We start from the raw sequence: 138,458 nt of genomic DNA, 5'->3' as shown, positions 1-138,458 counted from the left end.
TCGTTAACCCCGGATATCGTGTATGTTATGATTGGACATACCTCGCATCTGGCCAGCTGCGATACGCTCCATTGCGTAGTACCGGACTATTTTTCGTTTCTGTTCTCATTCATTTGCTTAGCACCGCAATTGCGGGGTTAGCAGGAGTTAGCACCACAATTGCGGAGTTAGTCCTGCTATTTTGCAGGGTTAGTTAACCCCGTACTATAGGTGGGGTTAGCCAACTTTAGCCCACTTTGGTAAAAACCAGTCTGAACAAAAAATGGAATAGGCTTAACCCCGTAGGTTAAGGAAAATATTGCCAGTGTGAAAAGCATATAAGATAGACAAGAATTTCAAAGTTCTAATACGGTGGAGAAAAATGAAGATTTATGCAACGTTTATCAATATTCTGTGTCAGACATGTTTACATCGAAATATTCTTACTTTCATTTTCATTTTCATTTTCATCATCATAATCATCATCGCTGACATGTAACTTGATTTGTATGTTGCAAAAAAAAAAATTCAATGTAATTAAATATCCCATGGTATATCTGGGAAGGAGTGCGTGGAGAATCATAAAAACAAGTATAGTTTCAAGGCTTATTTTTGCTGCTGATCTTCACATGTCTTTTGAGCGTCACGACGTTTTGTTAAATATGATGACAACTTGAACTAATGAATGCATTCGTTGAGTTTTAATGTAAAATGCAAGTTTGTAGTTCCTGTACAAAAAAACATGGTACAAAGAAAAACAGAACAATTTTGTAAAGCGCTAGAAAGACTGATGGAAATTGTGATGAGAGAAAGAGCTAGAGAGAGAGAGAGAGAGAGAAGAGAGAGGGAGAGAGAGAGAGAGGGGGGGGGGGGGGAGAGGGAGAGATATAAGGAAGAGAGAGAGAGGGGGAGAGAGAAAAATGCGGTCCAGGATGTCTCTGTGTCTCCGTGAAATCGAAGGAAGTCTGCATCATTCTTTGTTCAGTCGGCTGGATAATGCATTGAACAAATATGTTTTACGTTGTGACTGTCATTTGCAATTTCATTGTATTATGTTGACTACTTGAACCAATTAGTATATTTTGTCGAGTGTCAAGTTGTCAACATTAAACACTCTTTTCGTACCGTACCCTGCACGGTTTCCGCTCGATAGGCACTTTTTCTTAGATTACTTCTCTGAAAATGACTTATACAAGCGCTGATGTATATCGATTAGTAGCGATAATTTCAATCATGCTATTTTTTACGCCTCAAATCGAACGCGATCGTCCGTAGTACGCAGGCTGCGTGAGGCATTTGCCTTGCTTATTTCCGCTATCACCCGTCCTAATTCCGCTCGCGCGCAGTTATCACAAAAATAGACCTTCAAAGCCAGCGCTCGCAACTCAAGACAGATCTTTATCGACTTCCGCCATGCTAAAACTTCACTTTCTGATCTGGGAAAACCGTTCTGTTACTGCCTTTGGAATATCCTGCAACTTTTCTTTTAATGTTTTGATTTAGGTAATCAGTCAAAACTGAGTGTTCTATCGCTAATCGGGAGATGGAAAGAAAATCAAAATAACAACATTTCTAAATTAACCACTATTAGGCATCTGGGTGAAAAAATCCGAAAAACACCAAAGGCTTACAGCAACTAAGTGAACACTTTGGAAAAGAAAGTAATGGCACTTCATTTTTGTTTCTTCATTTTTTTAAATTGCAAACTGTTCTCGACATCTCTCAAATTTTGATAAAAAATATATCAGCCTAGGCCTAATAGTTTGATTGGTGAAGCATCTAGCATTATCGACATTATATCATCATCGCCGACACCGTCTTAATCATCATCATTACAATTTTTAGTGTAGGCCTACATGAGATGCAAATGTGGTTTCCTGTTTGATTATTTGTTTAAGTTGTTGTGTTTTTTTTGTATTCTATATAGTTTTTTAAATTATGCAGTATTTGATAATACATGCATTAATATAGTCCAACTTGAAAGACAAAACTTTCCGAAATGATCTTAAAAACGAAGTCGTCGATTTACTTCCCATAGCAAGTCAATTTTTGCAAAAGAATGTAGTAATTATGCAAAAGCGGGATGGTGGGGGGGGGGGGGGGGTGTCGCCTTCATGTTTATGCCAGTGCACCTTAACAACAAAAGAGGGTTGAAAGCTAGTCTCTAATTATTTTGTTGACATTACAGAGAACAACTATAAATTCCGGCAATTTCTGCATCTTAGTGGCATGTAAAGGAGACCTTTAAAAAAAGTTTTCTGGTTGTGTATTGAAAGCAAAAATAGCCTTCGAAAATGTTCCTTCTCCAAATTTGGCACCCTTATACCCCCCCCCCCCCACATCTTCTATATAATGCTACATGTTACATTCATCCATTCATCTATTTATTTATTAATTCTACATTCATTCATGCATTCATTCATTTTATTGCCGAGAGAGATTAATGGTAGGGATAGAGATGAAAATGTTCACCTTTTATTCGCCTTAACTTAAAAAGCAAAACTCACAACGTATACAGAAATCACCCTAGCAATTTCAAAGGCCTGACAGGTGTATAGGCCAGGCCCTTGTGAAATGTAATATTCATACTACTCTTTCGATAGCCATTCATATAATTTCACATAAAACAACAGGCTGGGATTTTAGTTTATATCCTTATATTTATATTATTCACAGACAACTGAGGGCAATTTATGGCAGCTAAAATGACATGGTTCAAGTTTATAATTAACATGACATTGATATTTGACAGATTGCTCATTGAAAAGTGAAATGAGATAATGTGACCTATAGTTTTGAAGTTAATTCGCCCGGCAGATTTTGACAACCGCATTTCTGTAATGCCAGTAAAGAATTTTATGCCTGGTGACCATGTTATCTCATTTATGATCTTCTTTTTATCTGCAAAATGTAGCATATTGCTCCGATTGTCTCATTTTCGCTCGCTTGATCACTGCAGCACAAACAAAGCTCGTTCAACGTCACTACCAAACTAGCCAATCAGCTGTCAATGACGTCATATTGAATGCGGCGGCAAATATATTTTGTGAAATTATCGAGAAATGGACTATTTCTAACTGCAAACTAGTTTTATTTTTGGATGGAAATGCAGCCAATGTTATCTTGAAATTCATTGAAGTCATCAGAATAGGGTAAGTTACGTCTCAGATGATTCAAGAGGTCTATTTTGTAGATAAATTTTCAATTTCTTAGAATGTTCCACTGTGTTGCAGGCATAGCTAAGTATAATCCCTATGGTTGCAGGGTACCGGGTGTATGCCATTGGGTGTGATGTGTTCGCGCGCAATGGCGCGAATTATACATTCTTCTTCTTCTTCGCTATAAGTACAGGCCAAAGCGCCGTCGGGTGTGAACATTCCTTTCCTTCTCAATACAATAACTTTCACCTGCCTAAGTTATTCAAACCATACGGAATCGTGGCGTCTTGCCACTTCCATTACGTAATCATTAAAAGAATCCGCATATACAACATTTTCCTGCTATACGTTGTACCGCAGGAAAATACAAATCTCCCTCGTATACCTTACAGTCCAAACGATATAGTGATAATTGTGATAATTGATAATTCATGCTTCTTATCCTTCGTGTGCTTGACCAATAATCTTACAATCGCTAGGCAGACGGAGTCTAAAGTTCGACTTGTTTCACATGTGTATTATAGGCAATGGCGAGCTTGCAACCTATTTTGAAAAATTACGGTGGGTGAAGTCAATGAGACATGAGGGTTCCAATGATAGAGCTAGTGACAGGCGCGGATCCAGGATTTTCCAATAGGGGGGGGGGGGGGGGGGGGCGGAAATTTGAAAATTGCGCAGACCGTTTTTTCAACTCAACATACCAATACTGACAAGGTCATATTAGAAGCACCATACCAGTACAATTTTTGACATTTTCATGGGGGGGGGGGGGGGGGGCTATAATTTTCTGGTTTCGCAATTCGGCTAGTGAACGAAGCGAGCGAGCAACAATTTGAGCATAGTATGTATTTTTCACCAAAATAAACGAATAAACATATCAAAAACTCATATTCGGGCAGCTCGCTGTCCCCCTCCCCCCTTCCCATTACGCGCGAAGCGCGGAAGCTTTGACCTTACATTAATTATTAGATAAAGAAGACGATTTGTTGTACCATTCTCGACTCGTATTCCTTGTCTGAATTCAGTTTTCCCCCTCCCGCGCGAAGCGCGGAAGCTTTGACCTTTCATAGTTTTATGAAATTATTAGAGAAAGATGATTCATTGTTACATTTTCGACTCTGAATCCTTCTCTGAATTAAGTTTTCCTCCTCCGCGCAAAGCGCAGAAGCTTAACGTTTCATTAGATTATTAGAAAAAAAAGACTATTCGTTGTACCGTTGACGACTCTTAATCCTTGTCTGAATTAAGTTTCCTCCCGCGCGAAGCGCGAAAGCTTTGACGTTTCATCAAATTATTAGAGAAAGAAGACGATTCGTTGTAACATTCTGGACTCGTAATCCTTGTTTGAATGCAGTTTACCCTCTCGGGTTATCGGGCGAGGGCCGGGGCGTAGCAAACAACTTGAGATTTTGCAATGTTAATGCTGAAATTATGCATTCTAGAAAATCCCTAAGCCCAATATGTACGTTCTCTCCGCTATATTTCTTTCTGGCTATATTTCTAAATTTCCTGGGGGACGTATCCCCCTTTTGGGCCCAGGATTGCCGCCCCTGTCCATGATTACTACTAACATGAGTTCAAATACAAGCACAAACGAGGTGGTATGAGCTGAATCCAAATGAAGAGCAAAATAAGAGTTGTGATGAAGCGGCCCTACCGTTAATTTAATACTTGACTATTGAGTATATAGCTTCTAGTTAAAAGACATCCAAAATATTGTGCCCTTTTCAAATTTCTCACTAAAGAGTGATGACCTTTGTAGCGCAGGGGCTGTTTTTAACGTTTAACTTTTAATTCGCGGCTCGAGATTTTATGCGGCCGGCCCGGTCCCCTCTATTCAAAACCGTTTGCCAAGCCTTCTGGAATGACCACAAATCTCCCGATTTCAGTTTTCCCTTATTCGTCGTTACTATCACTTAGCGCCATTTCCTTGTCTTTCGCCCTTTCTCACCCGACTTTTCTCTTTCCCCACCCACTCAGTATTATCTATGGTACGCACATCATAATTATGTATGTTCTCTCTCTCTCTGAAAGCACCCCTCTATCTCCGGTGTGTAAAGTCAGTACGGGCCGGATTTTTTTGTATTACGGGCCGGACTTGTTGCGTGAAAAGTAACTCAATTTTGGGAACACAATTTCGGTCCCTCCGACCCCGGAGGGGGAGGGAGGGAGGGGGGAGGGGGGTTTCTTTAAAAAAAAAAAATTCTCTTCTCTTCTCTTTTCTTTTCTTTTCTCTTTTCTGTTCTCTTCTCCTTTCTTTTTTCTTCTCCTTTTTTCTCCTCTTCTCCTTTCCTTTTTTCTTCCTTTTTTCGCCGCCAATAGGGGGGGGGGGCCGCGGCCGTTTCGCCCCCTGGATCCGCCACTGTTAAGTGATAACGTACGTCGGGGTGGATGTGCTTTTTGTTTAAACAAAAAATGAATTTTTATCGATTTAAAAAAAAAACATCCATAGGCTAACATGTTAGGCTGCTGACTCTGACGATAGGGGGCGTTGTGAAATGAGACTAAACGGAGCAATATGGTCAACGATTTGATGGAATAAACTAAACCGAGTGTGTGAACATGGAATAAAGACATTGAAGTGTGCACTTTCAAAAAACCAACCGCAGACCAATAATTTTTGTTAAAAAAACACACAAATAGACTCAAAATCCACGGGCAGATAACGCACGACACAAACACTGGAGTAGAGCGTGTGTATAAGCAAGCGGAAATAGGGCAGGGGCATCACAGGACGACATGGTCCAGTTCAAGCGTCGATAACTTTTTTTATAAATAATAATTTCCGCAAGAAATGTTTAACTTTCATATCACTGTCAATAAAATAATTTTTTTTCACCACACTTTTCTTTCTGACCGTTCTTAATAGGAACTTGATGTTTTTAAAAAAAGGTTGATTCACCCCTAAAAAAACGAACGGTGACGTCATTCGCGTATTATCGTTAAATGCGCGATCGACCAAGAAGTAACTTCTTGAATCGACAGTGTACCATATTTCGTGCACACGTTCCTTGCGATGTGTATGCTGCCATTGACAAGTTAATAGTTGCACGTTTTCATTGCGCACTGGAGAAACTCGGTCGATGGAAGTCGGCCGTTGTGTCAAATAAGCCCCCTGTATCAGGGGAGCGGTAACCGGGCAGGTTATGGTACTTTCTCTGGCATCATTATTTTTGTGATGCGTAAAATCTATCAAATCAAATTTACAATATTTATTTTAAAAAATATATTCATTATGAAAAGTTCCCCGAAGATGAAAATGTTCTGTCTCTAAAAATCTAAAAACCCTTTCGATGGAGCTAGGTCTCTCCTCCCTCTGACGTATCTAATTGAATTTCAATTGAATTTCATCATATGTGTTTGATAGAGAATCAGAAATGTTCGAAAGGTGCAGAAAGCCTTGTGCGTTGTTAATTACATTAACTCAATTAAATCAAGTCATAATTCACCGAAACAATTCATGTGTTGTTTTTTAAACTTTCCACTATCTAACATGATATGGCTATTTACGTTTTCGATCACTATATAGAATGATACCTTGTATGTTAGAGAGAACCTTCAGATGTGTCCACATTATACGGGTTTAGACGTTGTTGCCATTTTCTGGAATATATACTTATTACGACAATTTCGACATGTATTAAGATATTCTTGATTTAAATGATATTACTTAAAGGCCAACACTTATAAGTGTCAGTCTGGTCAGAATGATGTAACCGTAAGTTCTAACCAAGTTGTTTTTTTATGATTACTTATTTAAAAAAAAAAAATCCTTATTTGTCCCTTTGACGAAGACGTTACACTTTTTAAAACAATATTCCATACAATTAACGTTAAGCTCAAACTCTAATTTAAAAAAGTCCAGGCGTTCTTCAGAATACCTATGTTATTAGCTTATAGAGAAGTGATCTAGAATTCAATCGGTAGACATCTGTAATAAAGGCAAGAATTGAAAAATTAAATTCAACAAGCAATATTTGAAGGGATGTATGTTTGTTATATTCTTATTTCCATAATAATAATACATTATATTACATAGGTCACCTGTATTTGCTAACGACATTGGCCCGAATTCACAAAGGAGGTTTGTGGCCAAACCTAATTATGCGCGTCATTTTTATTTCGCTTTTTGACGCGTTTCAGACCAAGGTTTGTCTGAATCTTGGTCTGAAACGCATCGAAATGCGTCATAATTATGACGCACACAAACATAGGTTTGTCGACAAACCTCCTTTGTGAATTTGGGCCACTGAGTGTGATTGAAAATTCGATTTACCCATGGCGAATCTATAGTTGATGAGAAAGGGGTGACAAATTACACAGCACACTGACGCTAAGGATTCACGAGGCAACATGTTTCCCCAAAAATGTTAAATATGAAATATTTAAGCCACATCCAGACAATCTGAAATTCAGCTATTGCGAATGAAACACACACACACACTCACCCTCACACACGCACACAAACAACCGCACACACCTAATCTTAGTGATTTGATGTATGGGTCTACAGGGGATGGGGCGTGTTCCGACCCCTACCCTTCGATGTATGCGCCACTGATTTAATTGTAACCGGGGATACCAGTATGAGCGGATCAATATCCATTATCTACGATATCTCCTGCCATATTGACTCACGGACTATGACATTCATTATCATTGATATAGCTTTCACCAAACGACTTCACTCATCCACTCACATATGGAGGATAGCGATATGAAGGGATTAGGTGGTCAGCTCAATCGCCTGGAATTGTTTTTTCCTATATACACCATTAAACGAAAATCTGACAATAATTAGAGCAGCTTGAAAATATGAAAAATTGAATAGGGACCTATTCGTCACATATGACGTATAGTTTAACTCTGCTGTTGGAGGCAAAGGATTATTAACAGTTATTCAAGGAAATCAAGCTGATTTTCCCGAAAAGAATAGTCCCATTTTTATTTGTTGCACTTCTGTGCAGACTTGGTGATTTCCTCCAGCTTGCTCATATTAATTGCTTGAAGAAGAAAACAGAAAAAGGCGGAGGAAGGGATCAAACAAAAATCAATGATGTAAATAATATGTCCATTAAACCAGTCTCCATGTGTCCAGACCATTGTGCTGTTACTATGACAATAACTTTATCATGTAATACCGTCCGTGGTTCTTCGTATTGGAAAATGAATGATTCGCTCCCCCAAAATGATGATTATATAAAGATGGCATTAAAGACGTCATTCGTCGTACTAAAAATTAATTTAGATCAAAACTTGATCCTCATGCAGTATGCATGGGAACTATGTAAGTTGAGGATTGAAAATTATGCTCTTTTGCTAAGAAGCTCCGAAAATCAGACAAGGTAGAGTTTAATTCCTTAGAAAAAGAACTGAAATAATTACATGAACGACTATGTGCAGGCAATGAGCTATAGAAGAGCAATTGACAAATGTTCAGAGAAAGATTAATATGCATGTAGTACAAAAAGGAATGTGATGGTGCAAAGGTTAGGTCCAGACTAATTCATTTTGAAGAAAGTGAAAACAATTCTTCATATTTTTAAAATTTATGACATAGAAATGGTGCGAGAAAGTATATATTTTATTCTTCCTTATACACAACAAAAAACCCGGATCCAACTGTAATCGAAAGATGTAAAGGCTACTCTTTTAGCTGGTAGTGAAGCTGACGTATGTGAGGGAGGATTGATTTCAATTAAAGATGCAAGAGAGGCAGTATATAATGGGGATGAGTTTCAATAAAGCTCCCGGTATAAATAGCCTAACTGTTGATTTGTTTAAGGAATTATGGGTGGACATACAAGACCTTGCTTTAGACAGTTTAAATGAAAGCTATACAAATGGTAAGCTTATCTACTTGCAAAGGAAAGGAGTCATTAAGTTGCTATTCAATAGTGGTGATGCGATGTAATTAGGAAATTGACGGCCCATTATATTACTTATAAAATACTAGCAACGGTATTGGCAAACAGGCTCCAAAAGGTTTTAAAACTACTTAATCAGTGAAGTAGGGTCTTTTAAAGGCAGGAGTGGTATTCATAATGCCGGATTAGTTCAAGATATGATATATTGTACCAGGCGCGGATCCAGGATTTCTTAGGGGGGGGGGGGCCCAAATTTGAAATTATGCGAGCCAAAAATTGGAACGTAATGGTGACCAGCAGTGACGTAATGCGGGGGGGTGCAGGGAGGGGCGAGTTTCCCCCTCCCCCCTCCTCGAAACGCGATAGCTTTGACGTTTCATTAAATTATTAGAGAAAGAAGACGATTCATAGTACCGTTCTCGAAAATAATCCTCGTCTGAATTCATTTTCACCGCCCCCGGCCCCTCCTGCGCGAAGCGCGGAAGCTTTTACGATTCATTAAATCATTAGAGAAAGAAGACGATTCGTTGTACAGTTCTCGACTCTTAATCCTCGTCTGAATACGGGTTACCCCCTCCCGCGCGAAGCGCGGAAGCTTTTACGTTTCATTAAATCATTAGAGAAACAAGACGATTCGTTGTACATTTCTCGACTCTTAATCCTCGTCTGAATTCAGTTTTCCCCCTCCCGCGCGAAGCGCGGAAGCTTTTACGATTCATTAAATCATTAGAGAAACAAGACGATTCGTTGTACATATTTTCTCGACTCTTAATCCTCGTCTGAATTCAGTTTTCCCCCTCCCGCGCAAAGCGCGGAAGCTTTTACGATTCATTAAATCATTAGAGAAAGAAGACTATTCGTTGTACCGTTCTCGAAAATAATCCTCGTCTGAATTCATTTTCACCGCCCCCCCCCCCCCGGCCCCTCCTGCGCGAAGCGCGGAAGCTTTTACGATTCATTAAATCATTAGAGAAAGAAGACGATTCGTTGTACAGTTCTCGACTCTTAATCCTCGTCTGAATTCAGTTTTCCCCCTCCCGCGCGAAGCGCGGAAGCTTTTACGATTCATTAAATTATTAGAGAAAGAAGACGATTCATAGTACCGTTATCGAAAATAATCCTCGTCTGAATTCAGGTTCACCCCTCCCGCGCGAAGCGCGGAAGCTTTTACGTTTCATTAAATAATTAGAGAAACAAGACGGTTCGTTGTACAGTTCTCGACTCTTAATCCTCGTCTGAATACAGGTTCCCCCCTCCCGCGCGAAGCGCGGAAGCTTTTACGTTTCATTAAATCATTAGAGAAACAAGACGATTCGTTGTACATTTCTCGACTCTTAATCCTCGTCTGAATTCAGTTTTCCCCCTCCCGCGCGAAGCGCGGAAGCTTTTACGATTCATTAAATCATTAGAGAAACAAGGCGATTCGTTGTACATATTTTCTCGACTCTTAATCCTCGTCTGAATTCAGTTTTCCCCCTCCCGCGCGAAGCGCGGAAGCTTTTACGATTCATTAAATCATTAGAGAAAGAAGACTATTCGTTGTACCGTTCTCGAAAATAATCCTCGTCTGAATTCATTTTCACCGCCCCCCTCCCGGCCCCTCCTGCGCGAAGCGCGGAAGCTTTTACGATTCATTAAATCATTAGAGAAACAAGACGATTCGTTGTACCGTTCTCCATGCTTAATCCTCGTCTGAGTTCAGTTTCCCCCCTCCCGCGCAAAGCGCGGGGGCTTTTACGTTTCATTAAATTATTAGAGAAAGAAGATGATGCGTTGTATCGTTCTCTACACTAATCTTTGTCTGAATTTTATGTTCTTTGATGTTCTTTGTCTGCTCCTTTTTCTTTCTACGTCCTCTTTCTTTTCTCTCCTCTTTTTTTAGGGGGGGGGGTGGGCGGTGATTGTTTGGGTACCGCCCCCACCGCCCCCCTGGCTACGCGCCTGCGGTCAGATTAACACATTTTGATACCTTGTCCGACCCCGGAAGCTCAGACGTTTAAGGCAATAATTACGGTCAGACAAGCATTCAGGGGCCCGCCTTAGGGCCCCTGGTGGGGTCGAGGCGGTGGAGCCCCCGGAAGCTCGGGGTTTTTAGGCGTTTAATTACGGTCAGATGAGCATTTTTTATAATCCTTATTTTGTCACACTGGCAGGACACTTAGGCGTGGGGTCAAGGGGACAAAGCCCCCCAAAATCAGGGGTTTTAGGCATTAAATTACCGTCAACTGAGCATCGAAGGGCCCGTCTTAGGGCCCAAGGTGGAATCCAGGGGGCAGAGCCCCGGAAGCTCAGGGGTTTTAGGCGTTTATTTACGGTCAGATGAGCATTTTGTTATAATCCTTATTATTTTGTGTCACTGGCAGGACACTATTTGGCGTGGGATCCAGGGAGCGGAGCTCCCCAAAATCAGGGGTTTTAGGCATTAAATAACCGTCAGATGAGCATCGAAGGGCCCACCTTAGGGCCCTAGGTGGAATCCAGGGGGTAGATGCCCCGGAAGCTTAGGGGTTTTAGGCATTTAATCTATTCTTTCTTTCTTGCTCTCTTTTTTTTTTTTTTTATTTCTCTTTAATATACTTTTTTTGTTAAAGTGTGGGGGGGGGGGGGGGCTTGAGGCTCCCGATTCCCGCCGTTCCTCGGTCCCTGACATGTAGGAATCTCAAGAATCGTATTTCTTGCCTGGCTGTAAATTTAGGAATTAGTCATTTTCCAACAAACGCGTACAAAAGTATAATTTACTAAAAAGTGAGGAAAAATCTCCGAAATTATGTAATTTCAGCATTATTTGTAATCCACAATTATGGAATTAGAAATAAAACACGTTTGAATTTGATTTCCCCCAAGCCCCCCCCCCTCCCCCCTCTATCAGTACGCCAGTATCTCCTATTTTCCTTTTTTCTTTCCCTTTCCTTCCTTCTCTATTATTTTTTTGATTGGGGGGGGGGGGGGGCAACAGCCTGGGTGGAAAGGCCCTTTCGCCCCCCCCCCGATCTCCTTCTTCCCCCTTTTCTTTTCTTCTTCCTCTTCTTTCTTTCCCTTTCTCTCCTCTTTCCCTTTCCCTTCTTTTCCTTTCTTCTTTTTTTTTTTTTTTTTTTTTTGCCGGGGGGGGGGGGGCCAAGGCCCGCTCGGCCCCCCCCCCCTGGATCCGCGCCTGTATTGTACTGCATTTAATGAGAATGCTGGTGAAATCATATTTGATGATTTTAAAAAGGTTTTGATACTGGAAATTTGTTGAAGAGCTATGGTTATAAAGATAACTTAAGGAAATGGGTTTCAGTGATGCTTTGTTCTCCTCATAATAATATTTTAATGAACGGATGGTTAAAAAAGGATATAAAACCATCTAGAGTTAAAAGACGGGGCTTTCCCCTATCTGCCTTATTATTTATCCTTAGCATTGAAGCTCTTGCAAATGAGATTAGGCAAAACAACAATTTCATAGGCTTGAGTTTTGGTTGTAATGAGAAAACATTTAAAATACTGGAGTTAGCATACGACATGACATTATTTGTTCGTTCAGTTACATCAGGTAACACAGCTATAAAGATTATTAACAATTTTGAAAAGTATTCTGGAATTCAATCAAATGACAACAAGACAAAAGCCCTCCGGTTGGGAACCAACAATCCAACAAATACTACTGGAAATGTGTTATGGATAGATGTTTATATTAAGTCGCTTGGTATCTTTTTTTGTGAAAATAAAGATATAAGCCTAGCAATGAACTGGTCTGAAGAGAGAATATTACAAACGAATCAGCTATTAAATCTATGAAAATAGAGAAATCTCAAGCTAAAAGGGAAAATTACGATATTAAACTCATTGATGATGTCGAAAATCATTTATACATCACAAATCTCGTCTTGTTCTAACAAGATAGTTAGAGAGCTAGATAGGTATTTTCCCCTTCCTATAGAAAGGGGGACCTGCAAAGGTTAAAAGGTCAAATGTATTAACCCTAAAAAGACTGGGGGTTGATTTAGCCCCCCCCCCCTCTATTTTTGCAATTACTTCGTAATGCTTAATTATTTTACGGTGCAACCTTTTGAATTTTTTCCCTAGGGTCTTGCACATCTTTTGATACTACATTTGCGCACACCAGGTCAATGATCGTGCGTCAATGATTTTTTAAATAATTCTTCCATATATAAAATACAGAGTTTTAAGACGCACCTTTTATGGTGCATTTTTATACCCATCTTTTCACATGTACTGTTAATATATTTTAATTTTTTTTTTTTTTACATGTACTGTTAGTATTCCCATTTGACATGGTGAATAAGACTTAGAAAAAAACATAGAAAACGGTAAACTAAATCAATGCTCATGAGTCATGATTAAGATACATAAACCAGCGCTCCAAAATAAGGCAGTGAAAATGTCCTTCATAACTTCACTTGAAATCATCACCAAATCTTGAACACTTGTTCATAATATAATATGACATCATGATTATTGACAAGTTGGATATTAGATTGTGTAAATATAATCTCAGCATATATTTAGTACCATGAACACAGTTTTGTTTCATAAGAATCACCATGAAATATATCATAAAGAAAAATACAAAATATATAATGTTTGCATAATTAATTAGCTCTAATTAGCATATTCTAATTGAACAAAATATTTTACCTATGAAATATTGTAGATCTCAAGAACATTACCATGCTAAATTTGGAGTCGATCAGAGTTTCGGTTGCCGAAATGCCGAAAATGTTAGGGTTAAATAGTATACAAGAAGGTGGTTTTAATAGATATGTTAGATGTTCAAACAAAGGTTGCATCGTTCCATATACATTGGTTTTGTAAATATTTTAGCGATGAGTTTAAATGCAGGTTGCAAATGTATGTTTGACTATTGGTTTGAAAAACTTGGTGGTATAAAGGTTCTAATTATTGTAAATATAATATTAAAACACGTAAGTTTTCTAAAAAATAAGATGCCCCATTTCTACTATAATTTAATTATGACCTTTTTTCTTGTTTACAAACTACTGCTACTCAAAAAAGGTTCGATCATGTATTTTTGATAGCTATAGTAGAGAAATGCTTTGGCTGCATAAAAATGTAATGCATAAAGGGAAAACGCTTTTTTATAGGAATTGGATAAATTCGGACATTTTGTTGGTGGGAGATTTAATTTATGGTAAACTTTTTCGACCAGTTGATGAGTTACGGGCGAAAATATTTGTTAAGGGTGGAAGGTGGTATAGTCAATATGCACGTATTCGGAGAGCGATTTAATCACTTGGAAATATGTTAGTACTTGCAAATGCGAATGTAGAACATAGAGAATATATGGAATTTAGATCCACAGCTTTTGAATATAATGATATAAAACTGGTTGATGATATGATTTCAGTTAGACAGTTAATAGTTAAACAAATATGTTATGAGTTGATTAAAACAAAAATCGATGAATCTAGAGCAGAGCAATATTTGCGTAATACCAAAACAATTTAATGCATACCTGCATGGCCAGATGTTTGTTAATTTAAGTTATAAGGTATATTTTGGCAATTCCGACTAATAATTTGTTTAAATAGAAAGTAAATGCCACTGAGCAATGTAATTATTATAATCAACCAGTTAATTTCATGCATATGTTCTTTTCTTGTAACAAAGTCATTAAGTGTTTTTTTGGAAAGAAGTGGAAAAGAATATTAATAAATGTTTGATGGCCAATTTTAATTCTAAACCATGTTATTTATTGTTTGGTATTGAATTTCATTCAAAGAAAGAAAAAGATGTCGATATTATTTTGAATTATGCACTTTTCACTATTTACAAAAGTTTTGTTGGAAAAGAATTTAAAAAGAAAAAACCAAAAACAGAGAATTCTTCACATTTTGTTTTACCTCTTGAATTATCGTTTACAGATAGAAGAAAATATCTCATGTAGAACATCATGTATATCCCTCCAGAAATGGAGGCACATGCAGAAAATGTGAAGATGTATATATTTTTATGAGGAAATAAAGAAGACCAGAAATGGTAAGTTTACCCACAAAAAAGCAACATTGGTTTCAAGTGGTCCCTCGTTCGTTTGATCAAGTGAATTTTGGGGCCCATTTTAACCGACCCCAGGGGCAACATGCAGCAGAAGCAGAGGGGCCCTGACAGACGCCCATATTGTGATAAACTAGTTTCTTTTCCGAAAGTTCTGATACTCAGATATTGGTACCTCGTACGTTTGATCAAAGTGCACTGGTCTGCCGGGCTAGAGTACAATTTCTATTTTTCTGCAGCGTGTCAAGATTAATACGTCAAATCGTGAGCCTAATTCATCATGTTTATCATAGCAACAACTATGACATCGAAAATATCTTTGCTTTGCGTTGCAGTGGCGTACATACCATACATACCGTATACACCCCTGTGTGAAGGCCTACACTTTAAATATAATAATACTTTCAACGCGTGTCAACGCCATACTGGACTGTCCAAATATAGTCTGCCTACCCCTATATATCCTTGTTTTATATTCATTTCGGAATATACCACTTTGAAACAAACATTTGATCAAGTGTTACGATGTTAGAGTTAAATGCATGGGATTTGTGAAACCAAAACTATAATCATTTATTTTGAAAGACAATACGATCAAATTGAATCTAACATAATGTATCATTTACTGACGACTTCCTTCATACATGATTCGTATACTGACTGCCTACATGTTAAGTCGATGTCATTCAACATCGTAAACGGATGAATTACACGTGTCTTCTGCTATAATCGTTGTGCGGTCATTTTTCTCTTCTTTTTTCATCAGTACATTTATTTACGAAGTATTGTGGAATGCTGAACATAACATCCAAAGGTTTGAAGAACAACAGTGGATAGAAACGCATGAAGCTTTCCATTTATTTGATATCAGAGTTGAGCTGTAATATATCTTTATTCACGCTTTTTCTTCGATTTTGCAATACCAATCATGAAAAACGCTAAAAGCAATGAAACGTTTGACAAAAATAATCATTGCAAAGAGCTGTCTTTTGGGTCATCTTTATACGGCTGGAGAAAATAACGTTTAAATTGTATTCCTATATACCACACAACGGGATTCTCATCAAGTTACTGCAGTGATATCAAATTAATACAATCCTCATATATATCTAATGTTTTTATGTAATCGGTATTTCATGGAAATGACTAGAGATACAGTATATTCATCATTCAGCCACTTTTCAGAAAAACACACACAAGCGCCCACACGCACACATGACTGCCTTATTACAGCAGAAATACAATTATTTGACATGCAATGTGTACCCAAAATAATTGTTTTAAAGCTGATATGTAAAATAGCTTCGGGTAAAACGAGGTTAAATGTAAACAAGATTATATCTAAGTATATTATGTAGCTCATTGTAAGCGCCTTGAGCACCCTCTGGGTGGATATGTTGCGCGTAAAAAATGTCTGAATTATTATTATTATTATTAATATGACACATCATTCTTCTTATAATGCTTATATTCATGTTCAAGATTCGGAATGAAATTTAATCAACTACAGATTTTCTGGGATGGCGTTAAATGAAGTAGAAATAATTTAATTCTACCAGTTATTCAAAAATATTCCATTGTCATGGAAAGGTCTTTTGAACGAAAATGATTCGTGTAGGAATTTTATCTAAATTTAGAATTTGTATTTAATGGAAGAGTTAATACATTGATTGACGTTATATCGAAACAAATATATGCGGCATTGTTGAATATGAAAATATAAAAGTCATGTCCAGTTAAACATTTACAGAGGATCTATAATTACTCAGAAAAAGACATACGTACAATATCTTTAAGACCTAGGAAATGTACTTTAAATAGTAGAGGGAATTTTAATTTAAAATGTTATATGAACTTATATATACTAGGAAACATTTGTTTTCATTTAAATTTTCAATTAGTAATAATTTATGCTCCTTTTGGGATAAAAATGAAGAAACCTATAAGTATTTATTATTTATTTTAAAAAAAGAGTTTTCTGGAGAGAATGTGGTAATAATTCATTTTTTTGGATATCAAAAATATAAATTCAGACGAAATTTACATTGGTATAAAAGTTTTAAAGGGGCCATTAATTAATCGCATTATGCTTTTATTGTTTATAGCAGAACTAAAAATAAACCAAACTTCTCAAGAAATTAAACAAAGAATGCTAGAAAATGAGGGAGAGGAAAGAAAACAAGCTGAAGAGCGTCAATTATACTATTCTTTGATGATTTTAGACAGTTTATGAAAATGTACTTTTGTTCTCTTTTTATTATTGCAATTTCTCTTTTAGCCAAAAAAACAATGTACAGTGTATTCAGTTTTGTTATGAATTATATGTACAATTTAGTTCGAATAAGAATGATTTTTAAAAATATGTATTTGTTTTGATAAAAAATTTAATAAAAAACATCTTTTAAAAAAAAAATCTTAGGCACTGGCATAACTGGAATACCTTCACAGGCAAACGAAAGGTTCCTCATTTAAATGTTTTAAGTGAGATTTCATTTCCCCACCCCCACCCCTTTTCTTCTTCTTCCAGTCTCATCTTCTTTCTTGTCAGATATTGTTTTGAGTTTCAAGCTTCTTTATTTCCACATAATAAAACATTATCAAATGAATATGCACTATATACAAATTCAATAACATAATATTAAACGAAAGATACGACAAATAATTATACAATTATACAAATAAATCATCTTTTTTTTTTTTAAAGGATGTATAATTCATTCCTTAGGCACAGACTTTTAATACACATCACAAAAATCAAATACATGTGCAGGGATATCATGATTATTTTACAACATCAGTATTACACTTAAGTACTTACCCTTTCGAAAGTTAAGGTGAACTAGAATATCGAGAAATCCTCTCAGATATTAGATGCGATGGAATCTGAAACTCCGCCAGCACTATCTAATCTCGACTGCATCTCTTGAGCACAAACTCGATAAATGACAAACATCTAGCAGGAAGTAACAACAATGCAACATTAGACCGAATAAGCCACCCCTCGTTCTCGATTTAAAGTCTATCATTTTGCTAGGGAATTCGACGGATTCAACAACACAATTCCAGAGCCACAAGTTGTGATTTCATTGCTTTCGTTCACAATTTTGGAATTATACAATCGACACAGGAATCAACGCATGCGCGTTTTGTCACTTTCTCGCCTTCAGTCGTGAAATAGCGGAATAGCTTAATCAATTTTAACGGCTTTGTGGGAAAATAAAGTATTATTGTCATGGAAATGAGCATGCGCAGTGATAGTCACTTTGTATTTGGTCTTGCGCATGTTATTATGGGTTTATTTACAAGCTTATCTGGGGGGTTTACATAAATTTAGTATTCTGATGAAAACACTTTGCTGCACGTAGACCTATCAGAGACAGAGTAAAACCTTCGCGTATTTCACACTGACTGTCTCTTATTGAAAGCAAAATAAGGTATTGTAATTTCTGACAGCAGGATAATGAAAAAAATCACTCATGATATACTGTGTACTGTTATTTGACCTTTGCAATTATGAGTAATTTTTTGCTACCGTACAAGGCTTTATTTTCCATTAATAGCATTGTGTCGTCTTTGATTCATAAGCCTATATGGCTAAATGGCCTGATTGTGGAATAGGCCTAGATTTCTTGCTCATAATGGAAGTTAAGGCTTTTGATCATGGTATCAAGGATGAAATATTTTTTATGAATTATTACTGGAGTGTACGAGGGAAATTAATGAAACTATAAGTCAGTCATGTACTGAAATATTGATCATGTCCTTGCAAACAAAGTATGATATACCTTCAAATCTGGATGAATAAGCAAAATGCGGGGCTAATTCTAAATAATCCAAACGCCTCTCACTATGAACTTTCATTAATAATTGTAAAGTAGCATGAAATGATTCCAGATAATGCGTGCCATTGAAATGGAAGCAGGTAAACAACTGATCGATATTCCATACCAGTGATTCCTGTTCTTACTAGTTCTCTGTACCCTTCAATTCATTTTCGTCTTTAAATGTTGCCCCAGTTCCCTCAAACGCCTGGATAGGCTTGCAGTCATCTTCTCTTTGAGACAGCCCATCGAAGCATGTGTGAATTATCACCATCAATCAGTGAATTGAAAAGCTCCGATTTTGACTCAGAAAAAAACCAAACATTTTCCAAGGGCTCACATTTTCCTTTTCATGCCAATGAACTTCCTGTGCACTTAATCGCGTTAGTACGCATTAGAAAATGCGTAAAAGCGATATGCTTGCCATAGTTTCAACGAGCTTATAAACATCGCTCATTTAGGCGATGCAATCGAAAGAATATAGCCATGTCTGATTACACGATTATATATACCATAGCATAAAAAGTACATAATTATGATTGGACAAAAAACCCAACGACTTCTTCAGTGCTCCAATTTATCATCAAAATGATAGAAAACAAATTCGTACGTCCAAAATGAATGATCCAACCTTAATTCCTAAACAGTAACTTTAGATAAAGTTATTGTTTCGGAAACAAAATTTGTTGATGAAATTTACAGATATCTATTTAAATGACCAGCGTTAAGTATTACAAGTAAAAAGCAAGACTAAACGTACGTCTTTGCAAACTTTACTACACACATCAGGGGCTCTTGTGACGTAGTGTTTTTATTTGCAGAGTATCTGCGCTTTATAAATTATCAAGATATATTTTTATTTATTATTCAGTAAACGACATGTATTAACAGCATCATTTGAGATATGGAGATTAATCAGTTCATAAAAGAATGAGAAGGGCCTTTTAAAAACAGTTTCGTTTACAAATTCATGTACTGCAGAGAATTCGGATCATCTAGAAAATAATAACTTAGGTTTACAATGCAATACAACCTGTGTGAAACTGTAATTATGTCCTTCGCAAAGATAAAACATCACATTGAGATTGATTTCAGGGACAAGGCATGACAAGAGGTGTAATTGCATTATAATGCACACAGCATAATATTTCTTCTCCGTTTAACCGTTTGTGCGAGTGTAAAATACCATGTAAAAGAAGCGGTGGAAATAAGGCACATATCTGTTCAGTGTTAAACAGAGGGGTGGGGGCCAACAGACCTTTGCCCCCTCCCCCTTTGAAACCCAAATGACATACCTTCAGTATACAAGACCGAAAGTGTGCCCACTATATTGTCTTTTATTGTCAGAGATTTATTTACTGAAAAGGACTTGAAAAGTCCTTATGACCTTTTTGGTTGCTTATCAGGCAATTTTACGACACCCCCGCTCCCCCTCCCTCTTTTTATAAAATCCAGGATCCGCCCCTTTGTTTGTACATTGAAATTAAGCACGGGAAATTGCGCGCTCACAAATCAATATGAAGACCCATATACACAACTTCAAAGTAAATTGCTGAAGCAGTATCTTGGACCACGAAAAGAGAAAATCTTGAAGATCGATTATTATATTTTTTCACCTTGAGGTTGCCCTTTGTAAAGGCGCCTTTTTTCTCCAGAAAGCTGTTATGAGATGAAATGTCGACATTATAAAATTCTTATAAGAATGCTGACCGTGGATATAGCTTCATTTCTACATAAATAATCAGGCATATTAATAGTGCAGAACCCTGCTCTTTAATTCAAATACCTTCTCCCTTTCTCGACCCTCTTCCCTTTTATATCGCTTTCTCCGTCTTTTCTCTTTGTTTTCCTCCCAGGGCTTTCTTGCCTGTCGGAAGCCTGTCATCTGTCATCATTAACAAGCCATTACCTGCAGTTCATCATGAAAAGGATCTGGGAGTAATATTCGATGATAAAATATCCTTTTCAAACCACATTGACACTGATTGCAATGCTGCAAACCGGAAATTAGGTATCATCAAGCGTACTTTCTCAACTATGGACAACAAGGGACTCACACAGTTATATAAGTCAATTGTGAAACCAGCACTATAATACTGCTCTCCCGTGTGGCACCCTTATAAGAAGAAACATATTCTCAAAGTGGAAAAAGTTCAACGTCGTGCAACTAAACTCCTTCAACCTCTCAGAAGTCTTCAGTACAAGTTACGGCTAGAGCAACTAAAATTGCCTTCATTATCATACAGACGTCATAGAAGCGACATGCTATACAGGTCTATAAGATAATGCACGGAATCGCTCCCTAGGGGGGGGGGGGGGGGGGGGTGGGTGCAGGGAGGGGGGAGGGGGAGGGGGTAGGGGTGGGTGCAGGGAGGGAGAAGCTTTGAAAGAAGACGATTCGTGTACCTTTCTCGACTTATAATCCTTGTCTGAATTCAGTCCCCCCCCCCCGCCCTCCTGCGCCTAGCTCGGAAGCTTTGACGTATTATTAGACAAAGAAGACGATTCGTTGTACCTTTCTCGACTCTTAATCCCTATCTGTCTTCAGTTTCCTCCCCTCTCGCGCGAAGCGTGGAAACTTTGAAATATCATTGAATAATCATTTAATCCCACCGCCCCCCCCCCCCCCCCCCCCCTGGCTACGCGCCTGAAGTGCTGGAGCGCTAAATGGCAGCTAGGCTAAAGCCGGGGTAATAATAAACGCGCCTCGGAATAGAATTTCTAGATAGACGGCGCTATAGAAATGCCTATTATTATTATTATTATTATTGTTATTAACACTGAACAAAATGAAATCAGTTACTGATATAGTCCTTAAACCATTTGCCAAATCTAAAATGCATGGCCTTACGTGATATCAGCGTCTGTGATATGGGGTAATATTGAAGCCCTAAAAAAAAAGATGCGCTTCAAAATGATCAAGATGTGCCTCAAAAAGTAAAAATCTTTGAGTGACTGGTTTTACCATACTCATTTTCCCCAATAGACTGTAGTGTTATAAAAACCGTTGGGAAAACGGGTTTTGAAAAACGGGGGGGGGGGGGGGGGGGGGGGGGGGGGTAAGAGGACACTTTTTTTTTTGGTCCCGAAACGGTTTAACATTTTTAAATTTTTCAATCGAGCCGAAAATTTCGCAACGACTCAGCCAGCCGCTGAATAAGCGGGCGGGGGGGGGGGGGGGGTTAAGAGGACACATATATATTTTTTTTTTGGTTTTTGGTGTACCAAAATGTTAAAAGGTCAGCTTTTTGGGGTCATCCATTACCACAATTTTTTTTTTTTTTTTTTTTTTTTTTTGGGGGGGGGTATTATTATTTTTTAATTGCAGGGGGGGGGGTTTCCTCCAAAACACATACATAAAAAAGGTAAAAGGGGGGTTTAACCCCCCCCCCCCCTGCATACGCGCCTGTACAGAGCATTATACTCACTTGTTAACTCACTTGATCCAGGATTATTCAGTCTTTAGACTGTTGTTCCTATCCAAGGTTTCGTTTGGTTGGGGATGTCATCATATTTATCTGGGGCATCTTTCCACCATTTCTCAAGCCCAGATTTGAAACGATTGATAATGGTACTCTCCACAACATCGCCTGGAAGACCATTCCACACACACATTGATTATTCTCTGGCTGAATGAGTTTTTCCTTAGTGTCTTCCGGCATTTTAGCTTGTAAAGCTTAAGTGAGTGACCACGTGTGCGACTGCACTTTGTTCTGCTAAAGAAATGTTGTTCTTGAAGATTATCAAACTGGTGCATTATTCTGAATACTTGAATCATATCAGATCGTTTCCGTCTGAACTGTAGAGAGGGGATTTTCAGTGCTTTGAGTCTCTCTGAGTAGTTAAGTGTCTCACACTTTTGACGAGTTTTGTAGCCCTCCTCTGCACCTTTTCCAACTTATCCTTGTCCTTATTCAAAAGATGGTTCCATACTGTTGAGCAGTACTCTAACTTAGGTCGTATACCAGGGTTTTATACGTACAGGAGAACCAATGAATTTTCATCAAGGTGATGAAAGTTTCTCTTGAGGAGCCCAAGGATGGAATTGGCCTTGGCTGTAATTTTTCCGACATGCAGGCTGAATTTCAAGGATGGGTCAAAGGTGACTCCCAGGTCTTTTTCCTCAGTTACGTCTTTTATCATGGAGTTTGTCTCTTTGATGTTGATGGAATAGCTTTCTCTTAGGTTTTTGTATCCATAGTAGATGACCTTGCACTTGGATTTGTTGAAAGGTGTCTTTAATTAATTGCACTTGAATTGTATATTGACCACTAGCCTTTTTGGTATCAAGTAGCAAAGCTTGAATTCTAACTTCAACTGCAGTTATTGGTTTCCAAAATAGAGATTCTCTATATTCCCCCCCCCCCCCCCACCCCACCATCTTTATTCGGCAACTCATTTGCTAAATTCGGTCCAATATTGACTAATTAGTCATTAAATTCGTTCACAATATCAGATTTAGATGTAAGTTGCATATTTTCTCCACGAACCTACTCTACTTTATATTTTTCTTTCGACAGAGCTAAAACAGCCAAAGTTCAACTACTAAAAATTTGAATGGGATAGGAGAAATGATTTGTGTTTGCTGCTCCATCCGATCCTATAATGCATTTGTCGCGGGAGGGAGCGCGCACAAAACAACAGCAAGGCTTACCTACACAATCTCAACATATGGTTGCATGCCGAGATTGCCTACGCCTTTTTGTCGAGAATTTCCTTTTGCAAATGTTAAAATTTCGCGTTGACAGACTTCATGCAGACCAAGCAAATAGTGCAACATCAATTGTCATTATATCGGATGAGGTATTTTCTGTGGATAGCTTTTAAACAAGAGTGGAGACCAACTTTTATCGTAGCAGCTGCTCTAGACTAGACAAGAGTCATTGTCCTATCGGGGCGGATCCCCGGGCCGCAGGAGCTGGAGTGCGTTGCAGACTAATTTCACCGGGCCGGGTTCATGCTGTACTCTGTTACTCTGTAGATCAGGAGTGCCAGGCCAGATTTGTTTACAAAGTCTTTCATATTCCTGCTCCGAACTATTAACATGCTACAAATCACACCGGAGGTTGAGACCCATTTCGCCACCCCGGGAGGTAACAATGTTTCTACTTACTTGACCGATCGTTGTTCTAATTATCGAGATTAAAGTTTGACTAACTTTTAGTTTTAAGTTTGACTTTGAGTAAGACAAGATGTGTAACATTTATTAGAGAGAAAATAATATCTAATTGGTGAAGGAATTCAATATATAACATTAACATGTATCCAATTAAAAGAAACAAACAAACAAGTAACGACAAGACATTGGTTGCGTTTATCGACCAAATTTTTGGCTAGAATCGGGTTTCTAAAACGTCTTTCAGGTAAATTTAGAAGGTGATAAACGCAAAGCCTTTTTTAAATGGCTTTAGATATGGGCATATCTAAAGACGCAAAAAGGTGTGTTTTGAATGTGACATACAGCCAGAATCACGTTTCTGAGAGACCGATAAACGCAAAGCTGTTTTGAACCTCGCATACAAATAGGGATTCCCAGGCTAGTCTGCTTCCCGGGTCAAACGGCGCTGAGCAGCTGCAAAGAGACAAGGCCTTTATTGTGAATCGTGAAGAGACGATAAACGCGACATCCCGCAAATCACGATCGTATAGTGGGGTATGATAGTGGGGTACGATATGTACATATCTAGTGGCAAGCCCCGATAAACGCGTCCATTGTCTTACTACAGTAATTCAATTCAATTCATCTTTATTCAACAATACATGTATAAAAGAAAATAGTACAATGCAATAAAACATATTGACATAATCATATACTGTACATGTGTAAAAATTAACATATCGTTAGGGGCAACCAAAAAAGATCAGGATCTTGTGGACTGGTGCCCCTTTGACAAAATTAACAAATTATAAGTAAAACATTAATAATAATCACAAGCGGACACATCCAACACACACACACACACTCACCCAAGTCCAAGAGAAGGGAAGGAGAAAGAGAGATTACATGTACAGTGTACATATATGAGGTAAACTTATGAAAAAGATATATGGAAATCAAGAAGTATATTTATGAATAAAGTGACTCTTAAGTAAGACTTTGAAGGAGGAGGCTGTTGAACATGGACGAATGATCGTATTTAAATGAGCCCGAATAGTAATGATCTACAGCCAGCATTTCAATAATATGCTTCAAAAAGTGTTGACAAAGAAAGTGCAGAATGTTTTTTAATCTAAAGGATGTTTGTTCAAATTGTATGGTAAAGTCTACTGATTTAACTGAAAAAGAAAAGTGAATTTTATAAATCGGGTTTTACGTTAGTGAACATGGTGAAAGCCGATCTGTGTTACCATACATTTACACATAGACCCTATTTATAAATGAAGTTATAAGGAACATTACTGTTTTTTATAATAATGTTAAAAAGTGTACAGTACTGTCATTGTCAAACATTTGGTATTCTGAAAAACTAGGTTAGCTTTGAAAGTTTTATGTTAGTGAAAGCATGTTAATAATAATGGTGTAAAACATCTTATTGTCTGCTCAAAAGTGACTTTGTATGTTTACGTACAATTGTACATGTACCCAGTTATTGTACCTTTTATCAGACATTGTACACACATCTGCACTGCACCTCAACAGTATGACAATACACCTGACAGTGGCCTGTACTGCAACTGAAGAAGAAGAAGAAGAAGATAAACAGACACGACCGTGCCAGCAAGGCAACAACAGTAATAAGTTTACTCTGGGCGATTTTCATTTGATAATGATATGTCTTTACAAGCATACTTCCATTGGATTATAATTCAAATTTAATTCAGAATACGCCCCCACAGATGCATTTACTGTACCAAGTATCATATAAAAGAGGTTCTACATTGTAGATATTTTTGTAAATTTATATCTGTATCTTTAAAACCTCCCTGTCAGCACAACAACAACAAATGATATTAGTATTCATTAGAATAATAATGATGATATTGATAATAATAATAATAATGATAATAACAAAAATCCCACTCCTCCACCTAACCCTAATACATATGTTTACACCTACATGGACATTGTAACTCTGACCTCTATCCTAGATGATAAAAATCAGATTACCGGTAATGATAATAATAATTATGATGATGATGATGATGATGATGATGATGATGATGATGATGTTAATAGTAATTACGATAGTGACAATTGTAATGATAAAAATAATACATGTAGTTTATTAATGATAATAATAATAATATATTAATGATAATAATAATATATTAATGATAATAATAATAATATATTAATGATAATAATAATAATATATTAATAATAATGATAACAACATTGATGAAATACAGTAGATGATAATAGAATCACAGCAATGTTACAATACCCCACCACAAAACTTGACCAAACATCCATTGAAAGACCCAAGGTTTCATCAATGAAGGTAATTGCAAGAACTAAAGTTTCTTACAGAATCTTTACTACATTCTATCCTGTATCCTGCCCCGTTACCTAACCCTTATATGTACCTGAAACTAACCCTCACCATAATGGTTTGGTCGTTAATGGATGTACTGATACAATATTGCACATAAACCCTACTGGTTGTGTACCCTCAAGATTAGCATTTACCAAGAGACCATATGATTGTTTTAGCACTAAATGTATGACCATTTGGTACTAAATTTGGAATTGATTTAAACACCAACAAGTCTCGGTCTACACTTAATTCTATCAGGCCGAGTTTAAAAAAGGAAGTTAGACAGGTACACCTTATGAAATATAACAAACATGTACATGCATGTACATGTAGATGAATAAGTTGATGTTCGTCCAATTGAATAAAGTCCAACCAGTTTTTATATAATTTCATAGTGTAATGCTTTGTCTAATGTTCAGGACATAGTGACCTACACTCCTACAGAAGATACTGCCATTTCCTTATTGTTCATAGGACCTCGTTTTTTTTTTAAATTTTGGATTCTGATGAAAGAGATATTCTAATTTATAGCAATGAAGAAAACCATAAATATCTTTGTAGTTTAAGAATTTTTTCAGGATTTTTGTATGCTAGAGGATATGTACAGTAGAAGGAATATAATAAGTAACATTTCATACAAAAATCATGTATTTCTTTCATCAACCTTCAACAATGTTACTGAGTCACTTTAAAATGTTTACTGTTTTTGAAGTTGACAATCTCAAACTTGTTTCAATTAACAACAGGCAAAAAAATTCCAGCAAATGTGTAACTTCTGAACTGCCAATCTAGACATTAAAAAAACACCTTATGAGCACAACCTGACATAGCAAGTTGAGAAGTCAGCTCATGCAATTAAATCCCGCTTATCATCCCAATCTCCCAAGGGAATTTAGATGGCCAGTTATCTACTTGTACATTTTCAGTGAATACATTATTACCTGGAGCAGCGAGTCAGGATTAATATCATAGCTAGCCAAGTGTGACAGGAATATTGCAGAGAAGAGAAAACAGTCCAGGACGAGTCGACCCAGGAATATTCATAACATGGAAGGGGGATTTAGGGAGAAGAAAAAAACATGGAAAATAGGACAGCCACTAAAATGCCTGCAGTGTGTTATGGAATAACATTGCTTGCTGCTCTTTGTAGCTTGTTCAGATGAGAGGAAATTTACCAGAACCTGTTTGAAGAAACGGCGTATAAAGAATCACTGTGTAGTGAAATGGGTGTACACACAATAACATTTTATAAAGAAAGGTATAAAGAAACTAATTTTGAAGTGGTTGCCCAGTACGTGTTTGGTTTTTGTATGGTACATGTACAGCGTTCAGATGAGAACCAGACCCTTATAATTCTTTATCAAGCTTTCATTTAAAATAATGCTCATTGCTCAAACATATCTGCTTTACAATGATTTGTTAGATGAATTTTCATCATAGTGTACATGTATGTCATTCAGGCAAAAGATAAAAAAAACTCAAAAATGACAGAAAATTGCGGTAGTCTGAACTGGAGGGGGGGGGGGAGGGGGTAGTCTACCAAATTCAGACTGTATTCATAAGGTATGTTTTCAGCCAAGAGTGTAGTCCGCTGCCTGGACTATTCTCCATTCGTATCCCTTAGTGACGTGCGCGCCTACTCGCACATAGCTTTTTTTACACATGCATAGTTTCACACCCTTTTTGGGGGGAGGTGAATTTGTAGGGAGAATGCGCGTGCACTTACAGCTAACATATGTCAAATTAATTCATAAATTTTCCCATTAAAGGGAAAGTCCACCCCCAAAATAAGTTTGTTTCGATAGAGGCAGAATAATAAGAAAATCAGGTGAGTGAAAGTTTGAGCAAATTCTGAATGAAAATAAGAAAGTTATGAATTATTGAAGTTGTGATCAATCAAATACAAATTGGCAACTCTGTGACTTATTATACGAGCTCTCCTTCATTTGCTTTGTGCATAATATTCCATAGAATCATGTTTTCTTCGTTATTGATGACGGAATATATATTTGTTTCTTGCAGGGGGAGTATAGAAACATATTTGCAATTATTATATTTAGGGTGCATGTATGGTTGAAATTTTTCTTGAGGGAAAATGAAAATTTTAGATTTTTTTAGTACTGAGCAAATGGAAGTTGAGCTCGCATGATACGTCATAGAGTTGCCAATTTGTGTTTGATTGATCACAACTTCAAAAATCCTAACTTCCTTATTTTTAATCGGAATTTGCTCAAACTTTCACTGACTTGTTTCTCTCATTTTTCTACTCCTATTAAAGCTAACTTAATTTCAGGGTGGACTTCCCCTTTCTGTTATGTTCCAAACTATATTTTACCTAGGAAGAGAAGCATAATTTAGATATGAATTGTATTTTAATTATAAATTTAGATACAAGTTTATGATTACTTCTGATTTTGCCATATGAACATATAATAATAATAATAATGGTGGCTTCTTATATAGCGCACATGTCTGTCACAAGTGACACTCCTGGCGCTGTTGATTATTATCCTGGCTTTAGCAAGGCTACAATTACGGCGCTCTAGCATGTTAAGGAATTAATTCCTGCCAGGTACCCATTAACATCACCTGGGTTGAGTGTGGCAAAGGAGATCAATGTCTTGCCAAAGGACATTAGTGCCGTGGCGGGACTCGAACCGCAGGCCTTAAGATCGACAGTCCGTCGACGTATCCACTCGACCACGACACCTCTCCTTGCCACGCCAATAGTGCGATATGGCTACCAGCCATTCAGTGATTCTCATAAATCTGTGATTACCTCTAATTCAGTCATTCTCTTCTTTGATATTTCATGCTTGAGGGTTGAAAATATAATCAAAAGGATGGTTCATTATATAAGGATTGAAAATACCGCATGGTTATGTACCTTAAAAGAATACATTGTATAAAGCATTTAAATCAGGGATGAAAGTGTTCAGGCTTAACCTTTAATTCAGGCCTGAGGAACAACAAAACATTGACACATGTCAGGCTTTTTGTATACATACAGTATATTTGAAATTAAGATTAAAAAAAAAAAAGATTTAAGGCCCACTTATGAATTCTAACTAGCAACCATTTTTTAAGGTGAATACAATTTAATCGTGTATTATACATGTACATGTACATGTATGTTCTCAAGATTCATTCTATTTCTGAGCCGTTCATTTGCATGTACATCTTGTAATGTACTTGTAGGCTTTATATCTTTTATGAATTAACTTAAATACCTGTACCTGTAAAATAAATACATATATTGCTTGGGTGACGGAAACATATCTTTTTCTTTTAAATATATCAAAAATAATAACTACATGTAGTCCATGTATAGCTTGGTGGTTGGATTGCAACATGTAACATGGATTGTGGTGGGTAATAATGTATTTTCTATAAATTTGCTCTAACATTTAAACTACAAATGACAGTGAGCTAATCTTGCCTTCTTCTATTATCTCTTTGCAATCTTTAATTTCAGGTCCACTTCTGCACCTAACCACAAGCAAGCTGTGGCATTAAAAATGCTTCCATTTCTATGATACTTCCCAATCCATATATTTAATTGATCTTCCATTGGCTTATCCTGAATTGCAAATTTAAACAGATTTATAACCCTTGCAAAAAGTCAATATTTTGTGCTTAATTTTTTTGATTCATCATGGGTTCTTGACAGTTTATATTCTTGGTTGAGTTATCCACAGAATTTAATACCATACTTGGTCTCAAACTAAAGAAGTGCTTTGATGGTATGCATGCACTCCACAGCAAAAGATCTCTGGGCTTTTCTATCGCTTTAACCAAAATTGCACATTTCCATAATTCATCACCTTTGCTAAAAGCTTCAGTATTACTATCTAGTGAATGATATAACTTACATCTAAACAAAAATTGAGTCAAGTATATAAAGCTACAGTAACATCCAAACTTGGGAAGGTACTTAACACCGCCTTTCTGCCGCTCCCCGTCAGATGACTGAGTTTGTCGCGGAGGACGAGTTAGTTCCTTTTATGATGGATCCCCAAATGCTGGAAGATGGCCCTACCCACACCCAATCACCGTATTCAAGTGGAGCCTATAAAAGATCAACCGCAGGTATTGCATTTGTCATCTTTGTGTCACCCATTGCATGTTTCACCAAGTTATTTATGGTTGTAGTACTTGTCAAGTCTTCTTCTTTACTCGTTCATTTTATTTTTTCTTTACTTGTTCATTATATTTCTTTTCTCTTTCATTTTATTTCTTCTTTACTCATTCTTTTTATTTCTTCTATACTTGTTAATTTTATTTCTTCTTTACTTGTTCACTTTTCTTCTTCTAAACTTGTTCATTTTATTTCTTCTTTACTCATTAATTTTATTTCTTCCGTCAGATGAATGGTGATGGAACATTTGCTTTAACATTTCCTCCAAGCCAGTGACGTAGACCGAGTCCACTCATTAAGTGGGCACTGGAATGATTAGTGGGGGGGGGGGGGGGGGCGGGGGCACTGATTATAGGGAGACTGCAGAAGACGGTCCAGGCATCTCGCTGGGTAATGTGTCAAACATCAATTCTCCATCATGTTAATCATCATGTTGCCTGCTTTGCTCCATTTTGCATGGTTGTGGAACTAATGCTTATCAAAATAACTTATGCATCCATTCTGTTAATTATCAAAATATAGCACATGTACGTAAAGTTTGCATGTACAGTACATCTACATGGCTCCATACTTACTTTTTTGGATTGAACTTTTTTACAACTTGTATGTACGAACCCTATGTGAAAACTTCAAACAAAAACCCCCAAAATGGGAGGGGGTGGAGGTTAACTAAGACTTATAATTTTGACCTTCCTATGTCCCAAGTGCCTGTTGGTGTCAAACCCTGATATTTGAATTCATGTTTATTATAAACCATCGACGACTTCTGCGAAATACCAGATGTATCACTTAATTATATGCATTGTGCAGGTAGTGTTCATTGAAGACCTACCATTCATGATTAGATTTCATATTGTGCATGTACACTGGTATTAGTATAGGAGACCTGAATTTCCATTTACAACTAAATTTTTCATACCCCTTGTACATGTAAATTTGATGTTTTTTGTATTTTTCATAACTCAAGAAATAAAGGTGGACTGGTTGAATTAGGGCCTTTGTTGAATATTTTTAACATATATATATATATGTGTCACATTTTTAAGAAACAGAAGTTGGGACAAATAAATTGTTCACATATTTAAAAGATTGCAAACTTAAAAGGTATGACTAATAATAACTTACACACATCGGGGACGTGATAGAGAGGAACTGGAATCAAGCCGCTCTCCTTTGACCCCATGCTCCAAGTCGCCGAAAAGTTATGTGCCAATCTGCAACTGTTGAACAGGTCGTGGGATAAAAGACCGCATGAAATTTCAGGATTTAGAATTCCTACATCAGAAAATGGTATCACAGCAATTGTTCGCTGTTCCTTTCAATGATTTCTCATCCATTGTTGAATGTGTATAAAAGAGTAGAAAAAGCGAACACAAACTTGTGTAATTTCATCCTTTTTTTCCAACTGCAAAAATACAAAAAAACACGGGAAAATACGCATTAGCAAACTTAAAGTTATCAAAGATTGTAAATCATGGATTACATAACGGGACATTAAAGCATGCACAAATTAGCGCATTATCCTAAAATATTGACTTTTTGTCAGGATCTAATATTTTTTTTACCAACTCTGGCACACAAATTATAAGAAGATCGACTGCATGGAGTCCTAAAATTGAAAAATTGTTTGATGCATTCCCAATGCAATCCCCATATAAAGCTTTTAATTTACACTGAAATTTTGCCGGTAATTTAATATTTGTAATAAATCTGAAATTGGTGCCTGGCCTCCAAACTTAATTCACTGCAGTAGAAGCGCAGCTCGGAGCATGGAACTTCAAAGCCAAGTGGAATGTTACACATCCCATTATATGCTTTAGAACTCAAGAATGCATCGTTTGAATAAATTACAAGAGTTTTGACTCCTTTCTTTCACCTCCCTGCATGCATGTAGTTGTTTACTGTACAGTTATAATGTACAGTGTGCCCAGACATGTACAATGTAGTCACAGATTACATGCATGAATAAGCCATGAATAGGCAAACACAAATGGCTTTCAAATATCCACAGGTCCTATAAACATGAAGAAGTAGCTCTTTTGTGCATTTTTAGAGTAATCACTGCCGAAGTTTAATGGAGGTACATGTATGGGTGCTTCATAACTGTTGTTAGCCCTCTCAAAACTATGCTTCCACCTTTGTGTCATACTGCAGGTAAAGAAATGGTTAATGATTACCGGTACATAACTTGCATGAACATCCCTAACCAGCAGTCATTTTATGTATAGATACTGTAACCTTTACATGTATATGCCATGTGCATGTGAATAGACTTGATACCAGTATGCATTACATGCAGGAGTTTCTAATAAAAGTTTTTTTTTTGTATTGTGAGGAGGTAATGTTAGGTAGAATAGTGCCAATGGCATATTGCTGTATTCACTTTGTACTAAATCAAATTTAAAGGTACTATATGTCCCTTTTGCAGCCAACCTCAAATTCTGTAGAACTTTGCAGAAATTATGAATATGTTATGTACATGTATGTCCTATCTGTGAAATTTAAACGTTAGCAGTGTCCTAATATTTAAATTATGCAAGGAAACCCATTACCTTGCTAGACTTCAGTCTCAGACACTATTGAGTGACTGACTGGCTTGTTTTCTTCTTTGATAATAAAATGAACTGTAAAGGTACATGGGCATTTGTCTACATCAATAACCCACTTCTTGTAATGGCCAAAATTAAACGGATTGAATCTTTGCGCAGCATTTAATGTACGACCATTCGGTACAATGGTCTGAAAATCAGACTATTACTTACTGGCTCTATAGCTCCTAAGTCGATTCAACAACTAATAGTCGTTATTTTCCCACTTAAAGAAATTTTCAAGCTCCCTTTTTTAAGGGTAGTTCTAATCAAATTAGTAGTATCTTTCAAATGCTGTTGGAATTTAACCTTTTCATTTTTTTGGCCTGCAAATGGGACATCACATAGTACCTTTAATACCCCGGTGACACCAACAAGACGAACACCAGCCCAACAACAGACCAATCAACATACTGCATTACCAGTGCGGCCAAGAAGAACAGGGCGGTTTGAAGTTGATGTGGAGTCAGTTTGGCAATGACTGCCTACTTCTTTGTCAAATACCTTGTGACATGCAAATGTGTAGTTTTCATGGTCTAGTAAGTGGAAACGTCACCAGACTGTAGATCTAATGGTTTGAAGTTCGAGTTCTGATGCGGCACTAATGTCCTTTGTCAAGACATTAATGTCCTTGCAGGAATGAATTTATTGAAATGTGGTGTAAACATTGTGGAGCGCCAGGAATGTAAAGTCAGGCAGATACGAGTGCTATAAGAACCCACTGTTATTATTATTTTGTGTTTACCAGCAAATACTCATTTTGCTGTGATTTTCTTTCTCTTAATTTGTATGATGTCAGGGAGCTCCTTGATAGACCGCCCACAGGAACAAGCCATCAGTGGTAAAGGATGGGGTCGTGTCAGGGTAAGTGGACATTGAAATCCTGGTGAACCAACATACAGGTGATTCTGTGCAATTGGTTTCCATACGGCATATATATGGCATATATATGGCATTTATCCTTTTTTTTCATCCAAAAAAGAAAATTTCTTGATACGACCATTGACTAACAATTTGTGTTGGTATGACTAACATTGAATAACGTTCATGTCAACATATCTTTCTCTTTTGGATGAAACAAATAAAGAAAAAGACTTGATTGCCTATTTGGGCTTTATTTTGTCAAATAGAGACTTGGTATTTATAGGACTTGGGTTGCAATTGGGTTTTATGTTAGGTTGAAGGTTAGTGCAGGACACCATGACTTGTATAGTTTAATATTTAGTTTTGATTTTAACTGGTGTTAACAAATAGACTAGAAGCAATATAAGACAGTTGCCTTCAGTTTATAAAATAAGTCTACCGTCAATGAGCTGGGTACTCATGCACGACCGGTTGTTTTTTAAATGACCAGGACTATTAAAGATCACTTGATCTTCAATTATTCAGTATCACAAATAGAGTATTTAGGTCTTGCTCTAAATGTTGGGAGAATCAAAATATTTTTTTTTAAATCATCAACTCATCAATGTACATGTATAGCTATTATGTTGTAGCATTACATATTTAAAGATATTTACACACACTGTAAATGTATGCACAATCTTGTCATCTGGAATTCAGTGTAGAAAGTATATATATATACATGTACTTCGGCTTCACTAAGAATTATATTGCAAAACGAGCAACTAATTTAAAGCCCTGCTGTTTGTAGTAAATAACCCCTGACACTTTTATTAGAAAGAAAAAAATGGCAATATGATTGATGATTGGTCAAAATTTATAACTGAATTTGCATCTTCCTTGAGGCTCTAATAGTTATTAAGGTATTTAAAAATAGAATATTTAAACAAAACTCATATGAATTTAACCGTACTGTTCTTTTCTTGTCTCATTTATTTGCTCACAGAAATTTGTGACGGGCCAATCTGGGTTTCCAAAGAGTGTGTTCTTCATCGTAGGCACAGAGTTTTGCGAGAGGTTCTCCTTCTATGGCATGAAAGGTACTTGTTATTCCATGCATCTAAAGATACATTATAAAATGAAAGTAAATTCAAAATGAATATCATGTATTCTTCTTTCAATTCTTATTTTACCTCTCTTTCCTCCTCCTCCTCCTCCTCCTCCTCCTCCTCCTCCCATTGTCTTTCCACTTGCCTCCCAGGTGCCCCATATTTCCCTCCCCTTGTTCTCCTCCTCCTACTCCCATTGTCTTTCCACGTGCCTCCCCAGGCGCCCCATATTTCCCTCCCTTTGTTCTCCTCCTCCTCCTACTCCCATTGTCTTTCCACGTGCCTCCCCAGGTGCCCCATATTTCCCTCCCTTTGTTCTCCTCCTCCTCCTACTCCCATTGTCTTTCCACGTGCCTCCCCAGGTGCCCCATATTTCCCTCCCCTTGTTCTCCTCCTCCTCCTACTCCCATTGTCTTTCCACTTGCCTCCCCAGGCGCCCCATATTTCCCTCCCTTTGTTCTCCTCCTCCTACTCCCATTGTCTTTCCACGTGCCTCCCCAGGCGCCCCATATTTCCCTCCCTTTGTTCTCCTCCTCCTCCTGTCCTCCTTCTCCGTCTCCTCTCGTCATCATCTTTCCCCTTATCCTTCTCCTTCCCATCCTCCTCCCCTCCCCCTCTTCCTCTACCTTGTCCTTTTTTTCCTCCATCAAAAGTTATTTTCAGTTCTGCTTTCTTCTGTAGCCATTTTGGTGCTGTACCTGACAAACATTTTACTTCTGAGTGACAACACGTCCACAGCAATCTTCCACTAATTCTTTTCCTCTTTTTCTTTGTATCCTCCTTTCCTCTTCTTCTTTCAGCTTTTTCTTCTTTGTCTTCTTCTCCACCTCGTTGTTGTTGTTTTTCTTCTTCTTCTTCTTCTTTTTCTTCTTCTTCTCCTCCTCCTCCTTCTTCTCATTCCATCCTTCATCTTCTCCTTTGCCTCCATATCTTCCTCTTCTCCTTCCTATCATTCCTGGTCATTGAAAACTGAATTGTCCTTGTTGGATTACAGGTGTACATATTACCCTTTAGCCACTTACAATAATGGATTAATCTTTTCATCTTGCATTCTTTGCAGCCATCTTGGTACTGTACCTGACAAACATACTACTCCTGGGTGACAACACATCCACAGCGATCTTCCATTCCTTCAACATGCTGTGCTACTTCTCCCCGATCTTTGGTGCCATGATAGCCGATGGTTGGCTTGGAAAGTACAAGTGGGTACCTCCGAAATTATAGATCCTTTCTGAAATTAATGATGTGATTATTGTAGAAACAAATTTATATTAAGTTTAGTTGAAATAAGAAAAACATTACCAGAACATGCTTGTTGTGCTTGTTCATTTTGGAATTTGATATACAAGTCTGTAGAATTTGTTAATTTTTTAAATACTTTTATCAGACCCAAGCACACCTATAAAAAAGTAAATAATTTTAATATATTGTCCTGATTATTTTTTACTAAACTTATCGGTAATAGACATCTTCGACAAGTGTGCATGCAAGTCAGGAGAACTTGACTTTGTGTAAAAATCAAGTATTCAAGTAATAATAATAATAATTATCCTTGCTTATATAGCGCATAACACTTACTTTATCAGAAGTCTCTAATTACCCTGGCTTTAGCAGTGCAGCTGTTACGGGCGCTGCATTTCAAGGAATAAATTCCTACCAGGTACCCATTTATTTCATGTAATCTAGTGCACTGTCAATCTGTCATCTCCAATATTTATCTTTCATACAAAACCATATTGGTACCTGACAACCGTGCATATGTACGCCAGATGATTGTTTTTTGCTCGTTAGTAGATTGATCATTTGCTTTTTGTTGTTTTGTTTTTTGTTCCAGGACCATCGTGTACATCGCTCAGATCTACATGTTAGGGAATGCAGTCATGTGCTTGACTGCATTACCTCCCCAGACTACTGGACATCCTTACATGTAAGCTATAAACAGCCCTAGGGTACATGACATGAAATGAATCCTTTTGAAAATCAGGGTTTAAAGTACTTCAATCCTATTGGTATACCATTAAAATCAAAGACCACTTTCAGCTCTCTGAAAATAAACTCGTCATTGTAGCCCTAATATTTCGGGAGATATCGTTAATTTTATGATTTTGGGGAAGTGAAGATTTAACATGAAATTGTGCATAATTAGTGTTTCTATTCATTCCTGGCAGGATTGGTCCTGCGATAGGTCTGCTTCTGATAGGTGTAGGAACCGGTGGGATTAAGCCATGCGTGTCAGCCTTCGGTGGAGACCAGTTTAAAGCAGACCAGGTTTGTTGGTTCCTGGTTTTTGTTTGGTCTTTCTATCTTTCTTTCTTTCTGTTTACTTTTTTTTCCTTCTTTCTTTGTGTGTGTTTTCAGTTAATTTTGTCTGTTCTAAATGCACTTTATTCATGTGATAGCAGTTTTCAATCACAGTGCTCTTTTTTCAGCTTTTCTTTTAGAATACAAACAGTGTTTCTTGATATGAAATTCTAGTTGGTTCAAATAGTCAATCAACATTTATTTCTCAACATTTGTTTTTTCTTTTGGTAAGGAAGCTTCTTTGCAATGTACCGACTAAAAATTGCTAAGCTGTAACTTTGCCTGAATTGTATTTAACAATGAAACTGCATTTTTGTCTACGTTATCGGTAGAGTAAAATTAACTTAGATTTGGATAAAGTAAACAATTGCCAATTATAGAATACCAGTATAATGTTGTTTAGGTTATTAAAACTCAACCATGAAATTCCTCTGTTCGAGGTCATTTGATCTCTCCTTTAGAATAATAAGAATATATTAAAATCATGGCACTACTTCTACTGGTATGTCTTTTTTGGCAGGAATAAGCTTCAAAACCAGAGACTTTCCCAACATTACATTTTTGTGTTAAAGATCTTGTAAATGTTACATGTTGCACAAAAGTTCAATCACAATTAACACTATACTGATTCGTTACAGTTTGTATAAGTTTATTGCTGCTAAAATGGCTGTCATTTACAAATCATGAAGTTTCACGTCCTTAAAGTTCTGGTTTATTTACAGTACAGTCAAATACATATACCATTTTACTTCATCTATTTATCTAGGAAAAAGAAATCCAGAGGTTTTTCTCCGTTTTCTACTTCTCCATCAACTCTGGGAGTCTACTTTCAACCTTTGTGACCCCGATCCTTCGTCATGACGTCCAGTGCTTTGGGAACGACTGCTACACGCTTGCCTTTGGTGTACCTGCTGTTCTTATGGCAGTTTCCATCAGTAAGTTTCAAACATTTCAGGATTTTACCCCCAAACGGGTTAGTATTAGAAATGCTTTCAAGGGGTGGGTGGAATACACCCAAAATTTCCCTGGGAGAGCACCAAAATAATGACAGCATTTTAGAGTGATGATTACCCAGATTGAAATTTATCTTCATTGTACTGTATATCAAGATATCTCATTTTTTATAGATCAAAAACCTATCTGATATCTGATATTTTGAACATTGTGGCACACTTAATATCTGAGTGCTATGTTCAATGCTGAGGCCCATTTTACAGGAGGCATCATTCCATTGTGTTTTTAGACATGCATGCTATTAAAACAAGTGCAACGTTCATTTCCATAGTCTTTACTGTACTTTTTTTGTTTTGTTCTTTATCCCTTGCAGTAATTTTCATACTTGGACGAAATTTTTATCAACACAATCCTCCAACTGGCAATATTGTCGGAGAAGTTGTCAAAGCAATGGGAGTGAGTAGTTTTCTTTTTTTTCCTTGTGATTTTATTATCGTGTTGTTGTTTTTATTATCAGGCCTGATAATTAACCAATTTTTTTCCTGATTTCTTTAAAAAAAAAAAAAGAATCCAGATTTTTGTTTTCTCCCCAATTTTCTCCAAATTTTCTGACTCAAAAGGGGGAATGTTGTTAGATGCCATTCCCCCCCCCCCTCGACTCCTCCCTTTTTTTTTAAATCAAGGGGGGCGTGGTTGAGGTAAAAAGGTATTATCCGGACAATTTAATACACCATATATAGTGAACAGTGTGAGTCAAAAAAAAGTTTACACAGAAATTTGCTAATTATTTAAAATCTCATCTATGAACAGTGAATTATTATACATGTTATGAAAGAGTGTTTTAACCCGAACCATTTAGTATCATTTTTGTGTGGTATGTGTTCACTGTTTATAGATCTGTTTTAAAATAATTAGCAATTTTCTAGGTGTAAACTTTTTTTTGACTCACAGGGTAGAGCATGTGATATAGAGTGTACATGCTACTGTTTATTTATTTATATTTATTTTGTTCCCCTTTTTAAAAACAAATATGCATCATCTGTGTTTATGTAGTATGAAAGTGCTACAGAACTTACATGTAGATTAATATATATTGTGCCATAAATAGTATATGAAGTCATGAATAGATAGAAACTCAATATATTGGTACTTTTTTTATTAGTTTGCAGTGAAGAATCGATTTCAGAATAGAAGCAGCCCAGAAAAGAAACAGCACTGGCTTGATTGGGCAGAGGAAAAATATGGCGTGAGTATTATTTAAAATTCTTATCTTTGTATCAATGTTTTTGCATTGTCATTTGTATTGAAGTTGAATGACAAGAGGAGAGTTTCTGTGCTTATTATTACTGATCAATGTTTGGAGAGAGAAGGAGAGAAAAAGAGAGAGAGAGAGAGGAAGAGAGATAGAGAGAGAGAGGAAGAGAGATAGAGAGAGAGGAAGAGAGATAGAGAGAGAGAAAAGAGGAACTGAGAAGTAATAAATCTTTTGGGGTATATTTGAATGACAGGTTGCACATTACAGGAAATACCATGCTTGTGAAATTCACACCTGTGGTATTCACAACAATGGCAAGCCTGAGTAGAGTTAATTTCAGAACTAATCTACAAGAAATCTACAAAGGAGTTATTTCTCTGCCAAAATTTGTAAACAAGGAGGAATGTGCAATCTACCATCAGGAAGTGAAGTCTTGAACTTGCAGTTCTAGTTTTGTACATTTTTTTAGTGCCGGACTCAAACCGATAACCTCCTTGTGATCCACATATCGGTGACGTATCCACTAGTCCACAACACCTGTAAAATGAGTTGACTGCTATGAGAGGCATCGCTGTTTCTATAGGCTCAAGGGGATGTAACGTCCTCGAGAACCAGTATAGAAACAGCGATGTGTCGAATATTAAAGCAGTCCATATGTCTTTTATATACCGAATTCACAAAAAATCTTACCTTATCTTTTTCTTATTAAAGTAAAGATTGGTTAAAACACCACAGAAAGTCTGAGACACTGTAAATCGTTGTTGGAAAGTTGCCTGAATGTTACGATCATTCGGAAATCGCACACACACTGCACTGTATGGTATCCACACTCGCACAATACAAAGAAACTTTTTACACATAAACCAGTGGGGATTTCAGCAAAATTTAACTATTCGACCCGTTACCTGGGGCAATGGGTATCTTTCTCATTAACTATTTAACGTCAGACGGGCATGGCTAAAATAACAACCCCAATTTTGATCATTCAGATGACTACATTTATTCAACATTCAACATATATTATAGATATATAATACAGGGTACTGAGGATAGTAGATACTTAATTTAAATTTCAATGTCAATTCTTCATCAACAGGCTGCTCTGATAGAGGACATCAAGGTGCTACTCCACGTTCTCTTTATCTTTCTACCACTTCCATTCTTCTGGGCCTTGTTTGACCAGCAGGGGTCACGATGGACGCTCCAGGCAGAGCACATGGATGGCAGACTGGTCAGTCATGTTTGAAATTCATTAATCCATGCCATGCCACCAAGCTGTTAAAGCCCCACTGCACTACTTATAGCTACTTGCGCCCTCTATGTAGCAAACAATGCCTAATCGGTGACTATTGGTCCCCCATGATCCTCTTTTTCTTATGTTAATTGAGAGCTTATGTGATGAAATAACCACCTGTCAATGACCATGCATGGAGGTCCATCCCTTCTGGCTAAACTAGTGCGATTGGGCTTTAAAACATTTATTTTCGTTTAAAGAATATAATGTAGGGCAAGTTTTAAAGCATTAATATTTATTCATGTATGTTGATGTAAGTATTTTTTCAGAATATGTAAACTTCAGAATGAGTCCCATTGGAATTTCATGAGGAAGATAAGTTTCTGCTGTATGGAAAGATTTTATATGTGCGCACTGTCACAAATATGGGCAGTTTTAATCATCTACAATAGAAGACGATTCGTTGTACCATTCTCGACCCTTTTTCCTTGTCTGAATTTGGTTCCCCCTCCCCCTCCGGCGCGAAGCGCGGAAGCTTTGATGTTTCATTAAATTATTAGAGAAAAAAGAGGATTTGTTGTGCCATTCTTGACTATTAATCCTTGTCTGAATTCTATCCCCCCCCCCCTTGTGCGCAAAGCGCATAAGCTTTGACCTTTCATTGTTTAATGCAATTATAAGAGAAATAAGATGATTCGTTGTTCCATTCTCGACTCTGGCTACGCGCCTGCTTTAAAGGGAAAATGAAACAATCATGATTGTGATAGCACACAATAATGTTAGTAGAAATGAAAAAGAACAACAATTATTGCAACAACCATGGATAAATCATGGCCGGGAGCGTGGGCCGAGTGTCATATCATAGTTTTGTGTTATTGGGCGAGGGGGCATAACGACCAAGCGAGATTTTGCAATGTTGAATGCTGACATTATGCACTCTAGGAAATCGAAGCCCAATATGTACATTCTTTCCGCTATAATTATATCTTTCTAGCTATATTTCTAAATTTCCTGGGGGATGTTTCCTCCTATTGGGCCCAGGATTGCCGCCCTGTCCATGATTACTACCAACATGAGCTCAAATACAAGCTCAAGCGAGTTTATATGAGCTGAAGCCAAATGAAGGGCAAAATAAGAGTTGTGAAGCGGCCCCTCCTACCGTTAATTACAAAATTGACTTTGCAGGGCAGGGGCTGTTTTAACGTTTATATTTGATTCCGTGGCTCGAAAGTTACTGTCACTAAGCGCCATTTCCTTGTCTTTCCACCTTTCTCACCCGACTCCCCCCCCCCCCCACTCAGTGTTATCTAGGGTAAGCGTACGCATTTCCCTCTCTTTGTTCTCTCATTTTCCTCTTTTTGTCCTCACCAGGGCTTTGCCCCTGGACCCCACGCCAATTTAAACAATATTGCCCAACTTTTTCACAGTGTATAGGCTAATGGTCTGGTCAAACTCTGTTTGTTTTCGATGTTAGGAAAGTTTCAGGAGATCAAGTTTTTGGATAAATCAAGTTAGGTTAATTAACATGATTATTAGTATCCTGAGGCATGATAATTCATGGAAAACTGAAATCTTGAAACTCTTCATTGGCTGAAATTGAAGAGCTTCTGTGTGCCTGGATCTGACTAAGGCTTTATAATTTGTAGTTCCATAAGTCCTACAAAAAGTTACTTTTTACACAAATATTATTTTCGTATGGGGACGTCTATAATTATCAAAGCTAAAAAGTAAAATAATTTTAAAAAAGACATAATACAGGGGATGCAAAAAAAATCGTATCTGATTCTGAATATCCAACTTCCTTACTTATATGGAAAATATGTCGTGCGACATTGTATATTTACGAAAAGCTTGAATATGGTATATAACTTAAGTCCCTACAACCCTCTCTCTGTCGCTCGAAGGCAACACTGATACAACCCCACGGCCCCCACCCTTAAACACACACAGGCTACGCCATCTATGAATGACGAGAATTGACGCTAATACATGTATGTACATGTACCAAGGGAATACTGCCGGGAGGGTGGGCAGAATGGCGCAGCGTGGTCGGGCTTACTTGGGGGGGGGGGGGGGCTGGTGACCGGAATGATGGGACACGTTCATTATTGGGGCACGCCTTTTTTTTCTTCAGAAATGTGAGTTTTCAATAAATATTTTCTTCAAATGTTTGGGACCATGTGGCCTACCCCAACCCCGGCTCTTCTCCCAGCCACGGCCTACGCTGTAGCCATGGGGTGTCTTCTATCCAGAATGTCGCTTTCTTATTAACATTTAGTTTATTGCTTATGTCATTTTGACTTTTTCGGTAGTATGAATAGCGACCCTCTCGTCGCATTATGAATAGCGACCCTCTTCTCCTATGATGAATAGCGAACCTCATTTCGTATCATGAATAGCGACCATATTATGAATAGCGACCCTCACTTCGTATTATGAATAGCGACCCTCTACTTCTTTAATGAATAGCGACCCTCATTTCGTATTATGAATATCGACCTTCATTTCGTATTATGAATAGCAACCCTCTACTCCTGTTATGAATAGCAACCCTCATTTTGTATTATGAATAGCGACCCACATTTCTTATTATGAATAGCGACCCTCATTTCGTATTATGAATATCGACCTTCATTTCGTATTATGAATAGCAACCCTCTACTCCTGTTATGAATAGCAACCCTCATTTTGTATTATGAATAGCGACCCACATTTCTTATTATGAATAGCGACCCTCATTTCGTATTATGAATAGCAACCCTCTACTCCTATTATGAATAGCGACCCTCTTCTCCTATTATGAATAGCAACCCTCATTTCGTATTATGAACAGCGACCTTCATTTCTTATTATGAATAGCGACCCTCATTTCGTATTATAAATAGCAACCCTCTACTCCTGTTATGAGTAGCAACCCTCATTTCGTATTATGAATAGCGACCCACATTTCTTATAATGAATAGCAACCCTCATTTCGTATTATGAATAGCAACCCTCTACTCCTATTATGACTAGCGACCCTCATTTCTTTTTAGGAATATCGACCTTCATTTTGTATTATGGCAACCCTCTACTCCTATTATGAATAGCGACCCTCATTTCGTATTATGAAAAGCGACCCTCATTTCGTATTATGAATAGCGACCCTCTTCTCTTATTATGATTAGCGACTCTCTTCTCCTATTATGAATAGCGACCCTCTTCTCCTATAATGAATAGCGAACCTCATTTCGTATTATGAATAGCGACCCTCTTCTCCTATTATGAATAGCAACCCTCTTCTCATAGTATGAATAGCGACCCTCTTCTCCTATAATGAATAGCGACCCTCTTCTCCTATTATGAATAGCGACCCTCTTCTCCTATTATGAATAGCGACCCTCTTCTCCTATAATGAATAGCGACCCTCTTCTCCTATTATGAATAGCGACCCTCTTCTCATATTATGAATAGCGACCCTCTTCTCCTATTATGAATTGCGACCCTCTTCTCCTATTATGAATAGCGACCCTCTTCTCCTATTATGAATAGCGACCCTCTTCTCCTATAATGAATAGCGAACCTCATTTTGTATTATGAATAGCGACCCTCTTCTCCTATGATGAATAGCGACCCTCTTCTCCTATTATGAATAGCGACCCTCTTCTCCTATTATGAATAGCGAACCTCATTTTGTATTATGAATAGCGACCCTCTTCTCCTATTGTGAATAACGACCCTCATTTCGTATTATGAATAGCGACCCTCTTCCCGTGTTATGAATAGCGACCCTTATAAGTAATGAACCTCATTTCGTATTATGAATAGCGACCCTCTCGTCGTATTATGAATAGCGACCCTGATTTCATATTATGAATAGCGGTCCTTATGATTAATGACCCTTAATATGAATTATGAATAGCGACCCTCATCTCACGTCATGAATAGCGGTCCTTATGATCAACGAACCTTATTTCTTTATGAATAGTGACCCTTTTTTACCATTATGAATAGCGGACCAGGAAGTACAGGAATTTCCACGTTATGAATAGCGGTCATCATGAATAGCGGACCTTATGAATAACGGTTCTTATGAATAGCGAATAGACCCCCATTTGCATAGCACTGAATGGGTTAGTGAAGATATACATGTAGAAGAAAAATAAAACTTTGCTTTCAGAGATAAGTAACCATACTTCTTTATCTCTAATATTTCTACTATATACATGTACATCCATATCTGATCTCTAATTTTAACTAACCCTTTAGTGTGAGATGTTTACTGTGATTTGTACATGTACCGGGTAGATGTACATGTATTCCTATGGCTTATTTGGCATATACCGGTAATAGACATCCTTCAACAAATTGTTGTGTAACTGTTTGTCTTTGAAAGAAGTTATGTCACTCCACATTTTCCAAACATTATACTTTTCCTCTTCAAGTTGTTTCCAATATTTTTGTAACACAGATGATAATGGAATACATTTTTCAATGTATGAACATACATATAGATGTATATAATACATACAACTGTATTGTATACAGAGGTGGTTCAATACTTGCTAATTATTAGTGCAAGATCTATAATGTTTTTTTAATCATGATCATGTCAACCATTCATTTCAGGGTTCGTACCAGATAAAACCGGATCAAATGCAGGTGAGACAATAAAGATCCTTGTCATTAAACTTAATCTAATACACAAAAATCATCTCATCAAATCGTGATCTAATTTCTACACATACTTATAAAGTACATGTATGTACCAGTATTTGTATCGGTTGGATGTTCCTTCAAGATAGAAATGTTTTATGTTTTGTGTGATATTGTCCAGCAAAACTTTGATGTAGAACAAAAATGAAGAGTTATTTTGTTTCTTTTGTTTAATTCCTTATATCTTGTAAAGCCATCTTAGTAGAGTTGCTTATGTACAATAAAGAACATGTATATGCTAATTTTAATTTTCTTCTCATTTGTACTTTGTTAAGAAAGAGCCTTTTACAACTGTATGTGTAATCAATTCTTTATTGCATTTTTCTTTCTTTACCTATTCCTTATTCCACAGGCCATGAATCCAGTTTTTATCCTCATCTTCATCCCTCTCTTTGAAGGAGTCATTTACCCCCTCCTAGACAAATGCAATGTTCCAAAGCGACCCCTGCAGAGAATGGCGGGTGGCATGACCCTGGCAGCCATTGCGTTTGTCTTTGCTGGTTTCCTGCAATTGAAAATAGATGTAAGATTATCACCCATTTAAAAACAATTATACATATAGTGGTGGTGCCTGGGGAGTGTTTCACAAAGACTAGTTGTTCTAACTATTGGTCTCTCAATTATGATCTTTACATAATATTTTTTTCCTTCAATAATGAACTATCAAAAAATGTAATATCTGTAGATTTGTGACCACGATTTTAACATCCCTTGAGAAACCATCGCCAGGAATGGTTAAAAGAACTAGTGGCATGAATGGCCTGCCATAGTTAAGTCCAACTTAAAGTCGATTTTAGTCTTCGTGAAACAGACCCCTGGTCACATTTTTATAAGATTTGCATTTTTACTCTTTGCTTTATCATTTATTACCGTATTTTATCATATTATTGAAAGCCTTTGCTCTTGCAATTGATTGCTTGTTTTCTGAATATAGCAGACAATGAAAATTGAAGAAAGTTTTATGGTTTTATTATACAAATATTGATTGCTTGGAGGTGCTCAGCTAAAATTATTGCCCTAGGTGATCTTGAAACTGTACTGTGTCCTGAAACAAAGTTGAGAGGCTTAGTACAGTTAAGAGATCACGTAGGAGCTATAGTTTTTACCATGACCCAAAAAATAAGCAGTTTTTTTTTCTTCATTTACTGCTTCATGTGTGTCAATTCTAAAAAACAAGATGTTTTGATAAAAAAATGCCTGTCAAAATGTATTTATTTGTAGAGTCTAGGAAAATTAACCTGTCCAAGATTATTACTTGCTCACTGCGAATATTCATCATCAACTTCACATGCAACCATTGCCTTCTTGCACTGTAAGCGCAAGTAGAACTACATTTATGCCCGGTGAATACTATTTACTTTTCTGCCCATCAGTAAGTAGCAAATTTCATGCCTGCAGTTTTGACCAATCAGAGGCAGAGAAACATATTTAGAGGTATATATGATAACTATTATTTTTTTCTATTGACAGAGTTCTGAGCTATCATTACCAGGTCCAGGCCAATCAGTCGTCAGTGTTATCAATGCCTCGCCTTGCCCCATCAATGTGGAAAGTAAATTTTATACTGGACCTATTGATGTAGCTGGGGTAAGTCATGCAAAATCCTCATTGGTTTTGTGATATTTCCTTTATTATTCCTAAAATGGCCTTGTTAGTTTGTGCTCTCTCACCCAGAGGGAGGGGGGGGGGGGTGCAGATTACAGGGACAGAGCTCTCTATCTCTCTGTCTCTCTCTGTCTCTCTCTGTCTCTCTCTGTCGCTGCTCCCAAATTATTGAATAGCCTCCTTCTCCATATCCAAAATGCTCCATCCCTGCACACTCTCAAAACTATGTTAGAAAGCAAATTATTGAAATAGCTGTAAGCAATTAACATTTTTATATCTATGCGTTTTGTAATTCATATTGTATCGCTATTCTGTATTACATATTATGTGACATTGTAACTTTGGTGCTGTACGTTGTCGGGTAGAAGTTCTATGCTTTACCTAATGGCTGCTTGGACAATTAACAGCACCATGGCACTTAGAAACATAGTATTGAGCATGTTAAAATACTTAAGCTTCTTATTATTATTGTTGTTATTTCCCTCAAATCTGTCTTCTTATTTCACAGGGTACAAAGAAGATTGATTTTGCAGTTGGAGACTACGACATTAAGTTTGAGCCTGGCTGTTCAGAACTAGGCACTGCTCAACCATTTTCCGCTAGCCTAGGTAGTCAGCTGGTGGAAAGTGTCATAGTCTACAGTTCAGCAAACCAACTCCAGGCTCTTCAGGTGAGTGAAATTTTATCCTCTGCCTATGTGCATCACACCACAATGTCACTCTTTCTGTTGGTGGGAAAAATACATATATAGAGCTTTATAAACAAATATTTATACAACTTTCTTTTTTCCACAGCTTTTTAAGAGAGTAAACCTGTATAGGCCTTTGCAAAGTTGAAGTTGATATTTCAATATGCAATGGATGAGTACATTCATGCATTTGTAGAAGAAAAAATAACTACCGTATTTGCCGGCGTAAAGGCCGCAGTATTTTTGGAAGAATAAATATGAAAAAGTCGGGGTGCAGCCTTTACGACGAAAGAGTAAAAAAAAAAAAAAAAGTCAAAACCAACATGAATTTGCACGTATGGGACTAGGAACGGTAAAATAACAATACCACTATGGTACAGGACATTTCCAAACATCTTACTGACAATTTTATCTTGCATTGTTGACATAAAGACGAAAATAAACGTCCTAACACAACATTTGCTAATAGATCTTGATCTAAGTTCGTGCCAATGCATTGCAAAGGTAAAGGAAGGGACAGTCTAACGGAGCTGCCCCGAACATCCATCCGAAGTTGCCATTTTGTTTTTTCATTTCATGCAGTTTCGCATTACACCGTACATTGTGGTAGGGGTATATCGGACACCAAATCTGCCTGCGATCACTTTTTTAGCTAAACTTCCGGTAAATTATAAGAATATGGATGAATTTGGTATCAGTTTGTAAAAAAAAAATAGTGTTTTCGAGAAAATTATGATTATTTTGTTTTGTTCCTTTTTTCTTTTTTTTTCCCTCTTTGAAATGTCAAAGTTGGGGGTGCGGCCTATGCGGCGGTGCGGCCTTATCGCTGGCAAATACGGTGTTCAAAATGCTGTAAGAAAATTGTTGGGAGACTTAGACAAAACCATAATTCTGAGTGAAATAGAAATATTTGTTAAAATACAGTGAGCAAATTTATAAGGTTTAGACACACGACACTATGAGTCCCCCAATACATCATCACTGTACCACTTAAATTACATGGCGTACATTGTATGTGAGTTGTTAATGATTAAATTGTATGGAACTGCTTTTTATGACAACCTTCCTTATACATTTATCTGTCTCTCTAGGTCAAAGGTCATTTAGAAAAGTCACATGAAGGACTGGGAAAACTCAGGTAAGACATCTGATAATGATGTACATTTTAGGAGTTATCAAAACTCTTAACATCAGGAGATACATGTAGCTCATACCAGGATTGATGAGTTCTTATGATTTTTCAAAATTGATGTGTAAATTCAAATCACCATTTTTTTTTGAAAGACAGAAATTACTCCCTTGTTCACTGTCAGTACATTTGAGTTTAAAGGTTTAAAGAATATGATTTGACTAATACGTGATGTTACAAATTTTGCCGGGAAACCGCCTACTTATTGATATATCTATCCGGACTGGGTAGCTATCGCGCACGTGTCGCGTAGTCCCATATACATCTTTCTGTGTACAGTGCTTGTAACTTTACCAAGACTTGGCCAAATTTCTTATCATTTTGATGATTCCAGAACCTTGCAGTACACAACAATACTTATATGCTAGATGATCAACCTTTTCTGATCGATTCCACAACAATTTTTTACAATGCAATCGCATGACCAGAACTGGTCTTTACCTTTAACTACAAACATGTATAGTGCATCAAGTCCTCCACATGTATAAACTTTTTGTCATTTGCATTAAACCCACCAATTTAAAACTATAAGATCTGACTACGATCCGATTGTGGAAGAAGCTGTATTCATTTGATTGATATAAACATTCTAAAACTTCTAAAATCTTAATAATCCACAATTTGAATAGTTATATGATTAATAACATTAAAGTTTCAATGGATATCAAGCTTTCTTTGATGAGGAATAACTAGATAAGCTGAGAATTGTAGTGACATCATATGTACCAGTAGTGTGATTTGTAGTGTGCTTGGAGCCAATTCGGCTTTTATTCTGACTCGAATGCTTAAAATGTACTGAAATTTTGGTTGTTATATTTTATCATTATTTAGAACCTACATCAGGGAGGTGATGCTTGTAAAATATGTTTATGTGAAATCATTTCAATTTCTTCCAAAATCGGATTGCCGGAAGATTGTATAGTGTGCGTTGGGCATTAAAAGGATTAACCGTTCTGCATTACTGGGCAAGTGAAAGCAACGCATTTGTGTATACAGCATGTATGCTTCTGATTAAACAGACTGTCTCCCATTAAAAAAAAATCAGAAATAATACCTTTGACACACTGCCATTTTCTTGTTCTGGTTTTCAAACAATTTCTTTTCTAGTTTGGGATATTTCATATCTGATACCAATCTACCTTATAATCTGACTGTCTCGATTGAAGACTCCTTGAGGGTTTATAGAACACATGTTCTACTCAACAATGTCAGCTCATCTCTGGATGTCGAACCGGGACAGTGAGTATTAAAGATATACCCTGTAGGGCTTTACATTTCAATCCATTTGCCGGTACATGTATTTGTGAAAATGGATGAAAGTGGATTTACTTTAAGCTCTGTGTAAACCTTTATCTTATCATGTGCAAACTGTAACTGGGCAAGTTCAACCTCATTTTCTGCCCCATACGTTAGCAGGTATCATGGAATTAAGAACATGATAGTAGTTTTAAGAATGAATTACATGTAGTATCTTGTTATCCTTGAAATTTGGTTTCACCCCAGTTGTAATAGGGCATCAACTTAGCATTGACTAGGTTTACTAAAATCTTTGATGTAGGTGCTATTATGCATATGGGACAAAATACTTTGAACTCAGTGATCTAATGATGATGATTGTATCATTTGCTTGTTGACAACAGGTACAGTGTGTATGGAGTACCTGTGGGAAATGCCAGTAAAGTCCTCCTGGGTGACATAGATGTTAAGATGGGTGGCATTTACAGATTGTTGATACAGCCTGCTAATATATCACAATCAGACACGGTAAGTACCATTTTCTCCTTGAATAGCAAAATTCCAAAACATTTTTTTTAGAGCATCAACTGCGAGAGAATCCATGGTTCCATTTTGAAATCATAATCCATTGGATACAAATACGGTAACCACTCAAAATGTTGGTTAAAAAAATTCTGCTTACATGACTTTTGAAATGATTAAATTTTGTAAAATATTTCTTAAATTATATCAAAGAAATTTTGAGAGGAACTTATTTTTGTTTGTGTTCAGTGTATATATTTCAAACAGGTTTATATTCAACCTTCTCAATCCATGTGTGGTTACGTGATTGCAAAAGACTTGAAATGTTTGAATATTAACACACAAATAGTCATCTAACATTTTTTTTCAAAATGAGAATTGCCCTTCTTTATAATTATTATCTGTTTGATCTCTATGACATAGATTCGTCTAGCCATACACACAGAGGTCCAGCCTAACAGTGTGTCCATGCTTCTACAAATACCTCAGTATATTGTCATCACTTGTGGAGAGATTCTCTTCTCAGTCACAGGTCTGGAGTTCTCCTACTCACAGGTAGGTGTTAACATGTTTGGTGTAGTAACAGTGTCAGTGTTGGGTGTTTAATTTCTCTTCTCAGTCACAAGTCTGGTGTAGTAAAGGTGTTAGCGATAGGTGTTCGATTCTCTTCTTAGCCACAAGTCTGGTGTAGCTATGATGTTAGTGTTAGGTGTTTGATTCTCTTTTCAGTCAAAGTTCACAGTTCTCCAACTCGTAGGTAGGTTGTTAGTTGTTATGGTGTTAGTGCAATGTGTTGATTGAGAGTGAAGTCCACCAACTCACAGATGGAGATCTGTTTCTGTATATATGTTATTGAGAGGTGTTGAATTCATGTAAAACTTACTATTACATATATGTAGGTATTCTTGAGTTTCAAGGTGTGGTGTATTTATTGGTTGTACTTGATGCAGGCTCCAGCCAGCATGAAGTCCTGTGTCCAAGCTGCTTGGCTTATGACAGTAGCCTTTGGAAACCTCATCGTCGTAATCATCGCTGAATCTCAAATTATTGACAGTCAGGTAAGAAAACAAACCTGGGGTCATATTCTCATAATCTGCCATTCATCAGAAATTAGACAAGCTCTGACTGATATTTCGTTCATGTACATCTTCTTGGATCAAAGTGTAAAGCAGGGCTACCACTTAGCCGAGTTGTATTAGCGAGTTAAGGCGAGCTGTGGTGAGTTGCCTCAAAGAGGAACTCGCAATAACTCGCGAAAGCTCTTCTTGTAACTCGGGATTAATCACGACAATTTGGTTTGGCTCGGCGTAACTCTTTACAACATTTCACGACTCTCCTTGAAGTCACGAGCAGTTCCAAAATTTTCACCGATTCGTTATAACTCGAGGTGAACTCCCTTACACTTGTAATATACTCGCATTACTCATAACAAGCTCGCGCTGCACTCTTCATAAGGTGGCGAGTTACTACAAGTTATGAAGAGTGCAGCGCGAGGTTGTTACGAGTAATGCGAGTATATTACGGGTGTAGGCGAGTTCATCTCGAGTTGCAACGAATCAGCGAAAATTTTGAACTTGCTCGCGAATTCGAGGAGAGACATGGAATGTTGTAAAGAGTTACACTAAGCCATACCAAATTGTTGTGAGTTATCCTGAGTTACAACAAGAGCTGTTAGCAAGTTATTGCGTGCCTCTTTGAGGCAACTCATCACAACTCGCCATAACTCGCTAATACAACTGCTTAAAGCACTGCAAGGAAAAAGGCACTTTATCAATTTCTTTGCTGATTGGATTGGTTTCGTAATGCAAGTCATGCACTTCAGAATAGTTGAACAAGATAGCAGACCTGGTTACCCAGGTTTTTGAAGTTATAGTCATGAATGAACTTTTAAGTGCAGAATTTTGTCTTATAACATTGTTTTTTATCGTGCATTTGGGTATTGGATGATTTGCATGGAAACAAACTTTACCATGAAGGCCCCTGTTTCTGTTTAATGAAGAAAAACGGTTGCCATTCTTACTCAAAACACATTGCTCAACACTCCTATTCTTAGCCGGGATTGTCACCCATGGCACAGAAAGGGTTTAACTACTTGCATGTTAGACCATGATCACACCAAGGAGACCCAATACAAGACTTACTACATGCACAGTCCAAACATTTAAATTATCCCAGGGCTCAACACTAACATGTAACCTGGGACATATCGGCACCAAGAATCCGGGCACACAACATGTTGACATTTGTACATAGCGCTCATCATACAAACACTACAAATCAGATTACGAACCCTCTTCCAAAAACTTAAGTGTGAAGCCCTGGTTATCCTAATGGCCATGAATCTGTAGGTTTGGAATCTGTATGGATTTGGTTGGGTGATGTGAATAAGGTATTATATTATTGAGGCATGTTTCTTTTTCTTTTTTAAATCTTTCTTAAATTTTTTTTTCTATCAGGCCATGGAATTCTTCCTCTTTGCCGGTCTGATGGGTTTTATCATCCTCCTCTTCTCCATCATGGCCTGGTGTTATGTCTATGTCACGCCCAGAAGCCCTGACCTACAGATGCACGACACTGCAGGCCTCGTTACCAATAGCGACATGGAAGACCCGGGTACGGTGGGATACCAAAGCTTTGATGATTCGGCTCAGAAATGATCAACGCTTCTGGTGAAAACTCAAGACCACATTCCTACTAATATTTAAACCCAACTTTGGGATTAAGCTGCTAAAGTTAACAAAAGAAGTTATATTAAGGTTGATATTTATCCTTTTTTAAAGGTGACTATTTTATAGTCCCAGTGTCAGGTTTATCAGAATGAGTAGAATATATAGTCAAAATGTTTATTTATTGTTTCTATAGTTCTCTAGTCTTATAGCACATCTCAGCTCATGGTGAAAATCAGAAGTATATTTAGTTTCATCGTAGAATGTCATTGTTTGGTGGGTATTACGTCTGGCATGTGCTTTCAAAAGGATACAGTGGAATGAAATATTTATATCACAATGCTTGCTAAGGTCTTTGGATTTACAATAGTCTGGTGAAAACTTAAGTATCCAGTATTTATTTATTGTTCCCATGATACTCCTGCCATGTTGCAGGATTCAAGTCATAGAGATACTCAGAAGAGTGCTATTAAATTTCCATTGCAGAATGCCATCTTGTGACCAAGTGATATACCTGTACATTTTTTACATGTACATGTATTTGGCATGTTTGTTCATTTAAAAATAGTTTGAATTGAACTAGTGATTTTCTTTCAAAATTGTCCAGTTTATGCTCATTCTTTGTGCGTGGACTTTGTTTCTCATGTCTGCAAACATTTTCATTCGTCGAGGTGGTATGCAACATTATACAGTTTGAAGTTTAACATACAGAGACCCAGTGTCTGATGTTAGAAGAAAAAGGTAACCTCAAAAAAGACCAGATGCTGACAAATAGTTCTGAAATATTTTCTTGTAGTACTATCTTTGTGGATTTTTTTGGGGTGTGTTTTTGGTGTAATGATTGTTGATGTAGAATGCAAGTAAAGAAAAATATTGAGAATTGTTGGTAAATTTATCTTGTTCGCCGTTGTATTTTTATTGTGAATCAATTATTAGCGACTCTCTTGCTGGAGAAAACAAAATCTTGTAGGGTATTGCTTGTGTTTTGGGCGTTCAGTGAAAGTGGACTCTTTACCTGGTCTGGTTGACCCTGTTTCACTGTAAACTATGCTGTTTATAACAACTGCCACAATTCTGTAGCTATTTTGCTTTCAGCCAGTCACAGTCGGTGCTTTCAATAGCATTTTTCCAGGTCTCCACACTAAACTACATGTTTATGTATTGGTTTCCAGATACATGAGATGAAAAGATCTGTGTCCAAAATCTTGAAATTTGAGGGTCCAGACTTAGATTCTGGGCCCCTGTCAGTGTCAAGCCTTGCTTTATCAGTAATGATTACTTTTTAAAGTAACTTTTGTGAAACAGGGCCTAGATATTGCTCAATTAGGGGTATGATCTTTCCATTTGAAAGTTTTCTATCTCCTACAGTTATTGATGTAGAATATTACCAAAATTATATCTCTTTAGCATTGTAAGTTATATCATAATAAAATTCAAAGCATTATCAAATTCAAATTGTTAAATAAAATTCATTGATTCCAGATTCTTTTAACAATTATTATATCTACATGTTAATGTATTGAGCATTCTTAGTAACATGGAATTGAAATTCAAATCATTATCAAATATAAAGTAATATCTAATTCCACAAGTTTAATTCACTTCAATGATTTCTGTACACCCTTGTAGCATGTAATAGTTAAATATCTTTTTTAGTTTGTTATTACAATTTTCATGATATAAGAGGACCATTATGAAGCTGACCTAGGGATTTGAGCTTCCCATTTGTTAATCTTCCATCTTCAATTGTCAAAAATAGAGAAATCTACAAATTATATTATATTTATCTTACTTTAATGATAATAAAATGTGTTTCAGAGTAGTGTGGTGAATGTAATTTCAGATGTTTTCTGATGTATTTCAATGCTGTCATTGTATGATATATTTTCTGAACATATATGCATAAGCACTGCATATTGTTTTTGGAGCTTGTACTATTTTCTGATATGTCTGCCAGTCATCACTGTCGCATGTATAAATGTATATATACATGTACAGTTTGTATATGTGTGCTATAGATGTTTATGTATAGTATAGTTTTGAAGCTTGGTCACATTTATATATTTAAACAAACATGTAGTATATTTTGAGGGCAGATCTACTTAGAACATAGAACAAACGTGTAATAGTTACTGTTTGAAGGTCTTGTTTGCATGATTTAAATTACCTCAGCATCATAATTTTATTGACATGAGCAGCAGATGTACAGATAAGCTTTAATAAAAGGATACAACAGATAAGGATGCAATACATCAGTTTACGTTTAGGGGCGCCATTTTAATTGACGAGTGAACAAACCAAATAACCTCTAGAGGTCAGTGGTTTATGCAAAAAACTCTACGCAAATTTTTGATGGCCGTAAATATGTCAACGACATTTCTGTCACCGTCATCTTGTGTTGTATGCAAATCTCTGTTCTACATCCTTACCATGTTGTTGCACATGTAAGTAGAACAAAGTGAGTTATTTCTGTTCATTATTGCGTGCCCCTTTTCCTCTGAATGGTGCATTACTTTTTGTATTGAGGCTGATAACCTATTAAGGCTGATAATTTAATATCCATTTCCTCTAAGAGGGTCTTGAGTTTGTAAGCTATACAATGTGCTCGTAAAGTAGATATTAAAGTGTTGTCTTTTAAATTTGCTTTTCTCCCCTTCTATTCATCAGTGCCTATAAAGCAAGATTTAGAGTCTGCTTTGATCAAAGCCTTGATTAACATGCCCTAAGAGACCCCCCCCCCCCTAAGAGACCCCACCCCCCCCCCCAAAAAAAAAGTACATAATTGTATACTGTGTTCTGGATGCATATTCAAGCTTTTCATGTTGGTGATTCAAGTATAACATACTGTATTGTGGAAATGTTTAATACTTTGTCTCACTTTTCACAACATTTGCACATACAATACTAATGTCATTAGTAATTATTTTAGATATGGAAATGTAAACGAACATTTTCCTTGTGATTTAAGTTCTAATTAATGATAAGGAGACTACCAACTAAAATTTTAGTACAATTAAGCCTTCTACATGTATTTTGAATTTTTTTTAAAATCAGCAGTAAATCGTGCACTACGATTCTGTGTCGATTTAGCCTTTCTCCAAGGAAGCTTGAGATTCCTTGAAATTTAGATTTTATTAAGCGTATGACTGTTCATATCCTTGCGATCTTTAGGATTTTACAAGTTTGAATTTCTACATCAGATGCTAATGCATATTCTTCCAAAATCGGATTATACCGGTAGTCAGATTGTGTAGTGTGCACCAGGCTTTGGCTTAGCTCAAGGCTTAAGTGTCTTTAGAGTCTGCCCGTGCAGACTATTACAAAACATGGTGAATGTAAACTAAAGTAGTATAGAGCTTTCTTTTAAAGAGGGATATAGCACCTTACATTTAACACTTTCTAAAATCCTATATCAGTATCTTAAAGTTTCCAACATCGATACTGTAATTCTAGACTTTGTATTAAAGAGACTGATCTGCCTTTGATAGTATATCTGCCTGCATTCAGATGATTCTATTTTTCAGATACATGTGTCTATAATGTATTACCACAACGAAAGAGCCTTGCATGCGTGTGCCTTGTACATACACATTAGTATTGGTACACCGACACATTTTGAGAAATGGAAAATTATGAAACAAATAGTCTGATATATATATATATATATTTAAATAGTCATTCATGGTACTACATTGATGGTGATTTAATATGTCTACCCTTCTACGTTCTTATGATACATTTCTATCAAGTATACACATCTACTTTAAAGGTTGTATATTACAATTTGTTCCTCTTTGTGCTTTTATTTGGCTGATATTTTTTTAAGTATGCTGAATTTTATAGGCTTGAATCACTCACTGTGAGAGGCTTTCAGATGGTACCTAATGGAACGTTTCACTGGTCCATTTTTTGCTATGAAAATGACAATTGCCAATGACAAAGCGTTCATTTCAAAGTCAGGATGCACCTCTGATATGTCTTGCCACTTAAATTTAACATTTTTGTTTCATGCAGTCATGATGAGTGTAGTTTGGTAACAACTAGCCGTGATACATCACTGTTCAATTGTACATCTTCATTACCAAGAACATGAATTAGACTAGACGATGTTTACAACGATCTTTATACAGCGATTTTTTTTTTTTAAATTACATGTATCACATACATTATGCAATGTATAACAAGTATTCTGCTATGCATGTACATTGTACATACTACAGAAGCTAATTTATACCATATACCTTATACAAGTAATTATAGTATCTAGTTCTAGAAATGGCATATATTTTTCTATAAATATTTAGTGTTAAGCATCAGATGATGAGCAGAGTATGCTTCAGAAAAGTTATAGTTACAATGTTGGATTGTGTATTTTAAGCCTATCCGTTAAATTTTGTCAGGAATATTGTTCCTTTCGTTTTATGTATTATATGTTATACATTTTACGTTACCTTGATCTGGCTCAAATTTGTGCAACATAGTGTTTACTTGTAGTTGGGCTTGTTTTAAACTTGTGCATGTAGCATAATTCTGTAAAATGTTATTTCCATTTATAAGTAAATATTACTCTATGTTTGATTACCGGTATATGTTAAATTACATTTCATTTTATTAATATTTCAATTCTAATGTTATTGCATTCTTCTTTCATTTGAAAAATCTGTCTGATTGATAAAATGAAAGCAATTATATATGTTAACATATTTTCGTTTATTTATGTGTGCAATTACAGTGTACATACAGTAAAAATGATATACTTTAGTTAAATTTATTTAGTTATGATTAAATAGTGCTTAATCCATATATTTCTAAGCAGCAACAATGACCTTAATTGTTGATTGGATTATTTTTTTCTTCTATTGGCAGTCAGGTTGACATTTTTGTGAGCTATGTTTTGCATTTGAGCATGACCAAAAAGCACTAACTTCAATCTAATTGTTAAAGATGCAAATACTTGCATTTCTTTTATTATGGAATCATGATGCATTTATCTAGAGAAGGTTTATATATGTATGATCATGTTTTAGAGATAAGAGTTCAATAGATTTTAATTGTGAATGGTGACTAATTTTAATTATTGTGAATTATGTGACTTTTTGTTGAAGCTTAGATGTAATAAAAATGTGTACCGTGTGTACACATGTATTTGCCAGTAGACACTTTCTGGGATGTTATGGAAAATAAAGAGGAAAACAAATGATTCTCATTTGTGTGAAGGGTTTTGAGCCAACCTGAAAAATCGGCTTCAAGAAAATGTACCAGAATGACCATGCAGTAAATTTTCAATATCCCATAGTTTGGGGTGCCCGAACGTTTAAAAAGGTGAATACACATCGGAATATACGCACAGGCTAAGACAATGGATGTTTTCGCGCAGTCCCTGCAAAATATGTGGGTAAGAACAATGTAGATTTTATTCTCTGTGTATGTAATGTGCAATTCATACAACAACATTAGGATGTAATGGTGAAAATTTATATACTAGCTTTCATACAATTAATATACTAGCTTTCATACAATAATAGTAACAATACTTCTTCTTTTTTGAGGGGGGGGGGGGGGGGGGGGTGGGGGGCACAGGTATATTACTCTCGCCTCGTCCCGATTCGTGAAATATGCTCTTCAGATATTGGGATGCACCCCTGTATTCCATTCAATATATTATTCTTCCTCATTTATAGAATGGTTTATGGAGTGCATGGTTTGTTATTTTGGATTATCTTGGAAATCAGCCTGGTCGAGTAATGTGTCAAATTATACACCTACCAGTATGTATATTGTGGTTTTTACTTAGAAAAATATTAGAATTGAGTATCGGTATGCTGCTACATCTTATGAGAAACACAGAATATTTTTGAGTGGGACCATTTTCTTTCTTTATTCAGAATGGTGCAATTCAAAATACCTCTGTTATGTACACCTGGAGAAATACACAGGTCAGGTATACTATGCTTTGTGAGTTTCGTGTACATGTTTGTCGTCATTCTAGAAAAAAGTAAGTGTGACGCAATTTTTTGTGTCCCCTCTCTTCGCGCCTTAGACTTCGCGCATTTGATAGGGATAGTATGCACATATTTTGACGCATAACTTTTTTCAAAGTCAAATAAAATCATTACTTAAATTGACAAAGGCCTGAGGGCTAACATTTGTAAAACAATTTCTTCTTGCACGGGGGATCATTATTTCTTGTTTTTATAGTATTATTATGAAGGATACGTGTAACATAAATGTTTGTGCAGAGACTTGTAGATGCATGTACATATGGTTCTGTACTCGGTATTAAAGCGAATTGTGTACTAGGTAGAGGGCGTTATCATGCATGGTCACTCATACTATATTGATAATATCAATCACCGTGGGTTTTTCACTGATTAACCCAATGAAGCATCAAATTTGATGTTTCTAGATGTACATGTATGTACTTCGAAATTTCCCGGATTTAGAAGTTTGTGGGCAGAGACTAGAGTTGAACTTTTTAAGTAGCAATGTAATCATGTCTTCTTCTCTTTTAGATTTTAGTGAAAAATTGAAAAACAAGAAAGTAAATCTGATGAATGAACGTCAACATCAAGAAGCTTCGCAGTTAAAGAGATTTAGGTTATAAACCCTACTCACCGTGACAATGCACTTAAATCATGTAACTCATCAATTCAGATTAGGCAAGAATGATCCATTTAAGCATAAATGTGTAAGTTCCCTAATGTTACAATATACATGTACAGTTTACATGGAGCATTCTCAGGTGGAAGTGGACACTACACTACATCAATCATTGCCAAAAACCTCTGTGTGGAGATGTGAAATTAAAGTTATGATTCTACTCAGCTTTTGTTGCACATTCAGGCATTGTTCAACGTTCCTTTACATGTACTGCATTTGAAGCAAGATATAGACCAAATCATAAACAATCGTGTGTTGCCTTGTAAACTATTCCGCATGCACTTTCAGCATCGTTTACAATTTACCTTTGTATAAAGGTGGCATGCTCCCAGTTCAGTATAACAGAGCATATAAAATGTAACGTGCACTAATTGTTTGTGGTATGCACATTCCATGATGTATGAAGGTCTAGCAAATATTTTATTGGTGCAGATATTTATCGAGGTACAACTAATAAAGCTTTTATCTTGTGAAATGTGTGAAATACTTTGTTCTATGATGCTGATTTGATTATTGAATTGTTGTTTCCAAAGTGAGAATAAGAGAGAGAGAGAGAGAGAAGTGAAGAAATGGAATGAGAGAAAAAGAAAGATAGCAAAGGAGAGGAACACAGCGAAAGTGATAGAGTGATGGAGAAAAAGAAAGTGATGGAGAGAATTACTGAGCAAAGGGAAGAAAGTGAAAGAGAGATAGAGCAAAGGACAGTGTGATATAAAAAAGAGAGAAATAAAGCAAATGAGAGAAACAGCAAAGGAGAGAAATAAAATGAAGAAGAGTAATGGAGAAAAAATGAAGAGAGATATAGAAAATATCAATATCAATATCGATATCAATTGAGAGAAATGGAGCAAAGAGAGAATTGTAGCAATTGAGAGAAATGGAGCAAAAGAGAAAATTGTAGCAAATGAGAGAAAGAGAGCAAAGTAGAAAGACCAAAGAAGACAAAGAAAGTGAAGGAGAGAATTAAGAGATTAAACTAGGAGAGATGAAGAAAAGGGAGAATAGGCAAACAAGTGAGCAACATGTACATGTAACCAAAAGGAAAAAGAGATCTTGAGGAAGCTTTAAATAATAACAATAATAATACTTTGTTCTTTTATTTCGCATTTCATGTCTGTTGACATTTCAATGTGCTTTACAATCTACATATTTATATATACAATATAATACGATCATAAAAGGAAGATGAGTAAACAAAAGCATACAGTATATTGAGAACAGTAACGTATTTACAAAGAGAACAATTACAAAATTACTTATCCTTTAGTACTATTGACATGCTAATTTAAAAAGATGAGTTTTGAGTTTAGATATGAATGTTTCAGTATTGGATATACAACGTAGGGAGTTCAGGAGAGAATTTCATAAAAATGGTGTTATGTGAGTGAAAGCTCTATCACCATTTGCCTCCCTTAGCCAAGAGGTTTTGAAAATGCATAACTCGAGGAAACACATTGTAAGACAAGATGAGCGAGATCGAGATATTTTGGAGACAGACCATGGAGTGATTTGAATGTTAGCAAAATAATTTTAAACTGGATACAGAATTTAACTGGGAGCCAATGTAAATCTTTGAGGATGGGTGTTATGTGTTGACATTTCTTTTGCAGGGAGAGCAGACGTGCGACAGAGTTTTGAATCCTTTGCGATTTGTTTATATCTTTATCAAAAATACCAATGAGACTATTACAGTTGTCCAGAAGTGAGGATACGAAAGAGTGCATGAGAATTCAGTTTAATTAAAGCTTTATTAAAAAATGTGCGGACTTTGCCTATTCTTCGATTAAAAAAAGAGCAAATTAATTCTTTGCGGTACACGGTATTAATGTGGTTGCGCAGAGACAGATGGTGGTCCAGAATAACTCGGAAATTATGCACTGTCTTGAAACAATGAACCGGTGTATAATTCATATCTAGTTTATGTGTATTTTATGTCACTACGTTTAGCAGTGATGTATAGTTGGGAGTTATCTGCATACATCATCGGAGAGAAGCTGTGGGAGTGGATAATGTCCTGAATGGGAGTTGTGTAACAGATGAATAGCAGAGGGCCAATAACAGACCCTTGAGGTACACCCAATCTATACAGCAAGGCGGGATCAGAAGTAATGTCATTAATGATAACTTGCTGCTTCCCTTCTTCCATCTACATGTAAAAGTATAACTATCTTAGTTCAGAATTGATGAAAACTACCAATAAATAATGACTATTATATATCAACATAAACCGAAAAACAAAATCAACACAAGACCACTCTTAAAATGACATCCCTTCAATATATTTAATCTGAGTTACACAAAAACAACCATTTTTTCAACTTAATCATAACATCTGACATAATCTTACTACAGAAAGCTGCTGCATTGATAACACTAGGTTCATCTCCAGTTTACAATGTATTAAAATAAGTCTATGAAACAAGCTTTTATTGAGAAAGCTTGCTTTATGCCACATGTGGCCTTTATATTTAACCTACACATATTACATATATATTGTACATTAACTTTCTTTAAAATCAGAATGCATGCTTTGATATCTCTACTGCAGCAACTAAATCTCCTAAATTAGCAAGGTTGCCATTAAACGTGATATCTTTATCAATGATCTGTGCATTTCATGTGATTACAGCGTACATTTACAAGCTACTTTGCAAATGCTATATTTAAAGGCATTGATTTTTATCATCTACAGAACTGCATGTATGATATTAACTTGAAGAATATTAAAACCTTTATTAAGAAACAATTAAGACTTGTTGATATATAACTTTTTATACCGCCACATTGAAGAAAAAAAGCCACTGCAATTTTGTTAATTTGTAAATGAATCGCAACTGCGTGCAACAAAAGTAATGCGCATAGACACTTAACTCTCGGTTATAATAATGATAATAAGATATTTCTCTACTACAAATTGCATAAAGCCTCTAAGCGGTTTAGAAGGAAAATAGTTGATAAATAAAGGAAACAGAATTTGCATTACAAATGACATCAAATCAATTAACATTAAAATTTTGCAAATGAAAATAATACATGTACATAATTACAAATCACTTACAACCAAAATACAAATAGTTCATAAATTAATGGTATCCTACGTTAATCTACAAAAAATATGAAAGGCAAAAGGTCAGAGGGCTATTTAGGAACAAGACTTTAAAGAGTTGTGTTTTTAGCATTGATTTAAATGTATTTAAAAACTAGCATTGCGAATTTGAAAGGGAAGATTGTTCCAAAGAAATGCAGCTGCATAAACGAGAGACGGTGTGAGACCGAGAGAGGAGAGATTGAGAAGAAGATCGCAAAGTCCGGACAAGAGTGTATCGAGAAAGGAGTTCAGAAAGATAAGAAGGAGCGAAACCATGATAAGTCTTGAAAGGAGAAGTTTTTCAGTGACGTTTTTGAAAAAAAGGGATAATGTGAGAAGTACAAGGAACACAAGAAACAAGACGAGCTGCTGTGTTTTGGATACACTGGAGCTTTGAGGTTGTTTTTGCAGGAAGACCAAAGAGAAGGTAATTGCAACAATCTAGCCTAGATGTGACGAATCTAGCCTAGATGTGAAGTTAGGAAATGTGAAAGGTAGTACACTTTATGTCATCATCAAATACCTATTCAATCAATGTGCATAACTAAACCTATATATTTACCATGAAGATCTAGGATAAGTGAAAAAGAATTGAATATCTTAAAATCTTTGTCTTCGACTATACAATTGCTCCATAAACACATTCATATATAGTGAAAACTGCTTTGGCAACCATCTGTATAGAAAGATTTCTATAATAAGATCACCTGTCTGTAAAGACTGCATCTTCTCTTTTCTCATTGAAACATATTCATTACCTGTGCATACAGATAAAGATTATCTGCCTTTTATGGTCTAATTTGTATGGTATATATAATTATACAGGTTTTGCTGTACATGTACAACATACAAGATGCTAGCCTTATGTATACTTTTGCTTGATAAAGAGAAATCATCTGCTGAGATCCAGAAGTGCATTAAACCATATATATCATTTAAGTTACCCCCTTCTGAATCTCGGCACACACAACAAAATCAGTGTATTTCAACAGATGCAAGAAACCAATTTATGTACTATAATTGCTACGATAAACTGAATACTGGTTTACATTACTTAGCATTAATTTGTCTTTCCACTATATTGTAACCTAAATTGACACTGTATAACAATCATAACTGACATTTACCTTAATATTAATATTCGTGACTGCTTAACTTCAACATAGAATCTTAATCTCTGTATTAAAGTAACGACCCAATAGCCTGGCTATTTCGTATGCAAAACTATAAATAGTAATGGTATGTATAAACAGAATATTCCACATTTGATGTGACAATGAGCAAGTACACGTATAGAACATATTGAATCTACAAGTTAAGAAATATTAAACTACATCATGTAGTACATGTACTTAGGTATATATGCAGACAAAAAATGAATCAACGTTATCTACAGAATAATTATGCAAAAAAGTACAAAATCAAAGAGTCTTGGCTTTATCTACAAAACAAAAATATTCAAGTAACTAAAGTCTACATGTATAACGATAAATATTATGTACTGCAATAACAAAATGATAACAAAAAGGGATAATCGCACTTCAACCAGCTGCAACAATGTTGAACATGGCAATTACTAAGGCCTCTTTGTCTCTTTCTCTTTCTTTTGATATAAGTTATGACCTATTATGAAAAAGAATATTACAAATTAACTTACAAAAGGGAAAAGTATATCATTATATGGAGAGTATGTGCAGGTGTATAATCTTTTTTTTCAAGGCTCTCTTTCGAGTAAAGAATTAAACAAATGGTTTAGGTGTCATTTGTAAAACAAGAATATTTCCTTTGCAATTTTGTATAATGTCAAACTATTTAAAGTATCTGCTCGATTTAATGCAGATGTTCTAATATGGAACTTGATGTATTTGATCAACTTACAGACCAGGATAAGGGTTTGTTTGTAATCCAGTCTGATTATCTTGTGTGACACAAGTCTTTATGTTATGCTTCTATATTGACAAGAAATCTCTTTCAAAATTAAGTGAAATAAATCACTGACAAGTTACAACTGCAGTAGTATTAAGCAACTTACACTACCAAACAGCTTCATATATAGTGAAGGTTTAAGCACTACAAAAACAAATTTGGTAAATGTTTTGCATTTCTTGTGAAACATATGAATATCAAACAAAACCAACCAAAGTCACACAGAATTAAATGCTTAACAATACAAACATTTATTCCTATGTAGATTACACACTGTAAAGTCATTTATTTACGTTGCAACCCAACATATTCAGCCTTCTTAAACAAAGAAATTACAAGGATTTGCGCTGATCTTTTTTAAAGCTGGAATGAAAGTGTTTGGAAACCTGCAAACAGACCACTATCCCATTTGCTTTTAATAAGCAAAGTTGAGATCTGATAATAAGCATTGCATCAAGTAACAGTCTGGTATTGTTGAAAACCGAGAAGTTCAGCTACGCCAGGACTAATTTTGAGCAACTGATTACAAGAATCAAACTATCACTTCTTTGCTCAAATCTACCCTATATCTGGGCATAATTATAATGCAAACGATATTTTGCACATTGTTGGATTCATTGATATAGGAAAATAAAAGAATGCAGCATCCCTCTACTTTTGTTTCAGTACATTTTTTTCATTAACAGAACTCAACTCGACCTTTGATTGTTTTGTTTTTTAGAGCATAGTGCACTCTTCATGTTTACATGGAATGTTGATGTCATTATTTCAGTAGAAAGCCATTTTTTGTTTAAGTATGCATGCAAACCCACAAAAGTAGACCCCTATATTAGAGATTCCCTTGTTGTGTACACTCATTATGTATGGCACTGACTGCTTCATTGCAGTACTTGCTACTTGGTGTGTAAATGATACAAAAATAATTTATTTAGTACACAAAATACAAAAATGAAAGATTTCTTGATACCTCAAATATCTTCTATAAACTTTCCCGTCCGCTTCCAAAGTTTAATGGTAACAAAGTCACACACACTCCATAAATCTATACTAAACCAACCTTAACACACACATATTTAATATACATACACTTTTAATCATCAAGGTTCTGTAGGGGAAAAAACAGCATGGAAGTAAAAATGAACTGACAGTGTATCATTTACAGAAGGCTTGCGGTTGCACCGTGTGACCATGCAAGCCGATACTTATAAGCAGCATCTAGTGTATCATTTGTTGCACAATAAATTGTGTATCGCCAACACTGTCCACAATACATGTACGTTGATAGAAATATATGAACATGCATCCATTCTTTCCACAGACATATTTTGCCTCCATACCATGGCAAAGTGACCTTGGAAATGTATTGTCTGTAAAGTACCAGGAGAGCGTTAACTCGGTCTTGTCCTACAATGTACATATACATATTTACAGATAAAGGTTCTATGTGTACATGTAAACTTACCTCATCTAATTCTTCAATTACACTTTTTAATTCAACTTAAACTTAAATGATTGTAATGACAAGATTAAAAGTACATGAACATGATATCAAAATGAAAGATAAATATGTTCCTAACAAAAGCTTTTAAGACAAACAGAAATATAAACCTACAAATAGAAATAGAAGCTACAAAATCAAGATTTTAATGCTTTGGAGTTGCTTCTCTTTAAAGTAAACATTATAAGAATAAAATAGAGCACATTGTGATACTACATTTCTAATCCATGATCATTTCTATTACATCCCAAATATTTGGCAGAACCTTAAGACAAGAAGACTGACTAGTTATATTTCAGTTTATCCCTGATAATCAACAAACCTAACTAATAACTTTAATATCAGAGGTCATACACTAAGCTTGGAATTAATTAGCCCCAATGGCATAGTCCTGGTCCTAGAGAGGAGACAGGTCTAACGAGAACCAATCAGGTGGAGACTGCATGTCCTCCAGAACAGTCCTAACACTAAAGAAGGGACAGGTCTAATCAACAGCTATGAAGTGAGCACTACTTTGCACCCATGACTTAGTCCTGTTCCTAGAGCAGCAACGGTTAATTAGTACCATAAGGTGGGAAATGTCGGGCCTCCATGACACAGCCCAGGTCCCGATACTTCTTGAGTAGTTCCCTCCATCTTGGATGAGTTTCCAGGAGGTGTTGATTGCCTACAGGAAGAAGATTGGAAATACTGAAGATGAGTAAAGGAGGTCTCAGTTGTGATGAATACTAATCAATTATTAAATGAATACATACATACATCTACAGGTAGAGTGCATACACATGTTATGGTACATATGCAAATCAATGATTCATTACCAATATCACTGATATTATACTGTGATTAAAAATATATCAGAAATATAATTATGGTAGTGATAATCGAACAATTCTCAAAATAAACTAAAACTCTCTAAAAAATAAACATTGACAAAACTAACAGGAGCAACATTTAAACAAATAGAGAGAGAGAGAGCATATAATCATTACTCAGTATACCACAAGCATTTTCATCACAATGAAAAAAAATAGAACGGGTTGGCAAAGTACAGGCTTACAGTAAGAAGAGAAGGTTTACATCACGTGTAAAGAAAAAAAAGGGAAAGGAGGTCTGTGCATCTAATAAATCCCCTGACCAATATGAAAATAATAAACTGCTATGTATTTGATATCCAATTTTTTCATCCATTTATACAATGGTGCTATAATTTTTTTTGTAATTAGCTTTAATACATGTTACTTTCCAAATTTGTTTATTCTATATACCGGTACCCGAACAGTGTTTTTCATGTTCGAAGGTGCCAGGCTCGATTAGCATTCATTATATTTTCTGGTTCCTTTTATCCTTTTATGTTTTTATATATTTAACAAAAATTACCTATTGTTATGTGTTTATTATTTGATGATAAATGTCAAGTTCAAGCTCAGTTCAGGCTGGCGTCTATGGAATATGTGTGTTATATTATAAAAGAACTTTCTTCAGAGGGTAAAGAGAATGAAAATGCACGAGTCAGATATAACTTGTTTACATACCGATGATGATTAGTCCTCGCTTGGCTCGAGTCAGGGCAACATTCATCTGGTTCTCGTCAATGATGAATCCCAGATGTTTGCGTTGCCATCCCCTGCTTGGTTTATCATCAATCTCCATCTGAGGCATGGAACGCACAGTTGACATGACCACGTAGTTCCATTCACTTCCTGCGAATATCATAAGAAGGAAAAATAATCTTTTGACCCATAGGTCCATAGGTTTTACTAGTACACAAAGGGCAAAAACGACTGTGTGTCAGTTTATTCAAAATTGCACGTGAATTTCTACACATATTACATTGTGAAGTTTCAGAACTATTCCAAAGGCCAACAAACGTTTTTTTGAGGAAAAATAGAATAAATGACTCAGGAAAATCAATATTCAAATACCAAAAACTCTTACAAAAGAACTTATCATTTATCCTCTGCTAGCCACTATTGTACCTGTAACAATGATACATATTAGTGGGTATTTATTGCAGTATAAACAACAGAGTAAGAAGCAGAAGACTAAGATATTGTTTGCACAAAAAAAATACACATAAAAAACAAAGAAGAAATATGTCACTTGCAGGGGTGATAGTGAGCACTAAAAAAAAAAGTTTTTTTGTTTTCCCCTCAACCACGCCCCACTTGAGTAAAAAAAAAAAGAAGAGGATTCGCGGGAAAAAAATTGCATCTAACAACATTTCCCCTTTTCGAGTAAGAAAATTGGGAAACATTTAGAAAATTGGGAAAAAATAGGGAAGAATAGAGAAAATAAGGAGGAAATCGGGAAAATCAGGATAAAATAGGGAAGAAGAAAAAAAATCTGGTAAAAAAAAAAAATCTGGATTTTTTTTTTTTTTTTTTTTTTAATCAGGAAGAAGAAAAAAAAATCGGGAAAAAATAAAAAAATCGGGAAACCGATTTAAATCGGGTTTTAATCAGGCCAGCACTTGTCAGAAATTCATGTTTGTTACTCTGTAGAGTATAAAAATGACACATCTAAGACACATTTTAAAGCCTATCTGCGGTAGTTTGGCAATTATACCTCCCTGCATGGTCACTGACACTTGGTCATCTCATTATATCAGCTTTCAATTAACATAAAGGGGACCATGGGGGACCAAAGGTCACAGATTGGGCATTGTTTGCTATATAGAGGGCGCAAGTAGCTGTAAGTAGTGCAGTGGCCGGGGCTGTAAAGTTTCAATAAACATGTATATCTTTATACTCACCCTGACTAGTGATGACCGTATTGACCTTGACCTCTTTGTGACCTAACTCCTTTAACCTCTCCTCGATCTGTGAGCACTGTAGCTTGTACTGGGACAGAACCACAATGTCACTGGCCTGAGCTCCTTTCCGTAGCAGCTGCTTGACTATTCTTGTCTGAAAATCACAAGAAGAGGTTATTTGCTTTGTTTGAACTTGTTTTTATTTATTTACCAACAGAAAATTATTGCAGTAGAAAAGTTCAGAGATAGCACACGACTAAACAAATGACCCCAAATACCGTATCCACAGGTATTTTAAACATGGAGAAGTCCCACTTTGTGCATTTTAGAATAATCAATGTCAAAATGATGAGAGTGCTTTATGAATACCTTTGTGTACCCTCTGTGTACCTTTGTGCGTCGGTCAATGGAGGTGCGCACCATATTTGTCTTTATTTAGTTGATTGCCACTGTTTTTCTTACCTTATCTATGTTACTTTTGTATTTTTGCTTTTTCTTCTAATTTAATTCTACGGGTTATAGTCTTCTCTTAATCAGAACACTGTGCGCTTAGAAACATCAGTATTAAGCGCCTAATAAATGTTATGTATTATTATTATTATTATTGAAAAAGAATACTCCCACATGTGTATCATGTAAAGTCGGTGCGTAAAAATGATTACATAGCTTTCATGAAATCCATCCACCATCCAGCCACCCACCCATCATCCAACCCACCCATCCATCCACCCACCATCCACCCACTCACCAATCCATCCACCCATCCACCCCAAAACCCACCCATCCATCCAGCCACCCATTAACCCAGCCACCCACCCATCCATCCATCCATCCATCCATCCAGCCAGCCACCCATCCATCGATCAAACCATCCATCAACCCACCCACCCACCCATCTTATCCATCCATCCACCCATCCAGCCAACCACCCACACAAACACCCATCCACCCATCCATCAACCTACCATACACCCACCCACTCACCAATCCATCCACCCACCCACCCACCGCAAAACCCATCCATCCAACCATCCATCTTTCCACCCGTTCATCCACCCATCCATCCACCCATCAACCCACCCAACCACCCACCGCCAAACCCGTCCACCTACCCACCCATCAACCCACCCACCCACCGCAAAACCCATCCACCCACCCATCAACCCACCCACCCAGCCACCAAAACATCCACCAACCCATCTATCCACCCAAACACCCACCCACCCGACCCTCCATCCATCCACCCACCCATCAACCCACCCACCCAGCCACCAAAACATCCACCCACCCATCTATCCACCCAAACACCCACCCACCCGACCCTCCATCCATCCACCCATCCATCCACCCAATGATCCATCTATCCTCCCGTTCATCCACCCACCCACCCACCAAAACACCCACCAACCAATCTATCCACCCAAACACCCGCCCATCCATCCATCCAGCCACTTACCCACCCACCCACTCACCAATCTATCCACCCAACGATCAATCTATCCACCCATTCACCCACCCACCCACCCACCCATCCACCTACCCACCCAACCATTCATCAATCCACCCATCAACCCACCCACCCACACATCCATCCACCCACCCATCATCCAAACCACCAACCCATCCATCCACCCACCATCCACCCACTCACCAATCCATCCGCCCCGCCATCCATCCATTCATCCATCCACCCATCCACCAACCAATCCATCCAGCCACCCACCCATCATCCAACCCACCCAACCATACATCCACCCATCCATCCATCCAGCCACCGACCCATTCATCCAACCACCCATTCAACAATCCACCCACTCACCAATCCATCCACCCACCCATCCATCCATTCATCCATCCACCCATCAACCCATCCACCAACCAATCCATACAGCCACCCACCCATCATCCAACCCACCCAACCATACATCCACCCATCCATCCATCCAGCCACCGACTCAACCATCCAACCACCCATCCAGCCACCCATTCATCAACCCACCCACCCATCAACCCATCAACCCACCCACCCAGCCACCAAAACATCCACCCACCCATCTATCCACCCAAACACCCACCCACCCGACCCTCCATCCATCCACCCATCCATCCACCCAATGATCCATCTATCCACCCGTTCATCCATCCACCCACCCACCAAAACACCCACCAACCAATCTATCCACCCAAACACCCACCCATCCATCCATCCAGCCACACACCCACCCACCCACTCACCAATCCATCCACCCAACGATCCATCTATCCACCCATTCACCCACCCACCCACCCACCCACCCATCCACCTACCCACCCAACCATTCATCAATTATCCACCCATCAACCCACCCACCCACACATCCATCCACCCACCCATCATCCAAACCACCCGTCCATCCATCCACCCACCATCCACCCACTCACCAATCCATCCGCCCCGCCATCCATCCATTCATCCATCCACCCATCCACCAACCAATCCATCCAGCCACCCACCCATCATCCAACCCACCCAACCATACATCCACCCATCCAGCCACCCATTCATCAACCCACCCACCCATCAACCCATCCACCCACACATACATCCAGCCACCCACCCATCATTCAAACCACCCACCCATCCATCTATCCACCCACCATCCACCCACTCACTAATCAATCAACCCACCCACCCACCAATCTATCCATCCATCCAATCTATCCACCCAAACACCCGCCCATCCATCCATCCATCCAGCCACCCACCCATCCATCCAGCCACCGACCCAACCATCCAACCACCCATCCAGCCACCCATTCATCCATCCACCCACTCACCAATCCATCCACCCACCCATCAATCCATTCATCCATCCACCCATCAACCCATCCACCAACCAATCCATACAGCCACCCACCCATCATCCAACCCACCCAACCATACATCCACCCATCCATCCATCCAGCCACCGACTCAACCATCCAACCACCCATCCAGCTACCCATTCATCAACCCACCCACCCGTCAACCCATCCACCCACCCACCCATCATCCAACCCAGCCATCCATTCATCCACCAACCATCCACCCACTCACCCACCCACCCATCCACCCACCAACCATCCATCCATCCAGCCACCCATCCACCCAAACACCAACCTACCCATCTATCTACCCAAACTGCCACCCACCCATCTATCCATCCATTCACCCATCCAGCCAAACACCCACCCACCGGTCCACCCATCCATAACCCACCATCCACCCACCCACTCACCAATCCATCCACCCACCCACCCATCCCAAAACCCATCCACCTAACGATCCACATATCCACCCGTTTACCCACCCATCCTTCCACCCACCCCTCTTCCACCCACCCATCCACGCAAGCACCCACCAACCCAACCACACACCCAAACACCCACCCACCATCCACCAACCCACCCTTCCATCCATCCACTCACCCACCCAGCCATCCACCAACAATGATACACCCACCGACCCACCCATCCCCCCATCCATCCACCCACCTGTCTATCCACCCACCCAACCATACATCCACCCATCCAGCCTCCCACCCATCCATCTATCCACCCATCCATCCATCCATTCACTCACACACCCAGCATTTACCAACCCATCCATCCATCCACCCACCCACCCACCATCTATTCACCCACCCACCCACCCATCCATCCATCCACCCACCCACCCACCCACATGCTCCTTTGGGACATAAATCTAATCTCAAAATTCATGTGATTTAAGAGGAAAATGTTGAAGGGCACTTACAGCATGCATGACTTCAGCCATGTTGCCCTTGGACATCTCGCCTGCTTCGTCCGACTTGACCGTTATCGTTTCCTCCTTGCCATAAACATGACAGAAGACCATTGGGGTTTGACCCTTGTTCGGCCAGATCGCTCTCAGGGGGTCAGGGCTGCGGCACTTGACCGACAAGTCCGTTTCCAGTTTGTTTTTGTAGAAGGTCTCCGACGGGAAGGAACAGATTGCCTCGTGCTGAAAGTTGACAAAATGTAAAATATCTTAATTTACATTTCAAAGCCCTTCTTTTCAGTGAACTGGGAAGTAGGTGTAAATAAATTCAAAGTAATTTACTCAATTGCATCTATTGTGTTCATAATCCAATGAAATACTGAGAGACACATTAGTTTATAAACGAAGACTTGATTTGAATATTAATAATGATTAAAACAAATTAATTATTTAATGGGATTTTTTAATGTCAATTTGTTATCAACTGTCTCTTGCCATAATGCAAATTATTTTTTGATTTTTGTTTACTTCGTTTGCTATGTACCCACTTATTCACAACCCTACTCGTATTACAAATTTACAAATGATATGAAGAATAAATTTAGTGGTGTGATTTTGGTTGATATAAGTGACCATTTTCCTGTTTTCAGTATATCTTATTCTAATAGAATTATTGAGAAGGGAAGACATATTTCAACGAATTATTAATGAAAGAAATATTATTAGATTTAATAAACGTTTGAAAAATGTATATAGGAATTTAAAATTAGGTTATCCTAATGCTATTCACAGCTTCTTCTTGGCTAAATTTCTATGTTTATACGATGAATGCTTTCCCTCGCATAAAATATCAATAAAAACTAAATGTATAGATAAGCCATGGATGAATAGAGATTTATTAAAAAAGATAAGGAAAAAAATGGCGTTTATACAAAAAGTACCTGAAGTCACCCACTGAATACAGGAAAATGTGAACAAACAATTAAGAAATAATATTTCAAATGAAAAGTTAAAAAGTTAAGTATCAATATTATAAAAAATAAATTTACTAACAAAAAGGGTAATATAAAAGCAACATGGAAAACTATAAATGAAGCTCTTGGTTCAAAATCATGTTCTAAACAATGTTTTGATAAAATTAATGTTGATGGTAGAATAACTATAGACAAAGATGAAGTACCAGAAATATTCTGTGGGAATTTTGTAAATATTGGTTAAAATTTAATAAATGATGTTCAATATTCTAAATGATTTTATCATTGGGTCCACTACTTTTGTTTGTTTATTCAAAAAGTACCTGAAGTCACCCACTGAATACAGGTAAATGTGTACAAACAATTAAGAAATAATATTGCAAATGAAAAGTAATCCCAGTTTTTAAATCAGGTGATGTTAGTTATGCCTAAAATTACCGCCCAATATCCACCTTACCTTTGTTTTCAAAGATTTTTGAGAAGTGCTTATACAAACGTTTGAGTGATTTTCCATTTTCATGTAATATTTTGTTTGATAATCAATATGGCTTCTGCTCGGGAAATTTCACATCGATGGCGCTTCTTGAATTTTTTAAAAATTTATTCATAAAGCTTGTAAAGCTATCGATTCTAAAGAATACATGGTTAGATTGTTTCTTCATTTGAGCAAAGCCTTCGACACAAGATAAATTGGAAGATTATGGAATTTGTGGAAATTTATTATTAAGAGTTATTTGTTAAACCTCTATTTGTAGTTATCAATAATCATACATCTTCAAATAAGCTAATTTGATGCGGAGTACCACAAGGGTCTATCTTGGGTCCACTACTTTTGTTTGTTTATATAAACAATATCATTTTGTCTTCTAAAATCTTACAATTTATTCTTTTTGCAGATGACACCAGTGTGTTCATGTCTAGAAGCAATCTGAACATGTTATTAGATACATTTACTGTCAAATTACATGAATTCAATGATTGGTTGTTAAAATAATAAATTTGTTATAAATATTGATAAAACTCAATTTATGTTCTTTACAAATAGATAAGTTGAAGATGAGTATTTGATTATTCATTTCAATGGACAAGATATAGTTTGCGTTTCTTTCACTAAATTTATCGGTGTTTCAATACATCAATGATAGATTAACCTGGCATCAGCACATTGGTGTCATATGTAACCGAGTTGCTAAGGGAGTTGGTATTATTTATTGATTAAGACACTTTCCAAGATATATTTTGATTCTGTTGGATTATGCCTTGATAATTCCACACATTAATTATTGTAATATCACAGGGTCAAATGGTTCAGACTTTTATATGACAAAATTATTTGTATTACAGAAGAAAGCTGTTCGAATAATTTACGATGCCCCGTTCAATGTCCACACATTGCAACTTTTTCAACAATTAAAGCTTCTAAATGTTTAGGATAAAAATAATATTGCTATATTTATGTTTATGTGTTGCAAGGGTTTATTGCCAAGAAACATGTCATGTAAATTTATATTCGATTATGACATACATTCCAATGAAACTCGTAAGACTGGTAATTTTCATTTTCCGAAAGTCTGTACGAATCTTTTAAAAAATACAGTTTTTTTCAAAGGGCCAGTTTTATGGAAAAACATCCTGTTTAATATGAAAAACTCTAATACAATGAATATTTTTAAACGTTTGTATAAATACCATCTTTTACCAATGTATTCAATCTCAAATTAAATGACGTTACGCTTTATTATATGCACTTTGTAATGTATTCGCCCTCCCCTTCCCTGCTCCTTCCCTTTTTTTTCTTATTTTGTATTGGGGTTCAGGTTTTCTCTGCTTTTCTTTTCCCTTGCCCTTTTTGTTAACCCCACATTCCCATACAATTTTGTGTGCTTCTTCCGTAGTTGATCTATTATCCGTATATCGTGTATGTCATGCTTGTATGTTTAATTTTTTTTTTTTATGGAGAATGAAATAAATAAATGAAATGAAATTATCTTATTCCCATAAGCCTTATGCATGAAAATCCTGGATCCAGTTGCCAATGGGTTAATCTTATCCAAACCCTCACTCACTTTAATAAACGAGTATAAGGGGACAGATGTCATAGAAGGCCAGTACATGCCCAATAAACAAAAAACTAAAAAGTAACCTCTTTTGGGAGTGTAATTTAAGTGATTTTAAAGTATGGTGCCTTTTGAACTAGATTTAAACGTTATCGACACGTGCCTTCATTTAAACAAAAAAAGGTACTCCTGTTCACGTTTTCATCTAACCTAAAAACCACCAATTTATCACGCGACTGGAGTAACGTGATCCCACTTACCTCTGTAAATCAAGTGTTTATGACCAAATAACCACTTGACCAAGCAACGAGTTGTTTGTCCGTTAACCGATGGTGGTGATAAATACGAAATTATTTGGTCTTGTTAGCACCTTTATCGAGTGGTTTCACAAGTTATCCAAGGTTGAAGGTAATAATCACGTTACTTACACCGGCTAATCGTCTTATTGTTCTGTCCGTGAATCTTTGTTTATATTAGATAAGTGATTATGAGGTGTCTTACACACCTCTTTAAATGGTTTCAAAGTTACCATAACTTTCTTGGTAATGATCACGTAGGCAAAACTGATTACTAATTCAAGCTGTGAATCCGTGATATTTAGGTGTGAAAAATGAGTAGTTATTAGGTGTCTTAAAACACCTATTTAAATGGTAGTCAACGTTGCCAGCAGTTCCGCGGTGATGATCTCGTAGCTAGAACTGATTACTAATCTAAGCTGGGAATCCGTGATATTTAGGTGTGAAAAATTAGTAATTATTAGGTGTCTTAAAACACCTATTTAAATAGTAGTCAAAATTGCCAGCAGTTCCGCGGTGATGATTTCGTGACTCAACCAGATTATTAATCTAAGCTGGGCATCCGTGATTTTTAGGTGTGAAAAATTAGTCATTATTAGGTGTCTTAAGACACCTATTTAAATGGTAGTCAAAGTTGCCAGCAGTTCCGCGGTGATGATCTCATGACTCAAACGGATTACTATTATAAGCTGGGTATTCCGTGATTTCCAGGTGTGAAAAATGAGTTATTCTTGGGTGTCTTGATGGTTTCACAGTTACCATTTAAGTTCCCAGGTGATAATCCCGTGACTGTGTGCATATCTCCAGTTGCACCAGTTGATGATACTGACTGTTGGCATATTTCCAGTTGAACCAGCTGACACCAATTAATTTGCATATTGAATATGGGGTGCGTGCAGATCTATGTTTTTTAAACAATTTATCTGAATTTACAGCATATTTCTTAATTACTGATGATTTAGTTATATGCAATTCATTTCGAAAATACTACAAATATAAATTACCAGTTATTAGGACATTTCGCTACTTCGTATAAATTACATTTAATTAAACATGAATAAGGGAAACATTAACTGTGGACTAAAATAATTTCAATAAAATACAATAATATGAAAAAATTTCGATTAATTAAATTATGTAAGTCTACTTATTACCAATGCCTTTACATTGGAAATACAGACGTACCAGTATTGAAGTGTTGTTGCCGTTCAACTGGTTGGAAGTTTTACTAAATGGTTCTAATGGCTCAGCTAGACCAGTTGAATTCTAACTGGCCTGGATCAACTGGATCATTTAGCCCATTTCAATTTCCAGGGTTACCACTTCGCATTAACTGGTTCATCAACTAGACCAGTTGCAACTAGCTTTCTCTTCTGGGACGGTTGCACCCCAACCCCCCCCCAACCCCCTCTAATCACAAACTGCTTCCGGCGCGCCTGGACGTAATTATGGAAGATTCAAAACACGATGTTCACGTCATGATGAGAACGTCATTATTTTGGTTCATTTAATGTGTAAAATTTGCGTAATTATTAGGTTGAACGCGGGTTACAGTAACATATTTCTTCTTCGACGTAAATTTCACGTGAATGAAGAACATGATTCATCTCAAGTGAGCCTCGTAATATTCACGTGAATTTCACGCAGATATTTTGACTAAAACTATCACTAACGCTTCATGTGTTTCTGTGACGCGATAATTTCGTTTATGAAGATGTAATTTCATAACCAAACAAACACGGGAGTATTAGGTTTACAAACCATGGTCTCCAAGGTAGGGATAATCACGTTATTATAATGGTGATATTGCAGTGACAATTGCGTGATTTAGTGAACGTGTGTTTTAGGTGACCTAGTGCAATAAACGTATTAACACATTTACGTAAATGTCAGGTGTTTGAAGAACGTAACTCTCCTCAAGTCGATAACTTGATATTGACGTGATTTTCACGTGATTTTGTTTATTGGGTGTGCATGCACAAACGGTGCTCTGACGTACCCTCTGGCAGCAATTGCTCCGGACTTCACTTCATAAAAGACAGGGTTACAGTTAAGGAGGCAGTTTGAATTAACATGTACCGGTAGGTTTATAGGTTTGGGTTGAGGTTAGGGTTAGGTATAGTGTTTGGTGCAGGTTTGAAGCTAAAGATTTGATTAGAACAAGATATTGACTGCAGAACAATTGATGACGGAGCTTGGGATGTACATCTTGAAGTGAGGTCATTAACTACTCTACTCACTTTAACCATTATTCAGAGTGATATTTTGCCACTTAACTGGAAAGATCTCTTTACATGCCAGAATTGAATGGCAAACATACAGAGCAAAACATTCTTTGATGATTTAAAAAAACAAGACCTACCATACGATACTGGATGGTGAGCATGCGAGCTTTGCCTTTGTATTTTGCAAGGAGCGACTCTTCAGTGCCTAGATCTCGTGCATTCGGTTCTGTGATGATTGGCCTAAAACAGAAGATTACAAAAGTCCTTTTACTTTCAATATTCATCAGATTTTCATACATCATTACTTTCGAGGTAAACATTTTTTGGTACAGCTACTGGAAGGTTCAAGGAATAATTTCAGTTTGTCCTTGTATTATGAGCAGTAAAGGCTCGTTCAAATGTTACCCTGCGAAACTGCAGCAATTTTTTTAATGACGTAAAGTTTGATATGCTGCACATAACTGTATCTCGTGACACAGAGTGAATACGTGCAAGTCCTTTGTTGTGAGCAGTAGCCATTCATTTACACCATACAAAACTAAAATTTTTTTTTTGCAGTGGTTGTTCAGGAGAAGCCAATAAAAGCAATTGTTACTTGATATCAATCGCACCTTTGTACCAAAGAGATTGTTTGTATGGTAGTGATTGATTGGAGGACTTGTGATCGATCAAAATCAATCACGATTCTTCATATGACAGGACAAAAAGACCAATCTAACCACACTTTAAAAAAAATAAGAAACAAGATCAAAGAATGTACAGGTACGGTAGCTTTAGTCAAAGGTGATGCGTTCCAAATTACATGTATGAAATCTACCAAGGCCCTTACTGAATACATACTTATGAAGGTTACATGTCAATTCATCTATTAATCAATTGTCCATTACCTAATGTACAGTTGGAAGTATTCTTTTCAAAGGGAGGAATGACAATTATTCATGGCATGATCTCATTTACTCTCTTGGTAGTGCTTATTCAATATTTTCTCTATGTTTAAAAGATCTGTGGATATTTGGGGTAGTTTGGGACATGTGCTCACTAAGAAATCATTTGTTTGAAATAGGTAGGGCCTTAACTCATATATTTTAATACAATTTTCATACAATGTTAATACAATTTTAATACAGAGTTAACACCCTCCTGGCCCAAAACGGATAGAATGATCCGTACTTGAGTTGCTTGTGATCTCCAATGAGGACGACCTGATGAGGGAGAGTGCTGGTGAGAGGAATGAGTGTCTCGGGCTCTCTACACATGCCAGCCTCATCCACAATACACTGGATGATGTTGGTGTAATCTGCGATAGGGGTTGTTCCAGCTACGTTACACGTGCACAGGACGATGGAGTGCTTTTTGAGTTCCACACTCTAGGAAAGGTAACCATGGAAATGTTAACATTAAGACTGCTTGTGAACTGAACTTGTGCAACATGAATAAAGAGATGAATTGTACTACAAAATTGAAAAAATATCAACAAGAACAGACATACGAAAGCTTTTCACCTTACACTCATCAGAACTCTTTATGTTAGCAGAGAATAGAGTCTATATTCAGCTTACTGCCCCTATACTATGCCGACAGAAAGGGTTTGTAAGGACTCTTATGTTATTCCAGCTCGTTGTAATTACACGGCTATCTTAACATACTATCCCGCAGCGAAGTACAGTCCGTTAAGTTTTTGCGCACTTTGTTCCTTTAGCTTCGGCTAATATTTTCTGAATTTGGCTTTCTGTTAACTTTATTATGTCTGTTTTTAATAGTTGCTATTTCTTGATATTTTTCATTATTAGGCAGGTGAGCCCCTGTTGGACCAATACAACAAGAAACTGAATATTTATGATGCTATTTTCATATAAATATATACAACACATCCAACTGATTCCTTGTCAAGTCAATTGCTGATTTGACTTTTTGTCTAAGTGTTTCCTTCCGTAGAGGTTCTGTTGTGAAGCAGTGATGTGTTGGTTGCAGGAAAATAGGAGGAAAAATCTATTAAAGGTAATACAAAGTTTTGGGAAATTTAGAAAAATGGGTGGATAGTGATTCTTCACAATTTTAATATATTTGGATGCCCCTGTGGATGTATTATAAGCAATTTAGCCCCTAAAACACTTCTGCTTTCTAGAAAAATTGAATATAAAAATTTACCGGTGCTCCTGGGGAATTTTGATGAATTTCAAATAGCGCCTACGGCCGTACAATGGTAGCTGCGACCATGAAAATCTCAGAATAGATATATAATTTCCAAACGGGAATAGCTAATCGGTCGATTTTCGTCAAGAAACATTGTTTATTAACTTAAAGGTAATACAAAGTTTTGGGAAATTTTGAAAATTGGCTGGATAGTGATTCTTTACAATTTTGATATATTTGGATGCCCCTGTGGATGAATTATCAGCACTAGAAAATTTAGCCCCTGAAACACTTCCGCTTTCGAGAAAAACTGATAAATTTCAAATAGCGCCTGCGGCCGTACAATCACTATGACATGACTGACAAAGAAAGTGGACAAAATATACACTGCAGATAGACAAAGGAACATCCCTTCACTGCTATTATGTTAAAGGTGTAAAACAGGTGTTACATGCATATTCACCTGTTCTACACAATTTGACATAATAGCAGTGAAAGGATGTTCCTTTGTCTACCTGAGGAACTGTATATTTTGTCCGCTTTCTTTGTCAGTGATGTTCATAGTGAATGGTAGCTGCGACCATGAAAATCTCAGAATATGTAGCTGTGATATATAATTTCAAAACAGGAATAGCTAATCGGTGGATTGTAGTAAAGAATCATCGTTTCATAGCTTAATTAATATCTCAATTAATATTGTAGGATCGCATATGCGATGCTTCCAATATGTTCATTTGAGCCAAATTCATGACCCCATACCAAAACTTTGTATTACTTTTAATTAATATCTTGACCTTGAGAGGGAGCTATACAACATACAGAGTTTATTATTTACAATTTCATAACTTTAGAATTAGACTCGATTTCAACCGCGACAACAATCACTGAAAATTGTAGGATCGCATATGCTTCCAATATGTTTATTTGAACCAAGTTCATGACCCCATACCAAAACTTTGTATTACCTTTAACAGTCATACATACAGATAGAGATGCGATGCATGCTAAAAGACCATATGTACACAACACAACCAAATGGCAGACTCACTGAACTTCATAAATAACTGCTGACGCCCTCTAGCAGCTAAATACTTTTATTCTTTTTAAACCATCAGATTCTCTAAAGACTCACCTCTGCCTCAAGTATGAGATCTTTGTAATCTCTAACTTCTCTTGGGCTCGCAGATGAGATACTCTTAAAGGTGAGCTCCATTGCTCGGAGCTCTTCTGCGTAAGGGGCTCCGGGCTTGCGGATCAACTTATGAAGGGCGACATCATCCAGCTGATCGTCGATGCGAGCCTGATTGGCTCGCTTCCACTTGGATAGCAAGCTAGGTATGCCTGGGATGGGGTAGATCTTGTTGACCATAAACTCACTGTAGACTCGTACAATGGAGATGTCCAGCCTTTTTAAGTAACCTGTAAAACACGATTTCGAAGTGCATATAGCACTTTTTAGCAGACAGGGGGTGGGGTGGTCATTATCATATTTGCTAAAGTACATTGCTGTCGACAAACAAAGCAGAAGTGAAATGTCACAGCTCACTTGCATACTTCATGATTACATAATTCACGGTAAGCAGATCTGTCCATGAAAAGGAAACAAGTAGAGTTGTGAACAGGCAACAAAACCCCCAATACATTACGATAAGCTCTCGTTAAAACTATACCCCACCACTATAACACAGGAATCAACGTAAATCAAGTGGGGTATCTCGACCCCACTTTCGTTTCTCTCGTTAAAACTTTGAGAGAGCCACTAATACCTCACCACTATAGCACAGGCACCAATGTAAATCAGGTGGGGTATCCCGACTCCACTTTCGTTTCTCTCGTTAAAAACTTGGACAGAGCATTGAGGCTCTGCGTGAGAGATTATGATATTGGATTGCAGCTGGACTCTTCAGCATCTTACGTAATACTAGTGTAAAAAAAACTCTTACTGGGGCTCTACCTGAAAGGAAATGAGAAGTAGGAAATATATATTTTACTTGTTTTAAGATATCTCATGTCCAAAAGTCACTTATAATTTAGATGAAGAAAATAATGAAAGTTCGAACGAAACAAAATGACCATTAAGAATTGGCGATATAACAACAATTAGAATTGTGAAAATTAGCACTCTTTCTCCCTTCCTCTCTCCCTCTATCATGCTTATCTCTTTCTCCCTCTCTTCTAGGAGCGTTTACACTGTCTTCCAAACACGCCAAAAAATGCCAAACCGGAGCCTGACCGCGATGTTACCAAGGGCAACTACGCTTTACCGGCAGAAATGCCAAGCCCGAACATTCCAAAACGAAGTGTGATCTTTTGGCGTGTTTTGGCGTGTTTGGAAAATATGAACGCTCGCAGTTGTAACATCGCGATGTTAGGTCACGTGATTTTAGGAGCGGAGCTACTTGTCGTCCTTGAAGAAAATTATAGAACGATGTAAACAAAGAATAACATAAGAGAAGGTGATAGAAGGAAGAAACAAAGAATGACATAAGGAAACACAGAAAGAGGAAATGATAAAAAACAAAGAATAACATAAGAGAAGGTGATAGAAGGAAGAAACAAAGAATAACATAAGGAAAGACAGAAAGAGAAAGTGATAGAAGGAAGAAACAAAGATCACCCCGTCATGGTCTGGGCAGGGGGATTACATTGTATAGCGCTAGTGTTTACTTTAGGCTTAGCTCTAGGAGTATTGAAAGTCAAATGGGGGTTTCAATTTTAAACTTGCCATCCAAATTTTGCATCAATACTACGGTCAGACTTCTTGGGGGTCCACATCCAGAGCAACCTGAAATGGAATCACCATGTGAACATCACCACCAAAAAAGCCAACTCTGTATGGTGCTTTCTGCAAAGAAACATCAGGGCCTGTCCACAACAGACCAAGGAGTTGCTGTACTGCAAGACATTAGTACGCCCTGTGGTGGAGTATGCAATAGTGTGGGACCCATGATCCACCAGGAAAGTATCAGAAAGGTGGAAATGGTGCAACACCGTTGTGCACGCTTCGTCCTGGCTTACTATCGACACACACGCAGCGTCACAACCATGCTGAATCAACTTCAATGGGCAAGTCTGCAGGAAAGAAGGGCTCAGCAGAAAGTATGCATGGTTTACAACATACTCCACGGCCTGGTTGATCTTCCAGTCACCTACTTAATACCAGTTGTTGGTCCCAGCACCCATGAAAATCCACAGAAGTTCCATGTCCCCTTTGCCCAAACTCTGCTATTCCAAACCACATTCTACCCAGATACTGTGGAACTCCTTACCATCTGCTGTTGTTGATTGCACTTCTTTGGGATTTTTCAAGCAGAAGGTGCAACACATTAAGCTCCGTTGAGCTTCAGACTGTTTTTAGCTGCTCATAGAATTCTTGTAGAGCCTTTTTACTTGCACCGTACACTCTGCACTAATTGATAAGCACAACTTACGATAATACGCCAACGGCGGTCTGTACTATACTGAGACTGCAACAGTCTTTCAATCAATTGATCTTTCAATGAGGCTGACAGACCCTATACAGTTTTGTACAAGTCGATTTGCCTTTCACATACTCTTTGGGAATAAGGAAAAATTTGCCCTCTAGACTCAGCAAAGTAAAAGTACTAAATACTGTATATTACAGATAAAGATCAATCCCTACCCTGCAACAAAAATAAAAACACATTTCCTAGAAATGAACTTACAACTGTGTTTCAATTTATAATCTATGTATAAATAAAGCAAAATCATCTTTATTGTGAACAAACAAATATAAGTAAAATGAAAATTTAGCACCTCGATCCTCCTCTTCTAGAAATACAGGCAAAAGTGTTCTTACTTCAATTAAGTGGTACATCATTAAATATCTTAAGTGGCATTTGCCACCAATAGCATAGAATGAGTGAAGATAATGAAGGACTTACCAGCGATGACATCAACGGCCTTGTTGGAAGGTCCACAGTAGAGCACCTGAGGTCTACCTTTACCCATCACTGGTATCTTCTGGTTGACTTGGGTGAAATGGTAAGCCAGATACGCACCGGTCACTGTCTTACCGGTTCCTACAATGGAAAGTAAGCAACAATTACTCGATCTTCCAACCCTATGTATTGTTATCATCAATGTCAGGATATGTCAGGAGACTTACAACAAACTGATTCATATTCAGTCACTCTAACAAGCAAATTATCACTTGTAATTTTATCTGACTTCATCATACACTTATGAAATAAGCAGATAAAGAACTTTTAATACCAGCTGGATGCTAGAGGCACAGATGTGTACCATTAAGCACCTTGCCCATATTCAGATCAGTACATATTGCTTCATTCAATATTTGCAGTCACATTAGTGTTTAGGACGAGTGGAGACGGAGGAAAATGTAGGTGAAACAGAAAAAGGCCTTGATGAGCATGGTTTTTCAACTGGCAGAAGAGGTTGGTGTCAACATCACCCCAGACGACATTTCTGTTCGCTATCGGATTGGGAAGCCAAAAGTAGGAGGGGGAGCTCGCCAAACGATAGTTAGTCTCATCTCTATGGAAGGCCGTTGGTGACTTTATTCACATGCCCCAGACGTATGGAACGCGGCACACGTCTGCTAAATAACAGGCAGACGTCTGCTAATTGACCAATCACCGCCTTTAATTTTTCAGACGTGTGCAAGGTGCGATAGCACACGTCTGCTAGTTTATTAGCACACGTGTGCCCTTTTCCAGACGGATGCTGTTTACTGCGCATGCGTCTGGAATTGATCGACCAATCAGATACCTTGTATGTGTGTGTTTGGACAGTGATGCATGCAGCGCAGACAAGCAAAAATGTGCCAGGCACGTGGTGATCGACGCACGTGGTACTCTTACCGTTTTTAAAAGTATTGACTTTGATTTCTATGTCAGAAAAGAAGTATACATTGTAAGAGTACTTTCATTGAGGTTGGAACTTTCTGATGCAAAGAATCGTATGGCAAATTATAAACGAAGTACCTAACTGCTATATAAACGTTTATCCTCCACCTAGTATTGGAGTATGTAAATACTATAAAGCAAGTCTAGGGTTGATAAAGAAAAGGTAAGTCTAATATCGTGAATGGTAGTTTCCAGATTTACAATCTATCATTCAGAACCTACTATAATTGCAAATTAGGTGATATACTATGCAACAGTGCCATTGTGATAATTGTATTAACATAGGTAAACGACAACATTCCATCAAGTGCATTATCAATCTCTGGTTTTGACATGTATCGCAAAGATCGTAATGACCGTCAAGGTGGTGGAGTCGCCATCTACGTAAGCTCCGACTTCAAAGCCACACCTATCGAATCACACTTTGTTCCCAACCATCTAGAGTTACTATGGTTAAAGCTGGTTCTCAGTAAAACTCGTATTCTGTTTTTATGTGCTGTGTACTACCATCCCCAGTCTCCGTTGAAAGATGAAATTATTGACAGCCTGCAGTTTATGGTTGATCATTTAAAGTCACAACATCCCGATGCGAAGTTCATGATTTTAGGTGACTTCAACGACCTTAACACTGCTCCTCTTCTTGACAAACTAGGGTTCCAACAAATCGTCTCGAAGCCCACCAGACGTCATAACATCTTAGATAAAGTCTTCACTGACTCCTCTGATTTATACAAGGAACCTGTTGTAACCAGCCCCATCTCAACTAGTGACCATCGAACCATCATCATCGACCCTATTAATGTAATTCTTAATTCTGCGCCACGTAAGACGACAATTCGGCCTATGAGGGACTCCAACATCCGTACCTTCGGCCAGTGGCTCACATCAGAGGACTGGACTTGTCTCAACGAATGTCGTGATGCTGTTGAAATGGTAGAGTCCTTTGCTTCATCACTTCGAGCTCGCTACCTCCAGATCTTCCCACCAACCTGCATTAAACGTCGCTCTGATGATAAGCCCTGGATCACCAACCGAGTTTTTACGATCATCTCACAACGTCAGAAAGCTTATCTGCTCGGTAATATCCCATTGTACAAAACCCTACGCAATACAGTTCGAAGAGAGATTGCTAAGTGCAAGCAAAATTTCTACTCCCGAAAAGTCAAGAATCTTAAGAAACAGCAACCGGGAAAGTGGCACCAGGAGATTCGTCACCTCGCAGGTCTCAAGAAGACTAGACCTACCTTACCCGAAAGTGACTTGGCCCCTGCAGATCAAGCTGAAAACATCAACAACCATTTCGCTTCAATCTGCTCGGCACTACCTCCTCTTGATCGCAATGCACTGCCAGCATTTCTTCCTGCCCCGCGACCACCTCCTGTAATTGAAGCTCACCAGGTCTATCAGAAGCTTAGGAATATCAACCCCTCTAAGGCTTCGTACAAGGATGACCTTCCGGCAAGACTCATCCGAGAATTTGCACCTGAACTAGCTGATCCTCTTGCTCGTATATTTAATGAGTGCCTACAATCCGGCGTTTTCCCCCACCAGTGGAAGCTATCCAACATAGTGCCCATTCCCAAGGTGAAACCATGCCAGTCTTTCGACCAATTACGACCCATTTCTCTAACACCTATCTTTGCTAAGATCTTTGAAACCTTCCTTTCAAGTTGGATTACCCGCGACATCAGTCACAAGTTAGACAGTCAACAGTATGGAAATATTAGGAACTCATCGACCACTCACTACCTTGTGAGTCTTGTGGACACTATCTTAAAAGGAACTGATAAGCCTGGTCATGTTGCATCACTATGTGCCATTGATTATGCCAAAGCTTTCGATCATATTGATCACAATGTTGTTGTTAGGAAACTTATCCAACTTGGTGTAGACCTATCACTTATTCCAGTCATTTGTAGTTACCTTGAATGTAGATCACACTGTGTTCGTATTGGTCCTATTGTCTCTAATTTCTCTAATGTGACATGTGGAGCCCCCCAAGGCAGTAGCCTTGGCCCGGTCCTTTTCTTAGTCATGATTAATGATGCTGCCTCTGATACACAACTAAGATGGAAATATGTAGATGATCTCACAATTGCAGAAGTTAGGAAACATTCCCAACCTTCTAACATCCAATCAGCAATCAACAATCTCTCTACTTGGTCTACTGATAATAGCATGACCCCTAAACCTGAGAAATGTAAGATAATGAATGTTTCATTCCTGAAAAGACCTACTGTATTTCCGAACTTTCACCTTGGTGCAACCACTCTTGAATGTGTAGATACTCTCAAACTATTGGGCGTTATTGTACAAGCTGACATGAAATGGGACATGCAAACTTCTCATATGACCAGTGTAGCTGCTAAACGACTATATATGCTATGTATACTCAAAAAGTACAAAGCCCCTGTCGGCGACTTGGTATCGGTCTACCTGATGTATATCAGGCCACTACTGGAGTATGCCTCCCCTGTGTGGTTTCCAGCTCTCACAGTACAGCAATCTAACAAAATTGAGCGCATACAAAAACGTGCGTGTAGAATTATCATTGGCTACCAATATTACACAGACTACGCAAATGCTCTCGAGTTTCTTAACATCATATCACTTGAGCATCGTCGAAAACAATTATTTGAGAAGTTTGCTAAGTCCATCATAAGCTCTAGGCACAGTTCGATGCTCCCACCTCTCCGAAGCACCCTACCTAATTATCGTCCCCTAAGATCGAAGGATGGGTTTCTAGAACCGATGTGTCGTACCCAACGCTATAAAAAGTCTCCTCTACCCCAAGTCGTTAAGACTCTCAATAACCTAATGTGAATTCCAAAAAATTGAATTGTATTTCATGTACCGGTACTCTTTAGATCGGAAACAACGTGCAATACTTCATTAAAGCTGTATTTTCTAATACATGATTCATAATATTGAAGATTTGCGGGTTTTTCCCATTAATAGAGGTATCAACTTCTCCTGACAATTAGCTTCACATGTTGTGAATCTTTAGACCTGATACATGTACAAGGTGCAATACTTTATTATAGCCGTATTTTCTGATTTGTTAAATAATTTGAAGGTATGCGGGTTTTCCATTAATAGAGGTGTCAACTTAGCAATTAGCTTTACATGTTGTGACTCTTTAGAACCATTACAAGGTGCAATACTTTATTATAGCTGTATTTTTCTGATCCAGAATATTGAAGAAATGCGGGTTTTGCCATTAATTAATAGAGGTGCCAACTCTTTAACAATTAGCTTTACATGTTTTGCACAACATTGTCGGGAAGGGTATTGATTATATTTTGCTATTTACTGCCAAATTGCCTGTACATTTTAGCTACTCTAAATTTCTTGAAAATGCTGAAATGTTGACCATCATGTGCAGGCGCACCGTGGCCTTCGGAGCGGACGCGACGATGCGTTGCAGGCCAATCCATTGTTGTCTTCTCAGAACGCTCCGGTGCGCCTTCTCCTGTGTAGATGTGTATAAGAAATGTATTAATGTTTTAATGCTACGTTTATCTACCTTGTTTCTTATTTTGCCTTTTAAAGATCTCTCCCCTTTCTCTCTCTCCCTCTCCATGTCTCTCCTTTTCTCTCCTCCCTCTCTCTCTTCTATCCCCTTCTCTCTCCCCCTCTTTTCTCTCTCTTCTCTCGCCTCTCTCCTCTCTCTCGCTCTCTCTTTCTATACCTCACTCTCTCCCTATCTCCTTTTCTCTTTCTACCTTCCTCTCTCTCCCTCTCTCTTCCTCTCTCTTCCTTCTCTCTCCCTCACTTCCCCTCCGTATCTCCCCTCCCCCTCTCTTTCCCCCTACCTTCTCTCTTTTTCTTTCTACCCTCCCCTTTCTTGTCCCTCTCTCTTTCTCTCTCACCATTTCTTCTTCTCTCTTTCTCTCTCTCTCTCTCTCTCTCTCTTTTGTCATTTATCTTCTTTTCGATTTCCTTGTCATATCTCGCCTTGGTCTAGCCACATCTAGCCAGCCGTTGTATATTGTATTGCAATCACATTTTTATGTGTGTGAAATAATATGTTCTTCTTAAGTGTATATTTGTTGGTTCAATTTTGTTTATACTATTCAATTTCATTGTAAATCAACCATTATGAGTTCCTGAACTTTACGTGTTGATGTTTTTAAACCGAATAAATAAATAAATAAAACAGTGTAGATACATAGTGTTGGAACAACAGAGTATTTCTCGGCTTTCATCGAAAGGGTGCGGTGCGGTGCGGCGCGGTGTGGTGAGTTCAACGCACCCATTCGATAAAAGGCCCCCCCCCCCGCTTTTCTCGAAAGGGTGCGTTGAAAATGGAGGACCGTCATAGCACACCCTTTCGAGAAAAGAGGGGGGTCTTTTCTCGAAAGGGTGCGTCGAATAGTCTTTCACATCAGTCGTTTAAAATGTTTAAGGAATAGAAATGTGGTTTTATAAATTGAAATAATCAAAATTGAAACTACTTTTTGCGTAGTCTTGCAGATCAGGCATTTATAAGAAATAAATCAGTAAATAAAAAGAAACACAATGAAATAATTAACTTTGATATTTAAAAAATGACAAATATCGGTGTTTTGCTAGTCTTGCATATCAGTCATTTATTTATTGAAATAAAAAACAATATCCATTTCTTTTTTTTGTATGGAATTCAGTTGTTAAATGTTAACTAGTCTTGCATAACTGTCGTTAAATTACAAATAGCAATTAATTGCCATTTTACTTAATCAGACACAAGTTTATGTATTCTTTAAGTCTTGCTGAAAAAATGTCAAGGGGGGGGGGGGTCGAGAATGCCAGCATTATTTGTAAATCACCGTCATGGAATTAAACATAAACCACGTTTGAATGTTATTTTCCCCAAGTCCCCCCTCCCTATCAGTACGCCAGTGCCGCCCCCCCCCCCGGCCCCCGATCTACACTTTGTTTGCGGGAAAAATTGCAAATGATCTCCTCTACCTTTCTTCTTCCTCTTTTTTTCTTTCCCTTTCTTTCCTTTTCCCCTTCCCTTCCTTCTCTCTCTCTCTCTTTTAGGTTTGCTGGGGGTAGGGGAGGCAAGGGCCTTTCGGCCCCCACCCCGATCCACATTCTTTTCCTCTTTCTCTTTTTTGTTCCTTTTTCGCTCTCCTCTTTCCTTTTCCCTTCCTTCTCTGTTTTCTAGCGGGGGCGGGGGGGGGGGGAGGCAAGGGCCATTTGCCCTCCTCCCGATCCCGATCTTGTTGGCGGGAAAATTGCAACTGATATCCCCCTTCTTTTCTTTTCTTCTTCCTCTTTTTTCCTTCCCTTTATCTGCTCTTTTCCTTTTTTCTTTTCCTTTCCTTCCTTCTTTCTTATTTTTTTATTGGGGGGGGGGCGGGGAGGCAACAGCATTCGACGCAAGGCCCTTTCGCCCCATGTCTCCTTCTTCCCCTTTTCTTTTTTTCTTTCTTCTCCTTTCTCTCCTTTTCCCCTTTTCCTTCTTTTCCTTCTCTCTTTTTTGCGAGGGGGGAGGCAAAGCCCGCTCGACCCCCTGGATCCGCGCCTGAGAGACAGAGGGGGGGGGGGGGGGGGGGGGGGGGTGGAGCTTTTATAGGATCAGCACGCTGAGTGTCACAGACCTATGCAAGGAACCATCTCTGTTGAATTCACCACAATAGAAAAGTTGAAGGAGAAAGAGAGAAGAAGAAGAAGGGAAAGAAGAGAGAGAAGAGGGAAAAAAAGAGGAAGAAGAGAAGAGGGAAGAAAGAGGGAAGGGGGAGGGGGGGGGGGGGAAGGACTTGCCTCCCCCCCCCCCCCCCCCCCAATAAAAAAATTAAAGAGAAGGAAGGAAAGGGGAAAAAAAGATACAGAGGAGATAAAGGGAAGGACAAGATAGGAAGAAGAAAAGAAAAGAAGGGGGATATCAGTTGCAATTTTCCCGCTAACAAGTTGTAGATCGAGGGGGGGGGGGCAAAAGACCCTAGCCTCCCCCCCGCCGTCCCCGCTAAAAAAAGAGAGAAGGAAGGAAAAGGAAAAGAGGAGAGCTAAAAGGGAACAAAAAGAGGAAGAAAAAAAGAAAAGGGAGAAAAGAAGCGGAGATCAGTTGCGGTTAATCCCGCCAACAATGTGTGGAGCGGGTTGGGGACCAAAATGACCGTGCCCCTCCCCCCCCCCCCCCAGCAAACCTAAAAGAGAGATAAGGAAGGGAAGGGAAAGTGAAAGAGGAGAGAAAGGGAAAGGAAAAAAAAAGAGAATGAAGAAAGGTAAGGGATATCAGTTGCAATTTTCCCGCCAACAAGGTGTAGATCGGAGGGGGGGGGGCACTGGCATACTGATAGGGGAGGGGGGGGGTTGGAGAAATAGAATTCAAACGTGGTTTATTTATAATTCCATAACGGTGGTTAACAAATAATGCTGAAATGAGATAATTTTCCTTACTTCATGCGTTTGTTGGAAAATGACAAATTCCTAAATTTACAGCCAGGCAAGAAAATGCTTCTTGAGATGCCTACATATCAGGGCTCGCGGAACGGCGGTGATTGGGATCCTCGAGCCCCTTCCCCCACACTTTCTTTGAAAAAGTATATTAAAGAGAAATAGAAAGAAAGAGAGCGAGAAAGAAAAAAAATAGTTAACTGCCAGTGTCACATTATAATGGGGTATCAAAATATGCTCATCTGACCATGATTAAAATTAATCCCTAAAATCCTAAGGGCTCTGCCCCCTGGATTCCACCTAGGGCCCTAAGGCGGGCCCTTAGATGCTCATATGACGGTCATTTAATGCCTAAAACCTCTGATTTCTGGGGGCTCTGCCCCCTGGACCCCACGCCAAATAGTGTCCTGCTAGTGTCACAAATAATAAGGTATCAAAAATGCTCATCTGACCGTAATTAAACGCCTAAAACCCCTGAGCTTCTGGGGGCTCTGCCCCCTGGACCCAACCAAGAGCCCTTAGGCGGCCCCTCGATACTCATCTGACCGTAATTGAGTGCCTAAAACCCTTTAGATTCCGGGGCTCCGCCCCCTGAACCCCAAGCCAATTAGTGACCTGCCATTGTAACAATTAGGTATCAAAATAATGCTCATCTGACCGTAATTAAATGCCTAAACTCCTGAACTTCCGGGGCTCTGCCACCTGGACCCCGTCTAGGGCGCTAAGGCGGACCCCTGAATGCTAATCTGACCGTAAATTAAAACCTTAAACCCCTGAGCTTCCGGGGCGGACAAGGTATCAACATATGTTCATCTGACAGCAGGCGCGTAGCCAGGGGGGCGGTGGGGTGGTCCCCCAATAAACGCCGGCCAAAAAAGAGAGGAGTGTAAAGGAAGAGGACGTAGGAAGAAAAGGGAAAAGACAAAGAACATATTTGAAATTCAGACAAGGATTAAGAGTCGAGAACGGTACAACGAATGAAACGTCAAAGATTCCGCGCTGCGCGCGGGGGAGGGCAGGGGGAACTTAATTCAGACGAGGATAATTTTCGGGAACGGTACAACGAATCGTCTTCTTTCTATAATAATTTAATGAAACGTCGAAGCTTCCGCGCTTCGCGCGGAAGGGGGGGGGGGGGGAATTGATTTAGACAAGGATTAAGAGTCGAGAACGGTACGACGAATCTTCCTCTTTCTCTAATGATTTAATGAAAAGTAAAAGCTTCCGCGCTTCGCGCGGGTGGGGGGAACTAAATTATTTTCGTGAGCGGAACAACGAATCGTCTTCATTCTCTAAAAATTTAATGAAACGTCGAAGCGGGGGGGGGGGGGGAAACTGATTTTAGACAAGGATTAAAAGTCATAACGGTACAACGAATCGTCTTATTTCGCTAATGATTTAATGAAACGTAAAAGCTGCATTCAGACGAGGATTATTTTCGAGAACGGTACAACGAATCGTCTTCTTTCTCTAATGATTTAATGAAACGTACAAGCTTCCGCGCTTCGCGCGGGAGGGAGGAGGGAAAAACTGAATTCAGATGAGGATTAAGAGTCGAGAACGGTACAACGAATCGTCTTCTTCCTCTAATGATTTAATGAAGGGTAAAAGCTTCCGAGCTTTGCGCGGGAGAGGGGGATGAATTAAGACGAGGATTAAGAGTAAAAAACTGTACAACGAATCGTCTTCTTTTTCTAATGATTTAATGAAACGTAAAAGCTTCCGCGCTTCGCGCGGGAGGGGAAAAACTATTTTCAGACGAGTAGGCACGTACGGAAGGGAGGGGAGGGGGTTAGGGGGTTGACCCTCCCCCCTTCGGTTTTTTATGTGTGTATTTTGGAGCAACCCTCCCCCCTTTCTGTGATTTTTTTTTATTTTTTTATTTTTTTAAATAAAAAAAAAAAATGCCAATGGCTGGCTGACCTAAAAAAGTCGACTCTCACCCCCCCCCCCCCCAACGGAACAAAATGTCAAATTTTCAAATTTCGAGACCAAAAAAAAAAAAGTGTCCTTCCCCCCCCCCCCCCCCCCGCCCCGCTTATTTAGCGGCTGGCTGAGTCGTTACGATTTTTTTCGGACCCCCCCCCCCCCTCCAAAAAAAAAAGTGGCCCCCCCTAAGAAATCCTGGATCCGCGCCTGACCCCTACATTTCTTCAGCAAGATTTAACGAATACATAAACGTGTGTCTGATTAAGTAAAATGGCAATTAATTTCTATTTGTAATTTAACGACAGTTATGCAAGACTAGTTAACATTTAAAAACTGAATTCCATACAAAAAAGAAATGGATATTGTTTTTTATTTCTATAAATAAATGACTCATATGCAAGACTAGCAAAACTCCGATATTTGACATTTTTTTAAATATCTAAGTTAATTATTTCATTGTGTTTCTTTTTATTTACTGATTTAATTCTTATAAATGCCTGATCTGCAAGACTACGCAAAAAGTAGTTTCAATTTTGATTATTTCAATTTATAAAACCACATTTCTATTCCTTAAACATTTTAAACGACTGATGTGAAAGACTATTCGACGCACCCTTTCGAGAAAAGACCCCCCTCTTTTCTCGAAAGGGTGTGCTATGACGGTCCTCCATTTTCAACGCACCCTTTCGAGAAAAGCGGGGGGCCTTTTATCGAATGGGTGCGATGAACTCACCACACCGCGCCGCACCGCACCGCACCCTTTCGATGAAAGCCGTGTTGTGTGTACAAGCGTGTATACCTTGTACACTGTCGCTCATAAAGGTGGAATATTTTTTTTAATCCCAATTTATGGAATTATTTTAAAAATAATTTAAAAATAATAGATCTAGATAATAGTATACATTCTCAGATTTTATTGAATAATAATTTGCCAATGTGTGTTTTGCGTGACTGCTAAAGCATGTGTATGCTACTTTGCTTATCAACTAGGGGACCTATGACCTTAAGTCATAAATGACAGTAATGAGGATTAATGCCCCACAAAAGGGCACTAATATAGCACATCGACACGGTTTTGATCCTGGGGCCTCACAGTTACGAGGCCATTGCTGTGTCACTGAACCATGACTGTACGCAGCGGGGGCTAGGGTAGGGGGCAGTTTCCATAAATAAATTAACTGTGTGCCCATGTCTTGAGCCATAATGCATGGCCGTCCAGAGGATTTTTTAATGTTGGGGACCGGGGTAAAATGCAATAAATTATTGAAAATTTATTGCATTTTATTTTTATTTTTTTATTTATGGAAACTGCCCCGTACCCTAGCCCTCGCTGCGTACAGTCATGGTTCAGTGACACAGCAATGGCCTCGTAACTGTGAGGCCCCAGGATCAAAACCGTGTCGATGTGCTATATTAGTGCCCTTTTGTTGGGCATTAATCCTCATTACTGTCATTTATGACTTGAGGGCGTAGGTCTCCTATTTAATAAGCATAGTACACTTTGAAAAGGTTGGGCAATATTTTTTCAACACTTTGCCCAACGTTGTGCCAATAGTCAACCCAACCATCTATTGGGCAATATTTTGCCCAGTGGTATTGGTAAACGTAAATACCCTACTTCACACGTGCATAATTGTTTCGTATTTTGACCAAAATTTGGGCAAAGATATGACCCTTCAACTGCCCGACTACGGTAGCCCACTTATTGGGACAATCTTGACCAACTGTTGGGCAAAATACGAAAATATTGCCCAATAGATGGTTGGGTTGACTATTGGCAAAGTGTTGGAAAATATTGCCCAACTTTTTCACAGTGTAGCATACACATGCTTTAGCAGTCCCGCAAAACACACATTGGCAAATTATTATTCAATAAAATCTGAGAATGTATACTATTTTCTAGATCTATTATTTTTAAATAATTTTTAAAATGATTCCATAAAGTGGGGTGAAACTAAAATATTCCACCTTTATGAGCGACAGTGTATGTATGTCCATATAAAACATGTGACCGATCAGCTCACTTTACCGATGACCAATCAATTTAGATGATCTTAACACGCAAGGGGGATTTGCACCACGAGGCATATAAAGACAGTTTTATAATGTTTTAGTCAGATTCTTTTGAAGTTAGTGATAAAATATAACAGCAAATAATCATTTAACACCTCTAGGTAACTGATCAAATAATATGACGAGTCCCCCTTACGTGTTTACATCATAAACATTCTCATATAGAGGGGTAAACGGATCACGAGGAGTATATTCCTCGTGGTGTAAGTCCCCTTCTATGGGGAATTTGATTATCTTAACACGTAAGGGGGACTGGCACCATGGGGAATATATAGACAGTTTTATAGTGTTTTTTAATTAGATTCTTTTGATTTTATTTTTAGTGATAATCTATGACAGCAATTATTGATGTAACAACTCTAGATACCTGCCTGAAAGTGGCAGAGTGGTCTTGAAGAGGAGGGAAATGAGGGGTAGATGAACATCAACGGGTTAATCTCCGTCTCGTATTAATTTTGGAGGGGGACTCGGATCACGAGGAAAATATTCCTAGTGGTGTACGTCCCCTCCTATGGGAAATTTGATTATCTTAACACGCAAGGGGGACTCGCACCACAAAGGATTTATAGACAGTTTTATATACCTCACTTAAGAAATCCAGCCATCTGATTGGTCGAAATTGCATTCATGCACGCCTCGGGGCAATAGCACAATTCTAACCTTCCCTTGAGCGTATAAAAACAACTATTTCTCTCAAAGCAGTCATAATAATAATAATAATAATAATAGCCTAATAGTCCACTCCAAATTTTATTAAACCGAAACGGAAATTCTTTTTGCCCAATTGATAAAGTGTTTTTCTTAATAGGCCTACTAAATAAATTGGCGTGACTAAATAAAGCAATACTATCATTTAAAACAAAATATAATAGAAAGTATTATATACCTCACTTAAGAAATCTAGCCATCTGATTGGTCGAAATTGCATTCATACACTTTAACTATTCCTGTAAAATTCCCGGTAAAATTCCAAACCCATGTAATAGTTTCTCTCTATTTCTCTCAAAGCAGTCATAATAATAATAATAATAATAATAGCCTAATAGTCCACTCCAAATTTTATTAAACCGAAACGGAAATTCTTTTTGCCCAATTGATAAAGTGTTTTTCTTAATAGGCCTACTAAATAAATTGGCGTGACTAAATAAAGCAATACTATCATTTAAAACAAAATATAATAGAAAGTATTATATACCTCACTTAAGAAATCTAGCCATCTGATTGGTCGAAATTGCATTCATACACTTTAACTATTCCTGTTCCCGGTAAAATTCCAAACCCATGTAATAGTTTCTCTCTATTTCTCTCAAAGCAGTCATAATAATAATAATAATAATAATAGCCTAATAGTCCACTCCAAATTTTATTAAACCGAAACGGAAATTCTTTTTGCCCAATTGATAAAGTGTTTTTCTTAATAGGCCTACTAAATAAATTGGCGTGACTAAATAAAGCAATACTATCATTTAAAACAAAATATAATAGAAAGTATTATATACCTCACTTAAGAAATCTAGCCATCTGATTGGTCGAAATTGCATTCATAAACTTTAACTATTCCTGTAAAATTCCCGGTAAAATTCCAAACCCATGTAATAGTTTTAAAAAATAGTTCTAAAATCCCAGTAACCATGGTTACGCATAGGTTTACATGTTAAAAAATGGTTTGAGCGATCGAGGATACCGTACGTGTGCGAAGAATTGGTCGGTATTTTCATACAAGACAAGACAATTCCAAACAAGACAAAAATGGCTAAAGAAACTCTCCCAAGATTTCAACTTATCAAATGCAAGACTCGCTGACAGCAAGAACAACAAAAAGGGTACGTGAAATTATCCATAAACATGTTCGTTTAGTTGCTGAAATGGAGTACCAGCATAGACGCTAGACGTAGACGAAAATAGATCTAGTAGTAGTCAGGGTGTCTGATCGCGCACCCGATGTTGTGTGCTGAAATTCTTCCCATAGAGATTGCACGCAATGCAGTCTCTATGCAGTCTACGTGCATTGCGCGACCATGCAAAAAAAAGTCAAGTTTTTTTTTCAATTCGAGATTCAAACCTCTATTTGTTGTGATCCTGAAGGTGATACTCAATAAGTGAGGTTTCATATGAAAGCGCAGGTTCTTCTCCATATTTCCCACAGGGCCGGCCCACCCCCAAAATTGTGAAAATATATTGCTTAGACTAGAATCTAGATCTAGTCTACTCTCAAAGATACACTCATAAAAACAACCGTGCAGATAAACTAGCGAAAGGCCAAGGTGGTGTAATTAGTTGACTCTTTTGTTTTCGGCATATAAAAGTATTAATGACTGCTTTAATATTCTAGAAATAGTTGTTTTTATACGCTCTCGGGAAGGTTACAAATGGGCTATTGCCCTCGGCACGCCTCGGGCAATAGCACAATTATAACCTTCCCTTGAGCGTATAAAAACAACTATTTCTCTCAAATCAGTCATTAATACTTTAATATTTCGTCTTCAATGACAGTTAAAGGCATGATGAAATTAATCAATATAATATTCATTCAGCCTAATCAATGCTTGACTAAATAAACGTAAATCATAGTTTGCTTTATTTAGTGAAGGACTTTTATAGGCGTAATAGATAACAATTGGCTTGACTAAATAAAGTTATAATCCATTAAACATGCGCTTTGGTGGATACAATTTTGAAAGTTAGGAAATGTTTTTTTCAGAGTAAAAAGTATCCTTGGATCAGAGTCCCTGGGGACTTGTATCACGATAATGCCGATAATACTCACCGATGATCAGATTCCAAGTAAAGTTTATTATAAAGAACAGATTCCGACGTTCAGAAATGATTTTCGGTGACTGATGTGATCATTCACAACGGAAAGGCCAGCACCCAAACAAATAACAGTTCCTCTCTCAGCTCTCTTTGGCCCGAATCACAAAGGAGGTTTAGATTTGACCCATGGTTTAAACCCTCATTTACATAATCCATGGTTTAAAAATTAGCGCAAAAAAAACGTACCTTGCCCTACACGCGTCTAATATTGGCTCTCTGACTTGTGTCACGCTTATTTTGCGCTTATTTTAAAGCATGGGTTATTTAAATGAGGGTATAAACCATGGGTTAAATCTAAACCTCCTTTGTGATTTTGGGTATATATGTTCATGTGACCTTTGGAAAAGTTCGTTCCCGATTTCGGCGCATGCGCAGTATGCAATTACAAACTCGCTTATTAGGGCCTTTGTAGAATAATTTTATTTGTAAAAATTGCAAATCGAAGTAAGGGTATGAATAATTTAGTTCTTAACCGTATATGACCAAGTGCATTATTCTTTGCTAACGCTCACTTGTTAGTATTAAAAGAAAAACAAGAGACAATTTCTAAGCCAATCACTTAATTTGGATTCTGTTTGATTGTCTTCTAATAGTAAGACTTGACACCAAATACAAGCCTGTATATAAAGACAGCTCAAGGGAGACAAGGAAAATAGTCTTTAAAGGCAGGTGGTCTTTCAAGACAGGTGGTTATCTAAGCAGGTTTCACTGTACTTTAATAATAACAACTAACCTGGCGGCCCTTGGATGAGAGAGAAGGTGTTTGTGAGGGCCATCTTGAGGGCTTCTGACTGCGTTTTATTGGGTGGGTGCAGTTCAGTCCCCTGTACATGGAGGTCTCTCACCTTCCCACCTTCCTTCAGCGCGATCCTGGTGATCTCATCTTTGGAAAAAGGAAACAAATACAATTTGGCAAGAGCAGGCTACAATCACCCATTGACTATCATCGAAGCCAGCGATAAGCCTAATGAAAAATACATAAATGAAATTGTATCTAACAGGGTATGAGTATTAGTTCAATACGTAGGACTGGGTACAATTTTTATTTCAAGATAGTTTGAAATTCAGCTGCGACGACCCAGGTATTTTCAATAAAATATTTCTGCTATACAGAAGGTCCCTCACGTCCTCTTCCCAATTAAAGACCCTACCCAATGAAAATACAACTGTATATCAATGGAAAGCTGGACGAACTTATAAAACAAAAAGGAAAGTACAAAATGTTTCCCCTTTCAGTATTGCACAAAAACCAAAGTAAAACCTCATTTTCTGCATACCTCTAAATTACAGGTCAACAGGGGTCAAATTTGCTGCAGTTGAAGTGGACATTCAAAGAAAATCACAAATATGTCAAATAATGTATTACTAGAAACTGGTAAGGTTTAGGTCAACTAAATATATGGTGATCTATAAAAATACAAAACCACCTGCATAGCATCTGTGATATATACGAGAGATTCGCCACTGAGAAAAATAAAAATGCTTTAATGACGTAACATAATGCACCAATACTGCCCAAGTAGACGACATCCCATAAAGAATAAACATAATTGCAGTGCTATTATTCCTTAAATTATAATGAGTTTAGTGTATATAAATGTGATGGCATTTCACACCATTCGAAAGGGGATATGAAACCGATTCTGATAACTAAAATCTTTTGTTTGTAAATACACAGGATAGGAATAATTAACAATCAAAGAAACCAGACTTTCAAAATTGAAAAAAATCTGGGATGATAGCATGGAAGGCATTTGTTCCCTCTTGAAACGCCGAAAATACCGCGGTGTATGCAGCTGAAAATACAATGGCGTCTTATTTTGTTTACAAGCGACAGATTCCTTTATTTTTTTGTCGCTGCAGTTTTCATAAAAATAATACCATGCGCGGGGTTTAGAGGCAATAGATTAAACATTTAGCCTGACGGTAGTGAAGTAAGAGAAGGAAATGACGAGGGGATGACAAAACAGGCACTGTAAATGTATAAGATGTCATGGGACATCATCTGCTTGTGCAAATCATGCCCAACCTGTGATGACACACATCTCAGCAGCGTTCGGAGAGCTCTTCAGGTGCTATGCCAGGGTTGTATTTAAGCGTTTTGTAATTGATAATAATCATTATACTTCAAATGTTTCCAAGCATTGAATTTTGATAACCTTGTCTAATCAAAGTTTCCCCTTTGCAATAAATGTGGACCCATTCGGCTCATCTATATAGCTGAGGCAAGGAGCTGTGCTTCATTAATGCAAAGTTATGATGATTATGCGTACTTCACTTAAGATGTCATCAAGTCAATAGCTAATTTTCAGTTTGACAACTTCTCATTTTCAATGCTTTAGACTTCAGCTTTAGTTTTCAGAAAGCTGTTACTCCTCTGACAGACACGTAAGTAGCACATAATTGATATTATACAATAGGCTTGTGGATGCACCATGTGAGAGAGAGGGAGGATTGAGGAGTCCTGAAAAGGACTCTCGGTAATCTTTCTTGAGGGTGTGTAGTCCTGAAAAGGACTGTTGGTGTAGTCTATGGATTACACGATTTCCGTTGATATACAATTCATCTATTTCATATTTCGATTCCGATTTTACACTTTAACTACCATAAATCTCTGTGTATAAGACACACTCTTTTTCCCGCCGTAAAAATATGAAAGTCAGGGGTGGCCTTATAGCCAGGTACAGGATCTTTTGAGTCCTCAAAATGCTACTTTTTAAGTGGTGTCCGACCATCTATGTGTCTCAACATGAATTTCATTATGCGAATAAAGAATACTGGGCAACACTCACCCTGAAAGAGCACCAGCATGGCACCGTGAGTAAAAAAAAGTGTCTCCCAGCTAACTCACACATGGGATGTCGACTCACCACTCGAAAACTAGAACCAAACTAGCCTATGCAGAATTTCTGTTTGTACTCGGAGGAAAATTTGTCTGTCATCTCTAAGTTTAAAAACAACATTTTTTACTGTTATTTGTGACAAGTTCACAGGCACAAATCGGCGCCTCGTAATAAAATGAAGGTCCTTCCCTGCATGGCTTGCTGCCTACAGAGGCACAAAAACTAAAAAACAAAAAATTATTATGTCTTGGCAATATGATTTATCGTAGCGATTGCTATGCAGTATGGCGACCATCCAATACTTCCTGTGAAAGACGGAAAAGTATCAAGTATTCTCCTAATGGAAGTAAATTTTTCATGGAACACTGATGTGGTGTGATGTGTTGTGATGTGTTGTTATGACTTAAAAATCACTATTTGGCAACTTTGTGTGAGTAAAATCACCAAAAAAGGCTATTAAAAAGTGATATGGTGTAATATTAAAGCCCTAACAAAATTGTGCTTCAAAAAGGTAAAAATCTTTGAGTGACCGGTTTTACTACTCGTTTTTCCCAATAGACTGCATGTAGTTTTAGGAAAACTTTAGGAAAACGCACAAATTTGGTTTCGCTTTCCAATCATAAATATCTTGGTAATCAGACAGGCGTCGGCTTGTACAAGTCATGGGTTTCCTGCCTGACCTAAAGGTTTATAATTATCATTGCAGCATGAGCTAAATCCAGGATTTTGTTTCATAATCTGAAATAAAGTTACTGGATTCCTTTAAACATAAGAGTGCGTCTTATACACAGTGATTTACGGTACTTTACATGGTGGGAAACTTAACTTTAGGTAAAGTGTACGTTACAGGGTTACACTATGTCATTCTTTCAAAGGAACAAGACCCCTTACAAAGGGTAGTATCTCACGCCTTTCTTAAGGCTCTTTATTCCTTTGAAAAACAACTGCTTGCGTAACCCTGATTTTTGTTTCACCTACAGTAAATACATGTACTTTATACACACAACTACAAACAAAACAACACTAAACATTCAAAAGGACAACTCAAACAAATTTGTAAGATGTCTCAAGCACCATCTGCATTAAGAAAACCCTGATAAAAATCTATCATTTGTAGTGCTGGTGTGAAACAAAAATTATGAATGCCTCCCTTGGAGGAGGGAACATATTTACTTTGACTGTAATGGCTCAGTGGTAGAGCAATGGTCTTGTAACCGCGAGGTCCCGCCTTCAAAACCATATTAATGAGCTATTGCCCTTTTGTAAGGCATAAATCCTCATTACCAATTCCCTTGGAGAGGACTTATTACTTACATGCATATACATGCTTTCTTAGCAGTCAGGTAAAACAATCATTGATCATTCTAAGAAGAAAGACTTACTTGGGTTGAAGACTCCATCATCAGCTTTGCATGGCTTGCGGAGGCAGATATTGCGGATGAGAGGGGTCGTGTCTTGGAGCCGCCTCACAGCATATTCTACACGCCTACAGGTGTCAAAACAAAACAAAATATTCATCTTTTGATACAGATTACAAGAAGAACAGAATGAAATCACACCAGCGAATTCTGAGTTTTAGATGACTGGGGAAAATGCTTATTATACCACAATAAAATCATACAATTGGTTCAAGATGGCAACTCATATAAGTGCTAATTCTAAGATGCGGATTTTCATTCACATTACTCTTTAAAGATATCAGTTAACAAACTACATTGAGTACAATCTACTTGCTTTAAGCTCAAAAGGGAAATATGGGGAGCAATATCTTAAAGCTACAACATTTGCCCCTTGGAGAACTTTATCAAAGTCTTCCATCCAGTAATACTTCTGAGAGACTTACACCTGTATAAACCTATAAAACCTATCTACATGTATTTCATATCAGCCAAGTTCAACAAGTTTTTTTTCTGCCCATAACGGGAATGGGAATATGTGGACTACACCAAGTACATTTAACAGGTATGTTTATCAATAAATTGTCCCTTTGCTCATTTCAATGATATTCATATTGCCTTCAAATCTAAGAGCCAATCAAATGTGTTCAACAATTTAACAACAATTATTTGGGAAGGGGAAGCACTTCTTCTTTGCTCAATTGTTGTTGTTGATCTATGAAAGTAAGTAATTGTCCTTACAAGTCTGGAATTGTCTTGGGGATGATTTCAATGGTACAGGAGATCTCCTTTCCTTCAAGTTGGTAGAGCAGTGCATCCTCTGGGAACGGTAGGGAGGTGGTGTGGAGCTGGAAGGTGACGGTCGTCAGCCGGGTCTTCTTGTCAGTCTGGGCGTCTGTGGTGTACCCATGGGCTACAAAGGTCTGCTCAGTCCATGCCAGGCGATTGTAAGGCCCTTTCGTCTCTTTGTGCTTGGAACTACTGTCCAAGTCACGCATCTTGAGCAGGTTTCGGGTATGGACACGGAGATTCCTGTAGCGGACGCAGATGAAGTCTAACTCCTGGTCCTCATCGTCTTCCTTACTCTTGTCCTTGTTTCTTGCCCGCCAATTCATGCGAATGAATCGTTGCTTAATGAAGGGAACGGAAAGATTGAAGTAACCCTGGTACTTGTTGCCTTTTAATTTCTGCCAGGTGATCGCTACGTTGTGGATGGTGATGGTGTCATCAGAGGTGACAGCACTGTGAACACTGATCATTGACAGGATGGGGAGCCAGGATTTCTGGTAAGCAGCAATAGACTTCTCCTTCCCCGGAATCTTGGTGGCAACGTCTGTAAAGCAAAGCACTGGTTGCTCACGGTGCTCTGCACACACATCCAATTGTGGTGTCATATTGAAGAGCTGGATATGGGGAGTCAGGACACCTTTGAACAGACGAGCATGCAACTGGACCTGGTTGACATCACCTTTCTTGAAGGAGCGGCAGAATTCAATGAAATGCTGCTGCTTTCCCATCATGTCCACGTATTCACACGTCGCCTCAATTGAGGACTGCTCAGTTAACCGCCTCATTGGATCCAGGTGCTGACAAAGCTCCTGCCCTCCAGAATTGATGGTTGACTTAATGGCTCTCCTGATGGACTCGTAATTTCCAGTTTTCACGCTTTCGCAGATATCTTTCCAGTTGTCCTCTTGGATATTCACAATTTGGCGGCCATTGTCCAGTTCTATGGCATTTTGTCTGTGTCCATGCCTCTGTTGTCCTTCTAGGTTTACGTCATAGATTCTCGACTTCCATGCTAGGTCAACAGATTCAGACGCAGCAGTAGTCTCTGGTCTCTTTGAGGGCTTGAGAATATTGAAACCCAGCTTACTCTGTGTTGGTAGAATGTATGGCCTATGTGGGAAGAGCAGCTTCAAACCAGAATCTGAGAAACTCTCCACAAATGTCAGCAGCTGCAGAGGAGCTTCCTTCAACTTTAGAGCTAGCTGGAGAGACTTGCTTTCCTTTGAGAAGCGTTGGGAATGCACAGCTCGGCTAGAACAATTGTGGGTTATGTTGGCCAGCTCTCTTGCTTCATAGGGACATGGTAGACCTTCTAAGCTTGCGATCAGCATCCGGTGTACCACAAGATCGATGAACCTGCGGATAGGCGATGTGAAATGGACATATGCTTTAAGCTTCAAAGAGAAGTGCGCCCTCTGTTCAGGTCCTTGCTGGTCTCCTGAGTTCACATACTCTGACCGCTCCATAATCCGATGAAACTGAGACAAGGCTACAGCTTGAAGAGGATGGTTTGGATCCATGCATACCATGTTGATGACTTTATCCAATGCCTTCTGAGTATTTTCACTGGAGGCCTGAACAATTTCCTCCCAGACTGGCTTGGTCAAAGGAAGCATTGGGTTGTCCTCAGTATCCTGGTCGACATCTTCATCCTGATCCTGATTCACAGTAGCAGTCAGCAATAAACTGTTGCGGACACCATCCTTGTGTGTCTTCCTCCATTCTTCAATTTTGTCTAGAGGTGGTGCTAGTTGCCTCCTGAGGGGAGTACTATCTGCATACTTCAACAGTAGACGGTCTACGACAATTTCGTTGGCAAGAACCATCATCTCTTCAATCAAGCTGTGAGCAAGTGGATCCTGAACCTCTCCATTATCATCCTCTGCATTGTAGACACATTTCTTATCTCCTAGACGAAGAGCTCGTCTCAAACATGCCAGATTGTGCAGGCAGCGGATTGGTTCAGCAACATCCTCTAAACCATCGGGATATTCTCCGTGGATGATCTCTTCTGCCTGATGGTAGGAGAGTTTATGGCAGGAACTAATGATTGTACGGAAAACCTTTGGTGCCTCAGCAAGTGTTCCGTCAGAGTTGAGCACCACCAACAAGGACAAAGCCAACCTGTCCTTATTAGGAAGGAGACTGCAGAGGTCAGTGCCTAGCTTCCTGGGGAGCATGTGGATGGGTTTATCATGGAAGGACGGATAGAAAGATGTTGAACGAATCCTTGCTTCTTCATCGAGGTCACTCCCTTTTGGAACAAAGTAGGAGACATCAGCTATGTGGATTCCCACCCTAAAGCGATCTCCGTCAATGGGCTCCATGCTGACTGCATCATCCAGATCTTCTGAACCGGGAGGGTCGATAGTGAAGATCTTCATGTTTCTGAGATCTACTCTTTTTTCCAGTTCAGCCTTAGGAATTTCCCACCCTGCAGGAAAGTTCTCTCTGAGGTAAGCATTAACAGAGTCCTTGAACCTGTCTTTCACATTGTGAATCAGCTTGAGGATGTGCAGTCCTTGCCTAGGTGTGGTGCCTGGCTCCAGTTCTTCAATGACTACTCCCAGTGGGTAGGGAGTCTTGGTGTTCCACTTCCAGAAACGAACAACAAAAAGCTTATGCGGGCGTTCTTTGTTCGTGACATACACGTCTCTTTCCGGCTTGAAGCGACCCTGCGTCTTAGCAACTACACGAGAGATGGTGTGGATTGTGACTTTTGTCACATTCCTGTCTCTTGGCTCTCCAGCTTTGTCTTCTGTCTTTGTAATGAAGAGCTTTGGGAATGTACGGTCCACAGGCACCATCAGGTTGTTGCTGAAGGGGTCAAGGGTACACACAAGTTTGCGTAGATATGGATCAGAATCTCTCTTCAGAATGTGAACAACCTTCCCATAGATTCTCTTATCTTCTTCCACCTTCACAGTCACATGAACTCCTTCTAATTCTTCTGTGCCTTCCCTGATCTCTATGATTTCTACCACAACCTCATCATTGTCCAATGCTTGTCCTCTACGTTTTTTGCTGGTGATGGATATGACTTCAGATGCTTCACGTTCATGAGGGATTGCATGTGTTGCGCCCCTCATATCATATCTGAAGGTGCAGACCTTGAATTTTTCAGGTTCTGTAACTGTCTTTTCCAGGTAATCATCTTCTGTCTTCTCTTCTGGTGAACCATGCGCTTCATCTTCATCTGAATCGTAATCTTCCGCTTGGCTTAGCGCACTCTGTGGCATGTACCTTGGCAGCAGAGCAATTCGACCATCCCTTTCCACCATACGGTAGCTTGACATATCCAATTCTGGCTCAGATGGCTGAGCACTCATCGGAGCTGGAGGCTGCTTAGTGGGTAGTGTCTGAGGAGGTTTCTTCACTGATTCTCTTTGTCCTTTAAGTTGACTGGCCCCAGCCATTTGAGGGGCATGTCTTGACTGGTATGCTGAAACTGGTTTACCTCGCTGTAGTATCTGAGGTGGAGGTGTTGCTTCTGGTTCTGGCGATGTTTCTGGTTCAGGTTCTGTACCCTCACTAGATTCTAGACTCTCACTAGGTTCAACCCATATGTTCATCTCCTTTTGATAGTCCACTTTCATTTGTAGACGGAGCTCTTCCAGAATATCATCATCTTGAATGTCCTCAAATTCATCTTCCCCTTCTGATTCATACAAGGTGCTCTTAATGTGGGTATGCACATGATTCACCTCAGGTAGTTCTGGGAATTCATCACTGTTCAGCCTCCGATATCCTTGGGCTGCTCCCGCTGACATGACAGATTGAGTCTTCCGTGTAGCTGCTTGTGGTGTTGTGGATGATGCTCCCTTGCGCGGTTGAAAAGTGGCAGCGGTGGGATTATGCCTTTTCTTTGCAGCCGCTATCTCCTCCTGAATCATATCCACAGTCATCTCTGGTGGCATGATGCTATTGTTCTTTTGACATTCCTTCACGTACCGCACCCAGGTCATTTGACAGGCTCCGACGGAGCAGAGTGCGACTGGGTCCCCTACAACAAAGATCAGTGACTTGGCACGGGTGAACGCCGTATTGAGGAGGCGCTCCTCTGACAAGAAAGCATAGTAGAACTCATTCTCTTGTTGATTTCTGGGTGCTTGTGGAATGATGTGAGCCTTGTTGACAGTCTCTCTGGTATGGACTGTACTTATGACGACAGCCCGGAACTGCCTTCCTGCAATTGAAAACAAACATGAATCCTGCATTTGACTGCAGGAACTTTGCAAGCCTGAAATCAAAAGTTTTCAATAATACACTTCGTTGTGAAACAATACAACTATGAAACAAAACTGTACATGTTTATCTTTTCCCGCAGAAGGTAAATGGATCTACGTATTTCCAAAATCCTGCCATTATTGTCATACAAATAAGAATAAAAGACTCTTTCTCAATGAAGCATTCAGAGCACTGCTAAACCATTTTGATGAATTACATGCAAATTCTAAAACAGGAAGCCAAAAAGCCTAAATGTACATGTACATGTATGTGTGTCCCATGTGTCGACCAGCATACAGAACTTTATCCTTCTCTCATAATAGTCAATTTTCTTGTAATGTTGAACCTTAATAAAAGGATGTTGATGACTTCCTCCTGAAGATTGTGTTCATAAAACAAAGTTATGTTTTTGTCAAATCAAGATAATCAAAACTAGCTTGTGGGAAATAGGTTTCAAATTTTCCATTGCTATGTAATAAACGGACATGTCTCTATTGTATGATATATAAATAATATCATTGCCTTTTATAATAATACAAGTTATCATATGGCACTACCACCATTCAAAACTTTCTAGTAAACATACGTTTCTTTTAATGTTTTTTTTAAATTGCTGATATAATCTCCCTCACCTTGCACATTCTGTACAGTGTCCACAGTGATCTGTCTCAAACCTCTGCGCCTCAGCTCTTTGCGTATCAGGTGCACCTACAAAAAGAGCATACAAAAGAAGCACCTCCTATAACTTTTTACAATGAAAGCATTGTCATTTTTCTTTCACATTTAAATTCCACATTCTTAGCTCAGAAGTACATTTTGATCGATCATCAAAACCATATTACTTGTAAAGACAGCAACACATAGACACAATAACACACTTGTCAAATACAGCAGCACAGAGAAGCAATAAAACATTTAGTGCTTCAAGATGAGGTTTGTGCATGGATGACTTTCAATACATTATTTAACAGGGATGCCAGTAGCAAATGACTCCAGGGCCTGAAATTTTGAAGAGGGTTAACACAATGTGCGCGAAGCGCTCATCATGAACACAAAGCCTTAGGACCCTGGAAGCTCTGGGGTTCTAGATGCTTTCTGATGCAATCTGATCCTATTCTAGGGATCTTTTTTTTAAATCAATTTAAATGACCATTATCTTGGATTAGATATTATTAATATAATATGGACTGGCCTTGAGGGAGATACAACATATATTTCCCAAACTAGACTCATATTGCCCCGAGTCAAAGACGAGGGCAATATTGGTCTTGTGAAGGCAATATTATGTGGTATCTCCCAAAAGTTAAGCTAGTCAATATTGTTATTGTTATCTAATACGTACGTGTTAGCAAATACGTACATGATTATCATAAAACGCCATGATTCAAGATTATCATAAATCGCAATTGACTCATAATTATGCTACTTTAGTTATGACGCATAACATTTCTATTGTTATCATTTCTTTTTCTTTTCTTCAAACATATAGCTCCGTTTAGTCTTATTTGACAACGCCCCCTATCGTCAGAGTCCAGCAGCCTATAAACATGTTAGCCTATGGCCTTTTACACACACAAAAAGACGTTAAAAATTCATTTTATGTTTAAACGAAAAGCACATCCACCCCGACGTACGTTATCACTAGCTCTTTCATTTGAACCCTCATGTCCCATTGACTTTTGAAAGTTCACCCACCGTAATTTGGTCAAAATAGGTCGCCAGCTCGCCATTGCCTATATAACACATGTGCATCAATTCGAACTTTGGACGCAATTTACCACTCGACTGTAAGGTTATAAGTCAAGCACACGAAGGATAACAAGCATGAATTATCATAGATCAGTTCTGATTTGTTCATTATGTCCATTTCAGCCAACTCCCCCCCCCCCCCCCCCCCACCGTAAATTTTCCATTTAGTATAGGCAACCGTAATTTGGTCAAAATAGGTCGCCAGCTCGCCATTGCCTATATAACGCATGTGCATCAATTCGAACTTTGGACGCAATTTACCACTCGATTGTAAGGTTATAAGTCAAGCACACGAAGGATAACAAGCATGTATTATCATAGATCAGTTCTGATTTGTTCATTATGTCCATTTCAAACAACTCCCCCCCCCCCCCCCCACCGTAAATTTTCCATTTAGTATAGGCAACCGTAATTTGGTCAAAATAGGTCGCCAGCTCGCCATTGCCTATATAACACATGTGCATCAATTCGAACTTTGGACGCAATTTACCACTCGATTGTAAGGTTATAAGTCAAGCACACGAAAGATAACAAGCATGTATTATCATAGATCAGTTCTGATTTGTTCATTATGTCTATTTCAACCAACTCCCCCCCCCCCCCACCGTAAATTTTCCATTTAGTATAGGCAAGCATTTTGCCGAGGTAAGCAAAAACATGAATATTCATGAACGCCATGGACTATTCGATTATTAACAGAGGGTGAAATTGTGCACATCAAACTCCCCTACTTTCAGTCAAGTATTTCATTGTATTATGTAGTTAAGTAGGTTTATTTTACTAACTGTTTAATTATCAGATATTAAAGGTAAATACCAGTATCGGAAACGCCCCAATTTCAAAAAAATGAAATGGAAGCTCTCATTACCAATCATGTGAAAGAATATGTTTTGACTAATACATGATGATAAAAAATTTGCCGGGAAACCGCCTACTAACTCATATATTTGGTAAATTTGTTTCTCTCATGGTCTGTGAGAGATATAGGGTAGTCCCATATACATCTTTCTGTGTATAGTGCTTGTAACTTTACGAAGAATGGGCCACATTTCTTATCATTTTGATGATTCCAGAACCTTGCAGATGCTAGATGCTAGATGATCAACCTTTTCTGATCGATTCCACAACGTTTCTTTCACAATGCAATCGCATGACCATAACTGGTCTTTACCTTTAATGATAGTTTAAAGATATGGAAAAGGTTCTTGTATTTTATATTTAGCAAAGCAATCTCACATACAACATCACTATCAAGTGTCGTCTGATCCGCCGATTGACGTTCACGGCACATTTATCTGTGGACTGTGATGTACACAGTTTACTCGTCATTGTAGATTTATGATTAGTCATCTGTCATGTATTAGTCTTTAATTTTTGACACACATACAATTACCACACACATGAACACTCACACTTCCCCTCCCCAACACACCCTTCCCGCACACCCGGTTAACACATAATACCCAATGGCATATACACCCTGCAACAGAGTGGAACATTCTAGTGTGGTAGTGACGGCGGAATAGCTACGTTTGTGCTGGCGAAAATGAGACAACCGGAGCAATATGTGTACTGAACTATGTGTAAACTGTGTGTTCACAGTAGCGTCACAGTGTGTGGTTCAAATCATGTGGTTTAGCACGTAGTCCACATAGTCGTACATATTTAACACAGAGCGATATATATGTACCACAGTGTGGAATGTACTGAACTAGTCCTAAGTGTAAACTCTGTGTTCACAGTATTGTCACAGTGTGGGGCTCAAATCATGTTGTTTACCACATGGTCGTTCATATTTAACACAGAGTGACATATATTTACCACAGTGTGGGGCTTGGTTTACCACATAATTAGTCATATTTCGAACACAGTGACACACATTTGCAACAATTTGGTATGTATTTAACTACGAGCAAACTCTGTGATTTTCATAGTGGGGGGTTTCAGTTCATGTAGTCTTCCACATAGTCCTACATATTTAACACAGAGTGACACATATTTACCACAGTGTGGTAGGTACTGAACTATGTGTAAACTCTGTGTTCACAGTATAGTCACAGTGTTGGTTTCAAATCATGTGGTTTACCACATAGTTGTACATGTTTAACACAGATTGACACATATTTACCACAGTGTGGGGTTTGGTTTTCCACATAATTGGTCATATTTCACACACAGTGACACATATTTGCAACAGTGTGGTATATATTTAACTACTTCACAGTGTGGGGTTTCAGATCATTTAGTCTTCCACATAGTCCTACATATTTAACACAGTGTGCCACATATTTACCACAATGTGGTATGAATTACTATGTGTAAACTCTGTTTTCACAGTATATTGTCAGTGTGAGATTTTGAGATCATGTGGTTTACCACGAAGTAATATCCACATACATGTAGTCTGTGGGCTTATTTCCTGACTTTGGGCACATCTCCAGTTGCACCGGTTGATATCAAACTGGTCTGATAGGCCGGCATATTTCCAATTGCACCAGTTAAAAACTGGTCTGTGGGCTTATTTCCAGTTGAACCAGTTGACACCAGTTAAACAGGGTGCGTGCAGATCCATGTTTTTATACAATTTATTTGAATGTAAAGCATATTCCTTAATTACTGATGATTTAGTTATATGCAATTCATTTCCAAAGTACTAGAAAATATAAATTGCCAATAAGTAGGACATTTTACTACTTTGTATAAATTACATTTAATTAAACATGAATTAGGGAAATATTAACTATGAACTAAAATACATTCAATAAAATACAAGTATATGGAAAGTTGTAAGACCCAGAATCGAGCCTACTTTTTACTAATGCCTTTAAATTAGAAATTGCAGATGAACCAGTGATACTGTGTTAATTGTTGCCATTGCCAAATTAATTAGTACAATTGCTACATATAGCGTAAAGTACGAATTAATATTATCATCTAGTGGGTGTGGTAGACTATGTGGTGGATGGCTCAGTGTGGTAGACTATGCTTTATATGTGCTACCACATTTGATTTTGGGACGTGTGGTAACACTATGTGTACTTTGTGGTGCGTACCACAATGTGGTAACGCTTCGATCTATCTCTACTTTTACGACGATACTCAGCAGGATCCATAAGACAGGATGTAGTGCTGAGGAATAAACTATCTAGTTCTTGGTCTAGATGCTGGGTGGAAGCGCTCCCTTGAAGCCCTCCAGTGAATAGCGTCAAGGGTGATCTTTGAAAGTGCATTCCACGCAGTTACTGTCCGAGGGGAAAATGAGTACACATCAGTGTGGGCCACATGTGATTTTGGGACATGTAACGCTGTGGTGTACTATGTGGTGCACACTCATATCCACAACAAGATCGTACATGGTGGACGCTAGAATGACGGAACAGTCATTTAACGAAATTAACAATGATGCACAATGCCCATCCCAATAAACAACATCACGTCAATATCAAGGTATCGACTTGAGGAGAGTTACGTTCTTCAAACACCTGACATTTATGTAAATGTGTTAATACGTTTATTGCACTAGGTCACTTAAAACACACGTACACTTAATCACGTAATTGTCACTGCAATATCACCATTATAATACCGTGATTTTCCCTACCTTGGAGACCAGTGGCGGATCCAGGGGGGGGGGGACCGAGGACCGGGGGCCCGCCCCGCCCCCCCCCCCCGCTCCTGGAAAAAATATGTATGGGGGGAATTTTTTTTAGGGCCCAAAAAATAAAATTAATGCTCACTACCCCCCCCCCCCCCCCCCCCCCTCACTGAGCGAATTTCGGCCGGCACGATTTTCATATTTCAGCACACTAAATTTCAAATAGAATTCAAATTTGGGCCCCCACCCCTAAGAAATCCTGGATCCGCGCCTGTTGGAGAGTTTAATGGTTTGTTATCCTAATACTCCCGTTTTTGTTTAGTTATGAAATTACATCTTCATATTATCACATTATTTAGAAGTTTTAGAATCGCGTCACAGAAACACGTGAAGCGTTAGTGATTTTCACGTGAATATTACGAGGCTGACTTGAGATGAATCATGTTCTTCATTCACGTGAAATTTACGTCGAAGAGGAAATATGTTACTGTATTACCCGCGTTCAACCCAATAATTACGCAAATTTTACACACTAAATGAACCAAAATAATGACGTTCTCATCCCGTTTCCGAACATCGTGTTTTGGATCTTCCATAATTACGTCCAGGCGCGCCGGAAGCAGTTTGGGATTAGAGGGGTGGGGTGCAATTATCCCAGAAGAGAAAGCTAGTTGCAACTGGTCCAGTTGATGAACCAGTTAATGTCAACTGGTAACCATGGGAATTAAAATGGGCTAAATGATCGAGTTGATCCAGGCCAGTTAGAATTCAACTGGTCTAGCTGAGCCATTAGAACCACTTTAGAACACTTTCATACTGGTACGTTTGTATTTCCAATCTAAAGGCATGGGTAATAAGTAAACTTAAATAAATAAATTAATCGAAATTTGTTCATATACTTGTATTTTATTGAAATTATTCTAGTTCATAGTTAATGTTTTCCTTATTCATGTTTAATTAAATGCAATTTAAACGAAGTAGCGAAATTTCCTAATAACTGGTAATTTATATATATATATAACTAATCATCAGTAATTAAGAAATATGCTGTAAATGCAGATAAATTAAAAAAACACAACATAGATCTGCACGCACCCCATATTCAATATGCAAATTAATTGGTGTCAGCTGGTTCAACTGGAAATATGACAACAGTCAGTCATCAACTGGTGCAACTGGAAATATGCACCCAGACCAGTTATCAACTGGTGAAATAGAAATATGCCAACAGTCACGAGATCATCACCATAGAACTTATGGTAACTTTGACCACCATTTAAAAAGGTGTTTTCAGACACCTAAGAATTACTAATAAGTTTTTCACACCTGGAAATCACGGATGCCCAGCTAGATTAATAATCCGTTTGAGTAACGAGATCATTACCGCGGAACTTATGGCAACCTTGACTACTATTTAAAAAGATGTTTAAAGACACCTAATCATTACTAATTTTCACACCTAAATATCACGGATTCACAGCTTAGATTGGTAATCAGCCTGAGCCACGAGATCATCACCAAGAAAGTTAAGGTAACTTTAAAACCATTCAAAAGAGGTGTGTAAGACACCTCAAAATTACTAATTTAATACACCCAGAGATTCACGGACAGAACAATAAGACGATTAGCCGGTGTAAGTAACGTGATTATTACCATCAACTTTGGAAAACGTGTGAAACCAATCGATAAAGGGGCTTAAAAGACCAAATAATTACTTACTTATCACCACCATCGCTTAACGGCTAAAAAAATCGTTGCTTAGTCAAGTGGTTATTTGGTCATAAACACTTGATTTACAGAGGTAAGTGGAATCATGTTACTCCAGTCGCGTGATAAATTGGTGGTTTTTAGGTTAGATGAAAACGTGGACAGGAGTACCTTTTTTGTTTAAATGAAGGCACGTGTCGTTATAATCGATCAGCGGTGCGGTGCGAAAGTCTTTCTGCACAGTCTGCACGTTAACTGAATGGCGACTGATTTTTAGGTGGAAAGAGCGGACACTCAGAGAACGAGCCGCGGAGTCATCCCGGGGGGAGTGGCGGGAATTTCAAACGACCATCTTTGCCACGTGGACCTTAAGAGGCTGCCCTTCAACGTGATATCCCCGTCAGGGAACATGAATTTTAGAGGCGATCTGGATTCTGTTATACTTTAATTACTTGCACCTGGGGGTAAGACCTTGCCAAACTGGCGGGTTTCCTTGCACTTTTCATTCCACATATTAACAGATATTAATAACCAACTGAATAATATCATTGGCCTCTAGATCTAAATGCTATTGCTAGGCTAGTTTACAATCGCGGAATCCTCGGGAGATGAGGCATACGAAATTTTTGCCACGGCTATTTGTAGCAAAAGCACCCAGTCAGGATCGGGACCACTGTCTCCAATACTTAAGATAGATAACTCAAGGGGTAGGCATACTAGAAGTCCCGAGAAAAGAACGGGAAACGAAACAGTGATGGATATAGGAGGGGGAGGAGAAACAACGAATGAGCTGAGGACGGGAGTAGGCAGACTTTCATATCTCATAGAAGAAGAACGAGTAGGAATACTGAGAGAGATAGAAAGAGACCAAGAACAAGCAGCACCTTTGTGGAATCTCCTAAAGAAAAGGGAAAAATACTGAGTACTAAAGAAATAGATCTAACTGTAATAGTTGAAGGAGTAAACAACAATATAGCACAAATTACTCCAACAAAAACGGCGAAATTTTTACATCAGGAAATAGGACAAGTCCAAGTAGAAAGAAGAAGGAAAAGTTTGAAAATTATGTGTATAAATGCCAAACAAGTAGCGAAACTGAAAAACGTTATAGATTTTGCAAGAAAGACAGTAAAGGTTACGCCATATAACCCAAACGAATACAAGAAAAAAAGCAGTAATAAGAGTAAATCCTGAAGTTCAGGAAGAAGAGTTGTTGGAGTGGTTAAAGAAGGATAAAGCCCGCCCCCCCCCCCACTCCGGGGTCGGAATGACTGCATGCGTGTTACCACAATTTCCGGTAAAGGGGTACTTTTCGTGCGACAAAGTCCGGCCCGAGAATTGTAAGAAAAGGGGGTGTATTTGACTTTCACCCGGAGATTTCTTTAAAAAGGGGGTGTTTTTTTTTTCTCTCATCTCTTTGGACTCCTGAGAAATGATTCCGAATTTGGGGGGTAAATTGAGCATTATTCCGAATTTAGGGGGGTACATTGAGCACTTTTCCGAATTTAGGGGGGTCTCCAAGGCAGGAAAGGCCCGTGAAAAGCCCGCGAAAGGGGGGTTCGGAAATGTTGGCAGCCCTCAGATAGGGGGTGCTTTCAAAATGAGGGAACGAGCATATGAGTACCCTAACTAACACTGAGTGGGGGGGGGCATGGATAAAGTAGTCCATACAAAGAGATTCAAAAAGAGAATCAACGGTGAACTGAAAGACACTAGGTCAGTCCTACTGACATTTGAAAGAAAAGAAATACCAACAGAACTCATTTTTGCCTTTGAGAGGTACAAGGTTTATGAATACGTGCCACAAGTACCACGCTGTTTTAAATGTCGAAGATTCGGGCATGTTGCTGATGGTTGCCATTCCAAAGCACGCTGTGTGCGGTGTGGAGGAGAGCATACATTCAATGAATGTCAAAACAAAGAAACCCTTAAGTGTTGTCGATGTGAACAAAACCACTCGGCGGCTTATCTAGGCTGCGCCAAATATAAAGACGCTGTGAAGATACACGCTATTTATACACAAAGCGAAAAAATCTCGTACTGCAACCAAAAGGTTTCACGAAACGTAGAATCCTGTTCAAACGCAGGCTAAACAAGTATTCTTTAGAGAGGCAGAAAGAAATGAAAGAATTAAATTCAATGAGAGAGACCAGAATCCCGAATCGGGTCGAGGTCATCGAGCAAAGAAAGACAGAACAGAAAGATCCTCAAATAACGGTAAACAGTGTAGATTTTTTTGCATTCATTGTATTTGTGATTAATAATATGGAAAAGGAAACATCAAATTCGAACAGAATTCGATTAGTTAAAGAAGCAGCACATTGCTGCCTGGGTGTACAAACCATACATCCAGAAATGATTCATGAAAGGTTAAAATAATTATGAGTATAGGCGTGGGCCTCCAACATCATATTGCCAACGCCTTAGCCCTCTCCGGCACCTTTCTTTCATTTCTTCTCTCTCTCTTTTTTTCTGTCTATCTCTCATATATCTTTCTTTCATACTTAATGACTATTGTACAAACCAATTATATTACGGAACAATTATTCAATTGTCACTTTCATGTGCATATATAATTTGCATTATGCTCCATCATGGGTAAAGTGTTTCAGTGGAATGCTCGATTCATGAACGCTCATGGCTTTGAATTTTACACCAAAATAATTAAAAGTGCTATAAGTGAAGAAGAAAAGCCAAGTATTATTTGCCTACAGGAAACCTGGTACGATGATTGCAGTATCATCAGTTTTCCAGATTATACGTTGATAACAAAGAATAGAAAAAACAGAAGAGGGGGCTTAGCATTTTATATACATAAGTCAGTTACTTTCCAAGTAATAAAAACACCAGATGATCAGAAATACCAAATTACAGATATATTTATGCATAATCACATCTTTTCACTTGTCAACTTTTATAACCCTTGCAAAAAAATTGCGGCACCAACGCTCGACGAAATGATATTATATTGTAAGAATCAAGTGATAATATGTGGGGATTTTAATTCTCACAATCCAATATGGGGTAGTAAGGACATAGACGCAAACGGGAGGATAGTGGAAGAATATATGCATAAACATGATCTGGTGCTTCTTAACGAAGGTACCTCGACAAGGATAGACCCCCACACAGGTCGTTTCTCTTGCCTAGATTTAATATTTATGACCAAAGAATTAGCAAAACTTAGCAGATGGTCTGTATAGAAACAACATTTTGGAAGTGACCACTTTTTAATCAGCTTTGATTTGCCTTTTGTTTCAAAGAACCTCCCAAAAGAAGAAAAATTTGAAAAGAACGAAAAAACAAGGTTATTTGCAAAAAGTTCTTTAAATAATGTTGATTGGAAACTGTACAAAATGGAGATAAAGAACCAAATGAAGGACTGCAAAAAGGAATACCAAGAAGCAGACCTGCAAGCGAAGTTTGAAATTCTTAACGGCATTATTCTCATCTCCATTGACAAATTAACCAAAAAGGTAAGTACCGAGCATAAAGCGAGGCAACCGGTACATTGGTAGACGAAGGAATGTATAGAATCTGTCAAAATTAGAAACGCTGCAAAAAGTCGTTTCATGTATAAAATTCACCTACATGAGGATTTTCAGATTTATATGGAGAAAAAAAGAATTACACAATTAGTTATCCGAAAAGCAAAAAGGGAATGTTGGAGAGATTATTGTCGATAGTTCAATCTGACAGCTGACATTGGTGCCGTGTGGAAGACGATCAAAGACATACAAAAAAGTACGAACCAATCAATACCGAATTTGATTATGGAAGCTGGAAAGGTAATTGGTAAAACAGCAACTGAAAAAGCAAATACGTTTTTGAACGTTTTTAACTCTCTAGATTTAGCTATAGGGAAAGAAGAAATAGTCAAGAGAAAAGAGAGTGAAACAAAACTTTTAGAAATTATTAATAACATGCAAAACCACGAGGAAAATGTATTAAATGAAGATTTCCGCCTTAGTGAGCTTAATAGTGCTCTACTAGAATTAAAAAAACACTGGGAAGGATGGCATTTATTCCAAGATGATAAGCAACCTTCCCGAAGAAATTATCAAGATGATCTTAGAACTATATAATGGAATATGGAATAGAGGTATATTGTCTAGACAATGGACTGAGGCTATTCAAATTCCGATATTAAAAAGGGAAAAGATGCTTCAAACCCGTCGTCTTACCGCCCAATCTCTCTAACCCCAACACTGTGTAAACTAATGGAGAGACTTGAGAAAAACAGACTCCCATGGTATATCGAGAGAGAGGATATTATTACTCCCATACAATCGGGATTTATGAAGAATAGAAGTACAACTGACCATTTAATTAAATTAGAAACAGATATTCAAAAAGGAATGGCAAATAAAGAACATACAGTTGTGATTTTTCTTGACCTAGAGAAGGCGTACGACAGAGTATGGAGACAAGGCATAGTTTACGAATTATATAATCAAGGTTTCACAGGTAAGATTTTAAAATAGATTAATGCATTCATGTCTAACAGAGTGAATCGTGTTAGAGTGGGAAACTACATATCAGAACCAAAAAATGTAATATAGGCATTCCCCAAGGGAGCGTGATAAGCCCCTTAATTTTAAATTCCATGATCAATGATCTTAGAAAATTCAGGATATTGTAGAAATATCATTGTATGATGATGACATATGTATTTGGTTTTCGCATAGAAATATGACACATGTACAAAAAAAATTACAGGCATCTCTCATCCTCAAAATCGAGAGCCGTAGTATCCGGCAGAAAGGAAAATAAACATATTGATTTACAGATATATAGTAAAAGTATTCAATTAGAAAAAGAATACAAATTCCTTGGAGTATGGTTCGACTCGAGATTGACGTGTAGTAAACATATAAATGATATTTCAATAAGATGCAAAAAAAAAGATTTAATCTTATGAGATGTATTGCTGGTACAAAATGGGGCAATATCTCGAAAATACTTCACTATGTTAATAAAGACTTAATCCGCTCTGTGTTAGATTATGGAAGTGAAGCTTATGATGGCGCGAGTAATTCTCTTAAAAGGAAATTAGACACCATACAATTCCAGGCTCTTAAAATTATTACTGGAGTAGTTCATCTAACTTCATTGCAGGCTTTACAAGTTGAATGCGTGGAAATGCCATTGCCACATGCAGCTAAAATTAGCCCTCCTATACCAAAAAAAGTCTTATTACCGTGCTGGCAATATGAAAATTACTCTTGGAAAATGGGCCAAGGTCCTTTCGTCAAAAGATTGAGGAACTTGGAAATAGGAAATATTGAAAAGCTCACTGAATGCATTACGGTTAAACCTTATTGGCACTATAGGATGCCAAGTATATCTACAGAAATAAATGATTTTGTTTCTATGAAAGTTTCTTCATCAATAGAATAAAAAAATTATGCTGTAGAGGTCATAAAGAAAAAAATGGAATTACTGTTTAAGAATCTATACAGACGCTTCAAAACAACAGGAAGGGTATACGGGAGCAGCTTACTATATCCCAAAACTAAGCTTAAGTAAATGCTTTAAAACATCCCATATATCCATCATGAGAGCATAACTGGTAGCTATATTAATGGCACTTGAATGAAAAGATGAATATCATCCAACTGCAGTAGTGAGTTTAACAGATTCAGTATCAGCTTTAGAAGCCATGTGAAAGAATGTGAGAGAATCCAGCATAATTGTTGAGATATATGACAAATTATTTGCTATTAACTCCTTCGGGATAGATGTTAACCTTGAATGGGTACCAGCCCACTGCGGCCTAGCAGGAAATGAAAGAGCTAATTTGTTGGCAAAACAAGCTTTAAAAAAACACACAGATATAATAGTAAACCAAAACAAAAGTGAGTTCGTAAGAGAATCAGATATTTATTATAAATCCATGTGGCAAAGCCTCTGGGATAAAGCAGAGAATGGAAGACACTTGTATAGCATCAATAAAAATGTAAATAATGTTTTTAAAATCAAAGGTTTGAACCGAAAGGACGAAAATCCACCAATTCAGGCTTAGTAAATGTAAACTGAATTTAATTAGAAAACACGACACTGGATTATGTGTAGAATGCCAAACGATATAAACAATTGAGCACTTTTTATTATCATGTCCAACATATGAAAGACAACGAAGGAGAACGTACAGAGCACTAAAGACCCAAAATCCAAATCTAGGTCACTTACTAGGAAATGAGGAATATATAGGAAAGGTGGTAGCTTTTTAAAAAGGCAGTGGAAGGTACAATGAACTGGGATGCTCAGCTATAAACATTAATTACGTATTAATTACGTATTAATTGAGTATTAATTACGTTTTGCTATATTATCTATTAGTGACAGTGGTACTATCCTCGGTACAAATTGCTTCATTGTATAAATTGTATAAATTGCTTCATTATACGGAGAGAGGCTTTAAACTAACGTCCCAACGTAATGAACTGATCGCAACTAATATTCAACCACTTCATCCTTTCTTTCCTAATGAATTCTTTAAAATAACAAGCCGAATAACAAACAGAAAATTACTACTAACAATTTACTGACATTGTTAATTGCACAACACAACGCCACTAGGCTATCGTCGATCCAACAGTAAAAGTATTAAGAGAGGACCAGTAACTACACCCTCTCACATTGCAAGGCGTAAATCATCGAATGACGATGGAAACGCCATTAATCGCAACAACAATAACGTTTAAGTCTAGTTCAAAAGGCACCATACTTTAAAATCACACCGCCAAAAGAGGTTATTTTTTAGTGTTCTGTTTATTGGGATACCATTCAAAGTGCGAATGTGTTCTACTGACGGCTCGGACGATACTAATTCTTTCAGAATTACACAAGTATGAGAAACATTGTACTTGGCACTGCGTGCACGAGAGGAATAGACCTGGACCTCTAGGAAGAACAGAGCCATGTTAATAATGGCTCTGAATAGAGCTTTCCAGCCTTTTTTTATTCTTGATTTGTATTATTTGTAAATTGTATTCTTGTATGTATTGAATTTGTATACGGAAAATAAAACCAAACCAAACCAAACCAAACACACACACACACATCTGGTGCTTTTCCCAGTTGGAGAGAAGGACAAAAGCAATATACGAGATTGGAAATTTGACACCCAAAATATAAAAAATCTGGAATTCTGGCAATTGACAGAAAATTGGCATCCCTGATTTAATATCAGAGGATCAATTTTCATCATAGTTCTTCATACCTGGAGGGTGTATGGGGTCAAAACGGCTATGCTGTCGTCATCCAACGGACCCCAGTCAGGGGGCCAGTTCTGATACAGATCCTCCACTCTGAAGGCCACTTCCAGTATCTCCTCTTCATTCACATAGGATGCTCCCATCAGCCTGTCCTCTCCCTTCACCACGTAGAAGTTGAGAGGATAGAAGAGGGGGTGTCTTGGGTGAGTACCCAAGGCCTCCATACGAGCATTGTAGTATGGGGCCAAGAAGTCCAGGATTTCTAGACAGGACCGGTAGTTGTGGGTCAGAAGGAGATCAAAGAAGCACTTGTGGTAGCGACTGTAGCTGAACAGTCGCTGGAGCAGAGAAAAATTGTACTTGGCACTGCGCGCACGAGAGGAATAGACCTGTGGAAAACAGAAAAGTTTGAAGATTGCTAAGACTATGTTCTTCTATATAATGTGACACATTTCCAACAAGTGTAAGTAGCACTATGGGGATACTCTGGGGCAAGATTGGTGGAAATATGGAAGATGCTCGGGGAGGGTATGGGAAGAGACGGCTTCCTCTCCAGTGAAGTTACATGAATTTCCTCAAATTTTGTCATGCTGTTTACATGTAATCACATCTGCTCTCAATGATTCAATCCTTTAACAGAGCTTTATACTGTTCATTCAAAAGAAAAAATACTTAGGGATAGCTCCTACATATTGGAAAATAATATGAACTCAATGTCATGATTTTAACAGCTATAGTCTGCCTTTAGTTTCAGATCTTACTAACCTTGGGGCCTATCTGCTTGTGATCCCCTGCCAGCACAACGCAGGTGTCATTTGTTGCCAGCTGAAGGGGAATGATAGCCTCTGTCTCCCTGACCTGACCAGCCTCATCAATGATGATGTGGGTGAAGTACTCCTTCAGGTCCATGTTGCGGGTCAGTTGCACAGCCGTGTTCAAGGTTGCGATGACAATGTTGGGTGTTCGACGGCTGCCTTCTGTCTGCGTCTTAGCATAACTGGCCCAGTCTGTGGGAGTTATAATGATAATACGGTACAGTTAATACATTTGTGTTAATGAAAACAACATTAGCTTTCACACAGAAGTTTTCAGTAAGAGAGAGGAATCTGGGGTTTCTAACACTAGAATTAAGGCAACAAACAGGATTGGTTCCTCCACAAGAGGAATGGTTGACAGCTATGTCATGATGTTTCCTTTTTTACGGTATGAAAGCTAACAAAATCTAGGTGAAAAATAGGTCTCAGCCATTGCAGGACATTTGCGCAATAGGATTAATTTCTTTTCATTCTCTTAAGATATGGAATATACAATCAGCATATCTTACCGCTTATCTCACTGTCATACGGGTGTCGCAGGTTCCCTTGCTCATCTGTCAAAACATACTTCATGACTTTGTCATGGATTGTAGACTTCTGGTGAGTGACTGCGTACAAACGCACCATGTAGACCATCCCTGGATACTCGCAGCAGAACTTGTCTAAGTGCTGTGTAATGTACAGGTCAGCCGCACTGAGAAGTGACAGACACAAAAGCACAACATTTATACAATGAACAAGTGCACAAATATCAAAGTTTGGATGTATGTCCCAAATGCGCAATGTAATCTAAAATACACCGAATTCCTATAAAATTCAACTCTGCACCTAACATTATATGTTAAACCTATAACCTCAAACCCTATCACAACTTTACCTATCACCCAATTTATTGGACAAAATATATTCCAAAGCAAATGCTGGATCGCCACAAGTTTACCAGCAATTTAGGAATTCAACTTGTGCATCATCCGTTTTATAAAACGGGGCCCCCAAAATCGTCAAAATCATGAGTATTTGTGAATATGGTATGTATCACAGTTTTTTTGGGGGGAAAAACACAACAAACACCCCCAGAAGGTGGAAGGGTTTCCAGAACAATTCCACTACAACATCATTTCTGTTGCATGGGTATATCAAGCTCTTCGTGACTAGATTTAGTGGGTGGGGGTTGTGAATAGATATGTGTGCTATCGAAAATAAAAAAATTGATTGGGCCCGCGGAACATCCACGGGATTCTAGGGGGCGCGGGGTGGGGCAGGGGCAGATCTAACCGGCAGCGATTGAGGGGGTTCAATTTGGGAGTAAATATTAAGCAGCGACTCAACCGACCGGCCAAATCAGCGGGAGGGGGAGGGATGGGCGGGTAGTGAGCATTAAGTTTAACACTATATAGCAAAGAGGGGATGACAGATAGAGGACATGGAAAATGGAGTCCAGGGAGGGAGAGAAATGGAAGGAAGAGAGATAGAAAGAGGACAAAGATATAGAGGATGAAGTAGACGTATGAACATGAATAATAAATACATGTAGTACAGCAATTGGAAGAGTGAGAATGAGAGAGCGATACATGTAGAGTGGACATTAGAGAGACATAATAGAGAGAGAGATAGGCAGATTGGAAAAGGAAGATTTTTTTTTTTTAATAATTATTTTTTAAGATTATTTTAGTATAATTATTTTGTATTGGTTTTTTTAATTTCATGGGTGAATTATAGTTTCCTTGCTTCAGCAATTTAAAAAATATTTGATGGATACAAATTCATTCATACACTCATGAGCAGGTAATATTTATCACCTAGCCTACACATCTTCTTGTTATTAATAGCTGAGTTATGTATGAAGGGTATACATTAAGTTTATGTTTATATTGACAATTTAACAATATCAAAATTATAGCTGACATATGGGTTATGGGAGCCCCATTCAAATTTAATTCTCCAGCAATGGAATACCGACTCGCAGGATTTTTTTCTTCTCTTGCCGGTATAGACAATCACGTGCTGGCCAAAAGCCAATGTGTTTATTCATGAATTCTTGTTTGGAGACTTTGCTATTCCATTGTCATTTAACATAAAGAGTCAAAACGATTTTACGGAAGGTTTGAATATTTTTTTCTTCTTTGGACTTGGTATAAATTAGCCCTCTTCAAAGAAAATATTTTCTCTTTCTCCTTTATGTCTCTTTTCATCCCTCTCTTCTCTTTCTCTATCTATCTCTCACCCCCCTTTCTCTCTCTCGTTTTTCTTCACTTGTCACCCATTAGGGAAGCAGTCTGCCTCCATATCCGCCCTCTGCCCCGTGCCCCCTCCTCAACCATACGCTAGTGCTTCTCCCGCTAATTATTATTATTAGTAGTATTATTATTACTATCATTTAGAGGGGAGGGTGATGAATAATGACAGGAAAGCAACAAATCATTAAAATTTGTTTGGAATCATCGTATATAAATTTGGTTTGATTTTTCTCTTCCATTAAATAAATCTCATTCAGATGTGAAAATTGCACTCATTATACATTCTTTTTCTCCCTCCCTCCCCCAGGTGTGCTAATGTGTCACCGGATTTTTTTTTCCGGTGGGGGGGGGGGATAATGAAAGGAAGGTAACAAATCATTCAAATTCGTTTATAAATTCTCGTTAATTTTGCTCAAACCATTAACAAAAATATTATTAAAAAATAAATTAATACAGTTTGCACAACACTCAAGATTAAGATTCAAGATACTTTATTTCTCCGATCGAGCAAGGTATATACTATCATTATATACTATCATTATCCTTTGCTCTTTTTTGTACTTTCATATTATTCATTATAATAGTGTTTTATATGCATGTCCAGTTTTCTGTCACGTGAAATTCGTAGAACAGCATGTTACAGCTCCGCGATGTCTGTCTCACAGATATTCACTTTCGCTGAGACCTTTCCATACACAGAATACTGATACTGCTGGTACTTCATTGGGAGCAGCGTAATCAGAGCTCGCCCCTAGAAGCTTATGACGGTACGCTTTTCGTCTTTTCGTCTGTGACATTTTATTAAATCACATTTTTATTATTCACTTATCTTTCCATTATTGTTATATATTAAAATGAATATTTCAGATAGGGTCAAATCTGGTTCTACGTTATAATTATGATCAGCTATTTTCATTTAGGAGTACGTCGAAACGCGTTCTCCTTATCCATGTCGAGGTTATGGTATAGTAGTTTATCTCAAGATCGAAAGGAATACTTTCGGAATAATAGTAAATAGCGGAACAGAAAACAGTACCAGAGATATAGATTGAAAATGGAGCTGAGAAAGCGAGCGAAAGAAGAAGAAATACAGAGAGAGAAAAAGAGAGAGGGAAAAGGACAGCCTTCAGTCACGCACGCACTACGACCGCATGCAAAACTTCCTCTCTTAAAGGGGCATGTTCCCCATATTCCAGAGGGCGTTCAAAATACGTACCCGCTGGCAAACGGTGCTAGCTGCCTATTAACACCAACAGAATTCCGTACTTTGATTAGAAGTCGATCTTCGGTACCAAGATGGCGATGACTAGAGCAGCGATAACTACACTGGCATGAACGTGCCCCTTTAAAGCAGTCCCAGATACAGCATAGGGACATGTTGCTAACAAGGAGAGGGGCCGGAGGGAGGGACATAGGTAGATACATAGATTTATATAGTAAATAATAAAATTCAGTTCTGATTTAACTAAGTTAATACAATAAATCATATGTATCTACCTATTATTGCTTAGACCAACACAGATGAAAGCGGGTGGCATGTCCCAAACAAAAAGGTAAGCGGGGGACCAACGAAGACAAAGCCGCCAACAACGATGCCGTAGCAAAACGCTCCTCACTCGCAGGCACATCCTTGAGATAGCACGAAATGAACGTATTAGGCGACAACCAAAAAGCAGCCTTCATAATATCATGAAGGGCTACTCCATGAAATAAAGCCCAGGAGGTACTACCCCTGGTGTCATGCGCCCGAGGACGCACACCCTCCGCGAGAGCCTCGGGGCCCGCGGCCTGAACCGCCTCAATGAGCCATCTAGAGATGGACTCATTAGACCCCGGAGAGAAGGGTTCCCGCGTAATAAGAAACAACTGCTCATCCGTCCGGATACCCTTAGTCCTGTCTGGATACCACTTAAGAGTCCGAACCGGGCACCTGACCTTGTCTTCCTCAACAGAGGAGACAATGGACAAGGAAAAAGAAAGATCTCCACCGGACCAGATGAGACAGTTTGATTCTTCGCAATGAAGGAAGGCTTGGGAATAAGCCTCACACCCATCCTCTCCCAGCGGATGTGGCCTGGAGAAACACAAAGGGCGTGAAGAGTGCCTCTCCTCTGCCCCGACGCAATCGCAATCAAAAACAAAGTCTTGATTGTGAGACAATGCAAAGACGCCTTGGCCAGAGGCTCAAAAGGTGGCTTAGATAAAGCATCCAAAACCTTGGGCAGGCTCCAAGGAGGAGCCAGCTTCTGTTGGGGTGGTCGCTCCAGAAAAAACGACCGCAACAACATTGCCAGACGAGGAGAGTTCGACACCCCCGAACCATCCGGGAACCCCGCATGGATAGCAGCAATAGCTGAGAGATACCCACGCAACGTGGACAGAAATCTACCTTTGTCAAATAATGAAATACGGAAATCAGCTATGACACCAAGAGACGCCATCCTGGGCACCACGCCTCTAACCGAGAGTTGTACACTACTCTAGTCGAATCTCGGCGGCTCTTGATCAACAATTGAGAAGCTCTCTCCAAGAGGCCCTCAGCCCTGGCAATCCTGACCGATAGGGAATCTACACTCGGCCTGTAGAACCTCAGAAGATGCCTTTGAAAAGGCTTCATAAGCAGATGACCAGGCTGGCCAAAAAACACAGCCACTCGAGCCACTGCCTGGCCGGAACTCTGCGGGAACGTCGCAGAGACCGGGCCGCCTTGGTAATAGACCGAACTCTGTCCCAACTGGGACGGGCCAACTGACTTGGAAAATCCAGCTCCGCACCCAGATAAACCAACCTGCGAGTGGGTGACAACTCGGATTTCTCCCAGTTTACCAGAAACCCTTGATCCTGCGTGACCTGCAGTAGAAGACTCAAATGCTCCCGAAGGCGAAGCTCTGAACTGGCCACCAGAAGCCAATCGTCCAAATAGGCGAACAGCCTGAGACCCTGTCTCCGAAGGAACGCCGTGAGCGCCGAAACCACTCGGGTAAACACCCGAGGTGCCGGTCTCAACCCGAACGGGAGGGCCTTGAGCCTGAAGGTTTCTCCCCGAAAGGCAAAACCCAATAGATCACTCGAACGAGGATGAATGGGTTCGTGGAAGTACGCATCCCTGAGATCTAGAGATACAACCCAATCCTCCGGACCTATCGACGGAAGGATAGTGGCTAAATGCTCCATGCGGAAGTGCATGGGAGCGATATGAAGATTGATCCTCTTCATATTGAGGATCATCCTCAGCTTCCCCGAGCGCTTGGGAATAATAAACACCGGAGAGAGACTCAGACCAGGGTGGTCTGAAACTCGCTCGATCGCGCCCTTCTCCAACAACATGAGAATCTCGCTCGAGATGTGTTGTTGGTAAGGAACTGACAACGGAGGCGGACGGATTTTGAATGACGCCGCCCGGGAGGTGCTCTACCAACTCTATATAGAAGCCCTCTCGCACGACTGAGAGCACGAAAGTGTCTTCGGTGATAGCATCCCAAAAGGGAAGAAACTCCTGGAGTCGACCGCCGACTCGGTCTACAAGCGCTCGGGGCAACCCGTCAAAAGGGCCGCTTGGTTTGAGGGAAAGACTTGACCGAAGACCTCGGCCCACCCCCACCTTTAGCTGAACCCCTGCCACGGCCTGAACGAGGCTGACGAGAGAGCCAAGATAAGCCGAAAGACGGAGAGAAATCCCCGTCATACCCGAAATCAACTCAAACGGTTTATCCCGTTCCTTGTACGCCTTAGCCTTGAGGTTAACCCCCAACCTTATGACATTAACAAGATCAGGAGAAAGCTTCTTGGTGCTGAAAAAGTTACGATTAACTTCAGAAATGAAATAGAAAGCAGTGCTCTGCTACCTTACATCTCGAAAAACCCCGATAGGGTCAACTGAAATCCTTTCAAATTCGACTTTAAATTCCTCAGGAAGAGGAATAGAATCCGGAGACGAACGCTGTTTAACAGCAAAGACGGAACACTACCACCAGCACTTGGGCGAGAAAAAGTATCAGGAAGATACTTCGCTAACAAAGCCCTCGCCTCAGAGCCCAGACTCGAAAATTGACTCGGGCCTGAGGCCAGCTGCGAATCCTCTGAGACAACGGATGCCGAGTCCCAGTCACACTGACGATCCAGCGTGACCGAATCATACGGCTGAGGGGAAACCCTCACTGAGGCAGACTATGTGTTACTATTGAGAAAATTATGTATGTACGGGTTGGATGAACCATCACAGCTATGGTTTTCGAACTATTTACATGGTCGAGTTCAATCTACATCTGTTAACGGTATAATGTCAGATTTTTTGCCAGTTGAATGTGGAATTCCCCAAGGATCCATAATAGGACCCCTGCTTTTCATGTTAATGATTTGCCACGTGGCCTCACCCACTGTAAAGTAAGCATGTATGCTGATGATACGGTAATCATATTGTTCGGCAAATGATAATGAAGACCTAGAATATGTTAAAAAGTGGTTGATACAAAACAAACTAAATTTGAATATAAAGAAAACTGAATACATTGTATTCGGTACGAAACAACGTCTGGATAAAGTTAAAGAGAATGATTTAAACATTACTATAGACAATACTGTGTTAACTCGAGTTAGTAAGTGTAGACACCTTGGGGTAATTTTAGATGAAAGGTTATCATGGCAAGAACATATTAATACTATTCATAAAAAAGCAAGTAACGGATTATATATGCTGAAATCTATAAGAAATATAGTAAATGAATATGAAATGAAATTGTTTTATAATTCACTAGTATTGTCTCACTTAAATTATTGTGATGTGGTATGGGGTGGATGTGGAAGTACACAGAAAAACAAATTACAAAAAAGTCAGATTAGAGCAGCTCGAATAATTAATAGGTCGTCTTGGTATTCCTCATCAGATGAAAATTTAACAAGACTAAATTGGAATAAACTTGACAATAATAGAACAAAGAATGTAGCAATTATGATGTATAAGATTGTCTCAAAACAAGCTCCTGAGTATTTAGTAGAAAGGTTTATATTTGCTGACCATACATACATTACACGTTCAATTCTGTATAATGTGAAAACAATAAGACCAAAGACTGAGACTATGAAAAGATCTTTTAAATATAGAAGGGCCTTAACATGGAATAACTTGCCACATGAAGTACAAAGTGCTAAATCGTTAAATATTTTTAAGGCAAAGCTGACGTAATACCAAATAAGTGTGTTGGGAGGGGCTAACTTATTAGTTTAAGAGAGCTTTGTTGTTGTTTGTTTTTAAGGTTTTATAGTTGTATACATATCTTCATAATTTCAACCTATTTATCATTCTTACACTGTCGCTCATAAAGGTGGAATATTTTAGTTTTACCCCAATTTATGGAATTATTTTAAAAATAATTAAAAAATAATAGATATAGATAATAGTATACATTCTCAGATTTTATTGAATAATAACTTGCCAATGTGTGTTTTGCGGAACTGCTAAAACATGTGTATGCTAGTATGCTTATTAATTAGGGGACCTACGCTCTCAAGTCATAAATGACAGTAATGAGGATTAATGCCCACAAAAGGGCACTAATATAGCACATCGACACGGTTTTGATCATGGTGCCTTACAGTTACGAAGCCATTGTTTTGTCACTGAACCATGACTGTACGCAGCGGGGGCTAGGTTAGGGGGCAGTTTCCATAAATTAAAAAAAAAACAGAAAATGCAATAAATTTCAATAATTTATTGCATTTTACCCCGGTCCCCAACATAAAAAAATCCTCTGGACGGCCATGCATTATGGCTCAAGGCATGGGCACACAGAATTTTTTTTTATGTTAGGCACCGGGGTTAAATGCAATAAATTATTGAAAATGTATTGCATTTTCTGTTGTTTTTTTAATTTATGGAAACTGCTCCCTACCCTAGCCCCCGCTGCGTACAGTCATGGTTCAGTGACAAAGCAATAGCCTCGTAACTGTGAGGCCCCAGGATCAAAACCGTGTCGATGTGCTATATTAGTGCCCTTTTGTGTGGCATTAATCCTCATTACTGTCATTTATGACTTAAGGGCATAGGTCCCCTAGTTGATAAGCATAGTAGCATACACATGCTTTAGCAGTCACGCAAAAAACACATTGGCAAATTATTTTTCAATAAAATCTGAGAATGTATACTATTATCTAGATCTATTATTTTTAAATTATTTTTAAAATAATTCCATAAATTGGAATAAGAAAAAAATATTCCAACTTTATGAGCGACAGTGTATTTATGTTATATTACTCCTACGCAATATGTTTTAAATGTCTAATCGTGTACAATATGATCTTTGCAATACGATATCAGTTTTTGTTTGTCTCTTTAAAAACAAAAACAATTATATATGTAGTATTTAACTGATCCATATTCATAATGCTCTTAAGTATTTATTATTATTCCATACTTCATTTTACTTCTACTTAATATGGAATACGCATTTGTCTTAATTTCATAATTATTACACATTCTACATTATGTTTTTTTAAATTTTTTTTTTTACTGTTTTAAAGTTTGATTATTTAATATTTAACATAAATACATAATATGTTCTTAACTTATTTATAATCTTGTTTAACTTTTTCTTGTTTTTACTTTATTTATATAAATATGCAAACAGATTATGATGATCATATATGTTACTTATTCCATTGTTTATCTTTTGGGTCTACCAATATAGTTTTAATTAAGTAAAGAGTTTTTAGCTTATTTCCTATATATTGTCGTGTTATGGTTGTGAATCTGTCAGTGTTTTATTACTTATGTTTATATGTCATGATTATGTTGTTTTTTATCGACACGGCCCTGATTGAAACCAGTCTGCGAACTGTTTCGGGCTTTTACCGTGTATAAATAAAATAAACTCAACTCAACTCAACTCCTCACCAGGCGGAGCGCCGAGAGAGGGGGCGCCGGAGAAACAAAGTCTAACCGAGAGCCGACTGTACGAGGCAAAGATTCTGACGTCAGTTAATAGCGGCACTCGAAAATCAGAAAAAGAATCCGAATCTGAAGACTAGAAATGCAATCGTGTCACAACGATGTGCGTGCAATGACGACATGTTTCTACATGTCAAACGAAAGAGCTTCTCTCGCCCTATCCAGAGCAATTTGTACGAAGTCTGTAGCTTCTGTGATATTGGAGATAGGTAGGGCGAAAGAAAGGCCTCAACAGTGACCTTGATGGGATGGTAGTGACTATGCCTACGAAGTTTGAAAGAAATTGGGATAGCGAAAGGACGTAGAAAGGGCTCGCAAGCACTGCGTGCAAAAACCAAGGGGATTTGGTGCATGTTCGTCATTGCAATCAAGATCGTTCTGGGGGTCAAAAGCGTGAACCCGATATGCCCCATAGACAATGCGTGTAATGCATAAGCGGAAAACGTACAGGATCTGTATTATGACCGGAGTTAAAATGTTTTTTCTCTCTCTCTTTATGTCTCTTTATGAGCCGTATTTGGTATCATTAGAAAGAGAATTTCATGATTGTTATTGTGAACCACTCTCTTTTTTTTCTATGATAATCCTATCGAAACACGTGATGTAAAATAGATTTATAGGACAAAATGGCGTCTTAAATGGCCCCATTGACCAATTTTAAAAATCCGGCCATGAGGTGCCCTGCGTATTGGAACTCGGCATGTCACTGAAAAATTTTCAAGGAAAAAAAAAGGACGTTTAAGGGGCGAGAAGCAGTCTGAAAAAATGACGTCATAGCCGATACGTGTTAGATTCGGGCGGAAACTCGGCGGAATTCGTATAGCGACCTTTGTTCAAATGCGATTTACTCACAATTTTCTGTGTGAACATATACTATACTTGGTATCATGCAAAAGGGCACTTCATTGCGGTCAGTTTGACACCATTGTTATCTTCGCGCAATGTATTGCACGCATAAAACGCGCTATTACGTAATGCATAGTAAATTCATCATTTTTGGCGATAACTTTGCGCTGACATATTCGAATTGTACCAAACTTGGCAGACAGTTGTCACGTATATGAATACATATGTGTCTTAAGTTTCATTGATGTAGGTATAAAGATCGTCATTTTAGAGCAAGTTTAAGTTATTTTGGAATTTTCTTGACAATGGCGAATTTGGAGGGCATTTTTCTCAAAGTCGGTCAGTGTAAGGGTATATAATTTTGTATATGGCTGGAAAGGGCATATCTTCAAGTATATAAATCCAAAAAGGGTACGGATTTGCCAAGCCGTAATGGAGATACGGCCACAGAAAGATAGCCAATTCCCAGAATTTTAGAGGGCGCTATTTATGTTTTGCAAAGCCATTGGAGCGTGAAATTTAGCATGGCTATGTGCAATTATGAGATAAAGATACTGTGAGATTTAAATACAAAACGGAATTCATATGAGAAAGTTATGGCAGTTTTAGATTATTTAGGGGTCAATTTCTCAAGAATTTGAGAGATTTTTGACGGAGTCGGTTTCAGATTTGAATTTTGAGTACGAAGATGGCATTTTGAAGGTCAGGTTATACGTCGCAGATGAAAGAACACCTCTTAGACTATCTAGAGAAATTTGTTAGAAGTTTGTAGGATCTAGGATAGTGGAGATAGGAAGGAAGATAGAAAGGCCTTAAAATGGACCAGAAACGGACAAAATGGCGCCTGGACGGTCATGCATGACTGATTTCGAAAATCGAAAAAGTAGGTGACCTTGATGAGATGCTAGAGATGATGCCTACGAAATTTGAAAGGAAAAGGACTTGAGAAAAGTACCTAACTAGGAATGACAAGCACTACGTGCAAAACGAATGGGATTTTTGGACGATAAGGAAAACAAGAATATTAATGGGGCAGAATGTGAACGAAAACAAGGCAATGACGAAGGTCATCATTGCAACAAAGGGACAGGCTCCGCTACACCACTAGCCGGGGCACGGGGGACGGAAGGAACCGAACCTGCTAACGTGCCGGGTGACAAATTTGACGTCAAAGTTTGTTCACCTGCCGATACAGCTGGGGCGCCCAGGTGAACGAACATCTGCTCCATGAGAGCCCTGAGCACCGCCTGCGCAGAATTCGAAAAAGACGACACAGGTGTCGATTTCTTTGCCTTCTTAGTCCGCGAACCAGCCGAAGCCTGGACGCTCGAACTCTGCGGCTTCTTACCCGTAGCAACGGGGGACGAAGGGGACTTCTTGGCCATGCTAGCTGCAATACTTCCTGAGAAGCTACAGCGAAACCACTACGGACAGTGTGACTGGGGCCTGCTCGCTGCAAAGTTTCGCGAGAAACTCCAGCGAGACCCGTACTCCGGGGCCTGCTCGTTTCAACGCTTTGTGAGAAGCCTCAGCGAGCTTAAGACCGTAGCGTGCCACTGGGGTGATAACAGGCACCCCAAATGTGGACGCAAACCGGGTCGACCACATGCTTGAATGCACGGCTGTTGCCTCGCAACAGGGCCAAGGGCCGTGCAGCCCGGGGCCTCTACAAGTCGAGCTAACCGGCGAAGGGGGGAGCCGCTGGTAGGAGTCTCTTTATTCGATGAAATCGAATCTCTAGACCTCGACATGCTGACGCCGGAGCACAGCCCCCTGGCTGGCCCAGACGCGGTATCCGTCGGTAACTTACTACAGGGCAAAACTCTCGACACACCAGGCAAAAAAATACCCGGTGCGGGGAGCAACCTGTCTCAAGTCTGTACTCGAGACGCCCTTACCCGCCCTTACCCCCCCCCCCCCCCCCGGCCGGCCGGCCGGCCCCCTCCTGCCGCACCAAACTCACTCAAACAACAACAATAAAGAAAAGTAACAACAGTTACTAACAACAAAATCGACGAGCAACTAGCGTCAATCACAAAAAACAAGCAACAACAGCGTTGCTACAAAGCCGTTTATACTTCATAAAACAAACGACAAACTCGAAACTAAACAACCCTAGCGTAGCAAACAAAACAGCCCCGGTACACAAAAAACTGTGCCCGGGACTGAACTCAAAAAAGGAAGTTCGTTTGGCAAAAGTGAACACTAATTATTGCCAAACTAAAGTGACTGAGGGTTAAAAAACCGAACCAAAATGTATAAAAACAAATTGGAACTGGAAATGACAGAAAGAAAGCACCCAAAACGCTGTGAGGAGCACAAAACTCGAAATTTAGCGCTAGTGACTTATCTGCACTCCTTAAAGGGAAAGTCCACCCCCAAAATAAGTTTGTTTCGATAGAGGCAGAATAATAAGAAAATCAGGTGAGTGAAAGTTTGAGCAAATTCTGAATGAAAATAAGAAAGTTATGAATTATTGAAGTTGTGATCAATCAAATACAAATTGGCAACTCTGTGACTTATCATACGAGCTCTCCTTCATTTGCTTTGTGCATAATATTCCATAAAATAATGTTTTCTTCGTTATTGATGACGGAATATATATTTGTTCCTTGTAGGGGGAGTATAGAAACATATTTGCAATTATTATATTTAGGGTGCATGTATGGTTGAAATTTTTCTTGAGGGAAAATGAAATTTTTAGATTTTTTTAGTACTGAGCAAATGGAAGTTGAGCTCGCATGATACCTCATAAAGTTGCCAATTTGTGTTTGATTGATCACAACTTAAAAAATCCTAACTTCCTTATTTTTAATCGGAATTTGCTCAAACTTTCACGGACTTGTTTCTCTCATTTTTCTACTCCTATTAAAACTAACTTAATTTCAGGGTGGACTTTCCCTTTAAAGAGAGAGGGAGTTTGCATGTGGTCGTAGTGCGTGCGTGAATGAAGGGTATAGCGGGGTCTTGGGGTGGGGTATGCACAACTGTGACTTTTTTGTTTCGATGACTGCTTTGTTTGGAGGACTAAGCAATAATAGGTAGATACATATGATTTATTGTGGTAAATCACATTTGTATTATTCCTTTATCTTTCCATGATTGGTATATTTGAATTAATATTTCAGATAGGGTGAAATCTTGTTCTACGTTATAATTATGATCAGGTATTTTTTATTTAGGAGCACGTCGAAACGCGATCTCATTACAAATCGCGAAACATAAACACTGAGAGATGAAGATGGAAAACGCAATGCAATCGCATGACCAGAACTTGCTTATAGAGAAAACGAAAAAGTTGGACCTATTGTTATGCTATTTTTCTCTTCGTCATCCTCACCCCCGCCCGCTCTGGATTCCTCTTTGTTGTTGTTTTAATCATGATTTACATTCAAAAGATTTACTTTTTTTAAAATTTTTGAACAGTAATATTCTTCTCATTTCGATATCATCAGGTGCTCGTACCGTGTTTTCCTACTCCATATTGAGGTTATGATATAATATATAATTTATCTCAGGATCGAAAGGAATACTTTCGGAATAAAAGCAAAATAGCGAAACGGAAAACAGTACAAGAGATGAAGATGGAAACTGGCGCTGAGACAGCGAGCAAGAGGGAAAGAGAGAGAGAGATAGGGAAAGAGGAAGAGAGAGAGAAGCATCCCTTTATCTTGCATGATTGTTGTATCTTTTTCAGATAGGATAAAATCTGGTTCTAAGTTATATGTTAAATAAAAATGTTTATTTAGGAGTACGTCGGAACGTGATCCCATTAAAATTCTTTAAAACAACCCCCCCCCCCCCCCGAATTAGCAGGGTTATATGAACCCGTTATTGTTGTCGTGGTTATATCTATGGCGTTCAGTCAGATTTTACTATTTACGCCTAGTCTAGTTCTAAGTCGTGTCGTGATAGTCGAGTCGTAATATAATTCCAGGCTTGGAAACTCTATGCGTCTGTGCTTCGCTGGTCCACTGCTGGGGGATGTATCATCCTCGCCAACCCTCATACGTACATTGAGCGAGCTTATCAATCCTTCTGATCTTGGCCACTCATAATCTGAACCCGATATAATTAACATGTAGTATACAAGTATCATATCAATACCGTACATCAGTTCATCTTGAATCAATCTATACCCTTACCTTGCTTCCGCTCTTCTATTGTTTGAGCTTATAACCGAGACAACGACCAGGTTCAATGTTCCTCTTATATAACTTAGCTTTCAAATGGCCTAATGATTTGCGCATGCGCTAGGTTCCTGCTCGTTTGAGGCTCGGGTGGGGTTTCGTACAATTGGTCAATGTACGAGGGTTATGTTATCGAGAGTGAAAACACAGAACTCATGGTGGAGAGTGCTCGAAGCCGTCATGAGAACGGCAAGTGTTGCTCGAGCATCGCCTGGAAGGGCGAAGTGTACGCTGGTACACGGACAACAAGAATGTTGTGGACATCGTGATAAAATGGAGTGGTAACTCCGCCTGCCAAGAAAAGGCTTTGAAAATACGAATTGTTTGTGAAGAAAACGAATGTAAAAATCGACCCACGGTTTGGATATCTAGACGTAAGAACAATTAGCAAGTTGATAACTTGAGTAGGACGTCAAACAGTGACGACTGGCATGTATTCAAACTGAGGCTTGTAGCACATTAGGCTAGATCAGAAGTAGGGGACTCATGTGTTTGACAGAATAATTATTGTTTGTCATTATAATACCAACAGTAGGAAGTTTAATTCCAGATGGTGTAATGGGACAAGTGATGTTGATGTTTTTTCCCAGAGTTAAGAGTGAGATATCGATTGGTTGGTACCACCACCTCGATTTCTTTGGCAAAACTGTTGATGTATTGGTACGGGATATTAAAAGCAAGGGCTCACTAATATAGTCCCATATTGGAAATCTGCTTCAATTTGGCCCATGATCTGGGATGGTGATAAGTTCTATTCATTTTATTGAATTTGAAATATTGCCCTCTAGCGTAGTGAGGAGGAGGCAGGGCCAAAACTGATTTTTTGGAAGCCCTCGAAGCAGATTAATGCTTGTCGCATTGAAGAATTTTAGTTGTAGGCCTACCATGTTATTTTTATTTCCACTTTCCAGGTTTAGGAGTCAGGAAGGCCATATAAGGTGCGGTGGACGAAGCGAGGGTACGATCTGAGGATCTTATCGTCATGGCTCAACAAATCATCGGGGCCGCAGAGAAGGGAAGAATGGCAATCAAGGGACGTCCAAGACTCGCCGTCGAGAAGGACGCAGTGTTCTTTCATCAAATCATTGAGTTATGCAACAATTT

At 38.3% G+C, this 138,458-nt stretch overlaps 2 protein-coding genes across 5 annotated transcripts; one reads left to right on the top strand and one right to left on the bottom strand.

Annotated features, from left to right (window-relative positions):
- The first annotated feature begins 23,472 nt into the window (after positions 1 to 23,472).
- Positions 23,473 to 55,977, top strand: LOC587947 (solute carrier family 15 member 2). 4 transcript variants are annotated; one of them, XM_787653.4, is made up of 21 exons: positions 23,473 to 23,930; positions 30,281 to 30,404; positions 33,841 to 33,905; positions 34,891 to 34,984; positions 36,054 to 36,195; positions 36,828 to 36,920; positions 37,162 to 37,261; positions 38,061 to 38,229; positions 38,622 to 38,704; positions 39,411 to 39,494; positions 40,600 to 40,734; positions 45,346 to 45,378; positions 45,785 to 45,955; positions 46,903 to 47,019; positions 47,546 to 47,707; positions 48,817 to 48,863; positions 50,022 to 50,153; positions 50,555 to 50,678; positions 51,096 to 51,227; positions 51,623 to 51,730; positions 53,129 to 55,977. In XM_787653.4, exons 2-21 carry the CDS (start codon positions 30,281 to 30,283, stop codon positions 53,327 to 53,329), a joined length of 2,316 nt encoding a protein of 771 aa, XP_792746.3. In that variant the 5' UTR covers positions 23,473 to 23,930; the 3' UTR covers positions 53,330 to 55,977. The 4 variants fall into 4 exon arrangements, with proteins under 4 accessions (XP_792746.3, XP_030830422.1, XP_030830424.1 ...); XM_030974562.1 differs by having other exon boundaries at positions 29,791 to 30,404; XM_030974564.1 differs by lacking the exon at positions 30,281 to 30,404.
- Positions 55,978 to 62,255: 6,278 nt separating this feature from the next.
- LOC586045 (helicase with zinc finger domain 2) lies at positions 62,256 to 122,912 on the bottom strand. The gene is made up of 14 exons (XM_030974518.1): positions 122,889 to 122,912; positions 122,329 to 122,712; positions 108,685 to 108,760; positions 103,778 to 108,011; positions 103,022 to 103,125; positions 99,530 to 99,679; positions 84,613 to 84,750; positions 81,840 to 82,126; positions 79,745 to 79,941; positions 78,712 to 78,814; positions 73,038 to 73,265; positions 69,263 to 69,416; positions 68,043 to 68,210; positions 62,256 to 67,177 (listed from the first exon to the last, which is right to left on the bottom strand). Exons 1-14 carry the CDS (start codon positions 122,910 to 122,912, stop codon positions 67,065 to 67,067), a joined length of 6,360 nt encoding a protein of 2,119 aa, XP_030830378.1. The 3' UTR covers positions 62,256 to 67,064.
- Positions 122,913 to 138,458: the final 15,546 nt, after the last annotated feature.

Source organism: Strongylocentrotus purpuratus, unplaced genomic scaffold, assembly GCF_000002235.5.
Source record: "Strongylocentrotus purpuratus isolate Spur 01 unplaced genomic scaffold, Spur_5.0 spur5_scaffold_7, whole genome shotgun sequence".
Classification (NCBI taxonomy): Eukaryota; Metazoa; Echinodermata; class Echinoidea; order Camarodonta; family Strongylocentrotidae; genus Strongylocentrotus; species Strongylocentrotus purpuratus.
The sequence above is the reverse complement of the archived record's forward strand: the minus strand, read 5'-3'. Positions and strand labels throughout refer to the sequence as shown.

Bases quoted from the DNA above. Each gene is read 5' to 3' on its own strand.
- LOC587947 (XM_787653.4), top strand. From the start codon at position 30,281: ATGACTGAGTTTGTCGCGGAGGACGAGTTAGTTCCTTTTATGATGGAT. The intron at 45,379-45,784 runs GTGAGACAATAA...CTTATTCCACAG, and splicing joins TAAAACCGGATCAAATGCAG to GCCATGAATCCAGTTTTTAT. The intron at 50,154-50,554 runs GTGAGTATTAAA...TGTTGACAACAG, and splicing joins CTGGATGTCGAACCGGGACA to GTACAGTGTGTATGGAGTAC.
- LOC586045 (XM_030974518.1), bottom strand. From the start codon at position 122,912: ATGACAAAATTTGAGGAAATTCAT. The intron at 84,751-99,529 runs GTTAGTTGTTAT...TTTCCATTGTAG, and splicing joins TCTCATCCAAGGGCCGCCAG to GAACCGGTAAGACAGTGACC. The intron at 67,178-68,042 runs GTATGTAAACAA...TTCTTCCTGTAG, and splicing joins GCGAGGACTAATCATCATCG to GCAATCAACACCTCCTGGAA.